The sequence below is a fragment of the Athene cunicularia genome (assembly GCF_003259725.1).
Source record: "Athene cunicularia isolate RWA chromosome 9 unlocalized genomic scaffold, athCun1 chr9_part1, whole genome shotgun sequence".
Taxonomy (NCBI): domain Eukaryota; kingdom Metazoa; phylum Chordata; class Aves; order Strigiformes; family Strigidae; genus Athene; species Athene cunicularia.
In genome coordinates, this window is record NW_020799110.1 from 14,035,403 (window position 1) to 14,179,581 (window position 144,179).

At 42.0% G+C, this 144,179-nt stretch overlaps 1 protein-coding gene across 6 annotated transcripts; it reads left to right on the forward strand.

Moving 5' to 3' along the window:
* The first annotated feature begins 2,648 nt into the window (after positions 1–2,648).
* On the forward strand, positions 2,649–58,602 carry OPA1 (OPA1, mitochondrial dynamin like GTPase). 6 transcript variants are annotated; one of them, XM_026854898.1, is made up of 30 exons: positions 2,649–2,963; positions 3,264–3,360; positions 4,520–4,627; positions 5,832–5,885; positions 6,498–6,565; positions 10,744–10,854; positions 15,361–15,414; positions 18,118–18,222; positions 19,206–19,292; positions 20,205–20,318; positions 20,640–20,720; positions 21,104–21,178; positions 21,498–21,569; positions 21,705–21,804; positions 22,327–22,457; positions 23,017–23,089; positions 23,181–23,253; positions 23,989–24,104; positions 24,703–24,767; positions 25,357–25,433; positions 28,273–28,438; positions 28,954–29,106; positions 29,717–29,825; positions 30,426–30,505; positions 31,661–31,801; positions 32,909–33,025; positions 34,338–34,431; positions 37,427–37,537; positions 55,108–55,185; positions 55,692–58,602. In XM_026854898.1, exons 2-29 carry the CDS (start codon positions 3,285–3,287, stop codon positions 55,170–55,172), a joined length of 2,676 nt encoding a protein of 891 aa, XP_026710699.1. In that variant the 5' UTR covers positions 2,649–2,963; positions 3,264–3,284; the 3' UTR covers positions 55,173–55,185; positions 55,692–58,602. The 6 variants fall into 6 exon arrangements, with proteins under 6 accessions (XP_026710699.1, XP_026710701.1, XP_026710700.1 ...); XM_026854897.1 differs by lacking the exon at positions 55,692–58,602 and adding an exon at positions 55,302–55,656 and having other exon boundaries at positions 2,855–2,963; XM_026854900.1 differs by lacking the exon at positions 10,744–10,854 and having other exon boundaries at positions 2,650–2,963.
* The last annotated feature ends 85,577 nt before the right edge of the window (positions 58,603–144,179 follow it).

Sequence of the window (144,179 nt, forward strand, 5' to 3'; positions counted from 1 at the left end):
GGACTGCTTTGCAGTCATAGCTATTAAAAGTGGATATAACATATCTTTACAGAAAACTTGTCCCAGCTGAGGTGGGAATAAACTGGAGCAATGTGTATAAAATGTTAGGTATGACTTCCAGGTGGAATGATTGGCTGCCAAGAGTAACGGGCCACTTTTTCTTGTTTTACAAGGCATCTGTAATCTCAGTTCAATGCAAAAGTAGTCAAGTTGCAGGCTTGTAATCAGGCAGATTCTAACGGCAGAGCTACCTATGTCTGGAAGGCCAATTTTTGTTACTGTTGTTAAAAACAGCTTTCCAGAGAGTTTAAATTTGGAACTCATGAAATTCTTCATTTAACAGCATTGATTGTTAATTTGGCACCCTTTTCAGGCTAACTGCACTTTTTGGTGAAGAACTTAAGGTGATTTTTTTGGTCAGTATTCATCAGGAGTTTTTAGCAGCAGGAGGAGAGAAGAAAGGAGTAAATGGAAGTTTTAGTATAGTCATGGAAGAGTGGGTTTTTTTAATGAATTATAAAAGTTTTATATCTGCAATTAAAGCAGGTAGATTTTGAAATTTGTGATAGCACCCAAAAGGTGATTGATGGTCAAGTTCTTGCCATAACAATTTGTGATGGAACTCAATTTTTCCTTCAGTTTAAACATACAGAATGCTGTAAAAGAGTCTATTTTAAAAGAACAATCACAGAGAAGAAAATTATGTAACATTACAAAATGCCTTTAATGTAGGTGAAGACTAATAATGAGGTGTGGCTGCCATAATATATACTACCCCCTGGTTTCTGCTGAAAATGTAAAATATCTGTGTAGTGGTAGTGACTGCAAAACAAAAGAAACAATGGTCCAGTCATCAGCTTGCTTCTTATAGGTTTACCACACCCTGATTTAAAAAAAACTGTCTTCAAAAGGGAGAAATAAAAAGAAGTGAAAGTGCCTCCACACTATAAATGTTTTATTGTTATGTAGCTGCTTTTGTATTGGTACTATCTCTGATTAATTTCTGAGCCTCTTGTGATTCTATGTCAAAGAGAAGAAATTTATTACTAATGTAGGGATTATTCTGCTCCTGCTTATTATCCTATTATCTAAGTTTGTTACTGCAAAGATACAGTGCCTTCTAGACAGTTTAATATAGCAGCAAGAGGATACCATTCAAAATCACAGTGACTTTTATGAACAAGGACTTTCATAACAGCCAGTGGAGTTCCCTTTTTTAAGCTTTCCATTACACTAATTTCTAAGCATAGATCATCGGGAGAATTGGTCTTTTAAGAGAGGAAAATATATCAATTCCCATAATTCTAATTTTTAACTTATCTTCCAAAAGCTCAATTTTCTGGGTCAAAAGTGCTTTTATAACGAAGTCTTACACTTCTTTGGACATTAAGAATATGCCTGTCATAGACAATGTCATCGCTAGTACATGCAAAATTTCAAGGCAAAGAACCGTATAGAAAATGCTGTAATATTTTCCATTTTATATTATTCACTTATTCTCTTTAAGATCTGTTAATTTTAAATTATTTAGGACTATGGGATGAATAATTTGCCTCCTCGATGTTGTGAAGTACCTTCTTTTGTATTTGTCTACTTTGTATGCAAATGTGCTTGATAATATTGAAAACTCTGAAAAAAGCATCGAGCAACAAGCATTTTTTTCAAGAACTGTAACTTCACTCATATTTTGTATCCAGTAAATGATTTAATATTAACCATTCTGATATGATGATGATGATGAGACCAAAGTTACAGAAGAAATTGGTTTTTCCAGAGCAATTGTCTTTTCCCTAAACTAGCAAAGCTACCTCAAAATGTTGAAGAATGCAGATTGTTAATTGAAAGCATACAAGGAGCTTTATTCCAACCTGTGCATTTGTTTTAACGTAGGCAACATTGACAAAGTTCCTGTGTTTTAACATATGCTTTTCGTGGCTGAGCTCTGTTTTCAGATTTAGTCTTTCGGACTGAAGTTTTCCCTCTTGCATAAATCTGAATTACTCTACTGAAGTCTTCAGCAAACATGGTGCAGCCATCTCCAGAAATAATCTTGTCTATGCATGACCTAAGACAAAACAATAATGCTGTAATGCTAGAATTGCAGAATATTAGAGTGAAATGTCCTGAAAGATGTCATTAAGTATATGCTTGAACTCCAAATGAGAGTCTGCTTTGCCAAAAAAGGACAAATGTATTGCTTTTTTGAAGTTTGAAAATCCTCTACAAGCTTAATGTTCTCTAAAAGTTAATTTTGAATAACAAGATAGCCACACTGTCAAGTTTCATGTTGCAAGTTGATCATAGTCTTCTGTGGATTCTTAGCTCCTGTTTGCCCAAACTATGTTTTACCACAGACATGTTACTTGCCTTAATCCGGTGTGAAAGTTAAATTTAATTCATAACAGGCTTCATATTGGTATTTAAGGTTTTATTTCTGTAATCACTAGAAAAACTATACCCATTAACGATGTTTTCAGCCTTTTATTTTCCTGGTAGCATGCTAGTGATAGCTGGAAATTGTACATTCAAGAATGATGCTCCTGTAACTAGCTCAAATGTAATGTGAATTGCTTGTAAAGAGGTTATAGAGTTAATGGTCTGTTGAAGAAATATGTTACTTAGAGTTTTTATTTATTTCTTTTAGTGTCATCTGCCGGAGTCTAGCAAATAGCAGCTATGGAATAAAAAGAAAATCGCCACTTCAAAACTTGCATCTTGTTTCCCGAAGTATACATCATCCCTACTATCCAAGTTCAAAATTTCAAAGACGTCCGTTAAGGATATCCATTCAGCTGTTCTCTTCTCTTAATCGTCTCCCCTTACACAAAACAAAACTTTTAAATGTAAAATACGGATACCAGTTCCACAGGAACTTTTGGCTAGCTAGACTAGCATCAAGGCTTCTCAAACTTCGCTATCTTATATTAGGATCTGCTGTAGGTGGTGGTTATACAGCTAAGAAGGTATTTATGGAAGCTGTTTTATGCGTTTTGTCTTTGTTGTTATTATATGCTTCAGAACAATAGTTCTTGTTAGATCCACAAAAATACAAGCTAACGTTATTTGATTAACTAATGACAATAAGGATGAATATGGAAAATGGATTGTTTAGATTTTAAGAGCCGAGTAGTATTATTCATATCAAAGGTGGTGGGTTAGTATGTATTATATGTAGGTATTACTTTTCCATAGATTGCTTATATGGTTCTCTACATACATTTCTTTTTCTATTGCTATGATATTTTTTTTCCTTTTTGTATTAGACGTATGATCAGTGGAAGGACATGATGCCAGATCTCGAGGAATATAAGTGGATTGTTCCTGACTTCGTTTGGGAGCTTGATGAACATATTGACTTTGGTATCACAAAAGCTCAAATGTTGCTCTATTTAAAGACTAGCATATGTAAAACTTAAACATAAGGGTATGGGTCCTCAGTGCCTGTCTCAAGTAGCATCTTTACAACTGTAATTTGAGTGAACTCATGTTGTTAGTTTAGTGTGTGTTTTACCAAGGTATTTGTATCAGTGTGTTTGCAGGAAGAAAATAAGCTTTGTTTAGCATTGATAATCCATAATAGATCCTTTCATTTGAGAATGTTCTTGGTCCTTTCATATAGCCATATAATCCCATTACTGAAAGGAGAGCCTGCAGCATGATCAAGGGGACTTACATGTGTTTTGGTATTATTATGTGCAAAGTTTGTTCTTTCTATATGAATGACACAAGTAAAAAGTATAAATAGGTAAGTAAGATATGTATGAGTAAAAGACTGGTTGAAAATGCAGCATAGTTAACCTACCTATCGACAAAATTATCTTGAAGATACAGAATAAGCGAAAATGAAAAATATAGATTGTTTTCCAGAACCTTCTTGTTCCAGTATGCTTTTTGCATATTTTTAGATGAAAGATAAATCTTAAAAACAAGCACTGAATTACTTCTTATGTATTCAGGGTAATAGGGTGATGTTCTTTTTTTTTTACTACGTGTATGAGCACTTCATAAATGCAGAGATTACAAATATTTTATTGCTAATGGGCGCTATATTTTTATGGTACTTTAAAGCTAATAAGTGTGGCTTTTTTAAAGGATTACAGAAGTGGCTTATTTACGAAGTTGAAAGATAAGATTTTCTTAAAATCTACAAGAGGTGAGCATAGTTAGTGTTGTATAATTTTAAAACATCTTCAACAAGTATGCGAGAGAATAATGTATGAAGTGTGGTGAAATGCAGCAATAGTTTTAGACAGTTTTAAAGGACCTGAGGCAACCAACTTATCAGGAAGTTCAAAGTCTAAAATAGCAATTGGTTTTTCAGATCTGATGACATTTCTCAACACTCATGGGGGGAGGTGCATGTGGAAAGAAACTTTTTAATTCGTTATTTAAAAAAAAAAAAAAAATTAAAAAGCCATGTCCTGAAGCAGTTGTTAGGTTTTACAGCCTAAACCATTTTTGTTCACAGAAAATAATAGGGGAAAAGACCTACTCATTAGCTGTTGTACTGTTTTCCTAGAAAAACTTATGAAAGCCCTTCCTGATGCAGCTGACCTTGCCAAACTTCTGCCTGACTTTGACAAGATTGGAGAGAGCTTCACTTCACTGAAAGGATTTTTTTCTCCTGGTGAGAACAATTTTTCAGCTTAGTTTTAATAAGGTATTACAAGATGAGGTTACAGATATGTCCTTAGACACTAAAAGAAAGTGGATCCTGAAAATGCATGCCTTTTCACTGAATATTCTCATCTGAAAGTGTTACAGACGCAGGTAAGTGTAATGTACTTCTAAAAGCAAGAATTCTAATATCAAGTACAGAGAACCAAAATGTGAAATTGAATAGAAAGCTATAATTCTTGTAGAACTCAAACAGCTTGAAAGATAGATTGCTTCAGTAAGTTGTAGAAGATGGATGTGTCCAGCTGGAATTTGGAGGTCAGAATGGTACTGGGCAGTAACAATACCACAGCTGTTACAGGAGAAAAAAGTTGGATTATTAAGAATGGTGGTTCTTAATGTTGTAAGAATGTGAAATAAGATATTTGTAACAAAGGTATTTTTTGGGGTTGAATGATATTTTTAACCTGGATACAGCTCTAGAAGGACTTGCTTGAAGATTCAGCTTAGGTGGGGGCTGCGTTTCAAAGGCGTAGGTAGGAGTTCTAAATCCTTCACAAAAGACAAGGAAGTGGTTTGTCGATTCAGTATGCGCAGGTAGTACTAGGCTTAATGGTTTTCAGGTTTTGGGAGACTTAAATAAGACATTTCTGATCCGTGGTCTTTTTAAAACTAAAAATGATTGATTTCATCATCATATATGACTTGCTAATAAGCACAGTTTAAAATTTCTCCCAGTCATTCTTGTAATAAAGTGCAAGATTATTCCTGTTATATATCTTCATAATTGTAAAACCACATAAATCTGTATTCATGAAAGATTATATTTGTGAGGTGTTAGTCATTGCTCTAAGTGTGTTTAAAAATATTTCTGTATATGTGCATAGGAAGTTTATTTTTGTTTTCTTAAAATACTGTCAATGGCGGACCCAGTTTATTAATCTTAAAAACACAGTGAGCACATAAGTAGGGATCACGATCAACAAAGTGACAAGTAGATTACAATCTCCTATGTATTTTGGCTATTTAAAATTGTGGTGTTACTGACTGGTATTGTGAGGTGTCACAGATTACTTGTTAACATACTCACATGGGCATAGTTGCCACTTCTGATTGTGTGGTCCTCCAAATGAGACAAAGATCCCTTATCTTTGTTTTGCATTTTGTTTTGTATTTATAATTTTTATTTCCCCTCTTCTGCTGATTCTTCACAGGTTACAATTTGGTTAGTGAAGTCATAGGAGCTTCTGATCTACTTCTGTTGTTAGGTGTGTAAAAGCCCTTTTTACTGCCCTTAACCTGCCTCTTTAAACCAAACTGTTAAAACACTACTATACCAAGAAGAGTGAATATTGGTGTAAACACAACTATTTACAGCAATATAATATTGAACTATAAATACCTTCCAACTATTTTAAAAATACTTAGATCCTCCCCTGTGAGAATGAATAGATGAATAGTTATTATTTCTCTGCCACAGTCCTTAGCAGATGCATTTTCCAGAAGCTTGTTTTGAAAACCTATGTCAATATAGTAGGAAAGAATATTTTTTCTTGTTGCGATAATACCAATGTTTTGTGTTATCTTTTCATATTTACCAGAAATAATTAATTTTAAAATATTTCAGAACTTTAATAGTCTTAACTGAAGCTGCTTGCTCCCTTGTGATATAACTAATATGAGTCACAAACTAGATATAAAATTTTCAGATGAGTTCTCAACTGAATTTCAATTTCTTACGGTGAACTTTTTTAATAGGAACTTCAAAGATTATTGAATTAATTCCTAGGGGTTGAAACTTTAATTTTATAGTAGGTGTAATTTGAAAATTTTTAAGTGCTTTTTTCGTGTTATAATGAGTTTCTGTAATTATGTCCTAGGTTCTCCAGGAGAAACAGCATTCAGAGCTACTGACCAGGGGTATGACAATGACAAGCAGTACAAGAAGGTAATTTCTCTCTTGCAAAACTAAAAAGGTCTTGACAACAGGTAGTTTATTGTTGGTTTTTTTTTAAAGTGCTTCTGTAGCTAGTTGTAGACGTTGATTTGAAGCAACTTGAATAGAAATTACTTGAGTATGCATTGTTGGTTTTAAAATACAAATGGTACAATGATAATTTTGGTCTAAAGAAACTATAAGGCAGTTTACAAAATCTTTAGGTATTGCTTTCTTAAGAAAATTGGTTTGTAATAAGAATGTAATTTTAGGTATTTCATGTACATTTGCAGTCTTTCAGGATATATTCACAATGACACTTGCTTATAGCTTATTACTGGAGTTGGTTTAGGCTCTTAGAATTCTTTTCAAACATTTCTGCTTGCAGTCTCATTCCTGTTGACGTTGTCACAGTTGTGATTCTTATTTAATTTCTGCCTTAATAAAGAATTTCTATTTCTTAAAGTAGTCTGTCTTTTAACTTTATTTAGATAAAGCATGCATCACATTTTTGTTAACTGTCTTCTGGAAAAAAATGTTACTGTATTTTTATAACTAAAAGTTTTAGCATTTTTTTCATTGAAATAAAGAAGGTGAAGATTAATTTTTTTTTTTTTCATGAATAGTAGACCTTATTTCTATTAAATTCCTAAATTGTAATGTTGCTCAAACTTTAAAGGCTTTTCATTTTTTCCTGTGCATATTTTTTAAAAATCTTTTAAAATATGGAAGGAAAACAATATATATCAGAGAATTTGTAAATTATTATATATTTATTTTTGCAATCAAAAGTGTCTGAACTATAACTGGGACTTTTACATAAAAGACGTTTCTGTATATGCAGGCATGTATACATTTATTCTACATTAATTCTGCATGGCATTATATAGTGAAACCTGTACAAAGCTCACTTTTTATAACTGTTTTTTTTCCCTTTAGAAAAGCAATGGATTTCTACATGAGAATTAAGTTAGCACTTTGTTTTCTGTTTATCAGTAAACTGTGTATATATAGTCTTACTTTCTCTTGAGTGACTGCTGAGCACAGGTTTCACTGTTTAAAAACATAAAGAATACTTTACTATTGATTTGTGAAGAAGTGGCCATCTTAGTTTATTGTCCTTGATAACTAAATTAACAGAGTTTTACTGAATACCAGTAATATCACTAATAGTTGTTATTCTGTTGTTTTTGGATGCAGTGAGAACTGCATTTTAATGTTGCCAGCAAAACTTTGGCTGTGGTATGGAAAATATCAGCCCATTAAATCAGTATGATTTAGAAAATTTAGGCTGGTGTACTAATTTTTCTTACTCCAATTATATCTGATATGTTACACTTAGAAACTGTTAGTTTGCTAATTAATATGATAAATTTTGGTTGTAATATTATTTTCAAGGCAATGGGTTAGATGGTCCTTTTTCATTCAATGCTTTCCACTGCCAACCAGTACTGATTTAAGAATTGTGATTGTATGGATGCATAAAGTGCTGTAGCATGGTATTAAATGTTTCTGAGCTGGTTTTCTTTGTTTCATTGTGAAAAGATGAGTAACTGGTAAAGGAATCTAGGAATTCCTCATCTGGAGGAATGTTCTGTGGAACTCTTAAGGGGCATGTCCTCAGACAGGTGTCTAAAAAATCCAGTAGAATGAATGAGAAACCAGTTAGTTTACAAGATAACTGAGAGAATGAACATTGTCCCAAACACCGAATCAGGCTGTATTGCTTCTTGCCAGCTAATGTGTTTATCTCATAATCTCTCATTTAATACAAAGGTACAATTTTTTTTAAAAGATAATTAAATTAAAATTAAAATAATTTAAATTAATGGAGTTTAAATCTGGTTTACTTGGATTAAGTAAGAAATGTTGTTCTTGGAGAAGGAGGAGGGAAGATAATTAAAGCAATAATGTAGTAAAATATTTTACTGTATTTGTATGGGACTAGTTCAATTGAAATGGCAGTGTTACCTTCTTAGAAAACTATATTGTACTATTGTCTGTGTCCAAAAAAATTTCCTATTAGGAAGCTGTTCCAAAGCTTAGCCCAACTTTTAAAGCAAATTTATAGTGGTTACAGCTGTGATGAAGTGGGTGTGAAAAATGACTCAAGTATTGATTTGGGACTTAAAAGCTATATACAAACCCAACCACACAGTCCTTTCCCTGCCTTTGGTACTTGGATAAAACCTCATGCCTTGAAGAACCTGATGAACTGTTGAGGATTTGGCAGTGTGTAGACTGCCTTGCTCAGCCAGCACAGGGTCACCTTTAGTCGATGTAAGAAGCAGCACAGTAATTCTACAGCATTTCACTACAGCTTCTGCTGGAGAGTGAAATAGAGGCTTTAGTAAGAAATACCACTTGATTTGGATTTTTTTTTTTAATTCTCATTTGTTTTCTTCTTTCTTGCAAGTTATACAATAAAGTTTCCATAATTGTCTCTTTTCTAGTCATAGCACTGTTATATTCCAAACTTAATTCCCAGTTTCATGTTATAGATACTCTAGATAAAATTATGACATTTATTCAAATTCTTAGAAAATGATCTCTTTACCTTCCTCATCATTTTCACCCCTTTACATCCCCCAGCATTATGTTATATTTTTCTGCAAGGACTTGCTTTCCATACTTTACTATGGAGTAAGAGTCACATGGTCCAGGTGCCTTAGAAAGTAATTGCCTGTTAAATAGGTAGACTTGGTGACTTTTGTTACAGTTACTGTTTAAATACTAAAAGGCCTTCATGGCAGGGTTTGTTCAGTGTTTTTTCTTGTATTTTCTTATATAATGTTTAAAGGGACTGTGTCAGGCTGTATCGACAATTTCCATGTTTGCAAAATGGCAAAATATTATTATTGTTCTAATACTAAGTGTAGCTGTGAGGCTATCTCTCCTTGCTGCTGTATCGAAAGGAAATCTTTTGTTTTGTCTGAATTCTTGGCACCACTCTAATGTGTTTGCTCGTCTGGCAATATAAAAATTTATTAAATCTTAAAGTGCTTCAGGAAAATACAAATGTGAAGATTTTTCTATTTTTGAAATATTGTACAAATCACTATTTAACAGATGTTTATATTCAGTTGTTTGATTGTCTCTCTTCTTTTATCCATTCTCTCCTGTGGTGTTTATCCTTATGTGTACATGCCTGTGTGTGTATTTCATGCAACAAATGTGTAACTTGATAGTAGATGTCTCGAATTCTTACACCAAAGTTCTATTTCAGAGTTTGTTTTGTTTCCTAAAGTGCATTTTTGAAACCTTTCATTTCACTGAATATTTTCTTGGAAGATGTAGTATTTTTTAAAGAGCTTTATTTAAATAGTTCATTAATACTTTTGTCTACAGTCTCTAAAATAAATTGTACATAAAGTTGCAGTAGCTACCGGCATAGTATCTCTAAACCAATTTTGAAAGACACCTTGCCATTACAAGAATATTTGGTGTGGAGGGAGAAGAGAACTAAACTTCATGGAAATGCTGAATAAGTAAAGGAATAAGCATTGAGTTGCAGGGATTTTTGAAGTGATCAGGCAGGATTATAACACCATGAATTTAAACTGCAGTGTGTTATAGAAATGGAGAGGGTGCTTTTTGTTTATTTATGTTCTAGAAACTATTTTGTATCTCCTAGTTTGAGGAAGTTAGGTAGCAGACAAAATCATCTTTCTATAAACTGTCCGCATTGCTGGGAAGAAGAACAAAATGAGAACTTTTACATTACTGACAAAGTTGAGCCTATTTGTTGTGCACAACTTTGTCTGGAATATCCAAAGCACACTCTTTAAATATATGCATGGTTAAGTTGTGAAAAATTGCTGATACTTAAGAACTTCTGGCATGAATAATTGAAATTACATCCTGAAACCTTTAAGAATATTTTAAAGCCAGGGTAGTTATTAGTTTGTTGGGGTGGGGGATGTGTTAAGATTTAGGTGCTTAAAGTTGAATAGAAAATGTATCTAAATGTTTATTGTTTTGTCCTACTTGAATTTGCAAAATGCATGGTTTTGCTGGCTATATCCACTCCCAGTTAGCTAGCAAGAGATCTTGCTAATGAAATTTCACTTTTGTTTGAATTGACCCATTCATACCTGTTTTTCATCTGTCTTTGTCATGCCTTTTGGTTTAACTTTGTTCTCCTTACATCCCAAATTTTTCCTCTCCTTTTTATTATAAACTCACGGCAGGGCCTGCTTGGTGAACTCATTCTGTTACAACAACAAATCCAGCAGCACGAAGAGGAAGCACGCAGAGCCGCTGGCCAATGTAACATGGGCTCTTCCCAGCAGAAGCGAAAGGTGATGGCTTAAAGGACAATATGTACTGTATTCCCACTAACAAAATTCTTCAGCCTTCTGCATTTGAGCTAGAAAAATGTAACTAATTAAATCATGGGCCCAAATAATTACTACAGCCAACTTCACTACAGATGTATAGTCCTGTTTCAATTTAACCAAATTGCATTTAAAGCCTGATCTTAAAGGCAGAATAGGTATTTTGTGTCACTTTGAAATTGTATGTTCTCTACCTCTATAAAAACTGTTATTTAAAGTTCATACTTGCCTTAAATGCATTTTAAATGTATATGAATAAATGTGGTCTGTTTTTTCTACTGTTGCTTGCTTACAGTAGCTCTATCTTGTAAGAGTATAGCTATTCACAGGCAGTATATCTCTGGGAACGTTTTTTCCTGCTTTATACTGTTACCAGTATGAAAATGACAGCAGCTTCTTAGAAACAATTTTGCACTTAAAGTTAGTAATAGTCCACTGTATATTCATCAAAGGTGTTCCTTTGTTTTCCCTCTTAAAGCACAGTTTATACTGTGGTTACGCTGTTTATGCTGTGGTTGTTAAACATCTGCACATTGCTTTATTTAATTTAAGATCTGATCATTTTATTCATTATTATATGGCTGAGATGAATTGTAAATGCTTCCTAAATTGGGGTATTTTAGTTGTCTAATCAGTTACAACCCATAATTTTTAACCACGTTGCTTTGTTGACTGCTTCTCTGCCCCAAAAAAATCTGATTACTCATATTTTTCAACAGCTTTGGGATTGAGCACTGGATACAGAACTTAATCTGCTGTACATCTGAAGATAACCCCCATAGAAAGAGGAACACAGTAAATGTGAATTAAAGTTTTAGACATAGTTGCATTGCTGCAATTGTCATGATTTTTAGTCCATCAACAGAGGACATCATAGTTCTCTGAAACTACAGTAGCATTTTAAATTTAAATATTTTCAGCCCTTGGCCACTCTAAACTGTTAATCTTCCTTTAATTAAAAAAAAAAAAAAAAGATACTGAAAGGCAATTTTTCCTCATATTTCATTCTTCAAATTTATTTAGTTAATATTCTGTCTGGTTTTAAAATAACACTGATACATTCTGTCCTCAGGTATGAATCTAGGCATTGTATAACAAAATAAAATGGAAACGCAATTATTTATCTCAGTAGGTGTCCTACAAATGTCCTTACATTCATTCCCTTCCAGGTGTGTATTTTAGTAGAAGAGTAAAGTGGTCTAAATATTCTCTATTTGTTCAATTATTCTTTTTTAAATAAAGCTAACTCCTTCAGCTTCTGTCAGATTGTATACAGTTGAGAGAGCTGGAGTATGGAATAGTAGCTTGAAGTTTATAATAAAATGTATGAAGATGTAAAAATAACTGGAAAGGCAATGCAGTATTTGATATAAAAAAAAGTGTATCAGCCTTATAGATGCAATCAGGAAAAAAATGAGCTTGATATTATGTTTGTTTCTGATTAAAATTCTACCTTGTTAATACTTTCTTGCAACTAATTCTATAATTCCGAAGCTGTGAATTGGCTGTAAGGGCTATCTTTGTAAATGTTACTCTGTCCTTCAAGGGAGGTACTCTGTGCTTTCTGGGTGTTGAAAGTCTAACCGCATGTGCATATAAAAATTTAGATTTATCATTTAGGTGTGCCTTTGGGCATATATGCCTGATGACAATGAATGTGTCTTGCTGGTCACCCTAATCTTTTTGCTTGAAACAAATTGAAAGAGATTGTAAACTATTTAAGTTATATCCTCATACCAAGATATTAAAGATTCCAATCATTGATCCAAATTCTTCTTTGAAGAAGAAATTGTTACTGTTATTGAAATGTCATTGCGGACCCTTTTGACAGGGCAGAAACTAACCTTGTTTATTTTGTAACTGAGTTGGCTTACTTGCCTGTCTACTAGAGAACATGATCATTTCATTTCCATTCTTGGAAGTTCTGATGCCTGATTTACTTGTATGTTTTTCATTTAATTACTCAATATTAAATTACTTCAGTTGTAAACTGAATAATAGTAAGAAGCATCTCACAATCATCAGAGGGTATTAAAAACAAAAATGTAATTGTTTCCTGTTGATTGTTTTTGTCAGCCTATTGATAAATATTGAGCAGTATAGTTGATTAGCCTTGTACAGCTGCACTGTGCATGGCAGCTGCTATATGCATTTTGTCTGGGCCTTGATATTTTCATTTATATTGCTGGAAATCGTTGTAGTTCTTCTGTAGATTACCAATTCAGAATTATTTCTAGTCTGATTAGAGAATATACAAAACCAGTAACTGTAGTTTCAAAGGTACGGCATTTTCAGACATACGTATGTATCTTATACAATGTGTGACAAAGATGGTCAGAAAGCAACTGTTGTGCAAAGTGAGTAACTATAAGAAGCTTCTGGTAATCTTAATAAACAGGTATCTGCATCTCTGTGTGCAGGAAACCTTGGTTAAAAATGGCCCTACAGTTTTCTTATAACTCTGTGGGGGCGGTGGGGGGAAAAAAAGGAGGAATCTTGACATACAGAGCATGCTGAACTGTATTAAACAAATGTGCCTATATAGAGATATTTTAGTTTATTTTTTGTGAGTAGAAATTATAGATCATAAATTAGTCATATGGGGCTGTTAGTACTTCAAATTGTTATGACAGTATTAGCTTTTATCGGCAACTTAAAAAATTTTAGCAATATTATGAATTACATGTTCAAAATACTGTTTATACTCACATTCAAAGCACACCTGAACCAAATGCTGAAGCATATTGTAGAGCTGTTTTTGACACCTAATTGTCCTTGTTAGAATTAAACATCTAGTGCTAACTAATTCTTTGCTTCAGATTGGCAACATGTGACTGTGTGCAATAGTTTTACTTACTGTGTTTAACATAAGTATGCTGTACATAAAAGACAGTGGTCATGTGGTTAGAGGTAATCTGTCTGTAAGTATGTACTTCAAAGATGCATCAAGGCCCCAGTACTTTCAGACACAGCTTGCTTAAGAGCAGAGGACAGGACAGTGTTAACTGCTTAGAAAAATTGGCAGCACATGGAAACATCTTGTTTTCCTTTTCTTTCCTTTATTTTCTTGCTTCTTCTGACTCTCCACACCATTCTCTTTGCCCTTCCTTTTTTTTATTTTCCCCTTATGTCCCTGAGGTGCTTAAAGTATGTGTATATGTAGGTGCACTGTTACATATACCAACTTGTGGCTGCTCGCATCAAGTGGTCTGTGTGCTGAACTAACGCTGTTTCTAACGCACTTTTACTATCACTGAACTAATTAATGGACATGAAAAGGATGTCAATTTACAGCACTTCCTCTTTGCTGTTTATGAATAAGAAAATAATTGGATACAGATGAAAGTGTCAGCTTGGATTGCTTTTTATAAAATGCGGGCCCAATCCTGTATGTTGCAGGTTTAATAGCTGAATAATATCAATCACTATGAATAACTGTGGCTTTTTTTCTTGTTTGATCTGTAACAACTGGTATGAAATTATAACTGAATTGATTTGTGTCTAAATTACTGTCCTCTGTGTGTTAGATAATATGCTCTTTCTGATATGAAGCTAATGAGTTGTAAATGAGCTTTATTACATGACCTTTATTTAAATATGGAAGCTTTTACCTATATTATTCTTTCAATAATTGTTTCAATTAAAATTTTTTTTTCTAAATCTAGTATTTCATCAGTCAACCATTAGCTTTTGTTTGTAAATATTTGCATCATGAATTTGTGTTGTACCATTTATGCTTGTCTGTTATTAAAAAAGGATTGTTGTGAACAACTCTTTATTACATCTTGATGAACCTATTTTAAAAATATTTGGCTAAGAATGGCTCTAATTGCCTGTTCTTACTACATTTATGCCTTGAACTTAAAAATGTTTTCTTATTATAGTATCCTATTTTTTCCTCATTTTTAATGTAATTTAAATAATTTTAAAATAACCCTCCAAGACTGGCCTAACTAACTACAGTTTGTGAAGTTGTGCATGCATGTTTAGGATTATAATTCTGAAAAATAAATATGAAATAAGAATCTTGTTGAAGATTCAGAAATAGTGAATACTCACCTGAGAGTAGTTTCTGTAGCAAGCAGATGTTTTAGTGATTGTATCACATTAAGATTGTGCTAATTCAGGAAACGAACTAAAATTACATTCAGGGCAGTGTCCAGAAAACTAAGCACCATAGAGAGATTGCTTTTTCCTAAGCCTGCTTTCCTGGTATTAAGTCCTGAAGGGTTAATTTTTGCATTTGCATGTACTGGAATTCAGACATATTTTTTTTATGTGAGCCTCCTGTTTCAGATTGAAATTGCCATCATTGTCAATCTCAGATGCTAATTGAAGGATTTTATTTGCTTTAAAATGCATGTAAAGTAAATTTTCTTTCACAGAATGACGCTTTCAGTTTGTGATTTGGTTAGTTGCAGTGGAGAAACTCAACAATGTGTTAGTAGCCATGATTATTTTTCTTTGTAGGTTTCTGACAAAGAGAAGATTGATCAACTTCAAGAAGAACTTTTACGCACTCAGGTAAATTTTCTGAGTTACTGATGTCTTAAGTAGAGACTTATGTGCAGCAGACTCAGATTTACTAGATGAAAGCACACCTGAAGTATAAGATACTTGGTAAAAATGCAGTGCTTTTTTCAATCTTTGAGTTTATCAATACAAAGTTGACTCTGGCAGAGACTAAAGGTCAGTCTAGTCTGTTCTTTCTCTGACAGTGACTGACAGAATGCAAGAGGGAAGTATAAGAATACGGTAGATGTGTAATCATACTTTCCCAAAATACTTTCCTTGCCTTCAATGCTATATGTTCTCAAAATATAAAGTTAGCCCAGTAGTGTTGCATAAATACAGTAGTGATGTTCCAGTTCTTAATATGTTATGCATGCTAACTTTATTCCTAACATTCTACAGTTCTCTATAACTTCAGTGCTACTAAAAATAACTGTTTTATCTTGTATGTTTAAATGGCATGTTTGTTGCAGAAAGGAAAGGAGTTTACCTATTAAGGAGTTATATTTTAATCCTTTAATCCCTTAGTCTAAAAAAACATCATTTCTAGTAAAAAAGCTTTTAAGTGCATTTGCTGAGCAACATCACAGGTCGAAGAGGAACGACAGATATCATATGGGATATGCGGGGTGAGGCATTCAGATTATAGCCCAGTGGCTTTCAGGAGAACCAAAATATCTTTTCTGTTTTCTTCCGTTAGGGAAATAATTTCAGTTACAATGCTAGAGTTGTGTATAAGCCATGCAGTATTAATCAAAATCTGTTTCGTGAAGCAGTAAGCAATTCTTTCAATTAAAATTCTATGATTGTACTGTTGGCATGAAAATTGTTATGGGCAGATTAAAAGCTTTTTCTCTGTCCTCTGGGATTTAAGAGAACATTTAATCCCTTTAAGAAGCTGAAAAGTATGGTGCTGCTCAGATGTCCTTTAAAAAAAGTTAAAAAGTGAAAATTTGAACAGCGGTGACAGCTACTGGTAGGATTTTTAATATGTTTCTAAAAAACTTTGCTTTAGAAAACCCAAGCCATTTTCAATTTCTGAATGTCTTCCATGCAATTCAGTTGTAATTTAATATAGTTTGAGAGAAGATTTGCAAGTGAAATGCTGTTTTCAGTATTTCTTTGTTACTCCTGTTAAAAGAGCAGCCTGCTTTTATTAGCTGGCAGAAAAGGAAAAGATCTGCAAAGATCAGCTTTAGGATCACTGCTTTTCAAACTGGCCTTTTAAAAAGGGCATGACCTAACTTCAGAGGACCTAGGAGATCAACATTGGACATTTGGAAAGCCTGTTTTTTAATATGAGTTTCTGTATATAGCGAATACATACATGCTACTTTGTTCCCCTTACATGAAGCTTGCACTTAAAACCTGACAAATTTGAAACAGTAATAAATCTAGTATCTTCTATCAAGGATGCAAGTATATATATGAGCGTATATTACGTAAGAAGAACAAAGTCACAAAAAGAAAATTTTCATGTTCTCTGAAATTTGGTCTTGCATTCGGTAGCTAATTTAAGAATTCCCTTCATCAGCTCAACTGAGGAGCATTTCCAGCCTTTCTGGGGGTTGGTTTTCATAATACTGGTCAATACAGTTTGCAGCTGTAGATCTGGTTTACACAGAAATATTTCATCCCTTAGGCAGTCCTTACAGAGCATGAACCATGATTCCTCAGATACAAGATGTACAGTTCTTGTTTAGACAGCATCACTTTTTCTTCCTAGGTGTGTTGCCTTACAACAGACTTAACAGGGTTTCATATATTATATGTTAATGGAGCTTTTCAGTGCAAATGTGGTATAAGGTGGTATAAGGACTCCTTCCTGTCTCATTAATTGACTTGAACTTCACCAAATCTCATTCCAACAAAGTTTTAATCTCCTTCATTAACAAGGCAGAACTAGTTATTTTTAAGACAGACTTTTTTTCTAGGTTGATGCATATTAGTCTCATTAGTTATTACTTCAGTTTGCTTGCTTACTTTTTTTTAAGTTAATGAACAATTAATCTTTTGTTGCATCTATAGGCTTCTAAATTGATTAGCTCTTTGGCTCAACCACAATATTTTGATACGACATTTTGCAACCTCTATGTATTTGCTAGTTTTGAAAGCATTTATTACTTATGGGTTTTTTATAAGAGCTTGAAATTTGATTTGTTATTAAAAGTACACAGGCCAAATACGCTTCCACATCATAGAAAACAGTGTTCAGAGTAGGTATCAAAATTATATTCATGTCTTATCCATAGAGGACGTGTCATAATCTCCTTCTAAATAGGACTGAGCTGGTACAGTTGTTTCTTGAACTGAGATGGTATACTGAAGAAAGGGTCTAAACTAGGCTTGCAAATTCACATTTAAGCCCTGTGATCTTTTTGATTGGCCAGCTCCCACTGATGTTTAATTTCTGTCTGACTGAATATGTGTAGCTCCTTTGAAAATTATTCTTGTTTATGATGCTTAAAGATTGATTTATATATTTCCAGGTCTGAACACTGTGGTCTTATTAAAACTTTTGTAGCAAAGGTGGTATGTTGATGAAAAAAAATAAGTCTTCTCTTGATGGCCTTGTATTTTTAATAAACTGTAGTGATCACAAAGGTTTCTTTATTTATGTCTAAAAGATAGTATAGTTTTCATAGGTAAAACTTTGCTCACATGAGTCTACCATTTCCATAATTACAGCAGTATATTTGTGCCACTGTTTTGTAGCTCAAATACCAAAGAATGCTTGAGCGATTAGAGAAGGAGAACAAAGAATTAAGAAAATTGGTACTGCAAAGGGATGACAAGGGCATTCATCAGAGGAAGTTAAAGGTATTTATGTGTAACAAACCAGCATAGAAATACAATTGTGCCATTTTTTTCCATGATGCTATTCTAAATTGTATTTGTTAACAAATGTTAAAAGTTCATATGTGAATTATCTGTGCTAATTTTTTGACATGTTAATGTTTTTATACATTTTTTTTTTTTTTTTACTATATAACTTTTAGAAGTGGTTTCAGTTGAAGAGCACAAAGGGATTACCAGGTCTAAACCTATTTAAGTGGGCAATGTAGACTGTTTTTTTTGATGTAGCTTCACTGCATTTGCTAATAAATATGCTTCCAACTCTTCTTATACACACAGTCTGATTCCTTTGTGCTTTGTCATGGGTCTTACTGAGTTTGGTAGGAATATAGTTACAATGTCAGGAAACATCTTTTAACAGCCCTGTATAAATCCAGGGAGATTGAGCTAAGTATGCTTTTGCTTTTGTCTGCCAACATCCTGAGTGTTCTAAAAACACATTTTGTGCCTGTCTCTGTGTCACTTGCTGACCAACATAGATCTTCCTCTTTCCTCTGGGAGCTGGAAGATAAGGAGTTCCTATTTGTACAGAGTGAGGTTGGTAGCTCTATACCCTTGTTAATGCTTACTGTTCATCAAGCTGAAAATGTAAGTCTGGGTGTTTAATGGAAGAAACTCAGTTCAGCTTCTTAACCTGGAAACTCTGAAGTCTGAGTGCTGTTGTTCTCTTATGTTTTAAGTAAGAGCGCTTTCATTTTGCTCCTTCAGCAAGATGCCTCTGCAGCTCTAGTATTTTCACAGAAAGCAAAGGATGACTTGATTTGGTATTTTATTTCATAAAACAGAGATCTGTGCTCCAGTATAGACAGTTTATGTTTCAAACCATCAGGAGAGAATAAACACATTTTTACAGAAGAGTTTACAGAATATACACATAAAGTAGTTCATCTGTAACCCAATCTTTGTTCTGTTGATTGGCTGTGTTTTTTCTGTGTACTTTTTTGTAGAAATCCTTAATTGATATGTATTCTGAAGTACTTGACATCCTGTCTGATTATGATGCCAGTTATAACACTCAAGATCACCTACCTCGAGTAAGTAGATTAAAAATTCCAGGTTTTTTTACTGAAACACCAGTCTTATAATTGAATAGAGCATTTAATTATATTGCAAAATAATCCAGAACTACTGCTAGGCTCTTTGCTTGTAACTCCAGGGTTTTTGCTTAAGACATGTTCTCCATTTTAAATGCGATAACAGAATTTTGAGAATAACTATGTTAAGTCTGTCTTGCCTCATAGTTAAAACCCAGTCTAAATACAGATGTTGCTGCTGTGCTCAGCCTTTCATTTTAAATTGTTTCAGTCTGGGCACCCCAGCCTTCTCAGCAGTGTAAAATGACTGGGTTTTTTTCCCAGTGTGTACCAGTGGAACTGAGGAGGTAAGGTGCCCCAGCTAACTCCCCACAGTAGTGCTGCTGTTGGAGAGGGGAGCATGAGAAGGGGTTTGGCTAGCCTGACCGCTGGTGTAGGGAAGAGCCAGGAATGCTTCCTGCTTGCACAACCACCTCTAGCACTGGTGGCTTCTGTAGGAAGCCAGTATGATGGGAAAATGACAGCAACTACAACAGAATTCAGCCTTCTCCAGGCAGAAGTACCATCCACCAGAGGAGTAGTCTTCAGTGTTTTGCCTTTTGAAAGGATTTTGTACAAGGAGAGAACAACTGACTGGAATGAGAACAAAAAGCCCTACCTCTCTTCAGTAGGTAGCCTGGTAGGTTAGGCCCCTAGGGTGCTTTGTGAGCTGTGCTGTCTTAAACACAAGTCAGTTTTTTGCATTAGTAAAAGTTAGTATTTCTTCAAGGATTCCATATTTAAATCAATGCATTTATTGTCAAACATAATATAGCCAGTGTTGATACAGATTAGCATCTTCTTGGTCAGCTTTTATCTAAACTTCCAAAATGTCCTGCTGAAAGCCAATGGCTGTTTAAACTTTCACTTAAGGTGGTGGTGGTTGGAGATCAAAGTGCAGGAAAAACCAGTGTGTTAGAAATGATCGCCCAAGCCCGCATATTCCCTCGAGGGTCTGGGGAGATGATGACACGTTCCCCTGTTAAGGTAAGAAACATCAACAATCTCCGAATCAGCATTTGCTGTATTGTTCTCTTTCTGATTATGCCATTAATTGAAGTATATGTGAACATTTGTTTATAAAATGGCCTCTAAGCAACTGAGTTGTTGTAGTCAATGAGAACTTCTGCAGGCCTGTATATGATCCATATGTGCTATCAGTGGAGTAGTAGTTCTTACTATAAGTAGTCCTGTGCTAAATAAGCATTACATATATGTCTGCAGTGGGAAGCGTTCATATGCTACATACTTCTCATGTTTCTCTGTTAGATTTACCATGCTTTCTCATATGAGGCTTTTACTATTTAGGTAACCCTTAGTGAAGGTCCCCACCATGTGGCTTTATTCAAAGACAGCTCTCGGGAGTTTGATCTGACCAAGGAAGAGGATGTAAGTATAAAGAAATGACTGGAAGTTAATGTGATTTATATTAATTCTCTGAAAAAAATTGTGTCTTTATAAGCTGTCAGCCCCTGTTTAATTATAGTGAAATATATTTAGTGGCACAAGGTATTATATTAGTTATTAAGTTATCTCTTAGTGTGGATAAAATGTAGGAGGAGCTCTTGTGCAAGACATTTTTTTTGGAGTATGCAGGGCTCTGCTGGTAATGTGTCATTTAGCACCCCATTTATCAGTCTTAGTTATTCAACATGCATTTGAGATAGTATTTATAAACAGAGATCTTAATCTTGAAGTAAACTCTTATGTTGGTGATTTTTCTTCTATCACAATTATAAGGAGTTTTTGATATTTTGCTTTTCTCAAAACAGCTTGCAGCTTTGAGAAATGAAATAGAAATCAGAATGAGAAATAGTGTGAAGGAAGGGTGCACTGTTAGCACTGAGGTAAGACTTGTCAAATATTTAGTGGCAAATATCTGTACATCTTTTGTAAGTATTCTTTAGCTAGGAGGTTGATGAATCCAGTTTGTGTATACTTAATATTTTGTGTTATAAAAAGTGTATTTAGACTGTTAAAATCAGTTTTATATGCATGTAATTGTGATGTAAAATTTGACTTCCTATTTAAAATTACAGGCTGTTGCTGGTTTAAAGCATATGTATGTATAAATATGTGTTTATATAATTTTATATATGTGTGTGTATGTAATTGCATACAAAGTAGATGTGTGTATAAACTTTTAATTTCAATTTTACTTCACAGACCATCTCCTTAAGCGTGAAAGGTCCTGGTTTGCAAAGAATGGTATTGGTTGATTTACCTGGAGTCATTAGTGTAAGTATGCAATAAATAATTTAAAAAATCTTTAAGACATGTAAATGAAGTAGTGTTATTGGTAGTGTCTTTCTTTTTTACATCTTTCTGTTTTCTTTTTTCCTTTAAATATATATATCCATATACATATTAAAGACTGTGACATCAGGTATGGCTCCAGATACGAAGGAGACTATCTTTAGCATCAGCAAGGCCTACATGCAGAATCCTAATGCCATCATCCTTTGTATTCAAGGTAATAAGAGTCTAGATGGTTATCCAACTGGCAGGATTTTTAAATTTTTTTAATTATGATTCTTATGTTACTCTGGAGACTCTCCTGATTATATTTTTTTTTCCATTTGTGATAATTTGTGTAGTGTACAAAACATCATGTCTATTTATAAATTAAAGCATCTTTTGTATTTGTGGCAAAAAGCAACATTTTGATAAAGAGTTTTGTATTAAAAAAGAATGGTGCTAGTAAAATTCCAGGTTTCTTCAAAAGTGTTTTTGGAGGCAACAGACAATAATAGAGCTTAATATTTTGAGCAAGCAGGTACTTGTTCAAAACTTACACACCACAAGAAACTAATTTTTTTATGATACTGGAAACAAAGCAAACTTTCACTGTGTATACCCAAAATTTGAATGTAAGTGTAATTTTACTGGTTTTAAGTTGTAACATGAAACTTAATTGATGCCTGCTGTATCTTCAGTATTGCATGCCAGGTTATATAGTCCCTAAAACATAAATTTATGGTTCTGTTTATTTTAGATGGATCAGTGGATGCAGAACGCAGTATTGTCACAGACTTAGTCAGCCAAATGGATCCCCAAGGAAAAAGGACAATTTTTGTGTTGACTAAAGTTGATCTTGCTGAGAAAAATGTGGCTAGCCCAAGCAGGGTGAGTTGAAATTATTTTTCTCATACTCTGATGGCTAAAATCACACTTGGAAAAATACTTGAGATGCTGTCAGAAATATGGACCTCACCTACCTGTTCTAGATGGTTTTGAGTCCTTATTTCTGTATTCAGTATGATTTTCTTCTTTTTGGGGGGGTGGTGTTTTAATCTCTTTCAGGCTTTGCTTTTAGTGATCAGCTACATGGCTGCAGTCACAGCTTGGCTACAGCTTGCTATAATACTGGTTCCTCTCATGCAGTGACCTGAGCAAGTTCCATTTCCTGAGAAGGCTTTAGGATATTCTGGGGTAGACTTTTTCACTTTATTTTGTGTTTTGATATGTTATGCCTTATTTGTTTCATTCCTTTTTTTTTTTTTTTTTTTTTTTTTTTTTTTTTTTTTTTTTTTCCTTTATCGGTAGAACTCATAGTCTCATGACAAACTGCTTACAGTAGTCTATGCATGGATACAACTAGGTCTGACTTTAAAACTGTGCTGAAGGGAAAAATGTCTCTGTGCAAAGTTAACTATGTACTTTTTTAATCTTTTTTTTTTCATAGATCCAGCAAATAATTGAAGGCAAGCTCTTCCCAATGAAAGCTTTGGGTTATTTTGCAGTTGTTACTGGAAAAGGTAAAGAGAGCTCTGACTCTACTTATTTTGTCCTTGACAGCACAGAAAACTGTCTAAATGGAACTGTTGCAGCACTCTTTTCTTTCTCCAGGAAACAGCAGTGAAAGCATTGACTCTATTAAAGAATATGAAGAGGAATTTTTTCAAAATTCAAAGCTGTTAAAGTATGTTGCTATTTATTCACTTTTCCTGTGCTGGTAAATGCTAGCATCAGTTTTTCTTGTTGAACTTCAAAAAGAGATTGCAATGTGGAAACACTATTTGAGATTTAATCTGTTTAATTCAAGTATCTTGCTGAGCTGACCCAAGTTAGCCTGGTTTCCTAATGCTTGCTCTAAGTCGATGGAGAGAGACAGGCATCTTCAAGCAGCAATTGATTCCACCGCAGTTCTGAGCCTCGCCAGTTTTCTGTGTCTCTCCATTGGCTCTTAAACTACTAAGGTCCCAGCCTTTGTCTAGGCACTTGATACAGCTGGGAGGAGTGAATCCAGACCAAGTATGAGTTGTAGTGCCTCTAAATATCAGTCATCTTGGTGTCACAACAATGTTGTATTCAGCTTGTGTGTTCTGCTGGAAGTTCATTGAGCAGAGATTTGATTTCACAGTCTTGTATTTCTCAGGAAAGTAAGTTGCATGGTCTTTGGGACTGCAGTACCTGCACTGCAACCTCTAGAATAAAAAGTTTATGGTAGCTTTGGCTTGGTTTGGGTTTTTTCCCTTGCTTTGGTGATTATCTGCATTGAGTATTTTGGAGGGAGAGACTGGAATTTGGGTTAGGTGTACATTGACATGTTATTCTCTGCTATAAAAAGCAAAGCTTTATTCTTGTGAGGAGAACATGGGGGCCAGAAAGCGTGGGTATGCATAGAAGAATTCCTTGTAGCTGCCTTTCTCTACAGGACATGTATGCTGAAGGCACACCAGGTAACAACAAAGAACTTAAGTCTTGCTGTGTCAGATTGCTTTTGGAAAATGGTGAGAGAGTCTGTGGAGCAGCAAGCAGATGCTTTTAAAGGTAAAAATCTTTACAAAACCCAAATGAAATAGCAACTTGCTGTTAAACAGTTCTTCCACATACTTACACTGTTTTGCCAGCACGCTTGGGCAGTTGTGTTTTACATGTTTTATATGATTGCCATTTCTCATTAATTGGTAAATGCCCCAGTTAATCTTTACAAAAACACATTAAAAAAAAAACCAAACAAACCATGGTATGAAGGACCCACTTGCTTTAAAAGCCAAAGGAGTAGATAAATATGAAGAAAAAAATTCAGGGTTTTTTGTGGGCAAAACCAGTTCTTCCACTGGATTCAGATGTTGTTTAAAATGGCTTCTTGTATAAAGATACCATCTGATCAGCCAGGGCAGGACTGACTTATACAGAGCTCGCAGTTGACTGGCTCTCTTTCCACTACATTTTTATCAATGCATGAATCCTGCAATTTGCAGACAGAATATCTGAGCATAGACAGAAAAAACCTTTGCTCATTTGCAGAGGCACTTAAAATTCTTGGTGGGGTTCTCATAAGCAAGATTTGTGGCTAAACTTTTAAGATAGTCATGAAGTGCTTATAGACAAATAAAAATTAAGACCTTGTTTCTGATTTTTGCAGCCACACGTTTCAATCTTGAGACTGAATGGAAGAACAATTACCCCCGGTTGCGAGAGCTTGACAGGGTAAATTACACTACTGCTTTAATTTTTGTGTTAGAAAATGTTAAAGATACAGATTAAAATTTACGCCATTTAATCTCATTGTAAAGGTTTTTTTAAAGTTAACAAAGTACTGACACTTTAAAATATGAGGACAATGTAAATTATTCTAGGGGAAGGAAATACTGAGCTCTCTGTTTTGTGAACATTTAACAAGTCCTTCGCTCTTCTCGTACTTAGTTAACTGACCTAACTTGCCTACAGGAATAGGTCAGAGTTTCTTTGTGATCAAGACAGAACTGTCAAAGAAATGACATTCCCTGGTCTTTCAGGCAGAGTAACAAAACAACTACAATCCCATTCTCTAATTCTTTTATGGAGACCCTGAATATTCAAATGCCATGCCTGACCAGAGGAATGCAAGAGATGGGTGGGAAGATATATGTTAAACCAGGGTAATTTATGACAAGTACATACGTTGTCCAGAACATGACCAGAAGATATCATTTTAGGCTTAAAGGCTATAAGAAAAAGGGTTTGTTTACTTTTTGGATGGAAACATAATCAAACTCTACTTAAAATCTTTTTATTTCATATTTTTCCTTTTGCATAGAATGAACTGTTTGAAAAAGCAAAGAATGAGATTCTTGATGAAGTCATAAGTTTGACTCAGGTCACACCAAAGCATTGGTATGGTAATTTTTTCTTTCTTCCTTTTTTTAATTAACTAGCAGAAGTTTAAAATACAGAGCTTTAGTAAACAAAATTCTCAAATATAAACAATGAACTGTTTTTCTTATGACAATGTATTATTATGTCCGTTGTCCCTGTAGAAGTAATCTATGTTTGTTTATTATTCTGGATCAGCAAATACTTGTATAATCCCTTCACAAAAATTTTAGTATGTCAGTTTGTGTTTTGTTCTGGCTTTATACAGTATAATGAACAATAGATATTCCTCAAACAGGTCATAATAAAGATGTATTCAGATGTTCATTTGAAGTAAGAATTGGTAATTCCTCTTAACTTGACATTTTTGGATTATTATTGTGCATATCAAAATAATACATATGACCTTGGAAAAAAGTTGGTTTGTATCTCTCTGAATCAGAGATTTGGAAGTTAATGATTATGTAATTCCTGGTTGTAGAAAGCGCTGATCTGCTTGAGAATTTCATCCTGTATATGGATCTCCTTGGTAGCCTCAATGAAGTAGCACCATGCTATGCTGCCCTACTTCTTTGAGGCAGGCATAGATGTGAGAGTGAGTGAGCTTCACCTAAGTATTTTAAATGTAGTATCACTTCCTAGTAAAGGCACTGTAGATGCAGGCTGAGAGGAGAATAGCCAATGCAAAGGATTACTTTGACAGACTGTACCACAACTGAGAACCACAAGTAAAAAGATTGCTTTAATGCCTTTGCCTTCAGCAACCTGAATTGAACTGTTACTTGGTCATAGATTAAAAACCAAGGTAAAATATCACTCTTAATGACATTACAGTAATTCTGGGCATGTGGCTGTGTTCAGAGAAAGTGTTGTAGGTAGTGTATTCGTCTGAAGTTATGTTCTAGTCCACATGTCATACAGGTTTGCCATTTTGGTGTTTGCTGCTGTTCACTGTGCAATAGATGCTCAAGTACCCTGACCCATGCTAATTTGATTCATTTTATGTTGTGGATCAGGTGGCTGCATAACATGAATGTTTCTGTGCATTTCTTTTGAAAGTCAAAAGGTAGTGGTGATTCTAGTTTTATAATAGAATGAGCTATAAAGTAGAACTAGAAACCTAAGTAATGAAAAAGATGCTTCTCTTAGCCATTATATGCAGCCTAAAAACATCACTGCATTTTGTGAATGCAAATGTTTCTATCCTGTTAAAATTCCCATTCCTTCCAATTAAGTTTGATTGGATTAGGCAAAGCAAAAAAATATTTTTATTGCCATGTCAGTAAAGAAGGAATGAGACTGCATTTGTTCTTAATCGAAGGTCTGCCCTTTCCTGCAGTGCATTTGTAACTGGTAAAATCCATAACAGACCGTTTCCAGTGCACCCTGTAAGTAAAATTAATTTGCCATGTCCCCAGCTCTTTTAAGTGTGATCAAGAATGATCAATAACTGATCTTTGTTTGAACACTTTATGAAAATCCATCCTATTTTGAACAAAGCGTTTTAAGGAAAACATTTTTTCTTAGTGGCAATATTAATTCTTATTTATAGTGAATTCTTTCAAGATTTAAATGCTCGACTTCCTTTTAATTTTGTATAAGTGCTTCTAACATAAATATGCTAAAGATCTGTTACAACAGTAAAAAACTAGTGGCTTTGGTCCCCATTTATACTGGTATGTGAGAAGGACAGCTTCAAAATTTTTAAATCTCAAGGGCACTTTAAACACAAAAGAAAAATCTTCAATTATGCTGTTGTGGAAATGGGGGAGGAGTGATATTTATGAGAAGTTCTTCGGTCTTTGTCCACAGATGGCCCAGTTAGAGTAGGGGCATTATCAGGGATGAGGCTTGTGTCCTGATCTTCAGCCTGTTTGGAAGAAAAGGGCTTGGGTGAATCTGATAGACTTGTACCACCAAAACAAGGTAGATTTTATTCTTTGGCTCTTAGCTCTCACCATTCTATCAAATCTGGCATTCATATGACCTATTGGTAAGCTGATTTAGCATGCTTAGATAGCATAAAATTAACCTTCAAGAAATCCACAACCTGTACTGGAGGCTCTGGTGGGAGCAGAAGGGAGTGTGACTGCCTCTGTGGGTACTGACCACATGTTATACTGACTCAGCTGAGCTGTGTCACTGCAGCTGCAAAGTTTCCTGAGTAAGTTTATTGTCATTTAAAAGGATTATATTTATGTTGTTTCCATTGTTATTTATTGAAACGCATCATAAATAGGAAAGTGGTGCTTAGTTTTATGGTGACATGAGGCACATCTGTAAATGAATGTCAATATATGTTTTGGTTAAAGGTTGGACTTCTCAACTTGCTTCATTGTTTATCCAGTCTGGGAACAATTGATGAAAATCCCAGATGGAAAACTACAGCATGTTCCAACAAACAAATCAGAATACTACAGAAACAAAACCCACATGGTTTTTGGGGAGCATGGACTTTTTAGTCAAATCATTTTAATGCTTTACAGCCTGCCCCCTTGTCATTCCCTCATGTGCTATGCATATGCACACATAGCTCTGTCCAGTTATGCTGGTATAATTGAAGGCTGCAAGGAACTGTTGTGCGGTGCTGTGGCAGCTGTAAGAGTTGTAGAGACCAACTTCTGAAGCTGAAGCAGCTTCTTTGCTGAAAACATTGTGTATTTATATCCTTAGTTCCAAGCAGATTTGGTTCAAGTTGTGTTTTGATTAGTTTAAAGAGGTTTTCCTGTGTTCTGTAGTCTCGTTTTCTCAGTGTTTCTAACAAATTGAATGCATATGTATTTCATTTTTGTATTGGAAAATTGTATTGTTTTCACTTTTGTGTTGGAAGCCATCATATGCATTACAACTTCCATTTTAGGGAGGAGATTCTTCAGAAAACTTTATGGGAAAGGGTATCTACTCATGTGATTGAGAATATATACCTTCCAGCAGCACAGACTATGAACTCAGGGACATTTAACACCACTGTGGACATCAAACTGAAGCAGTGGACTGACAAGCAACTGCCCAATAAAGCAGTAGAGGTGAGAATTTAGTTATTTTTAAAAAAAAAAATTAAATAAAATTGTGCAAAGTCTGTTGAAATGAAAGCATAGCTCTGGAGAAGTGAGGTGATGATTTGAAGGGCTGCCTGCAGTTCTAAACAGCTTGCATGTCAGAAAAGGCTAGCAAGGTCTTGATGTTGAGAAGCATATACAGCAGGAGCATTGTATTTTGCTCTCCTGGTGAATTTTCCTTATTAAAGGCCAAAACCCCCTGCCTTTTAAAAGGCTAAACAAACCCTTCAAGCTAGTTATGTTCATATTTAATAGATTTATGCAAGTTTTACAGAATTCCACTTGCTACAACATAGTGAAGCAAAGTTTTAGTGTTGACTTTTAGTAATAGCTAAGGCAGCAAAGGAAAAGTCAAGGCTTGTACATTGCTTTCAGAAAGAATGCAAATTTTCATACTTGCAAGAATTGTCATAAATGTTCTTTACCAGCTGCTGCATGGTATAATGGTCCATTTCAGTAGGCATTGTTTGCTGGCTTTCCAGGTGGCATGGGAGACTTTGCAAGAAGAATTTTCACGTTTCATGACAGAACAAAAAGGAAAGGAACATGATGATATCTTTGATAAACTGAAGCAAGCAGTCAAAGAAGAAAGTATTAAACGACATAAATGGAATGAGAGAGCGGAGGATAGCCTGGTATAATGTAGTGGGGTTTTTTGAATTGTTGACTAATTGTTGTTGAAATATTTTTACTAAGGTTGCATATGCAGTATTTTTGCATTTTTAATGTAATCATAAAATGATGAATTTTCTCCTTTTCTATATAATATATTTATTTCAGTGATTCTAGATTAATTTTATTATTACCTTTTGTTAATTATTACCCTGAATAATATCTAATAAAGTTGTTTTGGCTGGTTCAGGAAAAAGTCCTCCCTAAACCACTGGCTGCCCAAGGACAATCTTGTGAGAATTGTTTAGCATCAGCTCATTTGTTCTGTTAAGTATAGTCACATAAAATAACAGCATTTCATTACCATCTTTATAGATCCTGTAGTGTGGAGGGATTTCATATTGTCTGCTGTATTTTTTACATTATGGTAGGCTGTAGAAGAGAGTCAGATTAAAGGCATAATAAAATATTTTTGGTAGTGCTTTGAAAAGGTTCTTCTCGAATAAATCCTGCGTGCCCAATACATGCTGGTTTTATAAACATGAAAAAATTGAAGAGAATGTCAGAAAACTTTTTTTACTAAATCCTAATTAAATGATTTATTGTATGCTAAAATGATGTTCTCTATTGCAGCGAGTAATCCAGCACAATGCCTTAGAAGATCGGTCAATATCTGATAAACAGCAGTGGGATGCTGCTATTCATTTTATGGAAGAAACGCTCCAAAGTCGTCTCAAAGACAGTGAGTTGTGTGATGTATTCCACTCATGTGCTTTTTAATCTGGGCCAGTTGGTGGATCTGGTTCACTTCACTGTAGTGCAAGCTTTTATATCAGCAGAGCTGAGATAGTGGTGACAGTTTAAAATGGTACCAATACTGATAGAAATGTTTAGCAAAATATGGCCTTAAAAGCTGGTGTTCTTGCAATGAGGCACCTGAAAGATAAGTAATAGAGATCTGTAGTGTCAAAAAATAGTACAAACACACATGTAGAAGAATATAATAAATTCAGGGATAGTATTTGGTCCATTTATGGTTATCAAGCATAATTAATTTTCATGCAAGTTGCTGATTTGGAACCTGGAGGGCTGTCTCAGTGGAGGGATGTTAATGGTTTTTATATATTTCCTTGAAGTATCTAGCAGTTGGCAGTCATTTTTAAGTTTTACTAAAAGATGTCAAATGTAGTTTTAAGTAAAAGACATCTGACTTGACTCGGTATGCCATATTTTATGTTCTTAGACATAAAATGTCCATTCCTGATGTTGTACCTAACTTTAGAACTATAAATATGGCTGATTACATGTATTTTTAAGTGAGACTTAATTTTGTATTTTTCAGCTGAGTCTGTTATTGAAGATATGGTGGGTCCAGACTGGAAGAAAAGATGGTTATACTGGATAGGCCGCACCAAAGAACAGGTAAAAGGAAAAACAAATATAAAGGATTTGTAGCTCACTACATTTATAAAACTTTGGTTATTACTCCATAAATTTTCAAAAATACCAACCCTCTTCACACTATTGCAAAAAAACCCCATCTGCTTTTAAATACTTTACAATTACTTTTACTATTCATTGTTTTAAATATTACACCACAGATAATTCCATATGCTTTTCTCATATTGCAGATACATAGTGGTTTGTAAACTGGTTTCCATCCTTCAGCTGAATTAAATCTTTACTATTATGCCATTGACCTGAATATTAAAGGTCTCCTGAATTGATGAAAAGAGAGTGGAAAGTGGGCTATTCTATTCTATAGTTTCCAAGTGTGCCTTTTAAGTAGTTGTATGCAGTTTCCTGTCATGCTCCATTTGGATTTAGTTACTATGTGATAGCATTATCACTAGCATTCCAGTCACAGCTTTATCTTCTAATTGACTGTTTTCATCATAACCTCTCTGCCCGTTTGCTCATAGCTTTGGAAATTTCTTTTGAATTTAAATAGCACCTTCTGTTCAATGCCCAGACATGATGGGCTTTTTGTTACTTTTTCTAGATATTTCTCAAACTGAATCATACTTCAAAGATGTAAGTAGAGTTTAAAAGAATACAGTAGAAAGTAATTGTTTCAGAGGAAGGAGTTTTACAGTCAACTGTATGTAGCCAGGTATGGGAGAAAGGCAGTGACTTCAACCTATCTTACTTGAATTTAATGAACAGCAACTTAAAGGTATGAATCCATGGAGAGCTCTTGCTAGCTGTTAGGCATAAAATTACAGTTTTCATCAGTCCCACAAGTGATATGTGAATGTGAACCCCACTAGTGGATGTTCACAGAGGGGAAAGGAGGCTAACACATGACCTTTTTTATTTTATTTTATTTTTTTTACCACTACCTCTTCTGCATTTCTGTGCATAATGAAAAGAAAAATACAAAAAATTGACAGTGAATTATCCATTTAAAAATACTATATTTGAGATGTCTTTGCACAAATATCCTTTTGAGTCACTTAAATGTAATAGTTAAGTGTCAAGTATTTTCTTTTCTGGTTTATTAAGCAGTTAGACTATTTATTGAGGACGTGCAGATGATCTCAGAATCTGTAATAATTCTAACTAATCTTATCCTAGAATATTCGTAACGAAACAAAAAATGAACTTGAGAAATTAATCAAATGCAATGAAGAACATGCAGCTTATCTGGCAAATGATGAAGTGACGACTGTCAGAAAGAATCTTGAAGCAAGAGGAATAACAGTGGACCCATGTCTGGTAAGATGCAGGATTGTAACAAAACATATGGAAGCCCCCTGTGAACAGTTGAATGTTCTTTCTAGATAGCATACAAAAGACTCATCTAAATACTGAATTTGTAATCCAGATGTTTCCAAGTGAATTACTAAATGGCTGCTTGCACGCAATTCACACACTTCTGTTGGCTGTCAGACAAATGCAGTACAACGCTTTAGAATGTCAGTTTAGACTGAAATCAGAATCTGCTAAGCAGATTTTCTCGCCTGCATTATGACAAGGCTGTTGAAAATTATTATTCAGACATTATATAGTAGAATCAAGGCCTTTGTGAGCAAGATATGATAAAAACATACTGTGCATTCCAGTGTTTTCGGTGTGGTTGTATGTACAGTTCAAAGTTCATAGGTACATTGAAGCAACATTCATACATGTACTTATTGAAATAACTGCTGGCCCTTTACTATATAGTACTTACTATACCTTTTTGTAAAGGTCAGAGTAGCGATTCACATTCTCTACATGAGAGACTGGGTACAAATTGAGTTTCTTTTCCAGCTAAGCAACTGGTTTTCTTAATTGTATTTTATGAGGTTTTTGAAGAGCCATATATATATATTTAATTTTTTAAGAACTGGGACATAAATAAGCCTAATCAAGAAAATTTGCAAATGTTTGTTTACATAAAACCTATTAAATACTCCTCTATGCTTTAATCTGGTTTAACTGGTAAATTAATGGGTACCACTCAAAAATGTATTCTTAGTGTTAATGTGAAGATTGTATCATGCCAAAAGCTGAACAATTTGTCCTGTTTTGTAGGATATTATTTAAATGCATTTTGGCTGCAGACAATCTTTTTAAGCATTCAGTTATGTTAGAAGCACGGAAGAGTAGTTTTTTTTTTTGTTTTGTTTTGGTTTTTTTTAATTTACAATCATTTGTAATGTTTGCCAAATGTAACTAACAGAGTCATACCCCAGTTGCAGACAAATTGATGAGAACTATTTAAACATATATTATGTGACAGTGGAATTCGGACTTATATTTTTAAATTAAATTCAAACATTAAACTATGCACGATAGTGAGTGTATTTATTTAGTCAAATTTAAGTACTGTTTTCCTAGATTAAAGACACATGGCACCAAATTTATAGAAGATATTTCCTGAAGACTGCTTTGAACCACTGCAATCTATGTCGAAGAGGCTTCTATTACTATCAGAGGCATTTTGTGGACTCAGAGGTAAACTGAAGAACAAATATACACTGGTGTTTTGCCTTCATGTTTCCATCTCAGTTGGAAAAAAAAAATTCTATGAATACCTTAAACAAGCCTAACCTTTCTTTTATATCCTCTACCTTGAGATAGCCAGTGATCTTAGATATGTTTTACATGAGGCTTATAAGTGATAGATTGCAATCCTAGTGGTAATTATGTAAAATGGCCACTAGGTATCAGCCGTGACCTAAATAGCTGTTACTTATCAAAACATGTATTGAAAATACACTGTTAAAAGCAGTATTGTACATCTGTTGATATCTTTTTGGTATCACTTTCTCCCACTGTCATTGATATTTATTTACCTCACTCATATGTAAAATTCAGGGAACATTAAGTAAGGGGGTTTTATGGGATCAGTATGATAAAAAAGTGTTTAGAGTTAATGCTTGGAACCACATGTGATCAGTAGGAAAAAAAAAAAACAATCAAACAAAAAAACATTGTGGAGCTTGCAAACAGATATTTTAAATGACTTTCCAGTTTTGTAAACCCATGCTTGTACAACAAATGATAGTATGCATCAAGCCTCACAGAAAAGAATACACAGTTTTCTTACCATTGTATTTTAAATCCAAAAGAAATTGCTGGAAAGGTAGAGCTTCTCACTTCCTATTGAAATTTGTTTTTCTTTTTAATGGGAAACAATGATCCCCATGGAGCCAGAAATCTTTACCACTGTAGAAAAATACCTTTGCCTGTAAGAGATAAAGAGAGAATGAGATCATAGAGAGCTGCCTCTATTTGACACTTAGCCTCCTGTTCCTGTTACTGTCGTTTTAAAGTCTCCTAATGTGAAATTAGTGCTCCCTCCTGCCATCCTTGCAGGTGTAGAAACTGTCTTTTATGTTGTTAACAAATAAAGCCCTTGGCCCAACACTGTCTTTAGAAGCATTTGTCAGACAGGGAGTCACAGCATCCAGTTCAGCTGCTGTCTTTCATTGTGTTTGCTGTAAACAAGTGTGGTGTTTCAGTGAGCATTAGGTTATACTCACCGGCCTGCAAACTGTTTTTCCTGATACCTCTTGATATTGCTCTTTCTGTTGAAAATAATAGATGTGAAGTTGATGCAGTGTATTGGATATGGCTGACATGGTTCTTGAAGTATTTTTGGTGTGTTTCCTTGTTACAGCAGTTAGTCTGTGGGATTTTTGTGCAAGATCAAGATATGTATACATGAGTTTACAGTTGCTACTAGAAGTGTCAAAAGATTCTTGTAAGTGTAGGATGTTCACTGGACATCTGAGGTCTGACACTACAGCTTCTCTCATTTCAGCTCGAATGTAATGATATTGTCCTCTTCTGGCGAATACAGCGAATGCTGGCAATTACAGCAAATACGCTGAGGCAGCAGCTTACTAACACTGAAGGTAAGGCTCACAATGAGTTGAGGTGTTTGAAACAAAATTGTTTAGAAGTTTTCTAGTGTTCCTCTAGCTTATGTGTTTGTTCTTTTCATGTTTAGAATGGCTAGCTGATTTTTGTATCCTGGTTAGGTAATTAAAAGATGTAAACAGAATTTGACTTTCTATATACATTAAATGATTTAGTGTAAACAGACTGTCAAATAATTAAGACACTCTCCAATTGAAAATTTTTTCAGCTTACATGATGCCAATTGTCTGTATCTTTTTCCAAACAGAAACAATTCCAATAAATAGTGACTATATTATTTTTTTCTTAGGTCAGTCTGGATATAGATTTTAATTTTAAAATGCTTGATATAAAAAGTCTGTTCTAATGGATTTTTGTAAAGCTGTACAAAATGTGCCATGTAATATCTAGACAAGCTTATACAACAACAGCTTCCTTCTAAATCATCATTTATGTATTAATCAGCTAGTGCCATGGTACAACTACTAATAATGACCATTGAGCTGTAAAATAGTTTTGAACCTGTTTCTTGAAGAAGGTGCAAGTAAAAGGTTTGAACCTTGTCATGTGATGCAAGTTTACCCTCCATGGAGAAGAAATTGCCCCTAAATGTCGAGAGCTAGGTCCTGTCTCTTCAAATCACCTACCTCATTGACAACTGCTAGGCTAAAAATTAGGAAGTTTCACCCTTTAAGTATGAAGGGCAAGGATATGAGTCTTAAGATAGACATGATACTGCTTTAAAGAAAGAGCTTTTAATTCCTCTTAGCCTTATATGTACAGCAACACCCCTCTGTGTATCATCAATCCTTCAATACCACACTCTGCTGTCATCATTAACTTCTTGTTCCATCTTTCATCTTTAATTGACTTGGCCTTGATTCATCTGATGAGGATGATGTCGATAGCAAAAGTGTAATTGTTAAGCATCCTTGCTTCCTCCCTATTTATTAAACATACAAAACTTATACATGTTTCTTTTCTGAGTTAAGTAAAGGTGGTCCATCAACTTATGTCCAACACAGTAACTGATTGTCCAACCAGAGTAAGTGACATATCATGATTTTGAGTCCTCTATCCCTACATATTATCAATGGTTTCTTTTCAGTGCTCCTGAGCTTCAGTGCTCTCTTTTTCCCAGGAGCCTAACTCCCTCTAGTGACTTGTGAGACTGGTGAGTTCAACCCTACTGATAAGTGATAGATAGAAGAAGAATTTATCAGAATAACTCATTACAAAGTACTACAGATACAACAGTTAAGAACTTACAACTGTTCATGATCGACTAACAAAGATACATACAATATCTATCAATGTAAATAGCACCCAATTTGATAGATGTCACACAACCTTGTCCTGTCAGGAGCTGGAGAGTCCCAATTCTGCAAACACTCTGTAGTTGCACAGATACCATTTGCCACATGCACCCAAAGGAAATACCATACATTTGATGACAGTAGCATTAGTCAGTTCTTGTACTTGATCTTTGAGGTGTTGATATTTCTTTCTCTGCTGCTGCTTCCACCAATGATGTTGGTTTACTTTCATACCTAACTGTGACATCCACCACCAGGGCTTTTTCCTCTTTAACAAATACTAGGTCGGGTTTATGTCATTCATTTTGTTCGTCTTTTAGCAACGGCTCTTGAAATACTACCCATTCTTTCTTTTTGGCCTCTTCTACCAGCAGTTCACATAGTTGGTTATGTCTCTTGATTCTAGCATCTTGTACTGCAGGGCACTATCCAGTGATGTGTGAACAGGTCTCATTCTCCACTTGACAGGCTCAACATGACTTTATTTGGGTCTCCTGTCTACCTCTAGCCAGGATTTCTCTTGTGGGGTAAACATTAACTCTTAGTCATAATGTAGTGATGAGCTTCCATTGGGGAATGCCTCTATAATATTCAGTCCAGCTGTTACTGATTTTTATCCTTCTCACAGTTGGAAATTCCATGGCATTGGGACAGCAATAATTAAATATAAATGATTTATAATAATTACAATAAAAGATTTGTTGACCTTTGATCTCAGAGAAGAAACTGCTGAATTTAACAGACAGCAAAGCAGTCTACAGATATTGTTATCTCCTAAAAAAGTCATCCAATAATAATTTAATTCAGAAAGAAGATATCCTTTGAAATTTAAATGTCTTTCTCAAAGAATTTACTGTCTTAATGGCCCGAACAGGGGCTTACTGTTTTGTCAATTATCAGGCCTAGCATAAAGGACACAGCCAACATAAAGATGAACCAATAACCAGATTGTATTTGACACAGAAGGGTCAGTACATGGGTGATTGCTGGGAGTACAAAGAAGTCAGGTTATACATAATTGACATCAATCCCAGTGATCCCAACAATGACACCACACAACCAACAATGGGTGGAATAAGCAGTGAAATACAGTCTCCCATAGAGGGGAATGGGAGACAACCAGGTCAACAAGCCAAATACATAAGACCAAGGAAGCCACATAACGAATCCCTACAGAGCCCATGTTACAAGAGCCAGACCTGACTGGAGCCCAGTCCCAGGGAGGTGGGAGGTCCTTCCCCAACAGGGAACTCTGCAAAGTGCATCTACCTCACAGACAGATACTGCCCCTGCCTGCAAGTGGTCCCAGCTTTTATCCCTCAGTGGGATGCCTGACCTTTGGTTACTGAATGCAGACACCTGGGGCTCCTTTACCCAGTGGCTCTGTCTGCCAGGCCGGCCCCACCCTGGGGGGAAGCGTAAAGGCAAACTCACCCCCACTTTGTGAAGGGCTGTGGGAATCACCCAGATGTCAACCATAATTTGGGGTTGAAACCCTAGCATTTCACTTAGGTTTTCAGAAGTTTGCCCTTTTTCTAACCAGGTTAGTGTGGTAACATATGCTATGTCTCCCACAGACCTTTCCAAAATTTTGTCCTTAGGTCGTTACAGGTGTAAAAGTGTTAATAATCGCTTTTTTTTTTTGGTTGATTTTTGCTTTGTTTTTATTTTACAGTAAGGCGCTTGGAGAAGAATGTAAAAGAAGTGCTTGAAGATTTTGCTGAGGACAATGAAAAAAAGGTGAAGCTCCTAACTGGCAAGAGGGTCCAGCTCGCAGAGGATCTCAGTAAGTACCTGCTCCTGTAGTATTTTGAAACTAGCTTGGAATGAAACACAATTCTGATCACTGCTCTTGAGAACATTCAATGGGTTGTTCATGTGCTAGCTAGCATGTAATTAATAGCACAAATGGAATTTTTCTTAAATATCGTCAGATCTTCCTTATTCAAAGGTGGACATGGGTAGTATAGTGTGATAAAACAACATCATTTACAGTGGATATAAATTCACTGATATAAATATATTGCATCAGTATATTGAAAAAATGCTGTTAAAACAGAGTAATATTGTAAAGGGAAGTTGTTTTTCTAATAAAACATGGGTAATCCACACCTCAGAGACCAGTCTCTGGGTGATTTGGTCTTGACTGTGTAAGAAGGGTTTGATCCTATCTGTTTTTTAATTTACTGGGTGAAATACACAGCCTTCTCACAGGTAGTACAGACTTCTAATACAGATTAGCTGGAAATGCCAGTGACATACTGGGCAGCTCATATTAGGTCATGTATACAAAAACAAAACCTGTCAGACATGAAGATCTGATATATTGTGCTTATTAAGATGAGATGACCATTATATGAAGAGATTTAACAAGGAGAAATATCTAACAGATTTAGCCTTCCAGAAGGATTACAGTAGGTCAAGGTGTTGAGTCACTCAAAGCGTTACGGGGTTTTGTGGTTAATAGAGTAGGATTTTAAATAGAGAGTTTTTAAGGGGACAGTCCAAGCTGAGGTGGTAACTCCTGTTGTCTACCTGCAGATTCAATATGGTTTAGACTGACATAGCTGATGAGGCTTGCTCTTGCATATATATGTTGGGGTTTTGGCAATATTGTTCTGTGAGACTTCCACATAAACTCCAGCTGCACGCTTGGACTGGTAGGGGAAGAAAATAATGCTGTGCAAAAGGGAAAAGAAAAAAACTTGTGATAAATAAATTTCAGGTAGATATATAAATGTCTGTATGTAGACATCACTGTGGCCTTTCTTCTTAGACCTTTATTTTGTGTTTGTAGAAACTAATTTTCTCTTAAAATATGACTTTTTATATATTTAATTCAGAATAAATTAATGCTGTGCTCAGTGATTCTTTTATTTAGATATGTTCTGACATCCAGAGAAGTCTTCAATTGCTGTTGGTTTCCTAAGCATGAATTATGTCTTCCATTTTTTACATCCACAATGTCTTATAAAGCAGATGTTTTGCTTGCAGTAAATCCTCAGAATCTGAGGATTTATTTTTGATAGTGCTGATCTGGTTACATTGGAAGTGTTACCTTATTATTGGAAGTATTGTTATTAAAATCCCAATCAGTTGTGGTATTGTACTTTAGAAAGTGTTGCTATAATAATTTGGAATTGTGAGTAGGGCTTTTGGTGAGTCCAGGGCAAACTGGTTTTCTTAAAAAGTCTCTGAAACAGCTGGTGTGACTATATAACTTATATAATAGGTTTGTAATTATCTCCAAACATACTACTGTATTGCTTTTGAAACCCTGTATCAACCTTCATATAGCCATTCTTTTTAGAGTAGGTGGAATCTGTTTTTACAAAATAAGGCTTTTTTTCTGTATGTATGTATGTTGAGGTAAAACTAGAGGTAGTCTGTATGAGTGGAATACAGATACTTAAATGAGGAAGCTACCTCCTTTTATTAGTAAGCTGTGTTACTTGCTTTCTTCATTTGATGCTGGATGGTTTGGGGTTTTTTTTCCCTAAGCAAATACAGGTATAGAGTGAAACTTTATTTTGCCCTGAAATTGACTTGGAATTTTTGCATTTTCTATTTTGCTTTTCACCAGCATCAGGAATAACCTCACATCTCAAAGCATTAACAGCTGGGGTTGTCATTTTGTGAACTTAGACTAGACCTGTAAGAGCAACCCGTCTGTGTTTATAGTTGTAGGTATCTGGGTATTATTAGCATATATGCTTCAAGTTTGTAGTATGCATTCATAAATTACTGTGTAGCAAAAACACTGTCACTGTGCGGTATTTCTTTAGTTTTAGAAGGTTACAGATCCCACATGCATTATCCTAAGGAAGTAATTGTCATCATATGGTGTTTTATACTGAGTAACGTATTTTCCTTTATTGTACCTGTGAGAAGATTTTTAAACTACCACTGCTTAGCTTTGTAGTCAAATCAGCAAAGTTCTCTCCACTTTCTTCATGCTAGATGGTTCTCTATTTTTTTTTATTTGCAAATGACAGTAAAAAATTATTTATTTGTCTTTTCTTTAGTGAATACAGTACTTTTATGTGGTGCAGGGGGGTTTTATGCTCCTGAGACAGACTTTGATAGCACAGAGCACTGATCTATCAGATGGCTATACAGGTAATTTCCTCCTTATAGTATTTAGTGATGATCAGGACTCTGCTTAAGGAAAAAAAAAAATCCTGACTCCCACAACTACACATTCATGAAGTATTTTTATTTTAATTAAGAATGGAAGGGACTTCCTGAATCATGAAGTCCAGTCTCTCTCTGTTCCAGGCAGCTGTGTTTATGTAACCCAGCTCATGCACATATCTTGAGCTCCATCTTTAAATCAGATAACTTTTGGGGGCTCAATACTGAAAATATGTTCCAGGATGCCATTCCTATGATGGTTACAAACGGTCTTTTAATTTCCAGTCTAAATTTGTAAATATGAGGCTGGGATTGAAAACTGTGCTTGGAAATCTAAATTATTTATATACCTGAGGTTGGGACACTTCCTCTTGATACTAATGATACAGCAACACTGTCTCACTTCTGTTACATCAGTCTTTTAATGCTGAAACACTGGAAGTGTTTTGTTGTTTCTTCAGGATACTGGTTAATGTCAAACTGTTTCTAACAGGGGTGACCCAGTTTCATAATGAGAGCTCATGTAAGACTCAAAACTTAATTGAGCAGGTTTTGTTGTCTGTGTTCTACAGCCTTGAATGGTATTTTAACTCTAGATATCAATGTTCCTTGATGACCTTTAGGCCTTGAGTCTTGCTGCTTCTTGGTGTTTACTTCTCAGGTTTTATTCTAGATATTTTAAAGAGCACAAACAGATCTTTTGAATAGTTTCTAACAAGTTACATCTTTTATAATATACTGAAGGTTACTTTTTAAAAAGGCTTTAAATGTAGTGTAAAAGTACTCCTTATCCTAAGTATCACTTACTTATACCAGTGAGCAATTACTAAGTTTGTGGAAATAAAGAAGCCCTAGGACTAGAGACCATCTGGAAGAAAGGATTGTAAGTACAAAAAGAGGCAGAGCAGAAGATGAACAGCTGAATTGGTAACAGACTTCAAAAATGTCCTAAAATGCAATCAATCTATAAGAATACCTGTATTGAAAGAGGCAATAAGCAGGCACAAGTACTCGGGGAACGGAACAGCATAAGAACAGGTTAAAGCATACAGTCGTGCTTGCCTGGTATGCCCTCTCAGCATCTAACAATCTGTAGTTCCAAGATTTCCTAATCCTGAGGTAATATCTTTGTGATTAATAGCCATTCATGGATTATTTTTTTTTCCTCCTGTGAATTTCTCTAATTGCTTTTTGAACTCATGTAAACTTTGGCATCTGCAACATCCTGTGGCAATTAGTTCCAGAGTTTAACTACACATTGTGTGAAAAAGTACTTCCTTTTGTTTGTTTTTGAGCCACCTGCCAGTTTCATTTGGTTCTCTTTAGTTCTTGCACTGTGAAAAACATTCAGTAATCTTTCTCTATTCATTTTTTGTGCCACTCATGACTTCGTAGATGTTTATGCTACCCGCACTTGCTCTTCTTTTTCCTGGATTGAAAAGTTCTCATCTATGTAGTTGCTCCTTACATGGGCATTGTTTCATAGCTGCAGTCAGCCTCACCACTCTTTTTTTCCCCTTTTTTAATTATACTAAACCCTTTTTGAGATGAAAGAGCCGAACTGCACACAATATTCAAAATGTGTCTGCATTATGAATTTATGCAGTTGCATTAAATTATGACGCTTTCTGGTTTTTTAATCAGATCTTTTTACAGTAATTCCTAGCGGACCATTTCCTGTTTTGCCTGCTGCTAAACAGTGAGCTGATGGCTGCCCTGGAATATCTGCTCAGACTCCCAAGTTTTTTGTGAGAATTAACAGCCAGTTCAGAGCCCATCAACCTAGTCATTTTTCACACCATGTTTTTGAACTGTAGATACAGTAGAGATATGTTTACTGTTTTGCTGAGGGTGCAGAAACAAGAGGAAATTGCTGTCTGTCTCTTACATGTCTAACTCAGCACTTCAGGCATATTCAGCAATTGGTAGGAACCTGTTTTAATGCAGTTGTTTACAACCTCCCTTACCACTCTGGTGCATTATTTATATCAAAGTTCTTCACCAAAGTTGTCTGTCAGTTGAAGAACATACCTAAGGTCTTTCATCCTACCTTGGATAGTCTCATCAACAGCAGGAAGAATTACATTTACTTTTCAGTTTTCACATGCATCTTGATTGTGCTCATTGCTGACATTGCATGACAAAATATTTTGATTTGAAACTTATATTCCATGTAACTTAGTACTGTACTCTATGCTTAGTTAAATCAGTAACGTAAATATACCATGTGTTAGGTTCTGAAAGTAGCAAAATGGGGTAGAGGGAGCTAAAAGTACCATGGTAAAAATTAATATTTTAAAAGGAAAATGCCTCTTGTCAGGACTCCCCAATTTGTATTGCAGGCTTTAAGGCACTGCTTGTGGCTGGAAGGAAAATCTAATATTTAATGGTGGCAAGTCAGTCTCTTCAAATGCCTATGCACAAATGTGTGTAGCTGTACACAAAGCTTTTCCACTCTGTCTTTTTAAAAAATATTAATTACCTCTTGTTTCTACAATACCTCAGTATTTATCCTTTAATTCTATCAGTAATCTTTTATAGTGTTTACTAGGTCATACTGTTTTTTCCTGTATTCATGTTTAACTTTTCCAGAGTGACACTGAACATTTACGCAGGCTGTCTCTGAACTTACTGAAAGTTTTTAAAATTTAAATTTATTTTTAAATTATTTTCTTTTTCTGCAAAATCTGTTAAAACTGCAAAACTGCTGGCATTTTCTGAGTTTCAGAATATTTTTGATGACAATGCTAAAGTAGGATGATAGTTATTTATAAAAGACAATTCTTTGAAGTCACACCTTCCCTAGAACTTTACCTTTTTAATTATGTTTTTCATTATTGGGTAATGCTTTGGTTTTTCTGGAAAAATATATAGGTGAAGAAATTGAATTTAAAGATAAATAATATCTTTTCTGATGTTTTATTTTTAACACCATGATAGAATGGTAGTTTCAGCAGAAATACTCAATAGTTTTACGCAAAATTGATAGCACGTGGATAAATTTTAACTTTCTGTAGACTACTTTTTAACATGGCTCTTTTTTAAGTGTTTAGCTCCCAGTCGAAGGCTTCCCAGAACTACCTAATTGTTTCCAGAATTCCACTCTGCTGGACTTGCTCTTTTTATATAAAGGGCCAAAGCAAACTTCCTCAATAATGCGAACTTTGTACAGTAATTAAGTTGCCGTACAACTTTCCAACACAAGATGGCAATGAATGGCCTTTATAGGAGGAGTGGAGAGGCTGAGCATGCAGCAGAGCTGGTGCCAAGTCTCTGGTGACTGTTTTCTTGCTTTTTGATGAATGAGCATAGCTTAGGTGGTGGACGATGGTTTCTTGGTCGTTGGGATTTTTCCTCTCTGAGGAAGATGCACTTGCCTAGCCTTGTTCCTCATGTTTTCTACTCTCTGCTTTTTTTTCTTTGTATGACATAAATTTTATGAAGATTGTAAGGGATGGTCAATTTTTCCTTAATTACACATTTCTTATTAGCAACTGCATGTAAGGTATTAGTTTAGTAATCTTTGTTACTAAAAACCTGTTATGAACTGAATACTTGAATCGTTTTGGAAAGGAAATGTGATCTTCCAGTGCCTTATCCTAAACCTAAGGTACATACATTCATATTGCAGAGGCATTTAAAACATGCTAGGTGGTGCACATATACATAGGATACTTTAAGATGAATTCTAGCTTCAGGCAGTCAGCAGGAGCTTTGCCATTGACTTCACTAGAGATGAAATTTCACAGACCGCAGAGAAATACACATGCTCTGTCTTCACTTATTTGTTCTTCTTTATTCATTTTAAACAGCTAAACTATGAATGTTGCAAAAGCATCTTTTATGTGCACAGGATAAATGTATACAAGAATGGTACATGCAAAGCATCTTTCCTAGGTCAGCATACTATTCATCCAATACCCTGTTTCCTCACAAATTTAAAAAATGAAAACCCAGAACTTCACCAAATTATAAGTAAAACCATCTGCATTTACACAGTCAGTGGCAGGAGGTGGGAAGGGACTTGTGGAATGCCTGTGGAAACTTGATCCTGAAATTACTAGGTATGAATGTGAAGGGGTCAGCCTCCGAGTTCATTTGTCAGTAATATTGACACCTGTACAGGTGTCATGGGCTAGCTGAGACTTCGTTCTACACAAAAGCTTTTTGAAACTTTTGAGAGCCCTCACATGAAGAAAAGATAGCTTAGGGCCATTTGTTTAAATTCTGTCATACATTTGTAAGGTATGAAATATAACAGTTTGCAGAAATTAATTATTTTCTTGTAAAGACTAAAACATATGAAAACTAAATAAACTGGTGTTACAGTAAAATACTTTCAAGTTTTATATCTAAGGTCATTTCTTTAAAGTCACTGCATTTCATTCTTTTTCTCATGTGTTGAATCCATTAGTGTTGAGTGTAAACCTTTTGCAAATTTTGAGCATGAATGATTTAATATCATATATGCATATAATAAACTTGCTGGTTAATGGAGTTAGAAAGCTAATGTTAGCTAAAGTTGGTACTTGCATATGGAAGTTGCTGACTCAGGATCTGCAATTCCTGTGATGCATTTGGCTAAACTGAGTGGGCTCTGTCGTGTCTGTTGTATGTAGTAAACTGATTTAAATCCAATCGAGTCTCTTTTTTGTTAGGCATTTATGCAAAGTTGGGGATAGTCTGTGAGCAGTACTTTGCAGATAATGACTTGTGCTGTGGTGGATTTTTTTTTTCCCTCTTTCATTGGTGTTAGCTGCAGAATAAAAATGTTGTATGAAACTAATCCCATATTGTGATCATTGCTGTAGCCTAATTAAATTTCAGTCCCTTGAGATGACTGTCAACACTATTTTGATTTGACCCCTGTCCTATGTGACATTGTTGATTACATGTCTTCCTTAAAATCATGCTTTGACTTGGCTTTTCTAAAGCCTTTGCTTCCATTTTCTCCTCTATTGAGCTTCAACTTTTTTAAAAGGTCGCAGTGTTTCAGAGGGGCCAAAGCTCAGCTGTAAGGGGAAAGATCTTCTCTCAAATAAGCAGATCTTAGGTAACTTTCCCCTAGAAACCAGAGGCAGACAAAACAGCTCAAAAAGCAGTGGTTAGTAGTCCTTAAAGCAATCCTTAAGGTGCTTATTCAGAATGAACATGGCTTCCAGGGTTTACAAGATAGAGGAAAAAAAAGGTATAATTCTGAAGGTATTTGGACATAGAGCCCAGATGTCACCCCCACTGCTCAAAGACGGACATAGGGAAGAAGAAAGCATCCTAGGAAATCCAAATGGAGAGGTAATTTTATTAGAATCTGCAGAATTATGGGGGTTTCTGCTCTAATTTCTTCCATGATGCCTAAATACTGGAGTCTTAGAAGCTATATGTGTAAAAAATATGGTCGCTTCATAGTTGTGAGACAATTGACAGAAGTGGCAGCAGTCTTGCTTTGCTCTACCTGGTTGTAGCAGTGAGGAGCACTAAATTATAGTCTGATCCTGAGTTGACAGAAGGTGACACCAGAAGATATTGTGGCCTTCTAACCAGACAGAAGCAGAGCTGTGAGTCACTGAAGAAATCTCCAACTTCTGACAAGCATGTTCAGGGTAGCTGCTATCTTCACTGCCAGCAGCTTCCTTCCCCCTTCTTAATGTGGCCTTCATCTTATCAGAGGCCAGTTGTCATTTAGAGCACATTAATTTCTGCAGAAATCTCAATCAGTCAAAGTGCTCAAGTGGGCTGTTTGTGTCTAATGGGTTCAAGCTTGTGCTGGTGTCACAAGTGTGCTGGTGGCAGGGTGACTCCTGTGCTCCCTTTGAGCTCTGGAGAGGCCCTGGTGCTCTGTGGTGCAGGATGTCAGGGGGCAACGTGCTTGGCATCAGTCTATGCGGTCGTGTCTTCAGTTTCCCCTACCTTTTGAACATGCGCAAGTCAGCAACAATGCATCCCATTATTTTTAGATTTGCTCTCTTTCTAGTACTCTGTTAGAATGCAAATTACTTGAGTTTGCCTGATTATCATGTTTTTAATTCCATGTAGATAACTTAGAAAATCAACGCAAGCAAGCATGCTTTGACATGAAAGACACTGGTTGAATGTTTAGTTCTTTTTTTTTTTTTCTTTGAGTTTTGGGGCAGCTGCATGAAACTAATGAATTAAAACCAGAAGAATGTGTAGGACAGTCTGTGTCAAAGTGCAGATAAGGTAGTTCCTGCTTTGTGTCATGGCAGAAAGTACTTTTAAAAAGCTGCATCTTCTCAGAGAGGGAAGTAATCCTCAAGGGAGAACATACATCACTTGTAAACCTCCTGTGATGGAGTGATGGTTTACTTAACTTAAGAATCCCGGATGACCAAAGTCTGTCTGCTCTGATCTCTTAAAGTTATTGATGAAGAGTTAGGCACTCATGTCCAGGTCCTAAAACGGATCCTTACAAAGTTCAGTACGTTTGTCACTGACTAAGCAAAGCCTATCACTTAAAGTTGACATTGAAAAATAATGATAAACTGCTATGTGAGGAATGACATATTTAGTGCCTGTTAATCTTAACTTAGACCCGTGTCTCTTGTACTTGACGGTCGTTCTGGTGTTATCTGCCAAATTAATTTTTTTCCTAAAATTTTCTTAATGATGCAAGGATCAAAACATCTAATTGGATGCTATTTTCTTTTTAGTATTGCTTGCTTATGAGTGTACCTAGTAATGAAAATTTAAATAAGTATTTATGGAGAGACGACTGCTTGTATAAATACAAACTTCTAAACTGACCATTGTAGGTACTTGTTCTGAACTAGTATGGAACTGTGGGGTGTAACATTCATGTTTCCAAGAGCTGGAGAAGTCATTGTTGTGTATGTTGCATGTTGTTAATGTTGTAGTGGAATCCACTTTGCTTCTGATTTGGAAGTCTGTATAAAAACAGAAGGATAGGAAATCTTTTCAGCTGGGAATGATAATGAACTAAAAAAAAAAAAATAATAGAACAACCTGTTTTTCTTCAGGGCGTGATGACTTAAGTTTCTGACTATTAAAAATGAAGTTGCTTATTATTATTATTACTGTCTAAAAAATATCACCACTTCATTTTCTGATATCATATTTTAGACAGATTTAACATAATATGCTATTAGGACTATTTCTGTTAATCTGGCTAACTATGCAGTATGCTTTATTTTGGGTGAAGAATCAACATACTTCATTTATTTCTTTTCTTAAAGTCTCTTTTATAGCCTTAAGTTTACAGTAGCCTTTACATAAGTAATTTGCCTTTATAGCTGTATATGGCCTTTATGCATAAGAAAAAAATATTTTTTTTTACTTCACTGTATGAGTCATTGGCTTATATTTATGGTTTGCCTTTATACCTTTCACTATTTCCACCCAAAATAATGAGTATCATGATGTATTTTAGTCATTCTAGCTTTACGGGTTCGATTTGGAAACTAAATCTTTCTATTGTCTGTAAGTCTGATTCAGGATGCAAGTCTGTTTTATGAGATTGCCTGGTCATCCTGCTACTAAGCTCCTTCTAGCTGTCCAATAGGCAGCACAGCTAAATTCTGTTGAATGATTGAGTTATTAGAACAGTTTTAATTAAAAATCTTACGTAGATAGAGGCGGAGAATTGAAAGGTGCCCATGTCCTACCTTGCTATGGCAGACACCATGACTCTCTTAGATTTGCAACTTAATATAGATTAATAATAATTTGTACATTAAGCTAACCTTAATGACAATTTAGAAATGCATACTAGTTTATGACCTCACATCATGATTTGGTATATTTAGTTTCTTTTCTGTAGACAAGCAGGATTTACCTGTAATAACATGCAGAAACTTTATCTTGGATAAAGTCAGTAGTCTACATAGTTGTCAATTTTGCTTCAGCCCCATACCTCAGCTCTCATATATTCTGTCAAAGACAGAAAAACTTCGTGCTTGCCAACCTGAGGAGCCCCAGGGACCTCTGCAAGAAATAGTCAGCTTCTGTTCAACTGAGGGGGAAATGTGTTGCCAAAGCCATTTCATTAAGCTGCAGAGGTCTCACTTGTGAATCTGGGGCAGCTGTACATCAAGACATTGATCGATTAGTAATCTACAGTTCCATCAGCACAATGCACAATTCCTGTTTCTGGTGCTTAAAAAGCATTATTAGTAATCCTAAAATAACGTTCCAGTGCTCAGTATCTTGTAAAAATAGCTGAAGTGTTTTCAGACAAGCTCTCTTCTGCTGACTGGTTATCTTTAGTCTGAAATAAAGGTGGTATTGTTTTGTACAGACAGCTAATAGCTTTGCTCAGATATGATAACCAGGGTTTAATAATTAATATGATATTAATACTTGCAACAAAAATCACGTCAGTGATGGCAGCTATGAGGTTTTTTTCCTGTCTAAAAATGACTTAAGATTTTATTATGTTTCTGCAGCAGGCTAAATATACAGTCTGGAGGTGAGCTTTTCCTGGTTTAGAGGTGCATTCACCTACATCAGGGAAAATAAAGTGTACACGTGTGTGTGTGTGTGTGTGTGTGTGTGTGTGTATATATATATAAATATATCTATATAAATATATAAAAAATATGTATGTCTTCATAGCAAAAGGGCTCCATGATGTTTTTTCCTGTTGAAGCCATGCAAAAGATGATGTTCAGCCAGGTCACCAGCAGGCAGTTGTTGATGAAATCATATCCATGAAACTGATATGTTGATTGATCCTTGGAGATTTTAATAGTGATATTAACATAATATGTTTAGTGCCTTGTCTTGTTCTAGGGTTTAAAATAAATATTTCTGAGAGGACGCTAAAATACTATCTTTGTCTATTTAATAATGAAAACATCTCACCTCGTGCACTTGGATGGTTAGAGCATGTCCCTGTCCTTCTTAGTGACTTTCTGGAACTGGTAACTGGAGAACAGGAACTCCAGATGTAACTGTGATTAAAATAGCTTTTCTCTCAGGATTGCATAGGGGTTTTAGGCAAGTAGAAGAGTTGTCAGTAACTCTGGTGAATACTCTGGTAGATGTCTAGAGAGGGGAACACTGATTTATAAATGTGTTTGCAACATTTTTGCATCGTAATTATCTCATTCCAGTGAGCATACTTTGAAATCAGCATTTATAGAAATAACTTAAACTGGCTGCAAATTCAAGTCTTATTATATTGCAATACATATAAGAAATATTTTGTAACAAAGGAAAGCTACTATGATCCAGCATCAGTTAACATCTTCACTCAATGTAAATACTAGTAACTAAAGAGTATGCTAGATATTTTCTGCAAGCTTGCATTTTAAAGGCAGTATATTTTTAATGATTCATGGATTTATTACATGAACTATTATAAATTCCATTTAAACTTTTCAGGGTTTTGCTGTGCTTTTATTACACTAATGAGCTAATTGTTTAAGAATCATTCACATGATTCATCCTCATGTTCACCCTTTTTTAAAAAAATTTTAGCCACCGAAACTCTTGACAAACCGATATTTATAACAGTTTGACAGAAGGATGAGGAACAGCGTTTGTCTTTGTAACAGCTTAAAGAAAAGGCCTTTCCAGCACCCAGCCATGCAGTTACAATCTTGACCTCTTTCTTATTCTGGGAACATACATACAGCAGACAAGCAGCACCTCCCATGTGTTTTCTTGACCCTTTGACTGTCCATTCACTTCCCATCTGTTTTGCAGCCTTAAAGGAACAGAGGGGGCCCTCTACTTATAAATCTGTCTTTGCAGCTGATAAATGATGTTCTGTCTCTTTAAGGGCAGCCTGGGTGGTTTTAACCCCCCCACACCGCGTTAAAACTTTAACTTTCCTCTCAGCCTCATCCAGAGGAAAATACGGTATGTGAACAAGAGGAAACTGGCAAAAAATGTGATGGGTAGTTTCAAAGGATTTTCTAAAATTCAGCAGGACATGACCTTGCAATGATCAGTAAATTACAGCAGCTGTTAGGCTGTGGTTGTGTGAGACATGAGAAAGCATGTTGATGCAGGTCTTGTAACTGCAGGTGGAAAGTCTGCTTTCTGGGGCATTATTTGGAGTGGCTGTGAGCGTGCTGTCTCGTACTGTTTTAACAAGAAGTAAAGCTTTTGCGTAGCCCTTAGAAAACCCAAGAATTTGATGTAAAGTGAACTCAGAAGACAGGATCATACTCCCCCTGCCTCTTCCTCCACCTGACTGTTCACAGGGAGTTGTATACAGCTATGAGGTTTGTATCTTAGGTAGCCCTAAGCTAAAATTCAACTTTCAATAGGAAACTGCAGGTCAACATTTCCAGTTTTTAATGGTGCACTTCTGGCCGTACCGATGAAATCTGACTACAGGCTGGGCTTTCCTTTTTACTAGAGGAAAGATGATGCATTCACAGCAGTAAATTCAACATTTCTGCCTCTATGGTTAATTAACCATAACATAGAAGTAGCACAGCAGCAGCGAGAATGTTTATAGGCAAGGAAGGGATTAAGAAAGGAAGGAAGATTAAGAAAAGAAAAAAAGGGGGACTAAAGACTAAGCACAGTTCAGAGCAAAAGCAGTAACAGCCATGAGCTTTCAGATACCAAAGCCATGTAAACATTAGTTGGAGATAGAAATCACTTTAATGTAGAACAGAAGGATTTATAATGAGATGTTAACACATTTTTATTGTGGTTGTTTCATGCTATAAGTTTCATCAAAGCACAAAATAAAGATGGATCTGTGTCCAGAAATACTTTACAATTTTCTTGATGCTGCAAGTGCAATTTGATAACGTATGGACAAACGTGTAAACAGGGGAATGGAAAGCTTCTTGATTTGCCTAAAATACTCATGCAGTTTTCCCCCTGTTCTGGCACAAACATGAACATCTTTAAAATCCTGCACTTACAGATAAGTATGTATGATTTTAATGCTTAAAAATTAATTTATCTTTAGAAGTATAAGTAAGACAGACGTGGCCTCTGCCCACAAAACCTTTGATTAAACCAACTAATGCAGTTGGAAAATATCTAGAAAACTTTCTTGTTGCTTAGAGCATGGTTGAAATAAATCAGTAAAGTACCTTGCTGTTGTAATTTGTGTTTAATATTCTGAGATTATTTGGATTTACCTTGGGAGACTTGTTTGATAACTTAAGATGTTTCATTTTAGCAGCGATTCCCCAGCGTCTGCACTGTTAATTAGTAGATAAGCTCAGCTATCTAAGGCAGCAATCAGTAAGCAGGCACTCCCGGTAAGACTGAATATTTAAAGGGTTTCCCTTTTGACCATCTTATGATTTTTAGGAAAAGCAAACTTTATCTGTGGCTGCATCTTTCTGTGTTCACAGTGTATCCAAATCCTCATTACAGATCAATTAGTCTGGTTTTGAGCCTTTTAGATTTAGGATCACAGGATTAATGAAAAGAAAATGAACGGGTAGCAATATCATTTCATATGGAGATAAAGAGAGACTGAGCATGAATGAGGATCTCAAGACGTCTGAATAAAGAATTTCCTCATTCTGTCAGTGAAGTTTTATGGGTTATGGAGGGAGGATTATGGGAATATTCATGACCAGATCAAGAGGCATAATGAGTTGATGTATGAACCAGCTTATCTTTTAGGTAAACATGGGGTAAATGGGAAGTAGAATAGCCATTCATTGCCCCTAGGCCTGTGAATTTTACTGTTCTAAAGATGGAAACAAGGATTTAGTTACACTTACTCTTCATTGATTTAATTTGATTTTTTGATCACTGTTTAACAGGTGCTAGAAGAATTACACATCTGTAACTTCAGGTTCTGCATTAAAACTACCAACACCATGTTGTCTTTCTAGAACCCAGTGTAAGCAATAGTATATATTTAAACTAAGTACTTCATAATAAGAGTGTAGTACTTCAACAGCCTTCTGTGGTACCGGAGCTTTGTATACCAGTGCCGGGTAGTTCAACCTGTTACAAAAATAATTCACTAGCAAGCTGAACGCTTTTAATCTGTGTCTCACTTGTACATGGGAAAACACAGTATTACAAAACCTAGAAAGAGCAACTGGTCACCTTTGTATATCCCTTAATTTACTTACTGTAGAAGTATTCTTACCTGAAATCAAATGATGTTCTGGATTTGGCATGTTGATAAACCTTCCTCAAAACAAAATATACTGTAATTTACAAGTGTAAGTCACTAATATTTTGAACTAGGTGTCAATCAGAACCCTGCAAATGTGGGTTCACAGAGGAGAGAATTTCCCTAAATAAAGATCTGACTCTTGAATTGTTACAATTAAAACAATTAATTGTTGTTCCAAATGCAATGTCACATGGTGCTGATGAAACCATGGGCAGTTATCCCAGAATTGCAGACCCTGCACTTGCAGTCATTAGAGGAGTTTTGCCCAAGCTTTTATATTTACTGGTTTATTAAGATTAGTAATTGTGTAAATGCATGGCTCTGCCATTAGCCTATTTAAAAAGTAAACCAATTTAGCAGACTGCTACTCTGTGCTACAGAATGGACTTGTGGGAAAATGTTACAGGTTGGCTGGGGTCTGCTGCTGCAAAAGGCTTTACTAGTGCTAAGAATACAGGGCATAGCATGAATAATTGCAGCTATTTTGGCAGTCATTTTAACTGGTCTTTTTTTAAGAATAGCCAGCATGTGTTTTCAAAGTATTAAATTACCTCAAGACCTCATAATTATTACAGTTAAGCAATCATTTCAGTTCAGTCCAAGTATAAAAACTAATAAAGTGCTCTTAATATGGAGCCAATTTTAGTATGTCTGTTCTCTGAGCAAACACAGCTGATTCAGTATATTCTGGTGGAATACATATTTGCTATCCTGTTACTTTAATATGCCCTAATCAGAAAATTAAAATAGATTTTGTTGGCACAAACCTTTTTAAGGGTGAAATAATAATTATAGATTTTTGCTGATGCTATTAATTTTCAGGACTGGAATATTTCATTAGCAAGAGGTTGAGAGGGGGAAATATTTGCATTTAATACTGCTAAATCTGCCTGCTTTCACTGAGTCTAACAGCTTGATCAATATAAAGAACGTACTTGGGGAAAGCATGTAGCAATTAAAAAAAAATCTACATCAAAAATAAAGCTATTGAAAGCACAACATGAAGAGATCTTCTGGGTCATGAGATCTAATCTCCAGTTATCACTGGCAACTGCTGCTCATTTTGGAGAGTGAGGTCCAGGATTAATAATTTCCAAAAATATGTCAACTCTGTCCAAGATAATAGGACATTATTTCAAAGGCTAATTTTGTAAACATACATAGAGCATTAGTATTGGAAGCCTAGCTAAGTAGTTGCCTAAATAAATGCCATAGAATTAATGTTTTCACTACACAAGAGGTTTATATACTAGCATTCAAACAATACTTATTCTTTTTTTATTTAAAAAGATAATAATGAAAACATTTTGAATGTGCTTAGTAAGGCGAAGTGATCATGGAACTACTTCTTTTTTCCATTGGCAGCTCTTAAAGATTCTACTGAACTGAATCGAGGATTTTTAATTTTTTAAATTTTTTTTTCCTGGTAAAAATCTGCTACTGCTGTTTCTTAACTTCCAAGGTACAGCTTTTGCGCTCACAAGGGCTGTAATCTTCATTTAGTTTCAAAGTACTTGACAAAAACAAAATCAGCTGAAATTCAAGAAAGTTCTTTCATGTTTTCTTCAGGACTCAGAATGTGTTTCAGCCTCACTGTACATCATGTTTGTAGATAAGCACCATTGGGGAAGGGGACACTGAAGTGTCTTGCCTTTTTTTCACCTAAGAATTTCCTAGTAAAGATAAGTTTGAGATTTCTTCATCCTCATGCAAAATATTTTCTATATTTTATTTCAAGTGCCAACTAAAATTTTCTACTTCTGTTAGAACAGAACTACAGAGATTTGTTGAGGTTTTATTATTGTTATCATTATTATAATTACTCTAGAATAGATTTAATAACTATCTGTGGGATTGTCACTTTGTTACTGGATGAAACATTTAGTTCCCTTACTATATTCTTAGTGCATTCTCTTTGGAGGTCATTTTTTTTTCCCCACTCATTCTTATGTATTCCATTTAAGGCTGATTGTTTTATTTTTCTTTCTATTTTGCTGTTATTTCAGCTCAGTTTTTAACATATGGTATTGCTAAAGAGAAAAAAACATTAATAAAAGATTTAAAAAAAAAAAAAAAGCTCAAACCTTGTATCTCATACAAGGGACCATACGGCTTTAATCCAATAGTATTTTTAGCTTGAAAAAAAATTATGTTTATGCTCATCTAACTTATTTTTCTCTGTCCTACTGCTCTCCCCCTGTTCCTTCATATTCTGAAGTGTGTGTTTTTTCATGGCTATAATCACACACAGAAGGAGCCTCAAATGAGGATGTGGTGAGAGAGAAGCAGGAAATCTTGCAGGCTTTGGATTCCAGCTACGTTCTAAATCTTGCTTCATAAGCAATTTAATAAATCAAATAGGTTATATGATGACAAGTGTTGTATGGAATTGAGAAAAGGGTGGAAAAATGCCTAAACCCTTGAATTTTTCCCAATCAATGTTGCCTTTTCATTCATAGTAACTATTTGTAGTTGTGTTCTAGTCACGTTTTCGTAGGGAAATAAACTCCCAGCTTTAGTATTTATATAAAATAAGATTCTGCCCATATCCATCTGGTTACTACTTAAATGCAAGGAAACAGAGTACAGGTTTTAAACATTCTTAACATTGTGCATGCCCTTTTGAATAGGTGTCTGGAATGCTGATGTTTGGTTCTCTGAAATTCTCCCTGCTGAAAGGACACTAGCTTTCAACTCTTTTTAGAATGATTAGTAGTGTTTGTGACACTTGCTGTAGAGAATAAGAATATCTGGTTAAAAAAGAAAGGGATTGGTGGGCATTATTTAAAAGATAACAACTCCCTAAATGTAACAGGTGTACAGTAGTTGTGCTGCACATGATCTAAAAGAAATGTCAGGGGTTTGAAATACATTTCCAGTATTGGATTGATAAATTTTTGAATTATTAAATTAGCATGATAATCATAAAATATGTTTGTAGAAGTTCTTCAGATGAGACGGGGTTTCTTCTGATGCAGAAAAATATTCTAAATCTTCATAGTTAAGAAACGCATAGGGTAATATTGACAACAGCATTAGGTTTTGTTCATGTTTGAAGGTTTGGGGGTTTTTGTTTTTTTTTTTCTTTCTGGGCATGTCCTCAATTAAGAAGTAATTTTTCTTTTCTCCAGAAAAAGTTCGGGAAATCCAGGAAAAACTTGAAGCCTTCATAGAAGCCCTCCATCAAGAGAAGTAGATTGTTCAAGCAGGTAATAATGTTTAGATCGTAAAAAAAATTGTTAGTTTTCTCATTGTTCAATATAAAATTACTATCCATTTCTTCTAGATACAGACTTTGTGAAAACTCCTTTTTGTTTTATTCCAGTGCCTGGCTGCTGCTGCTTCTTGCCTCTAATCTGCAGAACTATCAGCTTTTACACTACAACCAGATATGAAACTTAGTAGAAATACAGTTACTGGCTAGTTTTTCAGATATTGTGAAACACTGTAGGCTATTTGATTAGTCTTCGTTATTTTTATCTGTGCTAAGAGAAAGAAGGTATAATAGCTGGAATAAAAATTAAGGGAACACTTCTTTTCTATAAAAGTATTTTGATTCTTTTTTTTCCTTAAAGGCACTGTGTATTGTTAGTAAAAATATTTACATGAAGGTAATTTCCAAATTTCTTTCTTCTATATTATTTCTCAAAAACATAAGCCTAAGTGCTGTCATATATTTGCACACATTTTAAAATAATATCTTTTTTTTCAACAGCACCTTTACACAAGAATGCAGCCTTTTCCAGGATACCTTGCACAAAGAAGACTGAACAGAAATTACTTTTGTGTCCCATTCTCTCCTATCTTTTGGGAAGCATCCTGCAGTGTTGGAATTCTCATGGAATTGAGAAATTCAGTTAAAATCCACCTACTCTTTTAATTTTTGAAGCTACATGCACATGACAGAATGATCTGACTTGTGTGTCAATGAGATAGCTTGGGAGCTTGCTGAAGTTGTACATTTAATATTTTTTTTCATGAAAGGACAAAAGCTTTTATTTTTGGCATCTGTCTTGTATGGTAGAGTTGGATCAGATTCATAAAATGATTTTATCTGTTGTCATTTTCTTGCCTGCAAATGATCCTGGGAGTTTGACGTAAATTTTTAGTATTTGTATGTACATTAAAATACCCTTCTAAGTAATACCATTTGTATTTGTCAAGCTCTGTGTTGAAGCATTCTCTGATCACGCTGGTACAAATTTGAAAGCATGGTATTGAGATCTTGAGAGGAAGTTGTGGATTTTGTTAAACTCCTAAACTCGAGAGACATCGTCTAAGAAATTCTTGTAGTGCTTTCAAGTGAAAGTACAGACTGCTCTTCACTGATACCTTAAAAGGTTTGGCTCAGGAAATAATGTCAACAGCTGCTCCTTTTACCCATTCTTTCCTAATATATGTTGTTAATCTTGAATCAGCCGATTACATTTCATTTCTGGGATTGCACAGACTCTGATTTCCTTGTTAACTCCTCCCTTCACCATAGGTACAGAGTAACCTGATTGAGTAAATGTGAAATGTAGAAAGATACTCTGTACAATTCCAACTTGTCCAGCCTTCTTAACTAAAAAAGGAAAAATATTATTAATTTCTTTTTTCTAATAGCTACTGTAAACCAAAATCACTTTTATAAGAATGTTATATATACAAGGTCCTTCCACACCCATTTGGTTTCTGTCATTCAGTGTAGTAAAAATAGTACGTAGTGTTTCTTTTACTGCCTTACATTTTGATAGAAATGTCGCTTCTGACAAATTTAAGCATGATATAGGCTCTGTATCATAGGTGCCTGGTGATTAATCACCATCATATATTTCTGCCCACTTTGTCACAGATGATCTGGAAACACTTCTGAATACTTCTATGGAAGAAGATATAGACCTGAAATAGTTTGGTTTGCAGTTGTTTGATTATGTATGTTGAAAAATTGACCTAGGTTTATTTTTCCCTTTTGAAAAAGCTGTTGATTTTGGTGTGTGGCAATCCAAAGAGAAGAATCTGAACATTTTCCAACAGATACTGTTTCTGTTTGCTCTCAGAGGAAACAATACAAAATTCAGTAGGATGTTCTCCAAATGTTTAAACGTAAAATACTTAGTTGTGGACAAAAAGTTAACATAGAGCTATTCATAAAATGGTGTTGAAAGGTTGAATATTTCAGTGTAATCTAACTAAATGTTTTGGGATATTCTGTTTAAAATTACTTTCTGAAAATGAGTGTTTGAGAACAAAAAAATGAAAAAAAATGGCTTGTGTCATCATCATTCTCTGAAGATAATTTCAGAAATGTAAGTTTGCACAATTCTGAAGACAGAGTCCTTAGGTTGTATAGCAAGTGAAGTAAGTCTGTACTTGTGTTAAATCCCTCTTTGTAAAAAACAAGCAAACAAAAAAGCCAAAACAAAAACCCCAACTTTTGCATTTACCTAGAGGTCACTGTTAGAAACTTCTGTGTAATATAAATGTTGCAAAATATCGCATCCAGTAGCCCAGCATTCATCTCTTAGTATGATGTTTCTGTAGTCTTAATTCCAGCTTCTCTGTGCTGCTCATCTAAGACTTAGCATGATGTATTCCATGAAAACTAGGTATTTATTGAATAAAAATGTAACTGAAGGAATAATAAAATGTGGGATTTGAACATGGTGCTATTGCACCTAATTCAGAAGTCACTTTGGCCTTCTTTTTCTCATTTGTTAAATTGGAAAAAGTATACAGTTAATGATATTAAAATGTCTGATTCAGAAGTGCTGTGTCAGCACCAAGTTAGTGGTAAGTGTGGTATCTTTTACTATATAAATTAATGGTTACATTAGCATTTCTGTAATACATTCAGGCAAAGATGTCTTATGAAAAATCATTATGTTGAAAGCTTATGTCTCTGGAATTTTAGGTAATGAACTGATATGCAAAGTATAAATGACGGCTGGTTATAGAGTGTTATTTTCAGGTGAATTTAAAATAAGCATGATTCTGGGACCATGGGTTTGAGAATATAGAGCAGTCAGTTTAGCAATCCATTAATTCAGGAATATATCTTTTTTTTTTTTTTTTTTCATTCTTTTTCTTCTAGATGAAAAAAAATTTACTAAATCTATTAAAGAAAAAATCACTGTAAAACTGTGATATTGTAGATGCTGCACATTTGTTCCATAAAGCTTAAATTGCAGACGTGGGAATGTTAGGATCAGTGAAGGATTGTAACTCTACATCAACTTGATTTCATGATTAAACTAACCAAAAATGGTCCTCACAAATAAGCAACAGGTAATTTTATGCTGGTTTTTATAAGATTTTTATGTTAAGGTTAGACGAAAGAAGAGTTGTGGCAAACTGTGCTTATCTCACTACTAAGTTAGTAAAAATGGACTTAAGTGCTGTTAGTTGGCCACTTCAAAATTGCTCATTGTAATGAGTATCTTACTAGATAGCTGTAGTTATGTTAAGCAGCATAAGAAGGATGTGTGGATTATTACAAGAATTTTTAGATAGTAATTGTTTGAACTGTCGCTAAAATTCATGTGATACTGAAAAGTATGTTATTCCAAACTGGTTTGCCAAGTTCAGGATACTTTTCTATATTACATATACTACCTTCAGATTCTGCATAAAGCAGTTTATTGTAAGGAACAAAGACTAATCTGTAATTTCTGTGTATTTTTAAGATTAGAGAGGGGAACCAGAAAATGTGAATGTAATTATTACGTAAACGGATATTTCATTTCTAAAGCATGTTCTTTACATCATGTAGATATAGTAAGATGCTTCTATTTTTCACGAGATGAGGGGTTTTCTGTTGCTTCTTCATGAAAAAGGTACAAATGGTGCTTTTTCAAATGTCAAGAATTATTCCTTCCTTCTGCATGGTTACTAGTAACCTCATCCTAAATTATCAGACCAGGAGAGAGAGTAAAAACTTGGAAATGTATAAAAGTATCAAAAGCAAGCATAGTTAAGTTAAAAGGTGAAAATGTAAAGTGAAGTTCTTAGTTATTACAAATGTACTGATATGCTCTATTTCTCCATCAAGGATACATTAATCAGTTTTTTGAGTGAGTGTATTTTGAACCAAAACCGAGTATTTCCAAAGCTAAAGTTTCATATATCTTATATGTAACTTATAAGCTCTTAATAGTTGTATTGAAAAATATGGAAGAGATTTCATCGCTTCAGTTGAGAAATGTTGAAATATGGGATCTTTAAGTCAGACCCAGGGCCCCTTGAGTCAGTTAGAACTCCGTGTTCTTGGTGGGATTTGATCCTGGAGATGTCTCTGGGATATTTTTATGTCCGTGAAGGTGTTGCCATATGAACTCAGACTGTGATGATCCTTCTGTGTTTTTGCAGAGTTGCAGCATGAGTTTTCTTTTACTATCTGGAATGTGTTTCTAGGTTTTGAGGTGCTTTAGGAAATGTTCCAGTCATGCTTTCTCACACGGATGGGATGTACAGTGTTGAAGGTTACTCAGATATTGGGGTAGCTCACAAGAACTTAGTATGTATGGCTATCTGAAGAAACAGCAGCTCATGAACTAGCTTTCCATATTTTCCTTTTACTTTCATTTCCTTAGGAAGCATCTGACTAGAGAATTCCATTGACTGAGCAGTAGAAATTTGCCCATTTCCAAAGCCTGGAGAGAAAGTAGAGGTTTGACTACAGTTCTGATTAAAAACTACCATGCTGGCCTGAACTACTGTGTTTCCAGTTACTGCTTTTTTGTGTACAGACATGGTTCTTCATGTTTGATTTCCAGGCTAGGAGATGTTTTATGAACACTCTCTGATCACCTGCATAATGGAAATAAATATATTTTTCTATAGGGCTTTATAATTGGCTTAAAGAAAAAAAAGTAATCCATCTCCCCTTGCAGAAATCTTTACACACCATGATCAATCACTTGCTAGTTTTTATTCAGTAAGATAAATAAAATGCATTGTAAAGCTGTTGCAAGATGGGTCCTGTGTAGTCAGATAACACTTAAAGCTATAGTTTGTCAAAAGTGCTGTATGTTCTATGTGTCTGTGATCACAGACCTTTTACAGAACAAGGCTGTCGTCAAGAATTTTTCAGTATAAAATACTATACAGAAGAAACAAAGGGAAGAAGCTGAAAGGATACAGACATTGTAATGATTGTTTGTGCTGTGGTGCTGGAAGGAAAACCCATGCAGATTTCTGTGTACATAAATCTTGCTTCCATCTGCCATCACCTCAGTGCTGTAGCACATCAGAAGGTGAAATTATCCAAGCTGTTGTTCTGTCAGAAATGCTAAAAATCACAGGCATGATTTTCATTTTTACTGTAGAAGTGATTTGGGGAATAGTTCTTAAAGTGTTCTGGAATGGCTTGTGAAATTAATCTAGAGCCAACCCCAGAAACTGTTCTAGAAACGTTTCTGAAATTGACTCTGGATAAGTTTCTTGGGTTAGTACTATCAGGGAGAAATGTTTCCAGAAGTGATTGTGGTGATAAGGCTGAGAGTTGGGTCTAGCGGCTTATTGTAGTGTTTCTCGAATTGACACTTGCTGGGGTTCTAGACATAGTCCTGGAGATGAATCCAGAAATGAGCCAGCCGCTGGCTGTGTGACTCCTTCTGGAACTGGCTCTAGGTGCTGTTCTAGAGCCAATTCCAGAAGTATTTCTAGCCGTTTCTGGTGATAGCTATTTACTGTGCATAGCTGCAAATAGTCATGTGTTTGTGTTGCAGAACACTGATAGAAGGTTCGCTTTTGGTTACTGTTGGAAGTTTGTAGGATCTAAGAGGGCTTCCGGAGCAGTGCATCCTAACCTGTGTGGTGATTTCACATTCTGGCTTTAAAATGGATTTCTGAACTATCCTTAGTAGTGACAACCAAAAAGATGAGCTCCAAGTTTTTCACCCAAAGGACAACGATTAACTTTTTGAAGGTTAATTATAGTGGTGCCTTTGTTAACACCCTGGATTATACCATTTGAAATATAGGGAGTTTGACTTAAAAGGGTATTTTATAAGTTTTATAACAGAAAAATAGCTTAAGTGTTGTATCCACTTGAACATTTTAGAGACTTTTTTTCAGGAAAGAACTGGACATCACTGGACAAGACTGTCAGCTGCCACATCCTTAGAACAGAAAAGGAAGAACACGTTTTGTTTGTGCTGTTACTATCAACCTCACCATGTGGAAATGGCATAAACTCTACCCTTGACTGAATCTGCACATTCATGTTTCATAAACGAGCATCTCTTCTAAACTGCTAGAATACAGTGGATTGCACAACAAAAGCCTATTTAGATCTAGAAATTATTTCAGTACAGAAATCATAACCAAAGATCATTTTCACTTCCACTTCAAGCAGCTGTTCTCTCTTTGCTAGCCTCATGAAATAAGCGTTAAGGTAACAATGTGTGCCCCATATATTTAAGAACATTTGAAGCAGTATGTTGCCTCATCTCCCCAAGCCAGTTGCCTATGGCTTTTGATGTTTAGAGATGGAACATTCATTGCAACCTTCCTTACAATGAGTCTGTTCTGGTTCATGTGAAAATCAACATCCTTTTTTGTGTTGCTGCCTGACAGGATGCTACAATACTATTAGCATTTGCAAAGGGTTTGCTCCGTCTAATAGTGCAACCCACAGATCACAGGCTGCTCAGTTTGTGTTTCTCTATTATGTGAAAGACACAAAGAAGCTGAAGGCTGGCAAAGGCCTGTCAAATCTTGTAATGTAGCGAGCGACCCCAGAGCTTCATTCTGCTTTATATCATCCCTTGTTCCCCATCCCACCCCTTTTCTTGAATGGGCTCTGAGGTAGGTAAATGAATTCAGCGGTATGGTAGGCGGATGATTCCTTTCTGACCTCATTCCTGTACCATTTGTTTCCAGGCTTGTTGGAGGGAAATGGACATATCTGAACCTTTTGTTTCAAATAATTTTCTTGCAGGTTGGGGAGTTAATGCAGACCTTGTCTGAACTCACCCGAGCGGAAAGTGTTCTGGGTACAAGTTGTGACACGCTTGGTCCCTCGGAATTGCCAGATTAAAGGAGGAAGCACTGAACTGGAATTCTTTCACATTTGGCATCACTTAAACACCTGGACACCTTTTTTTTTTTTTTTTTTTTTTTTTCACATGTTTATATCCTCTCTCATGCCTTGAAACACCTGTCTTAAGAGCAGACAAGAAGTAAACAAAGAACGAACTTTGAACAGCCCAATGTTACGTGGTTTAGTTGGGAAGAAGGTGAGACTGAGGCAAAAGCTGAGTACAGCATACGCTGAATGACAGTGGATTGCAAGGGAACATTTCAGACCTACGTCTGAAATCAGCAGAGCACATCTTAGGTTTGAAGAGAGTCATGTGGGTTTGCTTAGGGATTGATCTTGGGTCATGTGTCTGATGGTAAGGAAAGCAGTGGTTTCCTGTATACCAAGACTGACTCTTAGGAGCGATGAGGCCTTCGATACTAGAGTTGCCAGAGCTGTGCATCCTTGAAGATACTTTTGTAGAAGGAAGACTGGAGGAATGTGACCAGTAGCAAAATGTGAGTTGGGAATACCACCATAGCTATCCTGCATAGTTGTAAGTTTGCCCTCTGCTGTCAATGCCATGATGTTTGGAGGGTTGTTCTTACTTGAGTAATGGATCTCTAAGGTATGATTTTACATTTCAGATGCTGCAAGGTATCAAACATACCCCAAAAATATTACTCCCTCCACAAGTAAACCACAACAGGAACCAATCTATGTTATCTCACTCTCAGTATTCATGAAGGTGTTGTAAGAGAAATGTTCTGGGTAACTTGAACTGCCACAGCAGCATGCATCTGGAAGGAAAATGGAGATGCACACCATCTGCATCTGCTTAGCCACAGAAATCTAGTGAGAGGCCTGTTTATCATTTGGGCTCATCCCTTTGTGTTGCGTGTATACTTTACAGAAGGCTTCCACAAGCCAAAGCAGACATTGGGACAAATCTGCAAGAACATCAGGCCTCAGAGTTGGTATGAAAGACACACACATAAAGGGAATGAAAGAGGATGATCATACCCCAGGTAAGGGTGTTGCCTTAAAAAAATGCAGGTATATTAAAAATATTACGTTGGTGGACTGTAACTTGAGTGTACAGACATAAGGGATATCTTCTATTATATTGATGCCTATGCATATTAATGTATTTTCTGCATGCACGTACAGAACTAGATGATAATGACATGTCACGAAGTAAACACTATTAAGCTTGAAAAGCAAACTTCCACATCCTGCACAGATTCAAGGCACCCCTAAAACAAACTGCTCGTGCTTTGTTTGTGATTCCTCTGTGGTATATCTCAGGTGGAAGATGAGTTAATCTAACAGTTGTAATCTCAAACCTACCTAGCCTGAAAGCTATTTGCATGTCCAGATTATTGTTTAGGTCTGATCATGAACTAAATATTTGATCTAAATAGAAGAGCTTCCCTGCCCCACCCCCCAGATTTCTTGCTAAAACACTTCATGCTTTCACAGGGTTCCATCACTAATGATGTATAATTTTGTGTGAGACCTTGCCTAATTTCTCACAAGCAAGATCAGCATGAACAGTAACTGTATAAGGCCCTTTTAAAAACTATATAAATAACTAAAAATTTTAAAAATTTTCCACCAATAACTAGGAAGGCAATGCTATCCCTTTTGTTGTTACCATAGTACCTGTGCTCTAACCCGTGGACAAAGCATTGATTTTTATCATTACTTTTATCTAGCAGATAATTAGATCAATTAGATCTTTTTGCAAGGAGCCTTTTTTTAAGCTATTAAATGTTTGTTTCATGGCCCAAGATTGGTTGCGACTGGATACTATTGCCATAAGGAAAATAAGAGCTTCCTGTTCAAAAAGGCCGCTTTCCCTCCTGTCAGTTTATGCATAGTCAATCCCTTCAGCTGGAGGAGATAACACTTCCCTTCTCAGTAAAAGAAAATAATTTTCCATTGCCTGGTGCCTGAAAATTAGAATTCAGCAAGGCTTGTGGAAGCCATAGGTTATCTCATGTAGGTTTATCTCTGTACACTGCTTTTTTACATGTTTTTACACACCCTGTTTGCTTTTCCTGCCTGCACAACCTCCTTCCCTGTCCTCCCCTGCCCTATTGGCATGTAAATTCTCCCACACCAGGTGACATTCTCCGGCCTGTGATGTGCTGAAGGTCAGATTAGACGTTTACAATAGTGCCGTCTGGTTTGAAAAATATACGCTGTGGTTCATAATACTGCTCATGTCCCTTTTCGGTTTTGTTTCTGATGGCTTGGTTTTAACTACAGGTGTGTAGCACATTTTATAAATATACCTGTATCTCCACATATATATACTATGTATGCAATGAAAAAAAACATGCTGACTGGTCTCTGCATAGTCCGGAACAGAATTTATTTAAGTATCTAATCTAGTCTGAAAGACAAATGCTATTAGTTGGTGAGTAACAGAGAAGAAACATTGGTGAGTGGTTTGTGGCAAGAGGCTGTTTTCATGTGGAAACAAGGGAATATTATAACACTTGCTGAAGCTTAGAGCAGCTCCCAGATCCTCGTTGAAATTAAGCTTTGTGATGAAAAGGCTTGTAGCCTGTTGGACCAAGAGACGAGGATTATAAGAATATTCATGACTCCTGAGAATCAGCAGGTGAGACCTAATGCACGCATTTGCCCCTCACCCCTTTCCCCAGCTCATCCTTTTGGTAAACAGTACATAAAGGCTGGGTTCCCAGAGTGACTGAACTCAGTTCCTGATCTTTTTTTTTTTCCTTCTCTTTTTTCCCCTCTATTCTTTATAAAAAAAAGATTGCAGTGTTTTTGCCACTTGTCCCAAGCAGAAGCACGGACTCTCCTTTTCATTTCTAAAGAGCAACTGTGTGGCCAAACCAGAAGTCTTGTGACATTACTAAAGAAAGCAGAATGGTATCTTAGCATCCGAGGCCTCTTTTAAAACGTAAAGAAAAGCTTTTCTGAGAGCTTGGATAAGCTGGAGAGGAATCTCTGTGACATATGTGCATTGTCTTAGGAAAGTATGGGTGGAAGCCAACTGGTGGGCTTCTGCCTTTAATATACTAGGTATTTGTCATGCTTGTTTTGGTGTCCTTGCTAGTTAGTAAACACCCAGTATGTAGAGTCCATGCAGTTAGAAGCAGTCACAGTATGTGATTGATGCAGGACACTGTTACAGGAGAGTGCGTAGGGGATGATCTGTGGAAGGTAGATTCCTTGGGCAAGATGGGGAAAAGTATTTTGCCATCTTTTCCCAAGTGAAGCACAAAGGCATAGTGTACAGTAGGCTTCACCAATCAAGCTTTTGCAAAACTGTCTCGCTGTGGTGTGGACCAAGAGGGATTCTCATGAATATTGATCCTTTTCTGATTCTGAGAGACTTTACCCGCAGGCATGAAGTTGCCTGTTCAGCGTGGTCGGGTAGGGATGATTGTCAGCTCTTTAGCTGAAGCCTGAACATTGTCAGCCCTTTAAGGCCTGAAACAGTGCCTGCAACAAACAGAGGAGAACACACTTGATTTTTGCTTTAACTCAATGTTGTTGCACTCTTTTTTTTTTTTTTTTTTTTTTTTTTTTTTTTTTTTTTTTTTTTTTTTTCTGCAGAAACGTTAGGGTCAGTACTGTTTGTTCTGTCCTGTGATCTAGCACAAACCCTTTCTACTGGCTGGTCACTCTCCTGTACATGGATTACAGCTGCAGATCAGTAATAATGTGATTTGGCAGTGGCAGGTGTCACATGGAATGCAAGGGAAGGACACTTAGGCTGCTGTCAAGGGTCTGTGCCACTTACCCAGAACTGTATGCCCCTGGAGTACTAATCCTCCTCACATCTGCCCTGGTATAAGGCAAGGGCAGGCACCTTCCCAGGTCCCACAGCCTTCCCAGCAGGGATGGCCAGCTGAAGCCTTTCTGGCTGTGCTGAGACACAGGTGACTGAACAAAAGTATGGTTTGGTGCACATGTACACTGTGTGAACATTTGCTGTACCCTAAAGCTTGCAGAACATCTGTTGATGAAGCCACAGCTATCATTCTACATTAAAGAGAAGGTAACTTTTTTTTTTTTTAAGGTTTTCAGCTTTCCCAGGAAGAATGTTTACAGCATTTTAAATGTCCCTTGAAATTTCAGTCTGCAAGAGTAGTAGTGCCTGGCTCTGACTAAACTGTTGTTACACTTGGTTTGAAAGTGTCTCAACATAAGAACGCTTGTTTGTTGTGTCCTGGCAACAGCATCTGAACAAGATTTCAACAGTTTTGTTAATCTGAATGTAACTCAATAGCACTTAGTTTTGTGACTGGAGTTTGGTCCCAAACAATTGAAACTGAACTGCTGTCTGCTCAATATAGTTTTTCTAGTAACTGGTGCATCTAGGTCAACAAACTGACAGGCATTGCTCATTTTACTGCTTGGCAAATATTGAACTAAAGTCTTCAGCACTGTAACACTGTTGACAATTGCAGGATAATGGCATTGTCTTCTTTTGTTACCATGAAGTGCATCTTCGCATCCGATTCTAGCATAACACACTCTGTAAACAACAAGGGATGTTGTGATCTGGAGGCCCAAGTGTTTGCTCTGACAATATAAACTTACTGCCTGCTCTCTGAAACCAAACATCCTGTCCCTGCCATGGTTACTTCAAACTGATGCTGAAACAAGCCACTCTGTTCCTGAAAACACTGGAGGGCAATGGCATGGCTGCTGTTCAAGGAGCTCTTCTCTCTTTTGGAAAGCTATCTGTACCACCCTCCGTAATTATGCTGCAGGTCTATGTTGAGGAGTCCAGACTAGGCTTCAAGACTCTGAAAGTGAAGAATACTTGGCAGAAAAAAGTCACTCTGGATTAGTACAGTTAACACTAGTCCCTCTGGAAAGGAAATGCTATGTTGCAAGCCCACTACTATCAGTTCTTTCTTCTCCATGACAGCATGTTAGAAGAGGCAAAATGGTTATGAGCCAAAATGCAGCTGACAAATTCCATTGCATACATCCTGTTACTTGAGCAGAGCCCTACTCCTTGCCTCGTCCTCTCCAACCTCCCCATGACATCTGTGAAGGTCCAGTGTCACCTGAGTCCAAGCCTCTATATTTTCAGTTCATGTTCTCTCCCTTCTGCTTCACTAGCATCTCTGGCTCATTTGCTTGCTAAAGTGACTCATCCCTCTGGGTCAGACTGGAGTAATTCAGCTGTGTGCGATTCAGTGGGGACGTTCCCCAGAAGAGTGGTGTCATTAACAAAGACCTTTTTGCATGCTACCTTTGGTCTTTGTTCACTACAGCTTTGTTGTTTTTTTTGTATTTAGGTCAAGGATGAAGATTCCTTTGCTTCACATTTCCAATTCCACCTACAGTTTGTTTTGCATGTGAACTGCATGGAAACTTTATTTAGGCCAGTTTGCAAGCTAAAATGGTAGAAAACCTAAATCACAATGAATCTGTCTGAAAAGCATCCAGCCGCATACCTGCAGTTATGATATTACATATGAAACAGTAACTCAAACACTGTTAGGAGGCGAATCTGCAAGAAAAGAGAGCCTTTGCAGACAGTTGGACCCTGCTTCTCTAGACTGGTGCCTGCCAGCTTGCAGGATTGTTCCCCTCCACAGATGTATTAAAAACTTAATCCACAGCTTTTTATACTCAGTGGACACACAAATAGGTATAGCATGTGCTGTTTATTGCCTTTTGGGGTTGAACTAATGGTGCTTCCTTCTCCTTTGTGTCTCAGAAAACGACTTTGCCTTGAGGTTAATGCAGTCACATGCTAAAAATATCTGAGAGCAAAGAAATAGGAAGAGGTCAGCATTGATTTCACCATCAGATGCTGAGATGGGACAAGTCCTATGATCTACTGTTCACATTTTGCCATGTTGTAGGCTTGTTTTGGGTAATTCAAAGCTGAAAGGGGTGAAAGATTGGATTATAATTGTGTTCCCAGCAAAAAAGGAGGGGCAAAGCTCCATACTTCAGGAAAATACCACCGTAATTCTTCCTATACTCGTTCAGAGGGGCTCACTGATCATGAGGCTGGAAGCTTTTGTGGCTGATGTCAAGTGACTGCTTTTGGGGATGATTCACCTATTGTCTGTAAGGTTCCTTTTTACCAAAAAGCAGCTGCTGAAGCCTCTATTTCCCCTAAACAAAACTGTCTTGAACTTCCAAGGGAGAACAAGGCGTTCACTGTGTTGGCCTTGACTAAAATCCCAGCCAGGAGGAAGTCAGACCTGTTTCTCGGTTTTAAAAAAAGCAAGCTTTTCCCGGCTCCCCCTCACCTTCCTCCCCCACCAGCAATAGCTGTGAAGTGGACAGTTAGCAGCCATCAGCCCTGTGCCTGTGCATCCCATAAAGCTTCAGTATTTTTGCATCCACGTGCAAATGTGGATGTCAGAAGTGGCTGTTGTTCTGGCTGTGTACAGCAGAAGCTGATTTCCCAGCCACTACCCACTTCAGGGGTTTGGGTTTTTCACATGTTCAAAGCTGGTACTATCCCTTTTTATACAATAAGCTCAGCTCTTGTGATTTTTGCTTTTAGGTGATATATATCCCTATGCACTCTGTGCTAGGAATGAGGCTTGCAAGTAAACTTGCAGGTTCTGGCTTCCCTTCTGAAGAAAGCAGTTCCTAGAAAGGCTCAGCCAGACCCTGTGGGCTATTCAGGGTGAAGGAAGTGGGAGCCAGGAGGAGACACAGCCTGGTGCTTCAGTAGGAGACGGTAGTTCCTGGGGGCAAGGGAATGGCAGCCTCTGAAGGAACACATTGGACTCTTGAGGCAGCACCTTCCAGGTTGTCTGCTAGCAGGAGCTCATCAGGGCAAATAGAGCTGATGTCAGCCCTCCGCCCTGCTGAGGCTTTGGAGTAGAACTTTTTGCATGGTAACAAGCTACTGTTCCTGTACAGACAGACCTCTGGGTACTGTTATAAAACAAAGTCAAGAACATTTAAATTGCCAGTTATTTTGTCTATTTATTTAAAATGTTTGGTGTGTGGCGTCCTCCGCCACTACTTACATGTATATGACAACCAGGGACTACCCCTATTGATGAGCAACAAACAGCTCATTATCTCTGGTCCTTCAGAAACTGTTGGCTTCAAATGTGTTCTTCAAAATAATCCAAAACTGTATCTTAACCCCAAAAGCGCCATTTTTTAGTTAAGAAAATATTTGAGAACTAGGCTTTCTCCTAATAAATCTGAAGTCCACTTCCTAAGTAAAGAAGCTGTAGAGATTCTCAGCATTTTCTGTATTCAACAGGAACAATGAAATCATCTGGGATCAGACAAGTAGCATCAGAATTTTTATCATGAACAGATACATGTTGGTCATGTTTTTTCAGCCAGTGATAATCAGGAATTTGTAATGGAAAAAAACCAAGCAGTCTTTACTCTAAGTAGCCTCCATCAACTCCACCTCAGAGAAAGTGGAAATGTGTATTAAGCCATATTCAGAGTGTATTGTAAGCTTCAACTTGGAGCTGTTGGCTGTACTGGTTGTTACGTGCACAGTTCATTTTAGGATAAGAAGTAGCTAGAAATCCCTGAATAAGACCTGTTCTTTATCAAAAATATTCATTCATGGATCTCCAAAATGTATTGCAGGAGGGTTTTTCCAGAATTTGTCAGGTTCCTTGGGCTTGATAAATTTACAATAAATGCTAATGTGAAAATTGCTGCCTTTAAGGAAACGTTCATTGAACAAAGGATTCACTCTGACCTGAACTAAATATTTCCTGGAGGTTACCAACACCGGACCCTAGACATTATCAGAAACACTGCTCAAGCGCAGCAAAGTAAAACCACAACTCCTTTCCAACAGCTGAGGAGAAACAGGTTTGTATGGAGCAAAGGAGCTGCCTTGGGCAGACAGACCTGCGGAGAGAAGAGAATAGGCATGGTATGCCACACTGCACACTTACATAAGGCTATTCTGGACCTCAACAAAGCCCTGGAAGAAACTATTGTGATTTAATTGTGCAAACCCACGTGGCTGATGAGAAATACAAGGCTGGCTTTTTTTGCTTATTCAAATTCTAAAACCAGTGCTTTGGTATGGCTTTTTTCTCTGGATATGCCTCACCATTGAAGTATGCTGTGTCTGAAATCCCCCTTCTCTGCGTCCTTCTGGAAATAGCTTTCCTGTATGTAAAGCTTAATTTAGAGTCAAAAGACAAAAGGATCCCCTTGGAATCACATCATGTTAGATGACAGAAGATGGAGGAGGTGTGCAAAGTCTAAGTCAAAAATCTTTTGGGAGAACTATGGCATAAATTCCCAAGTGTTTGTGAAATTATTCTTCTTTTCGGTAATTTTACCACCCTTCAGGTTTTCAGGTCCCCCAGAATGTCATTCCTGTTATGTTTTACTTGGTCATCACAGTGATTCCATTGCATTGTGAAGTTTTCTATCAATTACTCTAATAAAGAACAAGGGGCAGAATTAACTCAGAAAAGATTGACCCCGTCAAACACCCACATGCAAAACTGAGGGGTTTAGGTAATAATACAGAGAAGAGGGATGGCCAGCTAGCTGTATAATTTTTCAAGCAAACATTTTCAAGGTAACACACATTGATTTCATTTATAAACTGAAAACAGACCTATTAGGTCTAATACACCTCAGGTAGGTGTTGGCTTGGTCAGCATTAGAGAGATTCTGAGGTATAACACACACTGATGGTCATCGTGGTTTTTTCTGTCAACGTTAATCTTGGATTTTCAAGGTTATTCGATAGTGCTTGGGTGGGGGGGGGTCCTCTCACTTCAGTGAAGTTTTCCTGCTAGCTGTTTCTACTGACATTGGAAATCAAGAGAGTTCAGTGGTCTTTGGCATGAAGTTTTTGTGCTTTTTCTTGTTTGATTGTTTTTACAAGGCCATTTTCCAGTGCAAGGTAAATACTTCATAAAGAAAAGGGGTTTTTTATTTTATATTTCTTCCTTATTTTTGTACAACAGATTGTCTTGGGCAATTTAGAGACATCAGGGAACAAATAAAAATCTATTACCTGCTTGTAAGCAGTTTGTTACAAGGGCTTCGATTCCTGCTGCTTGGTATTTCTAGGTGGTAAGATCAGAATAGGTCACTGTGATCATCTGCACCAAACTTATCACTTCTGGCTGGACTAAAAGAGACCTGCAGTAAAGAAACATTGAGGGCTGATTTAACAATCCTCTGTGATGGATCTTGTCACCAGGTAAAATTTGCTGAGCTTATTAAAGTCATTGATAAATATCACCACCCTACTTTGACTAAGTTTGCGCTGTAGCTTCCAGCACAGAGATCTCATTCTGCCTTTTATCGGCTGAATTAGGAGCTGTCTTGAATTGGATGTGATCCTTCAGAGTGTTAATTACGACTGAATGGTGAATTTAGAGTTTAGTAATTCTGTTCCCTTCTTGCCGAAGCAAAGGTATTGAAGCTGGGTTTCTGAGCACTCTCCCAGCTTCAGCCAGAATACTTTGTGCTATTGCTTTTCAATGATCAAGTATTCTGTGCCCGCAGAGATGGTACCCTGCTTTGCTGATGGAAACTAAGAGTGGCTGAATGAACCAAACATGCAAATGTTGCTCGGCAATCCTGGTTGCTGCCCCTCCACTACCTGACCCCAGGCCCAAGATCCTGGTCTGGATCATGGGTTTACACCTATTGTGGCCATATCTGGCTGGCTGCCATCCCTTGTGGGATAGACAGTGCTGTGGGCATTCCCAAAGGGTGATGAGGTTTGGTGCAATCAAAAAAAAATCCTTGCTTAGAGCTAGTAATTGCACAGAGTCCCACCCTGGTCATCTGAGGGTGACTGGCAGGTGCACCCTTTTCATCTTTGACTTTTTCAACCCAACTTGCAGGGTCTGGCAGAACTTTAGATCACTTTGCTTTTTGTTTGGCATTAGCGCACTTGAAGGAAGAAAGTTTATGCCTGGAAACAGTTGGTCGAGGTCTGAAAGTAGAAAATATTAAATCCAGGCATGGAGAGCTTTTAAAAGAGCAGGAATTTCATGGAAATAAAACCAGTCTAGTCCATTAAGTTCCTCTCATGGATTTTTATGAGGACAATTATTAATACTGTTGAAAATTATACTTGTGAAACATGTGTTAATGGGAGCTGTGCTGGCTGCTGCCAGAAAAACTACAACCTTTACAGCTCATTTGGAGACAGAAATATTCAACAAAGTAGCCTACAGGGTGCAAAGGTTTGCGTGGTGCAGGCTTAGACTACCTTAACGTATGCCCTCTGTAGCCCTGGTATTGTCCAAAACCTAATGCCTATAATAAAAGAGAGAAAAATTGGACCCCAAGTGGCAAGGATTGTAAGCCCTTGGAATTCTCCTAATCAGAGATATTCAGCTATTTTTAGTTTATAATGTTTAGTCAAATAGCAACAATGATTTTTCTTCTTTTTTCTAACTCAGCTGCACGGTATGTTGGAGGGGGTCTTAATGGCCTGTGACCTTGCCTTTATCTGTTGGTCTGTCACCACTGGTCTTCAAAGTGCAGCTTAAAGGATCTGAGGCTTCTGTGTGGCCTTGATGTGATCTGCTTTCCTGGTAAAGTTTTTCATTAACGGGTGCTTTTTTAAGCTGACTGGAGCCTGCTTTGCTTGCTCTGTGGGATGCTGCTGGCTCTGGGGCTCTCCTGACCCCCGCAACCAGGTTTAATATAACCCTGCATGGCCTGTATTTGCAGGCTTTGTGTGCGTGGTGGATGCTGCTCCTGCATGGTGGATGCTGCTTCCTGCCCCATCGAACAGGTTTGTTCTTTTCTCCTCCTGCCTTCAAAATCTCCATCAAAGGCTCTCACAACAGGAAATATTTTTTGAAGTACAGTGACTGAGCAACAAGCCCATCCCTCTGCACAGTGCTTACCTGCCTGCTAATGGTACTGTCCTTCTGTCCAGCCTGGATTCCTATTGCTGCTGTGTGAGCCAGACATCCCTTTTCCTCTGAATCTTAAGAGAGAGAACACACCTAACAAAAGGGTGGTCATGCTGCATCAGACCACTGGTCCAGGTAGCGCACTATCCTTCCTGTCTCCAACATTTGCCAGCAGCACATACCTAGGGTGGAGTGAAAAACAGGACAAGTGTGCATGATACTCCAAGTGTGGTCTGCCAGCAACTCATGGTTCAGGAGCTTTGTGAGCCAGAGCTGTTGTCTATGTATTCAGTATAACTTAATGGAGTTTTCTCCTATGTCCAGAGGCTTTTTTCCAGCAGAATTTTAACCTCTCTCCTGTCCTTTGTATTTAACAAAGGACAAAAATCCATTTTGAGGACATGTGGTTCATTTATGTGATCCCTGCATTGGAGTGTTTTTTTGTGGACACCTGGAAGCAATTGTTGGTGAGGCTAAAAGACCTGTCTCGGTCACCAAAGGAAAAGCTGTTTGTTTATACATCCATGTCTAGAGCAAAGGAGTTATGTGCCCCTGTGCAAAATGACTGGAAGGGCTGAGTGTGAAAAAGCCCTGTCATAGCTGTGGTGGGGTCTGGGAGACACTGACCTGTCACTGACGTAGCAGATAGGACCAGCTAGTTCTTCTCAGTGAGAGGATTACCACACCAGTCCTATAATGCGTTCTTGCAAAGAGACTTTCTCACCCTGATTTTGCTGCAGCACACAGATAGACAGCCACTCCTGTGTATTTTGAGCATCAACAGAGATGTAGGACAGCAGGGAATGATCAACTGGTGTCTCTGCTCAGCAGGTTCCCCAGGAAATAGGCTGCTTTGCTTAGACTGCATTCAGGCACAGCCAGTTGGGGATCCCATGGAGCACTTCTGGAGAAGTCCAGGCTGGTCACTGTGCATTGATGTGGGGAGATGCAGCCCCTACCTGTGACAGAGCATGCTAGGGCCCCCGTTATTGGAGACCTGACCATTGACACACAGCAGCGTTTTTCCCCCAATTCCAGCAAAGGGTCTGACAAACACTAAATCCAACGGATAAGAAGGACACCTCCAGAGTGTTTGGTTTGCTTTAGAGCAGTTTGTGTAAGGGGCAGGCCAGAGCAATTACCAGCATGCAACAAGATGCCTGCTATGTTCATTGGAGTGTGTTTCTTTACTACGTGTCAATACAAACCTAGAGCCATTTTTCAGAGTTTGCCAATGGCTATAATTGAAAAGGCATGAATTGCCCTCAAGAGATTCCCCACTGCTCTGCATTATTATCTGCTGGATGGCAGCTCTATAGGCCATGTATCATTTTTTTCAAATAACCAGTTAATTACTAAATAAAACAACCCAGCTTTCAAGCTGATTAGCCTAGATTAATGACCAGCAGCATGTTTCACTCTCCTCAACAATTTATCATGGAAAAGAACTATGTCTTTAATGATTTAGGTACCTGGCCTATTGAGGCTTGCTCCAATCTGTACAGCCTCCAATTTGATTTAATTGCTCTTCTTAGTTTGTGACCTGGAAAAAAACAAGTGACAGCTCCCATTAGTGAAGCCCAGCTTGCAACTCGTTCGCAGTGTTACAAAGGCTCACTGGGTGTCTTTCTCTGCTGACTTCATTAAGAAGATATATAGAGGTCAAGTGTCACTTTGGCACAGAACAAGTACCATGCCGTTTATCAGCTGAAACAGGTTGAATCAACCTGTATATTTTATTTAAGTTCATATTCATTCTTTTTTCCTCTTAGAGTTTTTAAAAGAAGCTCCTTGTTTTGTTAAGCTAAGATTGAACTCACAGACCGGTTGGTCTTAAAGGCATTAATTGCAGTTTGTTTATTGTTACTCTGGCATGAAAACTTTGGCATTGCACTCTTTTACAGCTATTCAATAAAAGATCTTTTGTTATAAGGGCCTATTTAGGACCCTTGAGTTTGCTTCCTAATTAATATTAGACTTCCTTGCAGTTGTGCTCTGGAGTACAAATGCTCACTTCCCAAGGATGTTGCTGCAAAGGCACATTGAACTGTCTTTAAGTGCATCCTGAATTACTGACATTATTGGGCAAATCCCTGAAGTCTTCACTTAGCCAAAACTCCCACTTAAGACAATGGGCCTGTGGGAGTTGTCTCATCATTAATTGAGCTCCAGCAGTTGTCTGGCACTCAGTGAAGTAAGTCATGGTCACTACCCCGGAGAGTTTACCATCTACATTAGAAACAAAGACTAAACAAGGCTGAGAAGATAATGAGGCAGCATGAACTGGAGCTGGGCTCCTGGACCTGGTGTGCACTTTGTTCTCTAGGTGTTTATGAAGGCGAGGGCAGCACCACCACTGCCAACAGCACTGGTCACTGTAGCGGTGTTAAAGGCAGATTTTGGTGTCAGCTCTTGCTAAGGGGCTCTTTCATTGTGTTTTTCAGCAGAGAGGCCAAAACAGATGAAGTCCCTGCTATGTCGTCTCCGAGAGAGATTTGTGGCCCTCCTGGACTGGGAGCTGCTGGCTGCTGAAGGAGGTTGCTTTGCACAGTCTAGTTCTGGGAAGGTACTGTCAGCCTGATGTTCTCTGAGGTTTTAAATCCCTGAGGTTAAATTGCCTGGTGGCACGGCCAGGACAAGGCCATTACAGACAGCTGGATAAATGTTTGCATGGTACCAGGCGGTCCCTAGCTGCAGCTCCCTGATACTGGCTGTGCAAGCCACCAGACAGGTTACCCGGGGAAAGCTCTCTTGTGAGGAACAGGCATAGCTGTTGTGTCAGTAACCCTGGGTCAGGCGGCAGGAGCGCATCCTGCCCATATCAAGGCTGACTCCATGGTGCTGGTCACCCATGGGTGCCACGAGAAGCCTGGAGGACTAAGGGGCACTGATGAGCTTGTGAGGAGGGAAAGGGTTTGGAGAAAGCAGGAGCTCTCCTGCCTAAGGAAAGACAATGTGGGGAATTAAGTGTTTTCACAGGTAAACTGTTACCGTGCTGGGAAGGGGGGGGGGGGGGGGGGGGACACAGCCCAACCACCCCTTTTGCTTTTGCTATCAAAAGCATAGCAGGCCTAGGAGGAGATAGTTGTGACTGCCTGACATAATACATTCATAGGTAACTCAGACAAATATATAATTTTTGGTTCTTCCTTGCCATGGGCAACAGTTATTGGTAATCCTTTTTGCACAAAAGCAGGATCTCAGGGAAAGGTAGATGGGGTTGATTGGTACAAGTGTAAGCATCTTTATCAAAGTCCTGAGACCTGTGTCAAGTGTGCCATAAAGGTTCCTGCCAAGCCTGCTAGAAAGCTCTAAAGGTCCACAACCCCATTTGACCTGCTCTCTGTATATGAGCCTTATGACTGCTGTGCCTGCTCAGTGCTGTCCTACATGAACACTGAGCTCTCACATTACCCTTGATGGAGAGAGGACTCATCCCTACAAAAAAAAAAAAATCCCTTGTGAGAAAATACAAAATCATTTCATATAGTCCTAGGTACTAAGAAGAATAAGGGAAAACTAGGGCCCATGTAGCAAAATAACTCCCTACAAACAGCCTTAGAGCTGCTTTTGTGCCATATGTACATGCATATACCTCCTGTCACTGCAGCTGAATAATCTTAAGTACAGAATTTAACATAATTGAGGGTTCCTAGTTGATTTGCCAAGCATGTATGTGAAATATGGGCAAGATGTGATCAAGCTTCCAAGTTTTTCACCAGTCTTTATTCCTGCGGATGGAAACCTGTATGTCCCTGTGGTGTGTCCCAGTCAGAAAAGCATAGGTCTGTTTCTGCAGACAGACCTTGCCCTCAGAGTACTGGCGCAGGAACCTCTCTCAAGCAGTTCTCATTCCCCAGGGCTATGCAGCAGGACAGGGGCCCTGGACGAGAGATGCTGGTGGCAGTTGCAGAACGGGAACACTTGTGTCTGTGTTTGATGTAGGCCTGTCTTAATCACTTTGCAACAGTCATGAAGCTTCATCCCCCTGACGCCTTCCTTCACTTGATCCCTCCCGCTGCCATAAGCTATTTGATCGGTGTATGAACCGAGCTGTGAGTGAATGTGGGCAGGTGTAAAGCCCTTTCCTAATCCCCTGGCCATGCACCTGCGTTCCTATGGTACACTTTGAACATGTGCCTCAGATCTTCATTTCGGGAGGTAAGAGTTGCTTCTCATCTGTGCAAGCCGATGTCTTATGCGTGCTTTTTGGGTTTTCCTAAAGTAGCCTAAAAATCTCCTAATCCTCCCTTTCTGCCTCGTATTTCCTGCTGGTTGCAATCCTGAGCTGTGGTACCCGCTGATGGCTCACTTTTGTCACAGGAGAAGGTGGGTGTTTGCTTTTGTAGTGAACGTAGCTGCCGCCAGCTGAGAGAAGAGGTGTGTGGCAGAGCCAGTGTTGGTCCCAGCTGCTGGTGTCTGCACCATTTGGGTGAGGACTGACAGAAGGGATACATGAGGGCAACAAGTCAGCCAGAGTCACCTTTGTTGCCTGAAAGCAGCTCTCGGTGCTGAGCAGTACAGACCTCTCAAGGGAGAAAGAAGAGAAGGGGAGGTCTCTCCCATTTCAAATCCTCTCCTCTTACTAATGGGGACAGGTCACAGCCATGGGAATAAGGCACGAGGCATTGATTCATTGAGCTTTTTCTTGTAATGCTGTAGATCTTCATTAATGTTCCCAATTGTGCTTTCTGCTGTTCCCAGCGGGGCCACTTAATGACATAAAGAGTTTAATAAGGAGAAGCTGTGGTCACAGCTGAGGGGAAGGGTCTCGCTTACTGCTGCCAAGGGTTGTACTGTTTATCACATGCAGCATCAGCCTCTAAATATTTCTTACCACTGAGACTGAAAGAATCACTTTGCAGAGAAGGTTATCCAGTAAATCTGGCAGGGCAGAAACAGAGACCAAGAAGGGAGCATGTCTTTGGATCATACTGGTCTGTAAAAGCTTTGGGCCAGTATCTGAAGGGGGCTGTTTGCTGTTATGAACTGTGTGCATTGATGTGAAGTCTTATGAGCCATGCTATGGGGTTTTCTACTGGAGTGTTTTTCTACCTGTTCTACTCTCTCCTGGGGGAATCCCAGAGCTCCAGGTAAGGACCCTGCTGATGCTGGGCCCAGTGCTATGGAGCTGGGGGAGCCCAGAGCCCTGGGAAGGGTGGAGGAGCAAGCAGAGAGGGGAATCTGTGTATCTGTGAGAGTAAGGAACCATGGAGAAGAGAAGGTACCTCTGTACGCTCTTCCTAGTGAAACCGAGGTGCAAATATTTTGTAATTTATCTTTTCTACTTGTAGAAGTCACCCCACAGTACATATTATTTGCAAGCGTACTTGAAATGTAACTGTACAAATGTATCTTAGAAGTCAACTCCCCCTTACTTACCTGAACCGAACTTACCTTACTTACTTACTTACTTACCTACCTGAACTGAAGCTCCTGCCTTCCCAGGGCTTACATGCATTTGCTAAGCATTAAACTTTCCAGCAGTATTTCAGCTGGACAAGTTTACTTTCCAGCTGGAACTTGGACAGGTAGATTAGCCCCAAGTAGGTTGTGATAGCTCCAGATCTGGAAGTCTTTACTTCAGTGGGAGAAAGTCGTGTGAAGCCACAGCTCAGATGTGCACTTCAGGGTCTTTCCTCCAGATGTCCACACAAACACCCCTCTAGCAGAGCTCCTTAAGCCTTTCCTGTAATTCAGGATACCTTCACTAGCATATTGGTGTGCAGGCGGACAAATCTGCAGCCGGGGTAGCAGTGAGATGCTGAGCACTCTGTCATATTAAACATAGCTACAAGCCCAGTTTTCATCCTACTGTGAATTGATGCTCGGCATTTAGTGCAGAGCAGGTGTTAATGGAAGGTCATCTAAGGCTTCTCTGCAGCATAATTATGGGGCTATTTCAAGCTTTCTCCTTTGGTTTTAATGCAGATCAGTGTCATAAATTTTCAAGAATCATGAAGTGAAAGTGTCTGTGAGGCTGCTGGACCACCTGCCTTCCAGAACTGCTTTTTGCATACTGAATTTAGAAATCCATCACCTGAGACCCAAACTTCCAATTATCTGGAATGCTTTCCAACACTGAAAAGCATTACCAGAGGCTAAAGGCTGGATCATGCCACTGGCATAGAAAGCATGCAGGTGGGAGTTGCTGCTGGCTCTGCAATGTATAAACCCCATGTGGAAGCTGCACGGACTGATTTCCCCGAACAGCACTGTTTCTCATACTTGTTCCCATTCATCACCCAGTCACCACTCTCAGGTTCACATCTCCCTGTGCACAAACTGGGGCACTGTGCTTATCTAGTTTGGGGCATACTTAAATTCTTATTCATTTTACCCCACAAGGGGGGATCTGCCCCCTTCATTTAAGGAATTAAAGGATCATTGGCTAGGTTGGCTTTAATATCCTCTGCAGTATCAGGCTCTCATCTCAATGAGTCCCACTTTCCTCCTGCAGTTCATGCTCTCCAACACCTTTCTTTGCTCTTCCCACCTTTCTTTTCCCCACAATTTAAAGGCACTTTATTTAATTTCAAGTACTTTTTTAGAGGTGAAAGGGGTGATTATTGATTCAATGAAAACTGGACCTCTTATGCTTTTTATCCTAGTTTTCAGGTGCAGCATCCAGATAACTTTTGTGCCCTGAGATTTGCTGCAAGTCCAATAGCATCAGAAAAGCTCACCTTGTCTGCAAGGTCCCCGCAGCAGCATGCTGGTGATTTACTTTGTTGACAGGCATGCGTGTTGCAGCGCTGCATGCCACGGTTCTGCTACGTCCCTTCTGCGCCAGGCATCCTCCCATCACCCTCCTTCCGCTCAGGTTGCCACACTCTTGTTGCTTAAATGTTTTTTGTCACAAGGAACAAAAGTAAGTTGAAAGGGAATTGTTTTTAAAATCAGGACTAACCCCTAGACTTGATGGGGCTCCTAAAACAGGGTTTCTCTTTGCTGGGGCAACCGTAATTTTTCCAGGATGGTGTTGCTATAGAGATGGTGTCCGATCTCTCTCTGTTAATATTGCCCTTTTGGAAGGGCCCTGAATAGGCGCTGAGGTAGGTAAATGTATGCGGTGACACCGAGCGGGTGATTTTATTCTGACAAATTCCTGCAACGTTTGTTTTCAGGCTTGTCTGAGGGCTGGGACGCAGTGTTGGGCTTTTTGTCCCACGTGCTGCCCTCGCGGGGACGGAGTTAATGGAAGCCTTGTTCGGAGCCGCTGGGGCAGAAATTTTTTTGCTGAGGGAGACAAAAGCCGAATAGGCCACCTCAGAGGTTGCTTTGGGAAGGCCGTCTCTTGTGGGCTCTCAAAGGAAATGGGAGATAACGCTTGGCCCAGGAGACTCATCCAGCGTTTTCAAGCACCCTCCTCTCCGCCCTGCTGCCTTGGGCTTCCACATCTGCCTCCTGCAGCATCTTTTCAAGGGTGGCAGGGAGGGCGTTTCTCCAGAAGACATTAATTAGAGTTGGTTTTTCGCAGCTTGGCAAGAGAATAATTGCCCGTGTTGTGAGACATGGCCCAGAGATGCTGTCAGAGTGAGATGGCTGTGATGGGGCTAGGGGCAGAAAGCAGCAACAGGAAAGGGCACAGCACGCCTGTACCCGACCGTGGGGCAGCATGGGCTGGTCCCAGCACAGCAGGGCTGTCTGGGTCCACACCACTGCTCAATTGTGATTGTACCACCAAGTACAACTGGGAGTTGAGCTAGGAATGAAAAAGCAGCGTCTAGGCTGCCAGCACCAAAGCTGCATGTCAGCAACTTTCTTGTGGTTTTGCTTGAGGATCTGGATATTTGTGTTTTCAGGGTACTCTGGATATGTGTGTTCTCAGGAGGGCTGCAGCTCCTGGTTATGACAGACAGCTGCATTCTGTGGAAATATATTCATTAGGTCCAAGAACATTGCCCACCATGAAGGCTCTGAGGTCCCACTGAGGTTACCCTGGAATCACATCGTGCAGAGGCAGGATCCCCACGGAGCTTCCTTCTAACTAGGCCATGGTTGGGGCTCAGCTTCTGCATCATGTCACCCTTGGGGCTGGGAGCACAGTCACAGCAAGGTGTATTTGGGCAGCTGAACAATCCTAGAGGGTAGAGGCAGCTCATTCAAGTGCAGAAGACCTCCAAGACAGGACTGGGCAAAGCACTTGAACACAAAGTCAGGCTGGTAGTGCCCCACGTCTGCTGCTCTGCTCTCTGGGGACAGCAGCGCTACAGCAAAAGGGAAATGCATCCAGCATAAATTTATCAAAGAGCACAGGATCTTTAGAACTGAGCAATGCTTTATCATTATAAAATATGGCCTTTCAATTCTACCAATTTATAAGAGAGGAAATAATTTCCAATGAATAAATTATTGGATTTAGTCTGTTTCTGCTCTGTAAGTGTCCTAGTTTTTCAGATGTACTTTGTAAGTTTGGGGGGTTGTTTGCTAGCCTGCCTGGGAGGGACACTGTTTTGTGGTGAGTGGAATGTGAAATAACTTTTTTCTAAGTTTCACTGTTTAGCAATACAGTGAGTCATATCACTATTCTTCTGTCTGGGACTGAGTGTCTCTTGTAGTACAAATAACCAGATCAATCCAACTGGATGTTGGCATTTTTAATGCAATGTATTTGGGTATTACATCAGTTGTGGTATTGATGCAGAGATTATTAATCAAAGGCAGCCCTTGGGCTCTGATCAATAGAAGGCTCCAGGCTGCTGGGTTTTCTCTTTTTTTCTTTTTCTTTTTTTCCCTTCCTCTTTAAGCTCTTCTCTCATGCAAAGCTGCCATTTCAGTGCTGCTTTTTTGCAGAGAGAGGTACCAGTTCTTCAGAGAGATCAGCACGTAACTAGTTATGTTCACAGGAAATCAGGGTTAGCTCTGTACAACAGGATGGTGAGATGTTGGCTGAGGTGTGTCAGGAAAAACAATGTTATGGAGGTGTAAAACATGGCTCTCATTAGGATCGCTGTTGTGTGGGGCAAGAAAACCCTTCCTGTTGGTGATACAAATTTAGTGGGACCAAACTGGAAAACAGAAAAGGGAGTCTTTCTGCTTATATATTTGCAGTGGCTGCTGATACAGAGTGGGAAACAAAGCCATCTCAAGTGTCAGCTAATCTCTCCCTTGGACGATGCATTTTGTCAGCTGGACTGCGGTTTGGCAAACACTTGTGTCTGCGACGTGGCACGTATTCACGCGAGTTGTACCATTTTGCTCAGGGAGGCTTCTCACGTGCAGAGGCTTTTGCAGAGTGGAGACCCTAATCCAAGGAATTTTGTAGGGGTTAGTAAGGACTTTCCCTGAGCCCCATGTTACGTGCCTACCTTAGTGAGCAAGCAGGGTTTCTCCTACCTTGAGTCCTGCTGAGAGCTGAGAGGACTGTTGGTTTACTTGCTCCTTTTGCCTTAACAGAAAGGGTTCGTTCTCTGTAAATACACATGCGTAACCTCCGTTTGCTCTCCTGGGACTGATGGCCCACAGAGGACCGCAGGGCCTTGTTTCTGCTTGCACAATGTGTGATTCCTTTGTAATGCAACCCTAGCAGAAGCAGAGTTACAACTCCAATCCCGGATCATTTACAACCATATAGCTAAGCAAGAAACCGCTCTCAATAGCACACAGTAACATTTTCAGCCCCTGCAAATAATCCCCAAAGCCATACAGCACTCTTACAAAGTAAGTCTGGCTGCATGACTTGGGGATACTGTGCTTTAGGGATGACACTCACCATTCTACTGCCTGGAAGGTTTGGGGGTTTTTAGGGTTCTTTGGGGGGTTTTTGTTGGTTTGTTGTTTTTTTTTTTTTAAAAAAAAAAAAAAAAAAAAAAGCAGCACTTTCTAATATAATACTGCCATTTAAGAGAAATCAGAGTTGAAAAGCAGCTGTCAAACTTTAATTTCCTGGCTAATGAATGACCATGAATCCGTTCTTTAATGATTCTTGACCCTAGAAACAAAATGTATTAGCACTCTCAGATTTTGCACAGTAGTGCTAAATGGGGCATGTAATGTACTAATTTAGTGCCTCTTTAGCATAATCACAACCTACATGCACAGCTACATTTCCTTGGCAGGCAGCTTTCATAAGACCTGCAAAGAACTTATGTAGGCCATTTCACCCTATTATTCATTTCACTGATGCTTGGGAATCGATATATGTGATTTTTTTCCCTGTCTTGTCCTTCTCCACAAAAAAGCATAAAATCATCCATTGATCTTCATGGGGTGATTAAAATGCCAAGAATTCTGTGCTTTTCTCTACCTGCAATAGGGAGATATCTGGTTTTACTGTGTGTTTAACCTGTGAATCTAAAAGCCCACAAAAACATTGAGTTGGGGTATAAATACTACTTTCCATGAGAAACACAGAGTCAAACAGAATAAACTGCACTGGCCAAAGGCTATATTTAGAATATTACTTTGAAAGAAGCACATGATAAATATTACTGGTAAAATTAAATTTTATTTTGAAAAACACAGTTTTCAGGATCATCATCCTAAAAACCTATGTTTAGCAACAGCTTGGCCTGACTGTCCCATTCAGAAGGAAAGTCACCTGAGAGGTTGAAAGCACTCTCCTTGATGACTACTGGCTTCCTTTTTTGTCCTCCCTTTGGTCCATGTTTGCCTCTTGGGACACACAAAAGCACAGCACAGTTATTTTGTAACATCTGTAAGCCAAGAACATTTCACTTCAGCATCCATTGAAGTACCTGTGGCACGTTTCATTCAACAGCTTCATCCAATTTTTTGTGATATTTTTATTTTTCTATTAATTCTAATTTGAATCTCTACTTATAGAATCACGGGATGGTTGAGGTTGGAGATACTTCTGGAGATTGTCTATTCCAACCCCCTGCCCAAAGCACGGTCAGCTAGGGCAAGCTGCCCAGTACTGTGCCCAGCTGGGTTTTGATTATCTCCAAGGCTGGAGATTCTACAACCTCTCTGGGCAACCTATTCCGGTGTCTGGCCACGCTCATGGTAAAAATGTGTTTTCTTATGTTTAAATACAATCTGTGTTTCAATTTGTGCAATTGTCTCTTGTCCTTTCACTGGGTGTCACTGAGAAGAGCCTGGCTCTGTCATCTTTACACCTGCACAGCAGATATTTATATCCCCTGACCCTTCTTCAGGGTGAACACTCCCAGCTCCCTCAGACTCTGAAAGTTCAAACAAACCACAGGGACCAATCTTGACCATGAAAGAGCAACTTCGGGTCCTTCTTTGCGCTGGTCTAGCATGGATTTTGCTCTCCTCCGTCGTCTCCCCTCTGTAAATTATTGCAATGGATGAGCCCTTTGGAGGGGACGTTTCCAGTGCACTTTCAGGGGATGTGGATCCAGATGAAGCCACAAACATCCTGAAGATGTTACTGTAACACCACAACAGGAACCTTGTAGCAGTTTGCCTGGTCTGACCTGGTTTACACAGATGTATGGGGGTGTCCACAAGGATTTTGTTATGAGATCAGACCCCCCCATTTCCACAATGTGATTCAGGTACTTGTTATTTATTATATTATCATTTACTTGGTCTAAACGATATTGGGGCTGCTCCACGGAGTTCTGCCTATCTGTGTGGTCCACAGCAGGCAGAGCACTGCTCGTGCAGTGCTCCTACATTGGGTTTGTCATGAAGCCAATCTTTCCTAAACCTCGTTATCCCTCTGTGTGTGTGCAGCTCGGTCTGGCCTGGGAGCTGAAGCAGCCCCTGCCCGCAGCCCGGCAGGGAATCGACAGACTGGTAGAGGCACTCGTGGGAGACAACACACAAGCAAACATACCTCCGCACTGGAGAGAGACTGCCTTTGCGGTTACAGGGGAAGGTGTGAAGCTCCACACCTCTTTCCTCTCCATGAGCATCTTCAGCGCTGCTGGAGGTGTTCAGCCAATTAGCATGACCAATCCCTTTCTAAATGTTTTTATTTCCATGTGTAGGCTGTACTTTAGAGAGAAAAATGTGGAGCCATGCCAAGCTCGCTCCAGAAATTCAGGAAAAGGAAATGGGATTGTTAAATAAATAAGACTCTGCTGATCTAGGAGTTCCTAAGGTAGGCTGTACAGGCTGACAGCGCTTGCCTCCGCCGCGAGCAGTGCTGCCCACACTCTGGCTCTGTCTGCAGGGAGCACCTTGCCAGGCTGGAGTCCAGTCTAGCAACTGGCATGGTAAGTGTAAGCTCTGTTCTGGTTAGTCGGGTGAGAACCCAGAGAACAGGCCAGATTGCTGTATTACCTTGCATTTCTGCTTTGTGACTGAATGCTTGAGCAATGATGCAGAATTTGACAGCCTGTGTGAGAAACGTGCCTTCAGTGAAAAACTGAGTCCTGTTGCCCTCTCCGATAAGACACTGACTTCTAGGGAGGGTCATCTGTGCTCAAAGCACAGTACTGCCCAGTGTTTGATTGATACTTGTTCTCAGGGCTTGGTGAGTTGCCCCAGCTGTGTCTGTTGCTCCTTAGCCTGTAGTTCCTACAGATATTCAGGATGAGGTCTTTGGAGGCAGGAGTGTTTGTGAAATTTGAAGGAAGCAATGCAATTTTTAGGAGAGATTTCCTGTATGTCGTTAATACCATTCCCAAACTGCAGAAATACAGCACATAATTGCTACATCGGAAATTCCTGAGCTGTGTTATTAGCAAGAAATTAACAAGAAATCAGAGGCTGCAATTGTTGCACCTATTTTTAATAACAAAGAGTAATTGTATCTCTCCAGAGATAACTCATGAAGAGTTAAATTTATACTGAGTTGACCAGGTATCGGTTTTTTTCTTTCATCTCCATTAACAATTAATGTCATGATTTAATTATACAAACATTTATAGACCATAAGGAGGTTTTTTGTGATAGGTGCTAAATAAATCAGTATTAAAATAATAACTAGCTGGTGCTGCCTTGTGACATGCCACACTAGTTACAGGTGACCATTTCTGTGGAGGCAGAAACCTGCCACTTCTTACTGATGTCTCTTCTGCTCTGCATAGAGTCAAATCTGTCTACTCCAGTTAAGACCGTTTTCATATATTAAATTTTAAGGTGATAGCTGTATCATCATATCATCTGCAAGCCTTGAAATGTGTCTGAGCCTGGGGACTCTCCAAGACACACAGATGCCTGTTCAGCAGGGCTGGGCCCCTGTTAGTAGGTGAGTAGGGAATGCAAGCTCCCTGCTATACCTGGGAATGGGGTGGGAGGATGCAACCCAGCTTCATGGAGTCCAAAACTTTGTGCTTGAGTGATGCCTGGAGCTCTGCTGTTGCTTGGAGGCTGGTGCAAGGCATGCTGCCCCTCGAGAGAGTGGGGGGAAGTCGTGCTGTAAACTGGATCGTCAGATGTATCTTTTGGGGACACAGGCTGTAGAGCTGTGGGTCTCTGGGCCAGGACCATAAAAAAATCATAAGCCACATACTTAGGATAGGGTTTTCTAGGCACGTTCTCCTCCTTGTAGCCTTCTGTCTTGGAGATTCTAGTGCCTTTGACAAAAAAAAAGTCTCTGCTCTTTGAGTAGGTGGACTCAGACTTGGCCCCTAACACAAACACAATTTGTCTGTCAGTCCTCTCCCTACCATGGCCTCACCCAGCAGATGGTGAGACCAGCTTCAGGTGATATTTTCACTGGGCTGGGCAGCAGGGGCTGAACCCTGTTCTCAGCAGAGATTACTTGGTGCCACTGCATGTATCGAGTCGTCACCCCTCACCCATCGCAGTGCTGCACTCCTTTCTTTAAGAAAAAGCTGATTCTTTTGCAGATACTATTTAGTTGGGAATCCTGGAAATGATTTCCATGGATTTATATGGATGCATCCCTGTAACTGTTTAGGAGGGCAGAAACAATATCCTGGGGTGCTCTGATCTGACGCAGCAGATCCTTTGGGAGATGGAGTTGAGCGAGGAGCAGCCGTTCCTGCCCTGTGTGGTGCCAATGGCACCCAAACCCAGAGCTCAGCCCACGGAGCTCTTATTGCAGTCAGCCCGTGCTGTTCTCTGGGAGCTGCCGGGCTCAGCCCTGTCCCAGCACCTGCAGCCCAAAGAGTTGGGTGCCCTGCACCCCGCCCTGGGTGGCATGTCCCACTCGTGCTCTCAGCAGCTCCTATATTTTTTTGTGACAACAGAGGGCACCAGCGGCCCTTGCTAATGCCGGGCTGTGCCCTGCCGGGCTCTCCGGGACATGCAGGGCTCCTCAGGGCACCTTCGGACCTGTGGGAGGAAAGCGCCTGCAAACCAAACCCGTCCTGCTCCTCGGGTTTCGGTGGATGGATGCGGCGGGGCTCGCTCCCACGGGATAACCCGCGACTGCAGAGAGGGATGGTTGGGAGGCAGCTGGTGAAGGTGCGTGTGGGGGCAGGCAACACGCGTGGCTGGGAGCAGGGAGGGCTCGCACCCAGGAGGGCACCTGTCAGCCTTTTTGAATCCTCAAATGGTCATTCTGCACCTCCAAGCCAGTGGGGCCCGATCCTGCCCTCTGCACCCAAGCAGAAGCCACTGAAATGTGGGAATTTGAGATCAATCTGCAGCGGGCCTGAATCTCCCCTGCATTACATCAGAGTTCAGGCTCCCTGACAGCTGTGCGACACGTGAGATTTGCCTACAGCAAAGCCCATAGGGACAGCCCTTAGCTAGCTCCAAGCTGCTCCACTCCAGCACTGGTGCCAGAGTAGGAAGGAGCCCAGAGCAGGCCGGCTGCTTGAGCATGGAATCTCCAGCAAACCGGAGCTGCTGAGGTTAGGGGGTTAGCAGTACCAGAGTTGGTTCTTTTAGAAGTGGCGGGCAGTCCGGGCATACCTCGGCTCCATGCAGTAGGAATGAGGGTGATTCCAGCCTGCTCTGACCCTGACACACGGATCTTCTCTCCTTCCACTTACCCAGGATGCCTGCGGAGGGATGCAGAGAAGTTGAAGCTGTATTGGTTACTTTCCTGAAGCACAGCTATCTCAGCATGTAAGCAGCAGGCACTTTCAGCAATAGCCCACTGCTTCTGATCACTATATCACACGCCAAAATAATCAGGGAGTAGAGCAACAAAATGCAGGCACAAGCACTTCTGATGAACAGCCCCTTTAACAGAACATCCTGATTTACTCTTGTGAAAGCAGAAAGAGGCAGTGATTTTATTCCTGCTTTCTTCCATGAAGCGCTGGGATGGAGTTCATCTCTGCTCTGCTTTGTGGGATGCTTTTTCTTTGTTTCATCTTAATTTGTGTGAGGAAGATGAAGAAGAAAAAAAAAAAAACAATGATGGAGGGGGAAGAGCTTTGAGCGAAGAAATATGCCATGCAGTACTAAAACTGTCACCCAACCTAGTGACATTAACAGGACTACTTGCAAGAGTACAAGCTTCTCAGTTTAATCCCTTGAGAAAGGGTTGAGTGGCTGAGTAGACGGATCTTTGCAGGATCAGGCCACAGAGCTGTGCATAGGAACCATAACCTAGAGTCTGTACTGGGGCCCCAGCCTCTTCAGTCCTGCAAATTTGATATATCTTGCTTATTGCAGCAGGACTATTTGCATACCAGAAGATTTACTCACACGAGCAAAGGACATTGGATGCTCTGTTTATCCACAGCCTAGAAACATAAAGGTCCCAAGTTTCTTCCACTGCCAGGGGACATGAGAAAGCTTTGAGCACATGCTATGGAGATAAGTAGAGACATATGCTTTATGCCAGGCCAAGATGTTTTTATAAAGAGTTTCTGGCCACGTCTGGTAAAACATTTAATAACTTTTCTGCCAGCAGCCAAAAGGCAGTCAAATATTTAAAAGCAGTAATAAAAGTTCCTGTGTGAGTCAGAGTCCTACAGAAATACTGCTAGTGAATTTCCCCATGGTAGCCTGCAGGACTAGCTGGAAAAAAATACCACAGAACTCTGCTGGTATGAAGTATTTTTTAACAAGTCCGTGGAAGTGGCACGGAATGTCCCTGCAAAGCCCCTGAAACCAGATCCTAGGCTATGTGCAGCCTAAACAGCAATTCTGATATTTTTTTAACTACTATAGCCACAAATCCTATTTTACTCCTAGGGAATCACAGAGGGGCCAGTTTCAGTGTGACCTTTAAGTGGCATCTTACTTGCTTATAGAAGAATATGCACAAGTGTGTATTCCTTTAACCCGGAATCCAGCATACTCCAGCGTCTGTACTACAGATGGAGCGAAAGCATGTGAGTGGCCTGGGCTCAACTCTCCCCTCACCCTTCCTGCCAAGCTCTGCTCTTGTAGTGCTAATGAAGTACCTCTTCTTTCAAAGTCCTCAGGTGATCCCTTTCTGCTTGGAAACTGCAATGAGACCCTGGGCTTTTTTTGGAAATTAATCTCATTAAGATCCAAGGCCACAAAATCTTCTCTCCTAATTCTTCTGCTGCTAAAGCCCTGTCAGTAACCAGCATGCCCTGGTTTGGCTCTGTTGTGGGCAGTGGTACACGGTGCCTTGGGCAGGGCAGGCACAGGTATCTCACAGCAGCTCGCTCTGACCCCAGGTTCGTGGGGTTGGCAGATGCAGGCATTCACCCTGCTCTTGCTCACCTGCTTGGGCGGGAGATGGTGCTAACAGAGGGGCAGAAGGGGAGAGGAGGGGTGATGCTGCTGGCACCTGCCTGGCAGGTTATGTGCTTGGGTACTCTGCTGTCTCTATGCTGAAGTAGAGCTAGTTGGTCTGATGGCATTTCGCAAATTGCTTCCACGCTATAGTTTGGGTCTGGTTTGGATGCTCTTCTCTGGAGCATATGGGGCTGATGTGGGAGCTCTGCTTGGCCTGAATCCCCCCTTCCCATCCCAGGACCTTGCCACTTCTCCTCCAGCTGAAAAGCTCCTGGGAGTTACCTGTGTTTCTTTGGTATTTCCAGTGCTTTTGACCACCAAAATGGGAAGGGGAATGTCATTTCCCCACACTAGAACATCAAGAAATATTTTAATTCTTGGCTGTAAAAAGTGGGTCAGTTGGTGGGGAAAATAAGTCTTTCTCAGAGCTGCTTTGCAGATCTCCCATGGACACGCTATGCCAGTGTGACCACATCAGTGCACACCTCGCCAGAGAGGCTTTGAGCTAAGCAGGTTCAGGCTCACACAGATGTGGGTTGCCACCATGCCTGCTGAGCTGCCGGGGCTGTCGGCAGAGCTGCTACCCTGCATGTCGGATTTCCCAGTCCTGTGCTCTAACCGCAGCCCTCTCCTCTTACAGAGTAAAGCCTGATCCAACCTGCCTGGTCCCCCTTCCCACTTCCAAGGCTGTTTGGTGTGAATGTGTGATCTTTAAAACAGCCTGCAGGCAGGATCTCTCCTAATTGTGTGTGAGGGCAGCGCTTCTCCCTGGGGATGGAAAATGGGTTTTCTGCCTCTGGGCCTACAGAGGGGGCCTGTGAACCACAGCACGGGTTGTATGGCCAAGCCGCTGGCCAAGGCAGCTGGGAAAAAGTGGGGTGTTTAGCACCCAGGGCAGGAGACAGCCTCTCCTTCCCTGTGGCCTTGTCTTGGGCAGAGAGCCCAGCTCCCACAGCCTGCCTGGCTAGCAGCCATCCTCCCAAGGTGTCCGACCTCCGAAGACGTGCCCAAGGCAGGCTGCTTCGAACACACGGCTGAGGGAAGAGACAGTGAAGAAGTGTCTGGTTACCCACCTCAGCCTCCTCCTGCACTCCACTCAAGGGTGGGAGCTCTGCTCTCCTGGGTGTCAGGAAAGACTCTTCCAGGGAGGGTTTGACAGGGCAAATTTAAGACAAACCTGTTATGACTTGTTGCAGATTTGGGTAACACTTGGGGAAAATGTTGTCAACAACTGCATGCTGCTCTCCTTGGAAACCCCAGAGTGCTTTTCTGGGCTCAGCTCACTGCCAGGATTCGGCACTGCCAGTGGCTGAGGGGGTAGCTGAGTTTCCAGAGCCAGCCCTCCCTTGCAGTGCGGGGATGCCTGCACACAGCTCAGGGTTGCTCCCTCCAAGGACGGCCACTGTGCCCCGAGCGGCTGCAACCCCTTCGCATCAGCATGGGTTTGCTGGTCGCGGGTGTGATATTCAGCGGAGCAGCCAACAAAAGTGAGGTCCTTCCACCTTCAGATCATCATAGGATTTGTTAGCAATTTGGTGTGTTTATCTCATAATGATAGTGCAGCCCTGGGACTTGTCCCAGCTCCTTGCTGGTGCAATGCCATCGACAGTCAGACCAATGAGGTCCTGCTCCCCAGAGGAGGCACGGTGCTGATCCACACTGTAAAGTTTGCATTTGTCTCTGTTTGCATTTGCATTTTCAGCTGGAGGAGAAGTGCCAAGGTCCTGGGGTGGACAGAGGGGATTTAGGCTAAGCAGGGCTCCTAGATCAGCTCCAAGTCTGTCATCTGTTTAAAATCATGCAAATCTGAGATGGCACTGGTGACCCCTGCACTTGCTTCTGGATACACACACGTTGCTCCTGGTGGATCAGTAATGCATACCCTATCACAGGTAGCATGGGGAAAAGATGGGTTTTTTAGGAAAGGAAATAACCTCTGTTCACCTGTCAGATGCCTCAGTAGAAGCTGAAGTGGACATCAACAGTGGAGCAGCTTGCAAGTGTGCAGCACTGAGAAGACAGCATGAGTCCCATGGGCAAGATCTCATTCCTTCATCCTCAGCATCCAACCTGGAAGCACCAGGGGCAGGAGCGGATGGTGTCACGGATGGCTGCACAGTTGCATTGGTCACCTTTGCTGATGGGATGTACAGATGCTGGTGTTTCCTGTGTAGTGGGGAATTCATGTTCCACAGCAGTCTGCAGGGTTGTGGTGATTCATGGGGAACAGGAAAACCTAGTCTTATCTTCAGGGAGAAAACTGCTGAGCTTCAGGTTTCAAAGCCCGTGGTTCAGTGGAATTACAGGTTCAAATCCTGAGAGGGTCAAACAAGGTCTTTCTTCCTGTGAGACGAATGGAGTGTCATGCAGTAAATTGCCTATGATTCTCTTTGTTAGATGTTGTGTTACTTTGAAAACAGCATCGTGACAAATCTTGACTTTCTGCAAAATAAATAACCGCATCATTTATCAAAAAGGTTTGCTTTCAGAAATGTCGCCGCTCTTTTAAGGCATCAGAGACTCCTGGGAATGAAGGACACCAGAGGAACACAAGATGCCACTTTTCTTTTCTTACTCTGTTTTATTTGACATTTCACTTTTTTTTGCTTATTTGAAAAAGGCCCAGTGAGGAGTGATCCCTGGCCATGGCATGTCCCAGCAGACTCGGTGGAGTGTGACAGTGAGGGACATGTGCTGCCAGACTCGCCCCTGGGGAAGTGGGGAGCAACAGGCATGCTTGCTTGCCACATCCTTGCTGCCTGTAATCACCCCTGCGCAGGAGGAGCTCTGAGATCGCTCTTCCCACGGCAGCAGACATCGCCCATCAAGCCTGTTCCCAGGTCTCTTGCAGTGGAAGATACAGCTTCTTGGGCGCTGGCAAGATCACCGTGTTGGGACTGATCAGCGGTGAATAACCAGCATGTTTCTGCCTGCTTAGCTGAGATGACACATCCAGAACACTGATACTGGCTGGAGTCTGAGGTCCCGAGCTCATTTCTTACAGCCCATCGCCGCAGAGCAGCATGCTCGGCTCTGCTGTGTGTAGCAGTGCACACAACGCAGGTATGGTGCTCCAACAAGGCACCTGTCAAATGCAAATACTGTCACAGGCGAATTCCTCCTCAAAACTTCTACAGGGAGAGCTATGTGCAAGAAAGTCTGGCAAGGCAGAGAAACAGTTCTGAAACTTTATATTTCTCTTCTTTTAAAGCTATCTCCGGTGTTCAACTGTTTCCACAGACTTACTCCTTGTCTAGGATAGAATATAATGCACCAGATGAAATGTCAAAAAGCAGTCACTGTGTTCAGCATGGTCGACGGTAATATATTTCATAGCATGTGCAACAGTGTCTTTGCTAGTGTCCAGCCAGCACCTTACTAACTTCTTAAAAACATGAAGCAAAAAGTGCTGCAAGCTGCTTTTATGTTGTCTGCGGGATGTCCTCAGTGCTTCGCAAATGCCTGGGAGTCCTAAGTAGCGGGCAGGAATTGGCATCCCCTGTTTACACGTGGGAAAACAGAAGTAAAAGAGTTTATGGCTCCTGTTTCCAAAAGCAGTTTCTAGCTTTGGGTCTCTGTCTTTTTGGTGCCAAACTGTGAAAGTTTTTAATGTTCTGGCATGTGTGCAGAACAAAGAGCAACTGTTCGCTGGTTTAACTGGTTTGACTTGTACACAGCCCTGTTGAAAAGGTACCTTAGTGTAAAGTCTGTGTAGCGCAGTGAAGAAGCAGATGTTCCCTCCATCCCTGTTGCCCATCAGGTCTGGATTTTAAAAGTGCCCCAGTTGAAGCCAACAGTGTTTACAGTGTCCAGTGCTGCTGAGAGCTAGGCCAGGTGTTAGATCAAATGTCTGGAGCTGAGCACGTAACATTTTTTCAGATGTGCTTCTCGGTGATTTTTTTCCAGACAGATGCGGGAAGTCTGTGGTAGAGCTGGGAACAGAGCCTGTTCCTGTGCTGTGAGAGGCTGTGCGTCTGACAAGACACAGGCACGGCCCTACAAAGTAAATGTTGTGATTTCATGGCTGGAGCTGAACGGCACCCAACAGTTGCACCAGGGGATTTTTTTCCCTCAGTCTCCAGATTCACAGGCGTTCACACTGTGGCTAAAGCCTCAGAACCTCTGAAATTCAACAGGAGTAGTCTGATGATTAATTTTGGGTCTGCTGTACCAGTGCATCTTTGTACTTGTGTTTCTGTGTGCAGCTCAGTTCCAGGACAGCCTTAATGGAGGATAACCAGACAGGAAGGCTCAGGGAGCTGGTGAGATACAGGTGAAAAGCACATCACAGGGCTGAGCTCAGTACCAGCTTGCACAGAAGAGTATTTTATACCAGGAGCAGTCTGTTGCCTCCAATAGCATGTAATAAGAGGCTTCCTGAGCTGGACAATGGAGTGAGGACTGAGCCTATGGATGGATGATATACACTGTGGTTTTGCTTGGTTGTTTAAGTTGTCTGGAAAAATCAGACTTTTTTTTTTTCTTTTTTAACTCACTAACTGAGCTTATCTGTGAGGGGAGAGCTTGTCATAGTCTACATCTGCACGTCATGTCCTCTGCTGGTGCTGGCTGCATGGCAAACCCGAGCACACTGCTGGGACTGCCGAGCCTGGGCAATGCCTCGCTGGGACTACCGAGCCTGGGCAATGCCTCGCTGGTCCGTCCACAGCTGGGCAACACTTGTAGGGGACGGCCAGACCGTTGTGGCGTCCACTGCACGTGCAGCTCCCTGCTGGTCTGCCTTTTCAACGTTTGGATGAGTGCAGCTCCACAGTGCAGATTCTTCTGGCCTGCTGTTTGCAGGAGTTCGTGATGAAAGCTTGTTTTCTCCAGACATTCTCTTTTACTTGTTTAAAATGTGCTGTTTCCACAGGTTGCACCTGCTCTCAAGGATACTACCCGAGGGTAAACATGGCGAAGGCACAAAGCCGGCACCACAAGTGCAGTTTCCATGGGAAATGCAGGCAGGTATATCTGTATGTGTAATAAAATGCTAGGCTCTTGTGGTCTGCTCTGTTCCCCTGCTCTGGGATGTGGCGAGGAGCACCCAGCCTCTGACAGCGGGGAGGGCCCCGGTCTCCAGAGCAGTGAGAGAGCTTGGGCGGCTGAGCTCCCTAAAAAGAGCACTTGAAACCACATCCCAGCCACCCCTCTGCCAGTACAGGTTAGGAACAGTGGCTTTTCTGGAGTAAAATTTCAGTCAGGCTCAATTTTATTTTCATTCCTGTTTTAGAAAATGCTAAATATTGAGCTGTCATTAGGAAAAAATAGCGAGAGGAATTTCAGACTGAAAAGAAGGACTTACATTTTTCAATTAGAAGGGGAACTGGGAATTTTTTTCAGCAAAACCGCTTTCATGGAAAAATCTTGTTGAAGAACATTCTGGTTGAAAGTATTTTAGCTATCTGCCATAAGAAGGAGGTGAAAACCCGTCAGACCCTTCCCACTGTGAATATGCAAGATTTTCTGCAGTAAAAGGCTAAATCTTTCACCTGTGGTTGAAGCCTTCATTTTTTTAAAGTTTTTTTGATCGATATCACCATCACTGAAACATGTAAACACAAGGAGTTTGGGTGAAACTCTAGCCAGTACAGGGCAGGGAGCAATTGTGGACTGGCAACAGGCTGGAATCAGTGACCTAATCAGCCATTTCCCTCTCTAATTGCTATGATTCTACGGCTTAAAGAATTACACAACGTGTATTTTAGTTGGAACAAGACACTATTATTGAGTAAAGTGCATAATAATTGTGTTTCAGGAGGTGAAATAAATGTCTATCACCAGGCACTTTAATCCATCATTGTACTTTGCTAAATTACTGAAATTGCACTACATTCAATACTAAAATTGCTTGTAATAAAGTGATTGCTGAACCGACACTCACAAAAAGATGTCTAGTACCTACATTTGTTTTCCTAATTGACAATTTTCGGCTTCGATCTAGGAGGGAGGAGCACCCACCGCCCTCATTTCAGTTGATAGGAATGGAGGGCATGTAGCTGCTTGCAGAGGTAGAGTCTTTCAGCACTGAAGGATCCTGCCTGCATGAAGTACCTCTGATTTTCTGTAGCTTTGAAGTCCTCACTTAGGTCACTGGATAGATCCATTTCGCCTACATTTACAAAACCGTTAGATTTTGATGCAAGCCCTTCTCATAATGATGTAACACTTGCTTATACTGCTCTGCAATTTCTTCACTGGCCGTTCATTAATTAATGCCACATTTTGCAGACTGGAATAAGTGACTTGGCCAAACACATACAGCATGAAGGAAAAAGGCATGTTCCTCATCCTGGATCTCCAGTGGCGCTCTGGAGACACCCATCACTTTTGTTGTTTCTTCTTCCAGCAGGATTTTAGTTGGCAAAAAGCAAACCTGAAATCAGAGCTCTTGGTTTCAGCTCCTGGATAAGACATTTGATCAGGCCCACCTAGAAGAACATTATTTTTTTGTTTTAGATAGTACTCCAAAGATGTTAACAAACTGTGTAATTAACTGATGCTGAGCTAAACTCAGTTGGATTTTTTTAAACTTTAAATGCTTGGGAGAATACATAGACATTTTTTTCACAGACTAAGTGATATAATTTTGCAAAGGTGTATAACTCCTTTCTTATCAGACTGAGTGAACAGCTGAGGAAATATCTATTTTATACAAGGAAAAACATCTTGCAGTAGTATAAAAATTATCATTTGATTACAGTTTACAAGAATTTCATTACTGACTCCTGTCCTTAGAAAACTGACTTGCTTTATGAAGACCAAAACCTTCTTTTCTTTCTCAGGAGTTTTCCCAACCTAGCTAAGAACAGATCTTTGAGAAATTTAATTGCAACATGTTAGAATTTTAACTTGGAAGAGAAACACGTGCTCTATCCAGGAAACACTGAATTTAAGTCCTCTCTTGATGTTTCCATGGTCTCAGTCAAAGAGATTAAACCTTTCTTCATGGCAGGTGACGTAATCTGTAGGGTTTACTGACTGTCTTAACAAAGTATCTAACTCTCTCATAGATATTTTTCTGCTTTTTCTTTATATTAAAGGATATGTGAATGTCTCCTTCAGCAGGAGTCACTATATAACATACTCACATACTGGAAGGTCTATTAAAAAAGTTTCAATAAGCTAAGCAAATATGAGGAATTCTGATGGGAAGAAATTAAAGCCGTCCATTTTTTTTCTTCCAAAATAAATATGCAAGTTAATTTGAAAAAGTGAAGAGTGCCAAATATTCATCCTATGTGCTAAAGTGACTCATGGCGAAAGTAGACAGTTTTATAGTGCAATTTCTTTACTTGTGCTGGAAATGGATAGCTTCCAAGTGACACTTGTGAAACAATTATCTGTTCAAGGATAATCAGATATGTATGAAAATGTAAAGATAAGCGATTTAGCTGTGATCTCAGCTGGAAAGTGACTGAGGGTGGTGGGCCATACTCCACTGTAAAAATCCTCTTCCTTTTACTAAATGGCACTTTTGCTGAAATGTGCTGGATTCAAGCAAGTAACGGCTCCCTTGACTTTCATTGCTAGCATGACACACGACTGATTTGCATCATTAGAGATCCTTGATGATGGCTGAACTGCTTTGCATATAAATGAGACCTAACCTGAACAGCTGTTCAACTGGTGGATGTGAAGGATTTACAGTTCTGGATCAGGTCCCTGCTCACCGCCAGTCTCCCAGGGAACTCCACTCTGGACTGCTGGAAAACACGTAATGTTTCATACCCACATACCTGGAGCTTGGGCAGGGGCAGAGGTTGAAGGTTCAGATGGGAGAAAAAAGTCTTGAAGCCTTTTTACATTTTAAAGTTAAAATGCTTATTTTTCAGTCTTGTCCTCTCCCTTGAAATTATCATGCATATGGTGGAAGAGTGAAGTGCTTTTTTACTCTCCATGTGTTGCACAGACTTGTGTGAGTGCCTAGAGACATGATGCTATTTGTAAAAGATGAGCTACAGAGGTAAGGACACAGCCAGCCAACCTTCCTCATGCCCAGGGCAGCCAGGCTTTGACTGCCAGTACTCTGTGGCCCTATGGATTTGCCAGCCCACGCATGGCTCTGGAAATACATGCACACCCTCTGTGTCTGTACAGTGCCAAGATGGTTGCATGGAGAGTGATAGCACTGACAGCATAGCAAAGGCTCATCCTGCATCTTGAGGTGTTGCCTGTGGAGTCTCGGCAGAGCTCTTCTGCTGCCTCCACAACCTGCTCATCTCCAAATTGCCTAGGGTCGGTGGGAAGCCAGGAGGAAGCAGCGGGAAACCAGGAGAACCTGGGGAACTCTGTCACCCCAGTGCCTGTCTGTATCCATCCATGGGTCGTCTTCCATCGAGGTGTTTGTTCCTTGTGTTTCTGTTCACTGGATCTCTGTTTTGTTGGCCATGTGTTTCTCCTTAAAATGTACTCTCTCTGCTCTGCCTTTGCAAATGCACTTTGTGGAGAAAGTGGGAGAAAATGTGATGATGGTTTCCCGACCCCAGACTCACTTGAACTGTATGGGAAGGAAACCTTTTTCTGTGATATTTTCAGTTTAGTTTCCAAATCCCCAGAGGCCTGGCTAAGACTGGTAGGCAGCCAAGCCTTGAGTGACTATTCATCTGCCTGAACCCTCCCTAAAGATTTGCCTGTCTGTGGAGCAAGCCACATTGTGAAAGGCATTGTTAATGATGTGTCAGAGATAAGAGTAGCTTTCAGCCCCGAGAGATCCAGAGAGCCTTGAGACAGTTTGGATCCTTGGCCAAAGCACCAGGGAGGCATATATCCCTAGAGCAGAGGTGGTGGTGCCCTAAAGTCCAAGGACTAGAAAACACCTGCACTCTGTTTAATGTCAGAGGTATCACTGCCAGTGATCAGGTTCAGAAAAATATTTAGAGGGCTTCCAAGAAAGCGTTCATAGATTTGGGTGTAGAAGCCTGTGAAAGTGTTTGGTCTCCTGGCAATGGTCACACAAAGCATCTTGGTCTTGAAAGGATGCTTATTCCTCCACTGAAGCTGTCAGAAAAGGGACGAACACTGTGATCCAATCAGCTGTGCAAGAAATCTCTGATGATACGAAGGCTCTGGGATGAAATCAGGCACCTGGCACCTCTGCAGTGAGTGGTAAGTGTAGAGCTACTGATGGCAAAATTCTTCAGATGCTGTTTATTGTGGAAGCAGAACTCAACCTGTTATAAACACATCCTCCTTTCCTGTGTGTGGTTGGTTTTATCTCCAGGTTAAGAGGGTGGTTGAGATCCCAGATGGAAGAGGAAGCTCTTTGGCTTTCAGAGCTTTGTTTACTTATATAAGGCCTAACAAACATGGTTGTTAAGGCCCCCTAGGAGGTCTTTCTTATGAAGCTAGGGGCTATTGGATTAGGCAAATGAGAGCCAGAGATTTGCCTAATAGCCTGACAGGCCATGAGGGATTAGACTCTTGTGGGCTGGTGTAAACTTGTGGGACAGAGGTGCTGTGGCGTGGGTCTCTTAGCCATGGATAAATGCCTTGTCAATGTGGGTTAATCTTGTTTGCCTTTTCTTCCATAATGCTGCGTTACAGGACACAATCTCCACCAATTTAATCACTGTTGGAATTGAATTGTAGGCTTTTGTTTCATGCACGCACTTCCTCCCTTATGCAGCACTTTCAGCATTACAGGGGTCAGTGATTAACAGTAATTTTTAACTCACATTGGTTCAAGCTCCTGAAATAGTTGCTCCTTTGGGACCAAAGGTTCAGTTGCAGCTGGATGAAGGCAGGTCCCTCTGGGGAGACCTCACTGCTGCCCACATGCTGTGGATTTATGGCTCCATGCTCCTTCTTCAAACACTGGTATTAACCATGTCTCTCCCTCCCCAGATAACCCAGATCCCCTTGTGCTGAGCTGGGACCCTGCCTTGTTATTATGTTGTGCTCAAGGCAGCATGCCAGCACTGCAATGGCATCCTGTGAAGCCTGAAGGACACCCCCAGAGAGCACCCACCCCCCTCCCTGACCCACTCTGACACCTTTCACTTGATTCAAAGTGGGAGTCAGTGGTGACTGTCCTCAAAGGCAAGTGGGGCAGTTAGCAGTGGGACTGAAGTGCCAGGGCTGATAAGGGGTTGTAAAGAAAGTGGACATGGGACTCCACTGCTCCCAGGTCCCTTTACCTTGATCTGATGAGGTAGAGGGCTGTGAGTGTGCAGGGTTTATAAAGCCATCATGGCTTTTGCAGCACCTCTCACTTCTGCTCCTGGCCAACCCCGAGAAGAGCAGCCACCTCTGCTGGGCTAGTTTTGCCCCCAGGGCACAGGCCATGTTTGTCTCATTACAGTGCAGGGTCCATTCCATGCAGCTCCAGGTTTATCACACTTCTTAGATGTCTTCACATTTCCTCACTCTGTATCTTCCCCTTCTCCTCCTACAAGTACACTAAGAGCCCAGCAGTGCTGGGTCCGACACAGGATCTGGGGTCCAAACACCTGCAGCTGCTGGGGACACATAGCCCTGAGTCTTGCTTGATGGATGTTTGTCAGAGCTGAGTGAGCCAGGGAAACTCACTGCAGCGCATCCCTGGGGTGGAGGCAGCCTCCCCCACAGCCGATTAGCATCTGCAAGGCACTGGAGGGGACAGTGCAGGTGGGAGGAAAGAGCTCAAGCCCTTCTGCCCCACAATGGGCAGCATCTGGCTCAGCTGTGCAAATTGCCCATGCGCTCGGGAGGGGCCATAAGCCCAAATTGCTTCTTAGAAAGCCCGGTCCCTCCTGCCCTGGCTCAGCACAGCCTCCCAGCCCTGTGCTGAGTGGGTGGCAGAGCCACAAGGAGCGGGGCTGAGGGGGACTGAGTGTGTCAGTGGTGCTGGAGTACCTGGTGACAGCTGCTCGTGGGAGTGACAGGGGAAAGGCTGCTAATGGCAGCCACCGGGGCTCAAAAACTGCAGAGATGGTGGTGTGAAAAAGTGCCCCTGGCACCTTCGCCTGTCCATCAGAGAAAAGCTGCAGGTGCCAAAAGAGTTGTAAACAGAGACCTTGCAGGCTGGTCCTTTACTAACATGTCCCCAAGACAGCATCAAATCTTCTGAGGTGGATGGAAAGGGCGGCCGAGCACCGAGATGTTATGGGTAACTGTAAAACCCTCATCAGCTGCACACAACGCTGGTGCCTGTGCTGCCCACGGGGTGCTGGGCCAGGTCAGGCCCTGGGGCTTTCCTGGCTGTCCCACTACATAAAATGCCACCCACCTCCCATCCATTTCTCTGGGTCTTCCTTACCTTACAGGGAGAGGGGAGTTTTAAACTGTCACGTGAGCACGGAGTGGAGAAGCTCTTAGGAGGGGATGGATAATGGGGGATTTTCCCTCTGCTCTGCAGACCTCTGTTGCCCGCCTGGCTCAGCCCTCCCCACACCACAGCACCCAGCCCTGGGCAAGGGTGAAGCTGGGAACCAAAAGCTGGCCAGCAGAGCCCAAAACACACCAGGGCATCCATGATATGATCTCAGAAAAGTCTGTGCCAGCTTATAAATTGTCTGTGGAGTGGGACCTGGCAGAAAGAAGCACAGCCTGCTTCCATGGAGGTGCCCAGGGTTTGGGACTGAAGCAGTGAGAGGTAACGTTCACCCTGCACTACTGCCTGCAGTCCATGCTACAGCTTAGTCACGGCTGATCCTGATGAGGGGCTTGGGAGAACACAGCTGGGAGAACTGGGTTGTACTGGGTGATATTAGCTCTGCTTAGGGCAGAAAGGCTTCATCTGTTTTGGGCCTCCCCTGCTACCAGGCAAATGCTGTGCTCTGGCTGCAGATTGAGATACGAGATGAGTGCACCCTGCTGCAGGCTAGCTCTGCACAGCTCTGGAGGCGCAGAGGTGGTCTAATGCGCTTTATTACTGCTCTTCATTATCAGAGTCCACTAATGAATTCTACTAATGCGCAAAACACTACATGACAAAGCAGCCCTTGATCTTCTTCCACACCCTTCCTTATTTCTAATGCCTGTAACATTTCCTGCTGTAGCTGAGGAGTCTCACCTGGGATAGACAGCACAACTCAGCAGATGGCAAAAAGTGTGTACTCCTGAAGCGAGCTAGCCCAGCCTGGATCCTTCCTCTCCCAAGATCTCACTGCTGGTTCTTGCATGGGGAGGAAACATTGCTCTTCACCAGGCCAGGAGCTCGCTTGCATTTTGGCCTGGAGCTTGTTTAAATCAAGTTCTCTGGTAGCAGCACCTGCTTTATAAGGCAGTCCCAGAAGATTCCTGTGTTGGGGCAAAGAGAGCAATTGCTGTCTAACTGATGGAGCTGTGCATACTACTGATGCTCCCACAGCCATCATTCCCCAAACACAAAGCTTTTGCCACCCTTCCTTCCCTAGGCATGGGAGCCTCATGGAGCAGTGCCGTGAGCTTTTGTACAAAACTGACCCTGCAGGGAAGAGGAGAAGGAAGGAGAGGGCTCCTGCTGCCCTGAGCATGATGCTGGGCTGCCCTGGGCACCTATCCTTAGGAAAAGTCAATGTTTTGTTCATTCTGAGTGCTAGGCTTTATAGACAGAATAAAATACCACGCAGACAACTGCTTATACATTGCCTGCGACTTCTGCATGTCTTAATTTAACAGTTTACAAACTTCATAGTCCTGGGCTAGCCTTTCTGCCTAGCAGGCAGCTACTGAGTTCCCAGAAGGAAGTTCTTTGACCACCTCCATCTGTACTGTCCAAATGTCTGTAGAAGAAACACCCTGGGAAGAGAACCCATCACACTGTCCATCACTGAATACAGTGGGCTCACCTCTTGCTGTGCCTTTAGAGACCACTTTGTTCTCCAATTTCTTTTCTTTAACTGGCTCTGTCTTTACTTGTTGGAGTCCTTGTACTTAGACAAGATGCAAATTTTGCATAATAAAAGGCCTTCCTAATAGCTGGCAATGCATCCTGCTGCTCCCTGTCTCCTGTTGCTGAAAATTAAACAGATGTAAAATTAGGAGCTGAATGTCTCTGCATCTGGGGGTCCTTGTGCATAGCTGGAGATGAGAGTTTAAGACGTGCCCTTTTCCCAGGAATAGCAATTGAAGAGTTCAAGAAATTATAATTCCTAACAAACCTTTCTCCAAATAATTTTGCTTACATACTTTCACTCACACTGGATGTGTACATTTTTGTTCATAGCTTTCCATGCTTCTCTTGACTGCATACTCCAGTGAAGCCCCAGATCCTTCACTAAGAAATGCTTTTGAATGCTCCATCCCCACCTACACTTTTGGACCCCTGAGGGGGACAAGCAAACAGAAGGAAAGGTTCACTGCAAACAGAAGTCACCAATTTTCTTTCACCACAGGAGACTCCATGCAGTTCAGCATCTGCAGGCCCTAGTGCTTCATTGCCTTGAGTAACTCATGTTCCTAGGCATGGTGTCCAGGCAGAACCAAGTCTTGGGCTAAAGCAATGCACACCAGTATTTTCTTTTCTTGGCATGTCCTAGTCCATCTCTTTACAACTGGCTCCCAATTGCTTGGTTTCATCTTAGGGTGGCAATCACATCAAGAGGCTGTAGTAAGTGAATTTAATTTGTCTCCTGGCCTAGCAGTGGCCCTCTTGGGTGAATGGTCAGAGCTTGTGTTTAAAAGCTGACTGCAAAATCTAGTATCCATGGCTGATTGAGCTCATGGTGTATCCTGTAAATCTGCACTTCCATGCTGTATTTGAGAACTCTGGGTGTTGGGAAACCTTGAGAACTGTAAGTGGAGAAGGAGCCCCATTAATTCCTGTCTAGACTGGCTTCTGAGCCCAGGTTCCAGAGATGAAAGGGCACTTTATTAAGACAGGGCATAAATCCACCCTGCCAACAAGTCCACACTCCTCTGGATTATTTACACCTCTCTCCCTCCCTCTGGTCATTGCCTGTCCCTATATAATCTACATTAAAGTTCTGACAGGATTAAGCCAATATATCTTAAGCTTTAAATATCAGTCTCTGTGTGCTTTCGTTTCCATCGTGTCACAAAAAAACTTCATGTTTTTACAGATAGACTAAAAAAAAAAAAGTAGGGTCTAAGGAAAGGAGCTTGTTGTTATGACTGAGAGAGAAAACATGTGCTTAGAAGATTTTACTGCAAATGTGGCCTTTGCCACACCTACAGCTCCTCTCCCTGATGCATCTGGCCCCACATGGCACTAAGGCCCAGCCAGGGGCTGTATGAACAGAGTGATCTGGGCTCTGAGCATCACCTTTCTGAATGAGGGGTAACAGCCTGGGGCCAGGCTACAGCCCCTTTCTTATGCAGGACTGTTCTTCCTTGCAGTGACAGGCTCAGCTGCTAGGGACAAGGACTGAGGGAGTGTGGAAGGGATGGGCGGTTTAGGACGGAGGCTCTGAGGAGGGCAGACTTTTTTCCTTCAGAGATCTTACAACTTTTCATTGCTCCCGCGGTTTTGCTCCTTTCTTTTCTGTCATTGGAAAGTTTCTATAGATTGTCCATGTATTTTTTGATGCTTATGAAAAGAGCCACAGCACTGTAGATCCTGTCATCTCATGTTTGCATGAGCTTCCCCGCCTTCCCTTGTAGCCAGGCAATGGGGAGCAAACAGTGCTTATGGAAAAGAGACTCAAAAGGACTTTGGCACAAATATATTTTTAGGCTGAAGATGTAAAATGTACATTCACTGCATAAGTCTGCAAGCCCTGGCTCATGAGTCATTTCTGCTGTAGGTCTTGTTCAGCCACAGGACTGAGGGGTGAGGGCTATAGTGATGTGGAGCATTAGGGAGGTGGGTGCTGTGCACTGAAATGAAAGGCAGACAAGGTGCCTGTAACTACAGTCAGCAAAATTTCTGGATGACGTGGAAGAGCAGCAGCCTGCAAGGTGACATCCAGGCACTCCTGCAAGACTGGAGTTAGTGCTTCCCAGGCATGTGTGCATCACCAACAGCAGGGCAGATCAATACTTTGGCAAGAATGTCTAAAATTTTGGATTAATTTGAAACAAAAGATGAGTTCACAAGGACACTCTGGTGCAGGACTACCTTCCTGTTGCAGGCCCTATATATTTTTACTGTTACTTGATACATCCAACATGTATGTGGAGATAGAGCTGCACAATGCTCAGAGCTGCGTGACTTAAAGACAAGCTGCAGATTTCAGCACATGGTAGCAATGACAGGCTAAGGAAATGACAAGTACTGTTGAAAGGACACTCTGAATTTCTGTGCAGCCAGACAGAGATCTCCACAGAGTCCAGGTCTGCTCAGGTCTGCATTTCAGCTGACTACAGTACTTGCAATCCTTTTGTATGCATTTTCTGTTGCATTTTTAGCAATTACTGGCATGGTCAATTTGAAATCATTAACAAATGTTTACCTAAAGTGAGTTTTAAACCTATAAAAGGACCATCTGAAGTGCTTCCAAGATTCGCATTCATTTGGCCAAAGAAATTATGACACCTGACTTATGCGTCCGATCCAACATAACCAGGCTGCTCCAATTTTGAATATCAAGTGTTTGCACTGAACTTGAAAAACTGTTTCCAAACCAAGGCTCAGTCAGACTACAGAAATATTTCAAATAGATACATGAAAATAAATCAAAAGCTGTTCACATACCTGAAGAAAAAAAACAGTGAATATATTATTCAGCAACTTTCTTATTTACAGAACACTCACTTTTTTCAGCAGCATTAAAGGTCAGTGTTATCTCCCTGTTAAACACCCAGCTTTGCCTCTCCATGTGCTGCAGCAGCTGGCAGTGCAGGTAAAATACCTTGATTTTTGCCTTTTTGACTTTACTGTCAAGTTTATTGTTAGATATTTGGGGCCTCAGTAAACAACAGTTATTAAACATTTCTATCCTTTCCTTTCTAGCAGCTTCTCTGAGATGGAAGAGCACAGTATAATCCCCGCATACTTTCTGTTCATACAGAAAAATTTCCTGTGCCTTGTCATCTTTTTCATTCCCAGGTTTGTGTCAGGATGAGCAGAGGGCTCCAGAGCTCCAGGACGCAATTGAGCACAACCCTGAATAAGACAAGAGCCTTATTGAACCTGTCCCAGCTAGAAACCTGTCCCCCCTGTGCCCGCTGAGTACAAGCCATCATCCACTCTGTGGGGAGAGCACGTGGCGGCTGCTGGATGCAGGGATGGGGCATGCTGTGTTTCTATTAGGGACAGATCTGGAGCAATAGGCTTTTGTGTAGCAGAAATAGCCCACAGAGTCCCAGAATTGCTTCCCACTGGCTTTCCTTTGGTTCATCAGTTTCAGCATCTTGGTGGGTAGAGTCAGCAACCTGTCTTAGAAGCCATCTGTTAGTCTGGCCTGGGAGAGAAGACTGAAATACTCAAAAGTATGCAGTGTAGTGAGAAAAATCTCTAGAAAGTAGCAGATTTTTTTTTCTGTTTTACAGAGCATTTTTTCACATTTCCACTAGTCTAAACTCACCAGGTATTTTAGCAGAAACAGGCTCAGTTTCATGTTAGTCTTTTGCTTTTCCATCTTTTTACACAGAGACCTTTCCAACAGAACAGAAAGACGATATTATATATGCCTAAGGATGAAGTCATTATTTACCTGCATGACTTTAACCTGATTAACAGTGTCACTAAATCTTTATGCTCTGTATTGTAGGCAGTGCTGTGATGACAGTGTGTGTGTATACATTGGATAGCTTGAAATTAGGAACTGCTGTTAGTGAGCGTGTCACTGTGGCACAGCACAGAGTGCAGTGCTCCCAAAATGCAAGGTAATTACCAGGGCAGATGGCCCAGGAGGACCTTCATCTGTCCCTGCTGATAGCTGAGCTAGAGAGTTTGACAGCATCATGAGTGTCCCTGCATCTCCACATAGCCATGTAGTCGGCTTTGCTATAGGCACGCTCTGTGTAACTGTTTTGAAGTCTGTTCCCAGGTGTGAAGAACAGAGGTTTTATTACCTAAATACTCAAATACCTACTCACATAAAGGCAGCAGATGGATTAGTGTGGAATGAAAAGCTTCCCCTAAACCTCCATCCACTGGATGTTCCACTGGTTTTCTTGCATGTTCCTAGAATCACCCCTCCTTCCTGCAGCACACAGCTCTCCAGCTCCTTACAAAGCCAGAAGAGTGCTTGGGTATCTCTATTCTGCAACAGCTGGAAAAATGGCAAGCCATTCCCATGAGAAATTATGATTTTTTTAAAATTAAAATTTCAACAATAAACAGATAAAAATATAATACTTTCCCATTAAACAAAATAAATATTTTTTTATAACCAACCATCCCTCATCAGATAATACTGCTGAAATAAGGACTCCTGCCAGCTGGCATGTGTCCAGCCTTTCATTTCCGCCAGGACGTGGGGAGAGAGAAGGAAATGGCTGGGATCTTCCAGGAACTTGCTGACATGGAAAACCCCACCACCCTTGTATTGGAATGATGCTGCAATCACCTCTTCTAAAACAACGTTAAATAAGAGCTGGGGAGAATTATCCACAAAGCACAGAATTCTTGTAAACTTTTGCTATCTAGCCAGGTGGGGAGACATTTTTCTCCTCTGTTTAACTTGCCTGTTATTTTCTTCTGGCATTTATTAATCAGACTGGTTAACCACTGAGTCCAGCCTGAAAACAGATCTCATCACAAATCCTGTTCTCCATGGTGGACTCGGAAAAGGCTCTTGGCTGAACAAACTCACTTCTCCTGTCTTCACTCTGAAGGGCAGAACTAAATGCTAGAGATAGATGTTTACCCTGAAATTCACACTAAAGGTTTTCCTGTTTGGAGCAGTAAGGACACTGGGATTTCCACTGGTAGACAAGTTCTGTTTTGACAATTCATCAACAATTTGGGTGCTTCTGGCTATGCAGTATTCATTACATCCATCCCACTCCTGATAAACAGATTCAGGAGCCTTAATCACAGGAGTAGTATATTCAATAACCATTGCTCTTATAATTGTTTCTGATCTTTATCTCTCTTTCCACCCAAGGGTTTTTTCCCTGCGGGAGGATCAGTGTTTCTCTTTGAACTGACTTTTCCTTTCAGCATTTATCATTCAGGACTGCTCAAGTGCTGGTTCAGTGTAGAAGCTGCTTGCAAATTATTTGTAGCAGCTGCTTTTTTAGAAGTTTGCTATTTGCAGTGTGCGATCCCTCACCTAAACCACCCGACATTGCCTTTACTTTCCGACTGTGCACGAAACCCCTGCGCCACACAGCTTCTGGGAGAGCTGGGGTTGACCCCAGACCTCCTGCCTCTACTTGTTTCATGTCTGACCCTGGGGGAATATTTCCAGAGTGCTGCAGGATCACAAAACCATAAGCACAGCCTGTGAGCAGCGTGCTGTAAATGACTAGCGAGAGGTGAACCACAGCCAGGTATGATGTTCAGGTTGGGGGCTGATACCAGCTCCAGTGGGACTGTCTGCACGCCTGGGGATTGGCCTTTCTGCCTGGGAGTTTTGCGAAGAAAGCCTCGGAGCACTTGGAAGATTGAACATGTGTTTGGGATAGAGGAACAAGTGAAAAATAGCATGAGCCAGAAAGTAAAGCTACAAACTGCTTCCATCAGCAGAGTTGTCATGTCCTATGGCTCATGTATTTTTTTTTGTAACATGGGGATAATTAAGTGGATGGCTCTTTCCATTTGCATCTGATTATTAAAACAAATAATGCATAAATTGGCCTGAAAGTGATTTACATGTACAGCTTTTCCTATATGTTGGTAGCCAACGGAACTGCTTGAGTCTGTGGAACTGCAAAACCCCCTGTTGCTGTCACTGCTCCTGTCTAACATGCTTTGTGGCTCCTGCTTTCTAATCTCTGCTGGTCCCCACCTGAGCAGTTTGTGGAGGAGAACCTTGCTGCACACCTGGGAGTCCCAGCCAGGCAGGATGCAGCCAGGGCAGCTCTGTCAATATTGACTTTGCTGCAGGCTTTGGTGCACAGCGATGGTTATCTTGTTCACTAGGTAAGATTTAGCCCATTAGCACAAGTGTCTTTGAAGCCAATAAATACACAAAGTCGATGGAGTTGAAAAGGGGGAGTCCTTTTAAATGGAGGCATGTTATCAGCCTGTGCAGGTTACACAGACCAAGACCTGCACTTTGGACTGCATACTGGGGTGTACTGGGTGGCATCTGTAAATGGGACCTTGCAGGGTGATCTCTATCCACCACACTTGTTTGCTTCCCATAAACTGTCTCCTCCCCTCCCTAGCATCGTGGGCACAGCAGTTTGCAGGGTTTTCTTTCCTGGTGTGGCTGTGCAGCCCTGCTTTACCAGCCCTGGCATTAGGCTGGATGAGAACTTTCCATCTGCAGATGTTTGTTTTATGGAAAGGAGCTTTTTTCACAGCATGAAGTTTTCAATTGTATTCATGATTGGGTTTGGGCAAAATAATTCAAGGTGAAAAAATCCTGTCCATGAGAGCTGTCTCCATGGGCACTGTCACCCCGGCTGCAGACAGCCCTTCTCCTCGCTGAAGCTGGACCCTGGGGACAGGAGTGCTTGCCAGCAAGAGGTGGCACAGCCTGACCTCGCAAGTCTGCCTGCAGAGACACGCTGCTCTGGGGAACAGGGTTATGCTGGCTCAGGTCATGCCAAATGGAAATTCAGGATGGTCTGGCCTGCTGTGTGCAAAGCCCTGGCTTCTTTCCCCAGCAGCGAGTGGAAAGCTCACAGGTAACAAGATTTCCTCTCTGCTGCACAAGCCAGCTGCTTTCCGGTAATGGAAGGAGCTTGTATTTGGCAGTCCTTGAGTTGCCAGAAGGATGGGTGTTTATTTCCCAAGTGAATACTAATTCCTTGCAAATCCCTTTGCTCCCCCCATGCTGTGCCTCTGCCAGTGCTCCCCAGATTTTTTGCAGGATCCACGGTATTCATAAGGCTGCTTGCTAAAGGGGGCCTGTATTCACTGCATTCATCCTCTACATGCTGAACTAAAAGGTAGGATCTTTTGAGGAAGCCAATAGCAAGCTTGCCATTAGTGCAGGAAAAGCATTTGCATGGTGTAAGCAGAGTCAGCTCCTGCATGGTGACTGTTTCAACACGCAGTTCACTTGGTACTGGGAAAGCACAGAAGACAGATCTTACCGGCTTTTGGCCGTGCCTGATGGGAAAGGCTACGTTTAAGCCAAGAGGAGGGACTTCAAAATTGGTAAATAATGCCCACTGGTGTGTCACATTAAGGGTGGTCGAGTTCACCTGAGATGGGTGAGTTACACGCCTCCTGGCTATAAAAGCTGATGCAGGGAGGAGCCTAGCTTGCTGCTATGGAAGAGGGATGGGGCCCTCTGAGACAGGGAGTCTCTGCTGGGGGTGGGAGCGTTCTGTCTGACTACAGTCCAGGAACTTCTATATTAAGGATCTGAAGGGAGTCTCTAGGGCAACAGGGAGGTGATGGACTCTAATGATAAGCTTCAAGTAGAAAGTGGGGATAAATCTATGTGGGTGGTATCTGGACTGACTCATGGGTGTCTCTGTAGAGGCAGACCTCTAGCTCACTGCCCTCCTGTACTGCAGATAATCTTGTGCTCCTAGAGAAAAGACTCTGAGGAGAAAAGTTTGGGGATGGAGATGTGCTTGCATGGAAAGAGGAGACAGGGAGCTATCAAAAGCTTTCTCGAGATGAACAGTGTTCTGGTTGGGGGCATGGAGTTTCTGTGCTCATCTGACCTGTCCTCCAAGGTGGCAGCATGGTAAGTATGACAGTTTTCCTCCTGCCCCATGCGAAATGAATGCCGATAGCTTTATATTGCTTCCCTATATCATAGACCAACCTTCAATTCATGTCAATAGCTTGATGTGGGACTTAAATGTTTTAAACTGGAACAAAATCCCAGTGCCTCCGTTATTAGGGATCTTTAGCAACTGAGACAGGTTTAATCACTGAGTGGATAAATCTGCGGTTGGATTGAAGCCTAAATACCGTGTGATGGATCATTCTCTAATATTTTGTACAAAGCACCAGGTTTGCAACCAAGCCCAAGTGGGGAGGTCTGCAGTGTCTGTTGCACCCAGCTCACTGATGCATGTTCGTATTTTTTAGCTTGACTTTGGTGCTTTAAAGGAAAGTGAGGGAAAGAAATAATTTACCAGTTCTGTGAAAGAAGCACAAAGGTATTTCATTCTAGGTTTTTTTCCGACTAGAAAATAAGCCACTGTGTTTTACCATTTTTGTTTGCTGCAAGCCAGAGGCCATTTCAGGACTGCATTTATGCTGCTGTCTGAAAGCTTGGCTACGAGTCTGCTTGGCAAGGCTAGAGCAGTGCCAGGCAAGCAGGCTTACGTGGTGACCTTAGCGCTGCGGCTGCTCTTGCCAGAGGCAGTTAATTTCCCTGAATGCCATTCCTCAGGTATTTTTGAGGGGCTTGTTGCTAATGACCTGCTGGCTGTGAAGTCGTGTCTCCAGCCACCAGAGCAGAGGTTTCTCTGCAATGTCCAAGGGTAAAACCAAGGGCTATGTCCTTGTTTAAAGCTGGGAGAGGGAAATGTGGCCCTGGATTTACCCTGTTTGCTAGGGAAGGCAGATTATATTTTGCTGGGTTTTCCCATTAAATCCCTATCTCCTAATAAAATACTCCAAGAAAAAATTCATTGTTCCTGCCAAATTTAACAGGAAATTGAGAATAAATATTTTACTTCAGCAAGCTTGCTTTTTAGCAGCCCAAGCTTTTCCTGGGGGTGGGTAGACGCCTGCTTGGTCTATCCTTTAAGCCAGCCCTGGCAGAGCCGCTCACTCCAGGGGGCTGAGCCCTGCTTGAGACCACACTGGAGCCAGGTTTTGTGAAGGGATGCAACTCTGACTGCTGTCACACTTTCCCATTCACCTTTTACAGGCTCTTCTCACAGCTGAGCTTAAACAGAAGGAGAGGAATATGAGTTTTGCCTCCAAATGTGAAGTCAGCTTTGTGTAATACCAGTTTGGGGCAAAAAAGAGAAAGATTTTAGCCCTGGCTGCATTAGTATAGATACCGAGGGCACTGCTGTGCTGTAGGAGAGGGGCTGAATGCACAAGAGAGGGTAAATGAGCTGTCACAGAGCAGCAATCACAATGTGGTAGCTGCTGATGAGCCCTGGTCTGGGAACAGCTCTGAGAGGAGGGTCTCTGCTGGTCTGCAGAATTGCTCAAGATACTGCAATACTCATCTGTGATGTGTGGAAAGAAAGAAACAGCCATTAAAAGTGATAAACAGTCTTAATGGCAAATGGGAAGCCCAGATAATAGAGCAGGAACAAAATGCATTTTTTCTGCATCTACCAGAAAAACAAATCTTTTGAATCCAGGGGAACAAAAATTACTAATGCCTACCAGAAGCAAGGGAGAAGAGAAGGCAAGTGGTACATACAATGAAGTAAATAAACTGTTCTGTAATAGGCTTGTTAAAGCAGCAAAGGATGGTTTTTACATGTGGATTTTTTTTTGCACAGGTGGCAAGGAGGCTGATGTGGGAGAGGTGACTGGGAGGGACAGCAGCCTGCAACCCACAGTCCTCACAGTGCGACCTGCACCCCCGGCCAGCCCAGCTGCCTGAACAAAAGCTATCCTTCCCACCTCCTGCACAGTACAAAATGAAGTCCCCAGGATTACATGGGCCCATCCACATCCTTTACAAAGGTTGCAAATGGCTGTGGAAACAGCCAGGGTGTGGGGCCAGGGCACAACAAAAATTTGCCAGCCACCCCCACACGCAGGGGTGAGTGAGCTGGAGGAGGCATGACGATCCTCAGCACCATCTGCACGTTCTCGTAATCAAGGCTGAGTCAGAGCTACAAGAGGTCATGTTTTTTCTAGCTGAAGGGAAACTTCTGCCATGTGTTCCCCTGCCTCTCAGTGCCTGCCAGCTTTTAAACTGGACATTTGAAAGCCCACACGCAGTATTTTCGCCACAAGCGAAAGTCTTCTCTAGGTGGGTAGTATTTTGCTGCACAGCATCATTTCAGGTCTTTCTGAGAAAGCTTCATCCCAGAGGAAATCTCTTTAGTTTGCCTGTTCATTTTTCTTCTTTCGCCTTCCAGAAGGCACGATCAAGCTCCACAGGCTGAAGCTTGAGGAGGCCTCTCATTTCAGCAGACCTCCCAGGGAGCTAAAACCAGGGCAGCATTTCATCTGCCACATCACCCCAGCATCCTCCAGGGCCATGGGACAAACTCCCAGGGATCAAGCCCATCTCCTTGAGCCCCAGTGCTGCTCAGCTGTGAACAGGTGGCTTGTGTCCTCACTCCGTCAAGCTCAGAAAGCCCATCTCTGGCCTCTCCATGCTCTTGGTTCTTTCTCCCACCACTTCTGGAGGTCACTTTGGCATCACAGGTCTGTCTTGTGTGGCAGACCTACTTGAGCTGTGATACAGGATCTTCTCAGCAGGTTTTGCTGCAGCCCCAAACCTTAGTGCTGTTGATGTCCCAGACCAAACAAGCCATCCTCAGTTTTCACTTCCATAACACATTTGCTCAGTTGTAAGAGAAATGCTTGTGGTGGGAATGCATTCAGTTCCAATGAAACCTAAGCAGGGAGTGCTTACTTTTCTATAATATTTTTAAAAATATAAATTCATCTATGGAGATGGAATTCCCTGTTAAAGCTGTAGCTCTCTTCTAAAACCTGGTAGAAAAGGCTTTGTTTTCTGTTTAGCTGGTTAGATAGTTAAAATTGTTCCTGTAGAACCTGCAGGTTTCATCTTGCTATGTTCTAGGGGGGCTTTTCACAGCCTACAAATTAGACTATATCAACAGTCTCATATGGACACCAGAGAGGTAATTACAGCTATAAATGAAACACTATTTCTGCTGTGCTTGACAGCAGTAAAATGCTAAAGAAAAGCTGAAAACAAAAGGAGAGAAATATCAGAAAGAATGAAAAATAAGGGATAGGAAGGATTTAGACAAATGCACTGAAGGAAGCATCTTCCTCTGAGGGCTTTGGAAATCTGACTAACAGTTTCATCAGGGAGAAACAGAAAAGAACTACTGTTGACTATAAAAACCTGGGGTTTTTTTGTTCTCTAACCCCACATGAAGGATGATTCAGGCACCCTCCTAGAAGAGAAAAATCCTTTGGTGAATATTACTGAAACCCTGGATTTATGACATGTAGCTCTGCAAATCTCCTTTTTCTGGTCAAGCCATCCTTGGGATTGGCCTGTATGAAGGAGAGTGGGAATGCTGGGGAAAGTTACTTGTAGAGCTTTTTATGTGGTTTTCATGGCTGGAAAAGCGTGGCTGGGTTCCCTGCTTCCTTGTAAGTGGTCAAAACAGCTGTTTTATTTAAAGTATGTCTTGAAGTCTCAGGTATGTTATGGGAAACCAGCACGGCAGGCAGAGAGACCAGACCACATGCAATGTGCAGCTCTGGGAGATCGCTTGTTTTCCTTGAGGGCCTTTGTTATGGGCTGGACTGAGAAATCTTGATGCTGGCAGCCCTTTGTATGGTGCAGGTTCCCAGGATGCTGGTGAGAGACTGTACGGATGCCGTACAGGTGTTAGGCACATGTGCTGCATCAGGATATGAGCTGCTGCTTTTGTTTGCTCTGGTTTGGTTTCACTGTCAACTGGGAACAGGTACTGGTTTGCTTCCAAGGGGCAGAGTCCGTTCCTAGGGCTCCTTATTAAGGCACTTAAATGCAACCCCCCACTAAGATACCTGGAGATCTGCTCAATGTTTTCTTGGTCCTCAGTGAAGAGTGCCCTCTGCTCTCAGGCAGTAAATGAAGTATATGAGCTGGAACAGTGTTCATTGCTAGATGTTGGGGAGAGAGGGAAATGCAATAGCATGTCAAGTCAGGAAACCCCAGTATTCCTCCAGAGTGCACAGGCAGTATTCCCTGAGCATGCTGCCACTGGCAGGTGTGAGCAACAGCCCAGGCAGTCCTGCTCAGCTCCCCTCTGCCTGCACCCTGCTCACCCTGCTCTGCCCATGCTCCCAGGAGCAGGATGCTGCACGCCTCCGAGTGCCGACCCCAGGGGCAGCTCCTGGGGCACTACGGTGTATCACAGCATTGGGCTGCTCTGCCATGGGGCAGAGCCTCCCCAGTGCATTTGTTGCTTCCAACTTAACAACTTTTTCTGATTTCTCCTGCTCCTCATGTTTGTAGTTGGCCATCCCTGTGGGTGAGCAGGTCCCCCCACTGCAGATCTGTCCCACTAGTTGGGTTTGCTCTTGGCCGTGCTCTCCTGACTCTGTTTTCCCTCTCACTCCTACCAGCTGTGTTTGCAGTCCGATCTGTCCCACCAAGTCCCTTCCATAAAGAAGTCAGAAGGGAAAGGAGGCATGAAGATACTTTTTACCCAGCTCTCAGACATGAAGTCATCAGGTTATTTGGCTACCTGCGTCCAGCTTTCTTGAACTCGCTGGCAGCACAGGACACAATCTTGACAGACTGGACTTGGTATTTCTTAAGTAGAGCACAATGCCCCTTTGTGCAGGGTTCCCGGACCAGCCAGGTTAGGTTTTGTTTGACAAGGCCTCTTTAAATTTCATCTTTTTTTCCTCCATAGAGTTGTGAAGAAAAAGATTTCTTTCTTCTTTCACTCAAACCTTAGCCTTGAGTTTGCACAAAATAAGTCTGTGACCCTACAGCTAAGTTTCGGGTTTGCAAATAAACCTGGAACCCAGGCAGTCTGGGTGTTTTGTAGTTAAATTTGTGGATAACAATCTATGATTTCAAACCTAGAGAAAAAAGATGGGGGTGGGAAGCCAGAGAATTACAATTTACTCCAGCATCTTCTGCAAGCTCTGTGTAGGAAATTACACCATTGCCCTGTGTGAAGCTTCATCCTGTGTCAAGTGGCATGAAGCAGTTGCAAGATGTCCCCCAGAAATGGTGTAAACCTCTCCCCACGTTTCCAGAGTGCCTGAGGTCCTCCTGTAAAAAGGATGAGAGAAGTGAGGGGGATGGAGGGAGTTTCCTCTGAAAAGGGGAATCCAGAATGAAAAACACATTCAGCCACTGCAAACAGCAAAAACACACGCGCTTTGATTCCAGGAGCCAGACCATGCGTGCCTCACATGTGCAGCTGCCCAGATTTATGGCCTGTTATCCTCTGAGGCAATTACTGGAGTTTGCTGTGGGGATCTGCATGAGCGATGCGCAGGTTGCCCACATAGCCCGGCCTTCTGAGAAATGACACGGCGCTCGCTCCGCCAGCGCTCGCCGTGTGCTGCGGCCAGGAGCAGCTGTGCTGGAAAACCACCACGGAGGAAATCACAAGTTAGTGAGTCACTGAGGCTGCTGCCAGCCTGTCAGGAGTCTCTCCATAACTTAGCTTTCATGTGTCTCTGCCTCTGCTCTGAAGCAGGCTCAGATGCCCCCTTGAACAGCAGAATGGCCGCTAGCAGGTGAGGAAGGAGCGGGAGCACATGGACAGACAGACCGGGTTTCTGGTCCCAAAGGGAGGTGAGCGCTGTGGAGGGGAGAAGTCTCTCTGGCAGCCCTGATCACCACTTCTCACGCAGCCTCCAGTGCACCCCATCGCAGCTCCACGGAAATGCTGCCCATGCCCCTTCGCCCTGCCCAGGGAAGGTGCTACTTGGGACACAGCCAGGAGCATACTGTTGCCAGGATACTTCTAGCTCAGCTGCAGCATCAATATTGAGATCTTCCCAAAGCTGTTTATGGCTTTGGTCCAGCTATGAGGTCCAAGAGGTTCAGGCTTTATCTGTGCACTGGGAGTCCTCTTGCAGCTGTTCTGGCCCACGAACACACTCCTGTGCTTTGGACTGGACTGCGTTTACATCACTTGCATCTATGAGAACCAGGAGAAAGCTATTAATGTAAGCATATTAAACAGGTCTTCAAGCAAAAGCTTTGTAGTATGAAAGGCAGGCTCTCATGCATCAAACCAGCCGGCGGAGTAAGGGCTTTCCTTTCCCAAGTAAGGGCTGTGCTGCCTCCTGCACACTGAGGAGGCTTCTGGAGACCAAGCTGGAAAATAAACCCCCAGGAGAAGAGGGTAGTGTTGTGCTGCGGGACACAGCCCTGACAGGGACAGTGCTGCTGTCCCCTCACTGTGCCACGGAGCGGGGCTGCCTCCAGCCGCTCCTGCCTGCACCCCAGAGACAGCCCCAGCTCACCCCACCAGCCCACAGCCCTAAACACCTCTCTCCCTTAATCCCTAACAAGTGAGGAGTGAGATGCAGAGCAAACCAGTTCCAAATGCTTGTGCTGGGGGCTCTGGGCTGGGTCTTGCTCTCCTTAAAGCCAGCAGCAAAATCCGCAGGAGGCAGAGGTGCTAAGATTCTCACTGGCTGAGTATCTGATGCTGTTTTGCTTGGAAGTGAGAGGGGGCCCGTGAGGTGCAGTTTTGTCAGTGATCAAGGCCAGGTATTTTCAACGTCAAAACAGACAAGAGAGTGAGTAGCATTTTCTACAGAAACATAGCTGGATAAAGCCTACATTTGGGATTTGTGTGCAGAAATGCTTTTACTGCTTTCTTTTACAAAAACTGAGCAATAATTCTTGTTTCAGGGCTAGCAATCAAGCAATGAAACTATTCCCTTTTTAAAGCAGTCCGTTCTGCACTGAGTTTTTGGACCACATTTTTCATCCAGGTCTGTGCCGCACATGTTCCCCGCAGCAGCGAGTGGAGGGATTGCTGCTCCCGCCACCCGCGAGGCGAGGAGGGCTGGGTGATCTGCTCAGCACTCCCTCCCAGCCTTCCCCATTTTTAGACTCACTCACAGCACCAGTGTGGGCTCAACTCGCCATCAGTGGAAGATCCCCTCCGCGCCTTGGCTCTCGGCTGGTGACAACCACAGAAAGATCACAGTGCCTGGAAGAGGTGCTGGGGAAGACCCTTGACAGCAGGGTAAATTCTTAGCTAGGAGTAATGCCGCCTTGTGTTTTTGTTCTTTGATCAACTGTGCTTTAAATTGACGATTGGACTTAACTTGCTTTAAGTTCCATGTGCAAACTAACTCGAAGTAGACAAAGTAGACAGGACCCTTAGACTGCTCAAGGATGCCTCCAGATGAGCTCTGGTGAGCCTTGATGAGGCAAACTGTGTTTTCTACCCACTCTGTCCCCTCTCAGGAAGCACCCACCAGCAGGACCGAGGCTGCAGCCCCACATTGGTGGTGGCTCCTCCACCTTGCAGCCCCGGCTGTAGGACGTTTTCTTCAGCTGCCCAGAACTCTACCCTAAAGCTCAAATTGGGACTTCAGGTTTGAAAAATTTGGTCTCACCTCAGGCATGGCAGTGGACAAACTTCGCAGATGGTGTCAGCAATGTTTGTGAAATATAAGAAGATACCTTACCTGTTCTCAGCAGCGGCAGTAATGCTGGCTGACATTGAGAGCTGGTCATTGATTCAGTGAAAAGGCAGCATGCCCAAAGCTCGCAGTGACTGAAGCCATATATGAACTGGGATCACTTTCAGTGGGTAATTTGGGAGTAAAAAAAAAAAAAACAAAACCAAATGTACTTTGAATTGAGAAAGTTCGGTGTATTGTGTTGAGCTGCTGTTCCAGTGTGAAATGTCAAATTTACTATTTTTGGATGAATGAATGAGCTTAATATTTAAAAAAAAAACCCCACACCATAAATGAAACACATGAAAAGGAAACAAAATTTTTTCTCTTGGAGTTAAATGTTCTGTTTGACCAGGTGTGATTGAGGTTTTCTTACTTTAGTTTTGTTCTGTTTGCTCCTTGTTTTGGAAAGGGGGGGAAAAAAAAACACCTTTATGCTAGATCCACCCAAAAGGAAAGCTTTCCAAGCTGAAAAATGACCGTTTCTCATCTGTCCTTGCTCTGACCCTCTGGAGGGGCCCTTTACGTGGCTGCCACATCTCGGGGATATCTGCACTCCCCAACCAGTGCAGGGCTGTAGGGCCTTCCCAGCCACAGCTGTCTTCTCCAGGGCACAGTCTGGGACACAGGGTCGGAGGAAAGGGAGCTGGCTGCCATGTGGCATCCCTCTGAAAGTCTCACCACATCCCACATCGAGCCTGGAATCATCTCCCAGCCAATACAGCCTCGCATAGCTGTAATTATTGTGTGCTTTGTTCATCTTTTGTATTAGCTGCCTGCTTTTCAGTTCTGCTCATCCCATTGCCTGTCCCAGTAGATATGTGCTCCCTCTCCACTCGGTGGCTGTTTCTGCTGTTCAGCAAATGCCTGTCTGCTCTGGGGTGGCTGCATGTTCAACAGAGATGACTGCTGAAAACACACCTGGGGACAGTCAGGGCTGTTCCCCGCATGGCAAGGTGAAAGCTGGGTGTCCTGGCACCCCGAAGCCACCTCCTACATGTCTGTAGTCAGCAGTACAGGTGAGGCTGGTTAAGCACATGACTTCTTGGTGTGAGTTTGTCTTGATCTTACTAAATGCTTATACAGATGTCCTCTGGGTCTTGTGAACATGTGTCTTCAATTAATTTTGATCAGCAGGGCTAAAGTAAAACACTTTTCCAGTTGGAAAATGAGATGCCTGGTATACTCCAAGTGACAGATTTTTCAGGCCAGGTCTGCTCCCATCCAAACTCCTAAGGGTAGATTTTCCAACATGCAGAGAGGCAGCCCCAGCTGGTGGACAGCTAGCATGGCGATGTTTGCATCCAGTACCTCAAGTACCTAGGCTGCCCAGGGAGGTGGTGGAGTCACCATCACTGGATGTGTTTAAGGGTCGTTTGGATGAGATGTTGGGGGATATGGTGTAGGGGAGGACTTTGCAGAGTCAGGCTGATGGTTGGACTCGATGATCCCAAGGGTCTTTTCCAACCTGAATGATTCCGTGTGTGTGTGAAGGGCAGAAGAGTTTGGGTAACATTGATCCTGCTGGAGGATTTCTCTCCTATAGCATAATTTCCTGGAAACTGGCTCACTACAAGTGTTTGGAAAGAAGAATTTCTCTCTAGAAATCCTGCATGGATGCAAGCACCCATAACTCTTTCTACAGTCACCACTCACAGAAGTTCTGCCGTCAGAAACAAGTTCAGTTGGGTGTTGGTGCCCAAGAAATCTACAGCATCCTACCCTGTCCCCTGGAGCTGCCTTGATGTCAGGGCAAAAAGAAGAAATCCACTGTTTTCAGCCATGTAGAGTTTAAACTGCTTGATCCTAAAAGACGCCTTGAAGACATATGAAGCTACATGCCTCACAGCTTGAGTCAGTCACTCCAGTAATTCAGGTGGGATCTGTGTGTGGTAGATTTCCTCACCTCCACATTTTGTGAGACTTTTTTCTCCTTCTGAAACATCTGAGCTGGGCTCCCAGAGGGGGAGCTGTGGGCCTGACCTGCTTGGCAGATGTCTGCAAGCAGCAGGTGAAGCCCATAGTCCAGGAAGGACGAGGTGTGATAAGTAAGACTGGGCCATTTTCACTGCAGTCTGCTCTGATTATAACTGTTTCTCAGACAACAAAACAGGTCCAGAGGGTAGTCCTGCCCTGACTCTCTAGCTGGGGTCTTGCTGTCTCTCTAAGGAAAGAGCTGGAATGTGTTGGCGGTGCTTTGAGTTTGGAGGTAGGGGGGCAACTTGCAATCACAAACACAACCATGGTACCATTTCATATTTTTATCAGAAGTGCCAAATTCTGGAGGGACTTGCTCCCAGGCCATCTTTAGGATTTAATCATTTTTCTTTGAGCTAGAAAGCAACTCAAACAGTCTTTGGAGACTGATTTAAATGGCAAGTCCACAAACACTAAGGACCAACAGAGATCTGGTGAAAATGTAAACACCGAAATCTCAGTCTCTCTCCAACATACTTAGAGACTGTGCTAGCAGCGAGTACATGAGAAATGACCCCTTGTCGTTCCCCGTGTACTTTTTACTGTTGAAAATTACCAAGAGTGGTGTGAGCAGGTTATCTTTGCTTGCCTGCTAATGCTCTCTGCTGCTGTTGCTCTGATTGCTAACGGCCATTTCCTAAGCTCTGGATTCCCTGCAAGAGGGCAAACAGGAGGGTATACCAAGTAGGAATTAAAATGAATGAGCCAGCCAAGGCTGGCAGCCTGTTAATCAGTCTCCTTCAGCTGAAGGAGGCCAGTTGCCTAGAAAGCAAAATAGCATCTGTGATTTGAGGTCTACCTTCATTCTACACACATCAGATCCATATTTTGCTTGATTTCTCGTACCCAAAGGATGGAAATCTAGCTTGGAGTGACTTGTTTGCCTTTGAGCAGATGGTGTAAAGTGTTGCCCCTGTGATCCCACGAAGCAGTCGTACAACAGCCCAGCTTTGCACTGCAGAGCCCCCCCGCCTGGCAAAGCTGGGGTGGTGTGGAGATCAAAGCCAAATCTTCTTCATTACTTTCTTGTTACAATTTTTTTTCTCTCTTGTCCTTTTTTTTTTCCATAATCAGAGTCTTGACTCCTTTTTCTTCCATATTCAGGCTCAAGATCAAACAGGCCAGACATCTGCTTTGGTATTTTTTAAATCATTTTAATGATTTAATAATTTCTAGGGAGAGGGAAAAGAGGGAAATGAAAATAATGACAAAGCCAAAAAAATGACACCATTTCTTTAATTCAGGCACAGTCGGGAGTGCCTGTTCTTCTCTCCTCTTTTTTTAATCTTGAGGAAATCATCATGATGATTGTAGCTGATGTACGCTGGCAAAACATTTAAGTAGACGTGTGCCTGAAAGCATGAATCACATCTATTTTCTTCTTCTTTTAGGAAATATGTTATACTGATTAAAGCTTTTTCATCTGAAAATGCAAAAAACCTGTTGCAAATACCTCATTCCTGTGAGGCAGGTAGAGCTTTTGTGCTGGATGGGCAAATGGAGGTGGAGACTATGGGCAGCTTTCCCAGTGGGATGCAGAGAGAGACCAAAAAAAAAAAAAAAATCCGTCTCCTCTTCAAAGCTGGACCATATTTTCCATTAAAAATCCATTATTTTTTCTCAACTGCATCTCATCTGGGAATGAATTGCTGCCACTACTCAAGACACTCAGCAGAAGTATGGTCTTATGCCAGACTCACCCTCCCTCTGACTTTTGGGAAGATTCGACCCAGATATTTGAAGTCCTCCTGGTTTTAATGAGTCATCGGGCTGGGGTTGTGGGAGAAGGAGCGTGGCCAGGAGGTGTGTGGGGGACAGCCCCCACGCTGGGGAAGGAAGCAATGCTGCTGGCTTTATTCACAGATCGCCTCTGCCTCACGGGGGATCCTGGGCTTGCCGTGAGGTCTCATTTTTCACCCAACATGACGCCATTTGTGTTCTAAAAGTTCCAGGCATCTTTGGGTTACACATCAGCACCAGACCAGAAGATTATGTGCAAACTCACCCACGCTGCTTATTTTCAGAGAGAAGGCACTCAGCATGCCAGCCGTCTCTGGGAAGAGGTCCTTTTGCAAAGAGTGATGGATGATGAGAATTTAGAAAGGCATTCTGGTTCCCTTATTTAAATTTAAATACACACTAAATGTTTTCTGATTATGGGGAGGTCATTTGAATGTACGTACCACATACCATCATCTTGCTTCTCATTTTTTTGTGTCGAAGTTAAAAAAACTCAGAAAAATCAATACGAACACAAGATTCAAATGTGGTGTATAATGCTCCTCTTATCTGCATGCCATTGCTCAAAACAAATGCATTAATGTATTTTATGTTTCATGGTTATGAGTTGCCCTGAGGATAATCAAATCAAAATCAAATGCACCTGCAGAAGATAAGGTCGCTGATACTGTTTCCCAGCCTTTCCCACTTTGGCTGCTAGTTTCACTGCAACCATATTTATTATTCTCTCTTAGTTTCAGTGCTGTTTCTTTAAAGATTACTTTTCCATATGGGTAGATTAAGTATAGTTTTTAAAAATCTGTATACTGTGGAGAAATGAGACTTGCTGACAAAGCTGGCAGTCATAGATGTGATCCTATGAGTGTGAAATAGTGTGGAGAAGTGGGTCATGGTCTCCCAAAGGGAGGGGAATTCCTCAGAGCACACGGTCTATTGAAGTGCCCCTGTTTGCACCTCGCCTGCCCCTTAATCAAGCAATCATATTGGCCCACTCACTCTTTTCAATGGGGGAAAATTTGCAGACAAATTCCTGCCAGCGGGACGTTGGAGCTCTCCTGGGTGGTGGGATAAAGATACCTGCCACCTCCACTTGGCCCCGACGCTGGCTCACGCTGGGAGCATGGCTGGGGAGCCCAGTCCTGACTGCGGGGCTGGTCCCTTCCAAATCCGCGTCAGAAAGTGAAATAAGACCCAGCTCCCCAATAGCTCGGCAGACCCATTGACCAAGGCAAACAACTGTGTAAGTGGTCCCATATGCTGTAGGTACATTAGAGTGACATAAATTGTGCTTTGTGCTCATGGTAGTGGCGGCTTGCCCCTGCTGCTGAATTGCTCTTGCCTTTTATTTATAGGAGGGGCAGCTATGCTTCCCAAAAGATGTGTGAGTAGCACCACAGCTCTGAAAACAGGATCTTGCCCAGCTGATTAGCCAGGAGAAATATTTGAAGTGATGAAACCACCAACGTTTCAGGTGGTGAGTGCTGCTGTCATGAGGTAACCTGCCAGGCAGCAGCTCTCTCCTCCAGTCTTTGTCCTTCTGCTGCTCTCCCATCACCAAATGAAGATTGTATGGGCAAGGATAAACAAAGAGCCTGTTCATAAGAGGGAAGTTTTGGGGGCAGAAAGGACTGAAAGGCTCAAGATACGGCAAGGCTTAATGCCGTAAATCTGATTAATTTACCTTGTGACAATCGTAACAAAAAAGCGAAGGCTGGGAGCCAGGGCTGCGGGCTGACCTTTTGCTCGCTCTGAAAGGCAGCACAATAGGGGCTGGGGCTGGTCAGGGGAATGACCCTGCCTTTCACTGCTACCTGCTGCTTCCGACAATGCAATCGGACACAGCTCTCGGGGTGATGAAAAACACCTTCCCGCCAAAGCCCCTTTTTACCCCTGCCCTGGACGGGGCCAGCCCGAGGGTGTTTGGCCTGGGCAGAGCCAGCTGTGCTCAGTGTGTAAAGGGGCATCACTCACTAACGATAACACCAACCAGCCAAATCTCTCCCCGGGCACTTCAGGGTCAGACTCTGAGCGGCCACCTGAATGGCTGCTGTGTATGCAGGAGGCATGGGGGCACCCTGGCCTGAGCTGCCCAACAAATGGGGAAAGACTTTTGAGGGCTCTCATCCTGCTACTGCATGGTGCAGAGCCAAAACCCCAGCCCGTGGGGTGGGATGACCCCATGTGCATGGGAGTTTGCTGCACCAGGGAGTGTCCTGCCCATATCTGAAGGCAGCATCTGTGGGAAAGTTTTTATGTGCATCCCCTGGACAGTAACTTCCTTGGGTGCCCTCTCACTGCCTGATGAGCACAGGATGTTTTCCTCTCTTGTCCCTTGCTCACCATGCCCCAAAGCACATGAGGAGGACATACACTACCTTCAGCATCAGCAGCACCAGCACATACCAGGGGGAAAACCTGGCCCAGAGGCATACCAGAGTAGGAAACAGGCTTAAGTTTTGATCAGCAGAAATGTATTTATCTGAGGAATTAACCTTTGTGTTCAATACTTGTTCTTTAGACTTGTCTTTGTGTCCAGCACATGCTTTGCCCTGAGCAGCAGCCATTCCCACCAGGTGTAACTTCTTGCTTGATTGAAATGGGGCCAGAGAGACCTTCAGGTGGGGGACAGAAGCTCTGCATGTGTCCCTGCACCCAGGGCACCCTTTGGCTGTACCCAGCATCATCCAGGCCCCACTCCCTGTCAGGAAATTGAGATGGAGTGGTCTCGTACTCCTTCACATTTCAAGCTCTCTTCTTTACACTGTGATGGTCTGGCTTACATTCTTTTCACAAAGTCACTATCATGAGGAAAGTTTGGGGGATTTCACAGTTTATTTTAGTTTTATCAGTATAAAAATATTGAAAACTTAAAAAGTAGTGAAAAGTAACTTTGAATCTTAATGGGACTGTACAGCAGACAGGCAAAACCTGTTGTCTGCCTTTAAATGCATTGGCTGCTATCTCCTGATACGCATCAAAAATAAATAGTTAATAAAGGTGTTTTGACTGGAACATCTGCTGCAATTCTTGGTTGTGGAGGCTTAATTGCAGACTAGAGTATCAAACTTTCAGAAGGTTTAGGGACAGAGATTGATTGGGGTCACCAGGTTATTTGGAATAAAATCCCAACCCTTATCTCTCAAATGCAGTGTCCAATTGATTTTCTCTGGACCATTACACACCACACACTGCTGTGAAGCCCAGGAGGGGAGTGGCAGAACATTACGCTTCTCAAAATTCTTCGAAGCAAACTACTGCAGTCCTTTCGGGCTCTTTGGAAGGCACAGCTTTTCCCCATGAGGGCTGAAGAACCAGTGATGAAACCACCATGGTAAATGCTCAGCCTTTTCCAAACTCAGGCTGTATCCACATAGGTGCTGCTACCCCCAGAACTGCATTTGTGAAGCACCCAGCCACATCTGGGGGGGGTGGGGCTGGGTGATTAAAAACACCAATTGCTGTTCAGACAAATAGAGCATTTCCATAAAAACTGCCGAATTCCATTGATTCCAGCATTTTTCAGCCTGCAAAACTGGGAAGAGCTTCAGTCTGTGAACAGAGCCAGCAGAGATGGGGATACATGTGGTGCAATTTGCTTAACAGGAAAATACTTCAGTGTTAAAGAGAGCTCCTCACACCAAAGCTGTGGCTCATTATCTACCAAGTCCCAGGCAGCTTGGATTTGCCAATCAAATCATTTTTAATCAAATTGCCAACACCGGCCCTAGTTGCTCTCTCCCACACAGCCCAGGGCTTTGCTGCCCTGAGGAAAGCAGGCTTTGGTATTCCATGTAGCCCCATCCCCTTGCTGCTGAAGCTCAGGCTTCATACAGGGGTTTCCTGGCATCCTTATCTGGTCAATGAGTCACCCCCCTTTTCTCCAGTATCCGGATGGGAGTGGACTGAGGTGCAGCCTCCCCAGGGACAGGTTTGTGCAGACCTGGGTAAAGCTCAAGCCAGGAGGGATGGTGAGCAGAGGGGACTTGCTTGCTCAGAGTCCTTGTTTTGTTCTGTAGCCCTTAATCCTTCCTGGTGTGCTTCTTGCCTTTATGGTCTTCTACATACTTCAGGTTTGGGTAAAGCAGCTTTCCCTTGCGCCTCCATTGATTTACCAGCTCCAGGGTCTGGCTGCTGCCCTGGGTAATTGGCAGCAGTGACATATTTGGGCTGAATTTTATTGTATGCATTAGGAAAAGTCAGCAAACAGAGTTGAGTGCCGTGTCAAGTATTGCCTTTGACTTTCTATCGCAGCCGTTTGAGGTCTGTTTTGTCCTTGGACTGAGAAAGCCTCTGTTCTGGTTGAGCCTTTGTCTGAGATGTTGGAGGTTAGTCTGAGGAGAGCTGTCTGAGAGACCCTGCTAATCCCTTTTTACTTTTTGAACAAGAAAGTCAAGTGTTTTTTATAATAATAATAATTTGAGCTAATAAGTAACATGCTGGCTGGAGCTGCAGCTGCCTGGGGTGGAGCAGATTTGTTTTCTCCATCTAATTAGAAAGCCTTAGCTAATGTCACACATGTCTTCATTTGCAGATTTTCTGGAGAGGTCCGGACTCTCACATCTAAATCAGCACAGGCTCGAGGTCCAGGCACCAACTCTGGCTTCCACTACCCCAGAGGTTAGCCCCCTGCTTTCATTTATGCCGTTCAAACCCTGCTCTGCCCTTGCTGCTCAGCATTTTTAGGAGGACCCCAGGCTCTGTGTGGCCCTGAGGCAGGACACCCACCCATGAACCAGCCAGGGGTGCTTTGTGAGTGTAGGTTCCTCTTTCTGTGGGTAGAAATGTTTATTTTATTATTCCTTTAATTCCTCCATGCTGCATTCCTGCCTCATCAAAACGCATTAGCAAACTAAATCTTCATCAGTGAGGGAGGTCTCGCTTCCTTTCAGGGATAACAGTTCTTTAAGTCTGTGGGAAGATTAAAAGTGCGGTACTAAGTAAAAAATCATACAGCTGGGGAAGGCAAATGCCCATAACTGTGTTCATTAACAATATTGTATATCATCTAAGTGAAAGAAAGTTTAAAGGCTTAATGATTTCCTTCTCACTGATACACGCTGTTCGGTGCCAGCTTAAAACAATGAAAGACTAACCTGTTTTACCTCTGCCCTGCTTTGCTGGTTGTTTTGCAAACACTTTAGGAAAGTGTTCAAATTCCCATAAAACTGATTTTTGGTGGAAGTTGAAGGGGGGGGAAAAAAAAAAATCTATTGAGTGATTTTTACAATAAGATTAACTTCACCAGACCTCAACTTTGGCCCTAGCTGGCCTTGACAATGCTTCTCTTTGAAAAAGGTGATGCAGCTATCTATAATTAGCCATGGCTAGTTAATAACTCATCTGTTAATGTCGAGGCCCACAAATGGAGGGTTTCAGTATACAAGGAACCAAGGTTAGGCCAACAAGGATAAAATCATGTCCATTTTAGTTTAATGAATTCCGTTTCCATTGTTGCTGCATTTTATTTGGACAGTCAGATGGATAGCTGAGCTTTGGGACCACTTTCAGAGGGGTTACACTCTTCTGCAGTGCAGCAGCTTGGGCTCCCTCCATGAGCCTCTCTGGTCATAATATTGCAGAAAATGGTAAGAGCAATATTCTGCGCCCTTCTAACCTTGGCTGCCAAATTGTTAAAAGCTTTGTTGGTGGTAATGTGTTTACATATCACATTATTGCTTTTAGTATCCCCTGAAATAATGGGAATGAACGGAGCAGTGGTCTCTGACACTGGGGTAAGGTATTGCCCCTCATTGCCTGGTGTGGGTCCTCACCCTTCCCTGCGGCTCAGAAGAAAGCGCCCCTCAGTCTGCATCCCCACTGCTTTAGGTGGGGAACCTGCAGGAACAGAAGCCAGGCTGTTGAACACAGTCCTTAACACATTTCTCTGAAGAGATGCTGTGGCTCTAGTTATTACTCATTGCCTTTCAAATCAAAGATAAAACCAAGGTCCTGGTGTTCGTACATCTTGGCCTTTGGCTGTGTGATGATATTTGAGCTTTTTTAAATACACCCAGAGTAGTTTTGAGGTGTTTGGTACAGAACAGTTGAACCTTGACTAGCTTTGAAATCAGCAATTAGGCACCTAGACTCATTCGTGATGAAAACTAGCACGCAAGCCAGACAATGCTGTCAAATATAATCCCAACTGATGCTAGCAGTGGTTTTAACTAGCAGTGAGAATTGGCAAGGACCCTTGTCTTGGTAAAGACCGTGATATTTATTTGCATGACAATCATTAAATACCAGAAGTGTGCATTTTCCCATTTAAAAAAAAAAATTACATGTAAAATACCACCAAACTGACCGTTTCCCTGAAACTTTCTGCTTTGGTGTTATGTTGAAAAATTCCCGCCCAGCTTTAGTCATGGGAAAGAATTTTCTCCTTAATGTTGTTTTGGTCAGAAAAAAATAAATCTTTGTTTGCATGACTAGGTCTCAGTCATGAAAAACTGACCCCAAAAAATGCTGCCAGTTTCTTCTGGCTGTAAAGACTCAAAATGGAACATGTTATTTGAGAAGATGCATGCTTGAGCAGAGTGGGGATGGGGGGGATTTGAGGAAGAACCCCCCCTGGAAGCTCCTTGTGTCTTACTGTGTTTTGTTTAGCACTGAGACCTTGAACCAAGCAAGACATCAGAGACTGGGACCGTGTCACATAAGGCAACATGTGCAAGCCTGCCCTTGCAACGCTACCCATGGGGAGCTCTAGAAAACAAGCCCTTTTCCAGGCCACGTGGTCCTGGCTTGGCTGGAGCTGCTCCTTCCTTTGTGCCTCTGATGGGACAGGTAGTTCTAGGTCCTCTTCGAGGACTGAGCTGTGTTCTTCATCCCTGATGTCCAGCCTGTCCATGAGTCAGGCAGGTGCTTATGGAGGTTTTGGATGATTCCTCGGTATTCTCCAGACCTCCTGGACTTGTAAAGCCAGACAGGAAATCTTGTAGAAATGGTTTTTCCTGTTTGAATTCCAGCCAGGCTCATTCTGAGAACTACCTGGAAATAGCTGGAAGACAGTCTTAGTAGAAAAAATTCCCAGAGTTTGAGCCCTGGCTAGGGACTAGAAGCTGGGCAAAGATTAAAGCTGGTTTTCTCAAATCTTAGGAAGTCCTGGCACATGTAAGAGAGCAAGGATATAAATACTAGCATCACCCTGTTGCTTTAGGCTGGGCTTTCCGAAGGACGTGACTGACAGATGAACTCAGCTCCCCCATGTTTCTGGCATGTGAGAGCCAAACTCCGTGCAGCTCCTCTGGAAATACCCCCTGCTTTCCCCAGCAGACGGGGGGCTTTCAAGCAGTGATTCCCATCTTTATCTCTCTGGAAACCAGATTAATTTCCTCATGTTACCATGCTTCTCCTGTCCTGGCTTCAGGCTTTCCAACAATGAGTTCATCTTCCCCTTTGGCTGCATGGTCAACACCAGGTGAGCTTCCCTTTTTGGGAAGGATGGAAAATTTGGTCTTTTTGCCCAATAAAGCCAGAGCAGCCTTCAGACTTCCTCCCAAACCTCCTGCCTGTGGTCTGACAAAAAAAGTTAAATCTTGTTATAAACCCAGTCAGCTCTATGGAGGCTGGTAGTTGTTGCTGGCTTTCCCACTGGAAAATATCACCAATGAACAAAAACTTAGAGGTTTCAGGCATTTGGCTCTGGTAGGGTACCAAGCCTGCAAAATCATTTGTTGCGTTACATCCAACCTAAGCAAATTGCAGCCTCCATGATTAATATTTGAAGCCACAGATAGGAAGGCAAAAACAACAGTTCAAACCTAAGCAGTAAGTATCTGAACTTGAAAAACACTCACCATTCAGCCTTCAAGAGCACTTTTGAAGCTGCCTGTAGAGAAAATAATTAAAGAGATGAAAGATACAGTGACTGATAGTAATAAATCACAGGCGGCTGTCTTTGCCCTCTCAGCAGACATAAATCACTTTTGCCTTTAAAATATGGCAACAAGCATTCTTCCCATATTGCTTTGAATTTATTAGACAAGGTCATTAGAAATGTATTAGGGCAAAATCTGAATTTATTAACTGAGTTACTTAATAGCTTAATTGTTCAGTTAGTGATGGGTATGTGCTCTGCCTACTTTCTGGGGCGAGGAGGAAGACAGCCAGGAATACAAGTTACTGTGCAGGAGGCGTCACTGTCCCCAGAGGGGCTCACCCACAGTTTGGCTGGCAAGGGGGCAGGGGTGCAACCCCCTTGCGGGCCCTGGGATCGGTGGCAGGGCACAGGGTGTCCAAGATGGTTTCTAATTATCATCAGACAGGTGTGTTTTTCTCCCTGGTAATTGGCTTAAAGTTGGCCTAGGTATCTTTTGAGAAGGAAATCTGTTAAAGGACATGCAGCATGTCTTAGGCTTTTTTTGTATGTGCTGATTTGGGAGGGCAGTTGGGAAGCTGGGGGGTCAGGCAGGTTCAGCTCCGCTCCGGTCTCTGCTGTGACCAGCCAGCAGCATGTACATCCCTGCGCCACAGGGAGCTGTCTTCTACAGACTGACAGGTTTGAATTCAGCTGAATTTCTATGTGTGTATGCAGGAGGCTCTTCTGGCCTTGAGCTTTGAGACACTGAGGCCAAAACTACTCTGAGAGGAGCTCTCCTCATTGCACTGCCGGACTCGTGTCCCTGCTTGCAGGATATGACGCACTCTGCAGCATTGCCCTCCGCAGCAAGGACCGTCTGCCAGGAGAGGCATTTCTGGGAGCAGCCAAACCCAACAGACTCATTTGCACATGTGCTTCTCTTCCTCTGGGACAGGATGAGGGAGCAAACACGCAGCAGGTCTGAGTCACAGGCACCAATGACATGTCTGAGGCTTTGGGTTGACAGACCACCAAAGGGTGCCACAAGACCTGGAGCTGCTGGGACAGGGTGTGCAGCACCTGTCTGGGACTGTTCAAAGCAGCACAGAGCTCAGCTCCTGGAACAAGAGAGACTCTGAATATCATACTTAGCACAGCTTTCAGCTCACTAAGAAGCTTCTACCACCCAAGCATCTGCAGCCTCCAAGTGATAAGAACTCATCACCTGCATCTTCTGCTCTCTCTTTTGCTTAGTCAAAGCCTCTGCTGAACCTGTCAGCCTGGCCAGCATCCTCCTATAGGTCAGGAGATACACAAGTGAAGACTTCCAGTGAGGACTGATTCCTCCCAGGATGTTCAGTTCCATGAAATGACAGCCTTTGATTAGTTTTTCTCTGTTTCCAGGTAGAATTTGGAGTTTCTTATTTTCCTTTCTCTCCATGCTTGTTCTGCCTGCCCAGGAGAAACCAAATACCCCAGGAGTTAATATAAGACAAAATGGTAGATAACTCTTGTTGAAATCAGTGGGCATTTTGCTTTGTGGCAAACTTCACAAGTAGAACCCAAATTTTTCACTATGGCATGTCTTCTATTTCTCCATGACAACGAGTAGCTCCAGAGTAAGGAAGACGGTAAGAGGAGAAAACATGAATTTAATGACTGCAATGACAAACTTTATTACAGCAACTTTATGGGGGAAAAATGTCTCACAATCTTCACTGCATAACAATGTCCTGACAGACATGATGTCATTGTGTCTTAAAAGGTGATTGAGTTGGAAAATCTTTTCAACAGTGTTTTAAGAGGCTGTTTAAATGATTAATAAGGTTTGGTTTATGCGTGTGATTTATTATCTCAAAATAAAAATGTACAGTAGGTATAAAATGTATTTCAAAGGGATGACTGTGTTTATTGATGTTACAGGTGTTATATTGCCAGACATTATCAAAATAAATATGCTTAACTGTAAGAGAAAAATGTAGCATCTTGTCAAATTTTATGCATCTGTATATATATGCCCTGACAATTTGTGTTAGAAGGAAGATGTACCTGGGCAGACTAATATTTTGGACCTTGTGTCATGAAATAACAAAAACATGAGACTTCACCTGTTTTTCCTGCTCACTAAAGTATGTGTGATGTATATTTTGATTAAGTGCACTCATTAAAGCTATTTAATGGTGTTTATTATTGCACATCTCAGAATATTTACCTAATGGACAATATCTAAATTTCCTCCAAACGGAGCTTGTTGAAGTTAGGCTCTTACTCCCTGCTCCGCAGGCACAGGGAGGGACAGCTGATGGGGTGAGAACAGCACACGACTGATACCGAAATCAACCACGTCTACCTGCAGGCAAAGTTACAATTTCGACAAAATCTGTCTGAGCCAGAGTCCTATGTTTTGTCTTAAAAACTCAAGGAAAGACCAAGACTGCCTTTATTTCCAGTGGAAGTTTTTCTTATACGGAAGTTTTTGGTGGCAGAATGGATTTGATCAAACGCAATTTATTCTGTAGATAATCTGAATCGCAGGAAATTAGTTTAGATGATTAGAAATTAGGAGACTTGGGACCTTCTCATCATTGTCTGTGTGATGACTCCTTACTCTCTTTTCTCATTAACTCTCTGAAGGTTAACAAATGACCACACAGATATTCCCATGCTCCATTCAAACGCTGACTGGTCCCTGCCACCAGCCCTGGAGGCTCTATAGTGCCACAATCCTCAATTGCTAAGGAGTGCCCAGGATGGGCTGTGGCATCCTAAACCACAGGCTGACTTCAGAAATCTTAGACTTGACTTCCTCGAGACTGTTTTTCCTCCTGTGTGAAATAGGGGTAGGTATTTCCCTGATCTGATGACACTGAGATTAAGGGTCTAGGTGAGAAGTCCCATTTCCTCCCCAGGACTTATTTTCTTCATGCTCTCTCTAGGAGGACACCAGGATGCCTCCTGCCTTCCCTATATCTCCATCCTGGGTGCCCTGGGAAGGGCTGCTCCCAGCCCTGCTCTCAGCTCAACACCACCACATCGCCACAACATCTGCCCCTGTGCAGGGTAGTTCATAAAAATAAAAGTTGCTGAAGAAGCAGAGCCTCTAAAGGAGGTTGGATTTCTTTACCTGGAAGTGTTCACTTCAAAAAAATTTTCAACTTCCATTCCTTGGGCACAAATACCAAGTCCCGGAGGGCTGTGGTCCCCTCCCACCGCCCTGTAGATGCTCTACCCCATACCGAGAGCCCTGCTCATATTGCCAACGATGCAATTTTGGCATCTCCTGGCATTTCTAACTTTTATTAAAATAAGCCCAAATGGAAATTGCATTCTACCTCCTCTGGGGTTTCCATGGAGCAGATCTAATTATCTTTCTTTAATAGCACTAATTGGCAGGCTCACAGCCCTGGATATTCAGCCCGCTCCTCCGTGCTCCCTTTATCCCTTGCACTGCCCCGGCCTCTCGGGCTGGATGGGATTTAAGCATGGTCTGATGGTTTGTGAAACCACTTTGACTTCTTGCCCTCAATTCGCTCGTGCTACCTGAGCTCCCCGACCTGTTGACAGAGGAGCTTTCCTTTGTCTTTGCAAATTGACACAGCTGCACACTTTGCAAATAGACTCAGATGTTGAGCTTTGGGCTGAATGGATCCTCCAGATTAGCGCGGGAGAGAATTAGCTTTAAAAACGCTAAGCTGGAGCCAGCAGCAGGAGAATGGAGTGAAGCTCTTTATCAGGATTCACTGCCATAGAAAGGGGCTCCCCGTTCTCGCAGTGATATTTACTTCCCTTTGGGGACGGCATTCCTGGAGCCGATAGCTCATCGCGACCCCGTACCGCCGCCCGGAGTTAATTAGCCCACTGTATAATGGGGAGATTCGCCCGGAGATTACACGCAGTGATCTCTCACCACACACGCTGTTTGCTGAGTGGTTTGGGGCTCTTGGCAAGCACAAAAGCACAAATGCAAGCAGCAGAAAATCTGGCACGGGGTGGGGAGTGGGGGGGCGGATGGCTGCCGTGGTGCTCGGCAGGGCTGCGGGCAGGGGCCGAGGCTGAGCCCGGCCAGATCCCCGCTCTCCCGGGGTCCCACTCCCCATCCCCACAGCATGCATGGGTGTGGGGCATGCAAGCCTCCGCAAGGCTCTTTTTGCAGATGGCTTGGAAAGTTGGCCATAGAGATAAATTGCCAAAACTGGAGCAACAGGGTAGAAAAGAAAGGTGAGGGTCACCTCTGCCTTACAGTAACGTCGGGTGTGAGCAGGGGAAAGCAGCTGTCCCCGGGCCAGGCGGGGAAGCCATCTGCCTGCCCTGCCTTGTCCAGAGGCAAGGGGAGAAGATGGGCATTGAAGGCAATTAACACTGAACAACTTGTTAATGATTTTATAGCAGGTTAAAGAAAATGCCTCAAATAAAACTACGGGAGACCTTCTATAACTCTACATGGCTGTAAATATGTATTAACTTAATTACTATCAGCAATTACAGCTCAGTTTGGGAACAGTTAAAGTGGGTGCACACAAAAAGGAATTATTATCCTTAGAAAATGAGTGTGAAGATAAAAGGGATTTATTTCACATTAGCTAATGAGCAAAGGCAGAGGTGCGGAAAACGGCGTCCCCCTCTGTTTTACAGGGCTGGTAAAGGGGAGAGGGAGCAGCCGGGCTCTGTCCCAGGGCAAGCAAGGGCCGTGTGTGTGCCCAGCGAGCTCAGGGGGTGGCACTTCAGGAGCCTGGAAGGGATGAGCCTGGCACCAAGTGAGGGGGCATGTGCCCGCCAGTTTCACCCTCGTGCTCATTCACTTCATCCTCAGTCACTTCTTGCAGGGGGCTCAAGACTGGCTCATGTTATCAGCCCGGCTCCTTTTATCCACCCGTTCTGCTCCTGGATATTGTTTGCCTTGTTTTCTGCCTGGGCCTATGAGCTTCTGTTGCTTGCAGCTGCGGGATCTGGTTGGACTTGTTTGGGGTGGAAGGTCTGGACTTCACAGGCATCAGATTTTGCCCAGAAATTCCTAAACTGAGCCCAGGAAGAGCCAGAAAAGCATCACTCCTTGGAATGAGCATCTGTCTCTCCTTTTCCTGGCCAGTTACAGTGGTTTCGTAAAGATAAATGCCTGGTTTCATGTTAAATGTGCCCCAATTCCCTTTTTTTGCATTTGAGTCTCGTTATAACATACTCTACTAGATTTTTGTTCTGTTTCTTCTTCCTATCAAGACTTTTAGACACATGACCAAATTCTCATTTTTCAGGGTTGCACAAAATCGGTGGAGCTCTGCAGGTCTCACTCCAGAACACTAATTTCTGCCTTCAAATAATTTTTGTGACTCTCTTGGTACTCACCAGTTTCAGCACACTGTTTACAGTGTGAGCACCAGAAGATGGTAAGTGACTGCTCTCTCCTGTCTCTTCCAGGACCTCCTTGGTGCTTAGCCACAGCAGCAGCATTCTGTTGGGGTGAAATCCTTCCAACGCTCTGAAAGTCCTCAGTCCTTGCCCTGAGCCCACCTGCTAGTCCCCTCTCCCTGCCTCAGCTCCCCATCTCTAGCACAATTAACATTGTCTTAAATATCCATCCCCCACTCTCCCTGGCATGCTTGAAAGCTGAATTCACAATTAAACATTAACCCATGTTTAAAGGCCAATCAGTCAAAAGCATTGGAATATTTTGCCCTCTGCATCTGTTTCTGGCAAGCCGATTCCCTGAATAAACCAAGTAGAGGTTGCCAGTGGTGGTCAGTGATGTACAGAGCATTTCCCAAGCACAGCCCCCAGTGTCTGCCCAGCTGCCTGTGGAACATGCAGACTCCTGCTCCACAACCCAGACCTGGGTTTCAGACTCCCCCGAGGCAGGATTGCTGGGATCTCCAGGGTACCCTGGGCCAGCCTGAAACTGCTCCTGCTCTTTGAAGATGCAAAGTGCCCTTACTGACAATCCCCAGCCTTTGAGACTGGGGAACAGAGCTGGAAACCTGGTGAGATAAAGCTGCTTTGTGATTGCCAGTGCTTTTGTCATGCACCGAGGCTGCCAATACAATTGCAATATCCCTTATCAAGTGCTTAGCCCAACCTGACTGTTTGGGGGCCAGAAGGCAGAATCGCAGCCTGGGAAAGCACAGGGAGATGGGGGACGTGGCTAACAGACCATTCTGTAGCCCTAAAAATGGAAAACCAAAAACCAGGCCGGCTTCAAGAATGGGAAAGGACAAGGGGCATCTGGACATCCTGGGTTATCCTGACTTTGTAAACCTGCCTTTTCTGAGGTCCCTGGCCACCCCTCGCTGTGCTGTGAGCATCAGGACCCAGCTGAGCACCCAGAGATTTCCACCCTGATCAAGTGAACTTACAGGAACGAGGCTGGCTCAGGTTCTCCAGTGCGAGCAGAGATGTTGTCTACTGTCTTACAAACCACATTTATCACTATAAAATAGGACTTTCGCACATATCATCTGCTTTTACTTCATGATCTACATCTTCTACCCCAAGCTCAGTTCACTTGTGTTTAGCACTGCTTTACTGTTAATTATCCCTGCAAATGGAACCTCTCCCAAAGGCTCCTGCCACCATCTCAGGTAAGAAACCTGTCTGAGGAGGAGCCTGGGTTTGGGGTCTGGAATGACATTTGGAGCAGTAGCAACGTTTGAACAGAATGGTATTTCCTTCTGAGAAAAAAAAAAAAAAATCAGACCCTTCAACTTGTTTTCTCTCCCCCACACCCCCCTCCTGAAGGAGATATTCGCCAAGACTCACAGATGGGATCGTTTACAGTTTCCTTTTGAGCTGCCTTGGCCCTTTCAGGTTTTGTTTATTCGAGCTGGGCTCTCAAAGAGGGGAGGGTGGGATGAGGAAGGCCTCCCTTCCATATTCCAATTTGGATTGGGGTTGCTCAAGTTCCCCATCTGACAGAAAATGATTGATGAGAACGATGCTGGCTGTAAACTTGGGAGGGTCTGGAGACTGGGCGGCTCTGCTCTTTGCAGGCCTTAAATCCCAGTTGTCGGAGCAATGTGGGGAATGGCATCCCAGGGTAATTACAAACCGACAACAGGAAAAGCCATTGGAAATGGCAGGCACTCTGGCGTTGCGGTGGGACGGCTGGAGGGGCGGTTGGGGTTTTTTGGTTTGCTTTGCTTGTGAAAACACGCACATGTGGTCCTGAGCTGCGGTCAAAATGTGCTTACAAAAAGCAGGGTCTAGAGAGGATGGGGAGATCCACAGCAGAAAATCTGTAAAGCTGCTGGAAGAGCTGGGAAGCACCCCAGAGAGGAGGAAGTCATTGCTACATGCAAAATCTTTGGCAATTATCCTGGGATAAATACACACTTATTCAGTGCATGAAACCATCTGGTGACAGTGCTGGTCTACCCTAAAGGCCAGAACTTCCTGTAGCCTCCTCTCCTGTGAGCTGCTCTCATTGCAGAAGTGCCAGCCTCGGTTTCTCCAAACCAAGGCCTGCAGGGAAAGGCCTCCAGGAGAGGACAAAATCCCCGTTTGACTCATGGGCCCAGGCAGCAAGGATGGGAGGCGCAGGGGACTGGCCCTGCACGAGGCAGAACAGTGGCCCTGCTCCAGGTGCATGACTTGATCAGCAAAGCTCTTCAGGGGACATTTACAGGGAAGCTAAACTTGAATCTGATCTGACACATGTGCTAGGAGTGTCTTTCAGCAAAAAATATTCAGCATCTTTTTCATGCCTGATTGGAGCATGCAGCACTCCCAAGCTGCTGGGGAGTTGAAAGGAGTACAATAGCTGTACAAGGTGGGGATGCCTGTGCCCACACTGGTACCTACTACATCAGGTACTGGGTCACCAGTTTCTCCTTGCCAAACAGAGTATGGCTGGTATGGACTGGCACTGCTTTTCGTTGCTGCTGCTGAACAGACCTGTCTTGGTGTTAGACTTGCTGAACTACAGGGTGTGTGACCTGAGTTAGGTCTCCAAGAGCTTTATTCAAAGCTGTAAGCACCCTGAAGCCTCTAGACTGGAAAGTTAACAAATCCAGGAGAGCTGAGCTAGAAGAAAGCAGCCAGGGGTGAAGCAAGGCCCTAAACTAGATGCACTTAGAGTAGCTGCTCCAGTTAGACTGGATGACTCCTCCGGGCTGGGATGGGAAGGAGGGGATTTCCCCTCCCTCCACCAGAGCTGCTGGTTTAAATCCAACCACAACTGAGCAGTAAATAAGAGTTACCACTCGGCAGCTGCCGGGTGACCTATGTGCAGTGAGTCAGTGAGCTCTGGCCACACAGCCCTGCAGACATCAGCAGCAGAGGAAGCCTGGGCTGAAAGGCATATTTTCTTTGGAAATGTGCTCTTTGGGTGATCCCAGTGCTGCAGCTGCATTCCAGGATGCAGTGATGCTGCACACCAGTGCTGCGGACACATCCCAGGATGCCGCAGTCCCTGCACACCAGGATGCAGCTGCATCCCAGGATGCAGCTCTGCCATCCAGCCCAACAGCAAGTGTCTGCGTGTTGTAGCTCAGCAGTCAGGGCAGCAGCAGAGCAGCATCTGTGGGACTGTGTAACTAGAATAGCCGTGGTTAAAGGAGAGCCAGTGGCTTGTAACACTGCTGAGCAATCTGTAATCAGCAAAAGAGAGTTGTGGTGCTGTGTCTAGTCGGGCTGAGCCTGTAGCAGCTTGGGCATATTCCTAACTGCCTTGGTGACAGTGGGGCTACTCACATGGGGCAGGGTAAATGTTTGAATACAGGGAGGATGCTAAATAACTGACAGTTGCCCAGCATCTCACAGACCTGACAAACAGAGGAGGATTTGAGCAGACATTTGAAGGGCAGAGCAGATTTTTTTCTAAGGAACTTCCTCTCCTGGGCAGATGGGACAAAAGGGGATAAAGCCAAGCAAAAACACACGGCTGCTTATTTATCACTTATATTCAGGAGAGCTGAGCCATACACACCTCCCACTGTGTAGGGGCTGCACAAACACACAAGGACACTCAGGTCCTGCCCCAGAGTTTCCAGTCTAAGATGAGGAATTTAAAAAAATACCCAAACTCGGAGGAGTAGCAGCTCTGAAATCTCTCTGCAGATCTCCATCTGGTAAAAGAAGTGCAGACAGGGGCATGTTCTCTCCACATCAGCTGCACAGCAAGAGCAGCTTAGATGAACTCTCCTGGCTGGTAATAAAATGATTTTACATATGTAGGAAGCAGGATGTGCAAAGCCCAGGAGTCTGATCTTGTTTCTGAGATCAAACAGAGTCTTATTGTACAGGGGTGTGGAGCTGATGTAACTGTCTAGTGTGCCGGACACAATCGCCGTGGTTACGCAGCTGGACCGGAATAAAGCAAGTCTGTATCTGAACTCATTAATTTTTACAACCAACTGAACCGCTCTGCCTTTTTCTTTTGCCTTTTTGGTGGCAGAGGACCATTGCGCTGCGGCAGAGGGTCTCCCCCCAGCCGTCAGCCCCTTGCCTGCGGTGCGGCAGGCCGGGGCTGGCACGGCGGGGAGCAGCCAGACCCGTGTGACCCCCTGGCCCAGCCGCCCACCGTGTCCCTGGGGATGCTCAGCCAGCTGCACGGGCCCATTTCTGAGACAGGCCAGGAGCTGGGGGGATTAGGGATGAAAACGCAAGCTTAATGTGAGCGGAGCTGTTGCTCTGTCAGCTACAGGTTATGTCAATGTTTCCATTAGAAACCCCTGTTTGCAAGGTTTATAGCTTGGCTGTGAAAGTGCCCTCCAGGCTGGGCTCTGGCAAGCCAGGGAAACCCATGGTTTTCTGCTGAAATGTTCAATACAGCTGCTTCCATGCATGCACACCACTTTTCCCCAGAATGCACATCGAGGGGGCTTATTCAGTAAAGCATGCAGGCAGCAGGACTCAGCACACTCTACTGGGATCCCTGAGAGCCCCGTGTGAACGGCCCCTGCCTGCCTGCAGGGACACTGCTGCATCCCCAGAGCAGGGCAGGCAGGGCAGGGCTGCTTGGCCAGCACTTGCACCGTGGGATCCCAGGTGAAGCTGCAATGCAAACAGCGAGGTGAATTTACCAAGAGGCAAAGCAGAGGCGCAGCAACAGAGCCAGGGACCAAGCCACTGGTGAGCTGTGACAGTGTGAGGGTGTGGGACTGGGACCCCCGGCTGCTTCTGGCCACCAGCCTAGGACTAGGAAGTCATCTCATGCTCCTCCACAATAGCCGTCCCCGTGCCCCCATAGTGGCCCTCCCCAGGAGCCTGGCTGAGAGCTGAGCATCCTGGTCCAGATGCCTGAGATGCAGCCATGGCCTGGGGACAGCATGAGCCCAGCACTTGGCAGAAGGTTTTTATGCAGCAACCAGAGCCCTGTAAGAAGCTCCCCTGGCTGGCAGGATGCTGAGCCTGGCCCGACCCTGCCTCCGCTGCTTGCTCCCTGGAGGGGCTGCCTGTCGTGGACCAGGCCTCCTCCCTTCATCCCACCCCTTCTCACTCCTGGGAAGCTGCTCTTGACACATACACATTTGCCTATTTTAAAGAGTTGCCAAGAGCACTTGTAAGCTGTGAGTAGGACCTCCTGGGGCAGGCAAGACTACTTTCTTCTCTTGCTCTTTCCACCTGGAAGGCTGGAAAAGAGAGAGAGAGAGCTGCCAGCAAGCCCCTGGGCATGGTGCTGGGCCCCCCAGTGGCACAGCACCCAGCTTTCCTTGCAGAGGGATACACGCACGTCCCCCTGCCCAGCTGCAGAGGCGCTGCAGGTGGGCAGCCCCCCCCACCCCAGTCTCCGTGTTCCCCCCCAGCTCCCCCTGGCACATCTAATGGTCCCAAGACTCAGGCATTGCCAAAATCTGATGTAAAAGCCATCTTTCTCTCCTAATGAGGTAATTGGTGCCATCATCCCATTAAGAAGGCAGACCCTGCAAAGAGCTCATCTGAGCAAATTACATCAAATTGTTTACATCCCTCACCCAAACCAGGGCCCTGACCTAAACCTGGCTGAACCCCGCAGAGACTCTCCTGCACAGCAACAGCCACTACATTCTTGGCTGCCCGAGCCATGTGCACCTTGCACTTTCCTACCACCCATCACCACCATCCCCCCTTGCAGGGGAAGGTGCCTGAAGCCTTGGGGTGGCCTGTGGCTGGGGAGCCAGGGCTGGTCAGAGCCAAGCCAGCCTGGCATGGGGCAGCCATCAGCGCCCACCCTGCCCAAAGTCACCCTGGCTCTTGCAAATAAGGGATGGGTCTTCGAGCAGTCCCTGAGATCCAGGGAACCCCGAGGAGGTGTCATGGCCTCAACCTGCATGTTGGGAGGGTGCTGGAGGGATGCCCAGGGAGGTTATGAGGGGATGTGGATGGTGCAAAGCTGGTAAAAACAACAGCACCCATCAGCCTCCCATAAGAGCCTTCCCTTTCCTCCATCACCAGGCTTAGTCTCCTGCCATTCAACTACACATCACTCCCACACTGATCACCCCCCAGCCTTGTGATGCCAGCAGGGCTGATGAATCCATGTGGGAACTGCCCGGGAGCCGTGTCCATGCCGTGGGGCTGTTTTACCTCCCCCAGTGCAGGGGGTGGCGTGCATCACCATTCAGATTTACAGTTAACACTGAAGCATTATTGTGCATTTTACATGTGGTCTCAGGCTATTGCACTTCCCAGACAGGCAGGAGTGGTGCAGCTGGGGCGGGCAGCACTGGGGAGAGGACAGGGAGCAGCTTCTGGTCCCCATTCAGGAACAGCCCGTGCTCCATGTTCCCATCCTAAACCATTCCACTGGACCAGGCTCTTTGCTTGGGGCCCTGCTCTGCTGCACTGCCATGCCCATGCCTCTTCAAACCACAGGCTCCACTTGCCCAACAACCAACGGAGAGAAGAAAAAAAAAAGGGGGAGAAGAAAAAAACCCCAACTCCTTGCTGTTTTTTCTGCTGCCTTTCCAGTATACTGGAGTTACCATGGTTAGTTTTCCACTGTTCTTCTTGACCCCTGCAGCTTTCCCTTATGAGTTAGTGTCCTGGAATGTCTCTTTACGAGGTGCCTAGAGAAGTAAAGCTGACCTGATGCCAGTGCCCCCACACTGAGGACTTTATTAGTTTTTTAATTTTCTGTCTGGGTGCTCTCACTTGCCTCAAACTTTCCACAGCTGCTAGGATTTATTAATGAAGGAGGTTCATTTGTGTCCTGCCTCCCCTTCCCCTGCTTGTTGAATTGGTGGTTGTTGCTTTGCCAGTTGCTATTTTTAATGGCTTTTTTGGGTTTCCAGGAGATCAGGTGGAAGATTTTTGCTTGCACAGAATCTGCTCAAAATCTTCCACCAGATCTTCTGGAAACCCAAAAAAAGCCCAAAAGAAATGTGGGGGCCACAAAGGGAAGCAACAATGATTGGACCATCCTGATGGAAATACAGGATGTGGCAAATGGAGCCCAACCGAGGAGCCAGTGCTGGGACTAGGAAAGCCAAAAGCAGCCATGTCATTGCTGCTGGGATGCAAATCCCAAGAATTAAGAGGAAAAAATTATTTTGGTTTCCCCAAAATATTGAGGTGGGACCCTCCTTGTCTCCCACTCTGAAGGGGTCCCATGACACTGAGTTGTAGGCTGGTGAAGAGGAGGAGGAGGAGGCTGAGGGGTGATGAAGAACTTGCAGAGATGTGTTGCATGGAAAGAAGAGGATGTTGAGGCCAAAGGAGCAGTGCGACCCTTCAATATAAACATGTCCAAAAGGATGTGGGGGTGAGAAGGGACAGACTTGTAAGGCAAGAGGAAAAAGGGCCAAATATTTATTTGTCCATAAAGTAAGTCTCCATAGCAATGAAGTGCTTCACAATATATTTTCAAAACAAGCCCAGCCATGCGGCACGCAGGCAGCGATGCCAGAGGGGATGTGACGCCTGCCTGGGCACAGCATTCCTGGGGATGGCCGGTCCCGCACTGGGGGGTTGCCAGCCTCGCACGGGGCCACTGGCAGGGGATGGGGAGGTGATGCCCCTTGGGGGCACCCACGCTCTGCGGAATGGCAGTGGGGTTATTTCTGTGCTGGGGGAGGAGGAAGGAGTGAGTGGATTTTTATAGCTGTGTCTTCTGTTGGGATATCCCAGGGTCAGACAGATATGAGATGCACAAGCCCACCCGGGGTTAGGCAAGCAAGGAAAAAAGGAATGTGATGCCTCAAAATGCTGGGAAGAGAAAGAGCTTGGGGGGTGGGATGAAACGCCAGCTACTGTCCTAGGAGCTGGTGATGCCGCCTGGGCTGGCAACTGGTTTGAGCAAGCAGCGTGCAGCAGGACAACCAACATGCCTATTACCGGCCTCTGGGGTTATGGGGCACCTTAAATTCATTACCAAGCACGCAACATCTCCTGGGCGGGTGCCAGCAACAGCAACGCATCCATGCTTCACAGCTGGGGCAAGTCCTGCACAGACCACACAGGCAGTGCATCGCCCACCCCGGGAGGTGTAAGGAGTTCCACATGCCATCCTGCCCCAGAGGATGGGAGACGGTCAGAAGGGGCTTGATCCTGAGCCCTGGGCTCTGCAGGCAGCCCTCCCTTGGCCTGCCGCTCTGCCGTGTGAACCTGGCTGCTGACCGACCCCAAAATAGCAGCAGCGTCGAGCACCTCTCCCGGAGCTCGTGCTCAGACAAATGTCACTGCAAATAATTTGGCTCCAACCTGCGGGGACATAAATTCCATTATTTTGATGTCAGTTGCACAATTTGTTCCTGTAACAAGGTGTTTTAACCTCGCTTCATATTCATTGTTCTGCCTGCTTCGATTTTACTGTAAATGACTGAATTTGCTTTTGATGTGGTGCCAGTGCCCCATAAATCTTGACACTTGCTGTAAGAAAAAAAGAGCCCTCCCCGCTGTTTGGTTTGCAGAGGGTGGCAGTGGGGGGCACTGCTGGGGTGCCTGGGGGTCTGTGCACCTCCCTGAACCACCCAAAGCAAGGTTCACTCCTGGCTCTGAGCATCCACCTGATTTTCCCAGGCAGGAAAACAGTCCGTAAGAAGGGAGAAGGTGGTGGGAAGTGGAGTTGCATTTCTTTTACAAACCACGAGCTGCGAGCCAGCTTCATTCAGAGATTCACGGCTCCTTTGAGGACTCAGCCGGCGCTTCAAGCTTGCAAGAAAACCCCAGACCAAGCGCGATTTGTGTGGTTTGAGGTTTCATCCCGAGCTGCTTTTAAGTGTTTCAGTTCCCAGCACCTCTTCCAGAGTGTGCTGGAGGTGAAAAGGGGCAATAAAACCACCCCCCACAAAACCCACACTTAACTGAACATTTCCAAGCCTGGCAGCACTTGAGGGACGGAACCTTCCATTACTGCCATCGCCCGAATTCCTCCTAACCCCAGCGGCAGTCAGATCAGACTCCCATTTTCCAGCTGGTAATGCTGCCTGGGTTTTGTTCCTCATCTGTCAGAGTGTTTCTGCCCAGACTGCTCAGTAATGCAGTCCGGTCAATTCTGGCGGTGTTACTTGCAGGAGACCCTGTTCCTCAGATCCTGCCCACCCTGGAAGGCCAAGCCCCCCGCCTGTGCCCAGCAGGGATTGAGGCGCCAGCCCCCAGCACTCACACCAGGGTGAGGGTCAGACTCGTGACCGGGAGGAAGCCATGGCCTTGCTGCCACTGAACAATCAGCGGAAAGGGGCCATGGCCTTGGCCGGCATCCCAGGACGGGGATGGCTGCCTGCCGGCCAGGGCAAGAACCATGCCGCCTCCGCAAGGGACAGACCCTGTCCTGCCCAGCTGCGTCCCAGACAGATGCCTCACCCTGGCGCTGCCCCACACGCATGGGCTCCTTCAAAGGGAAAGGCTGTAGCTCCTTCGCCCTGTTCCAGCAGAGGAGTGTGGGAGCACAGGGAATCAGGGTGGTGCCTGGTATGGGGCAGTGCATGGTGCCTGGTGTGCATGGTGTGGTGCATGGTGCAGTGCCCAGTGTGGGGTACACAGTGCATAGTGCCTGGTGTGCACGGCGTGGTGCACAGTGTACGGTGTGCAGTGCCGGGTGTGCACAGTGTGGTGCACAGTGTCCGGTGTGCAGTGCCGGGTGTGCATGGCGTGGTGCCCGGTGTGCCCGGCGCGGTGCCTGGCACATGGTGCACAGTGTGCCCTGTGCCTGGCGCGGTGCATGGCAGGGTGCCCGGCGTGCCCGGCGTGCTGCCTGGTGCGTGGTGCCCCGTGCGCAGTGC

Coding starts and splice junctions, on each gene's coding strand:
- OPA1 (XM_026854898.1), top strand. CDS start 3,285: ATGATGCCAGATCTCGAGGAATATAAGTGGATTGTTCCTGACTTCGTT. Junction 4,628..5,831: donor GAAAGGATTTTTTTCTCCTG/GTGAGAACAATT, acceptor GATTCTTCACAG/GTTACAATTTGGTTAGTGAA. Junction 28,439..28,953: donor TGCCCAATAAAGCAGTAGAG/GTGAGAATTTAG, acceptor CTGGCTTTCCAG/GTGGCATGGGAGACTTTGCA.